Here is a 144,179-nt window from a genome sequence, read left to right as displayed (position 1 = left end):
CTCCGTTTCAATTCAGAATAGTCACAGAAACTCGGTACCGGACCAATCAAGCAAAAAAAAAAATCAATTTCCTTGTACTGACTCATTCTCCGATGGAAATTTTCATTTCGGGGAAAAAATGGTTCGCCATCTCGTTTTTTCGGCTGATGACGTCACGGATTGCGAGTGAAACTTATAGAAAGTCACCAAGCATCAGCTGGAGAAGATTCCTACCAAGTTTGATGACCGTATCACTAGTACTTACTGAGATATTGACAATACTTGTAACTTTACCCCATTTTTTCATAATTGCTGGGGGTCAGATTTTCAAAGTGCTGTAAAAAAATTTCCCCAAGCGGGAAAACGTGGGACTTTTTTTGGGATGATGTCCTAGTCATATACTTTCAGTGTATTAATAGCAAACCTTTACCTACATTAGCCAATCGAAATTCAAGGTGGCTTTCATTTTCTGGCAAATAAATGAATACAAATATTGTCATAGTCACATTGTCATATGTATGCCATATTATCCAAAATGCGTAACTGTATCGTCTCTGATAATTGAAAATGCAGCAAATAAGGTATATCATTCGATTACCAGAGTCATTCAAGTTGATGTTAATAAAGTCAGCTAACATCTGATGGATACTTATTCGCGAAATTTAAGATTATTCTGACGCACTATGCGCAGCAATTGCTTGTCTGGAATACTTATACATGTAAACCCTTTTAAAGTAATTAATATTTCTCGCTGTTTGGATCCTATGTTATTTGAAGGGAAATTACCTGACTCAATTTAAAGACGATGCAGAAAAAAGTTCACTATTTCTGTAAAATTTGTTGGGATGGACAATAAGGGTCAAATTTCAGAATAATCTGGTTATCTCTCTGTTAACTGACAAATTCGTGAACTCTTAACAAAGTTCTAAATAAAAATCTTAAACCTTGGTGAGATTGCTCGATGTGACATAATAACATGGAAATGCATCGTGGCGGACATCTTGGATATTTTGATTTCCCCAATAATGCCAGTGGTCCACGTTAGGTGGACTGTATTTACAGTTTTGTCAACCTGTTGTCGGACTATTACGTTTTAAAAACCAGCACCATAATTTCTTCTCATAACTCAAGGTTAGAAGTCACCATTGCCTACTATTCATAAACGTTTGGGACGTCGAACAGGAAAGATGGACAACATTAGACCACATTATCATGTGCATCAGACATCAATTATTATTAAAACAAAAGTCAAACCAGAACCTTTAATAATGAATATTATTGTAAACATGGTCATGCCTGGTTAATGATGGTGAATCCATGTTTAGAAGATTCCAATTATTAGTTTTGTCCGAATTCCTCATTCTGGAACAGTACCAGGCATATCTTTCGATAAAAGGGATGTTTTCTAGCACTGGTATCAATGTCTGATTGGCACAATTTACCTAATTCTTGATTAGAAGTAAGGATGCCAAAAGTGTTACTATTCAGCGAATGATTACTAGAACGGCAACCTTGTGAGTGCGATAGAAGCAATAGCTTTTAACAGATTTATTTTCAAGTTGTGTGTTAACCATTGGGGTCATGAGCGTATGAACGAAATAATTATATAAGAGTGGAATCGTGCACGAAATAATTATATAAGAGTGGAATCGTGTACTTGAGGGGCTCCGTATCTGTCCGATCAATGATTTAAGGTTTAGAACGGACTGTTTAACTGCAGGTGGTGCAAGCCACCGTCGTGATTGGTGTATAGTTTCATTGCACCAGTACCCTGACTACGTTCGATAATGGGCATTTTCTGTTTAGCGTAACGTTAGTCGATACTTTGAGGTACGATATTGTTAATTCTGATTGAGTAAGTGTGGTGCTATTTGGTGTATATATTCATTACACCAATGTCTCCCCTACGAAATCCAATAATGAGCACTTTATGCTCAGTTTAACACTTTGATTGGTCGAGGCTTTATAAAAGGATAAATATGCAAGTAATTAATGAGTGTCATCTAATTTACGACTAGGGTGGGGAACCCACGCAGATTTGATAATCCTAGTTTTTCGTTTTCATAATATCGAAGGCAGTACAGGAACTGGCCGAAAGTCAGTTATTATAAAATATAATGAAATAGTAAATGCATGCCATACTACAGATACTTTCGTGCCGACACCTCTCTGTAACTCATAGTACAGGGACCAATTACTCACTAATCTTACTTCATATAGAGTGTGTCCCAAATCAAGAAGGCCGTTGGACAAGGTTGTTCAATATTAGAGTACATAAACATAGAATCGTAAAGACAATTTTCAAACTGGAATCTTTATTAATGAATATTGTTGTAAACATGGCCAAGTTTGGTTAATGATGGTGAATCCATATTCAGAAGATTCCAATTGTGATTTTTATCTGATTTGTTCATTCTTGAACAGTACCAAGCATACCTTTCGATGAAAGGTGCCTTTTCCAGTAATGGTATCAATGTCTGCATAAATCGAATGTTATCGTCAATGTTGTAACTTGTTTCACATGCGAATTCTGTTAGCCAGAGCTGCCTTCCAAAGTGTTTTGATATTTTCTCCAAAGACTGCATAATTTTGTAAGGGTCACAATGATAAGCATGGACTGCAATCTTGTTCATTCGACATTTTGGACAGGCTTTGAAGAATCTATCGTACCAACCTATGCACCATTCAGGATGAGTATCGCAGCTTGTTAGACCTGGGCCTACAAGAATCTGATTTGGATATTTACTCTCAATTGTTTTCCAAAAGCCGGCTACCTTTTCTGGTGTCATATAACCGTTCCCCAGAGCATTAGGTTCATTGAAGAGCAAGATATGCTTTGAATTGGAGGGAAGTTTTGCTGAAGTAACATCTTGCTCAAACCTAATCATAGGAACGTATTCCCCATGTGGATATTTGGTAGTACATTTATGGTTGTGGTATTCTCCCATGTCGTGGTGCCAGTTATACCTGAGAAAAAAAGTATAAAATTGATACCTTAAATATGATTCAAATATCCTATAATTTTGGATAATAAAATAATATTAGTTCCTGGACAGAATTCTGAAAGGTTAGATGTGGTCCGCCACGAATCAATAACAGGTATTTTACTAAATGGATATGTTCCACGGACATCAGTGGCGGATTAAGCTCCACCAAGGCCTGAGGCGGCAGTTGCTGGAGGGCCTATTTAGTTTTTAAAGTTAGAGCCAAGGTAGTTGCTAACACTATAAACGAGATTCGTTACTGAGGTTATAATATTATTAAAATATTAGTTATAACTATTGAAATTTGTCGTACAGTAAGATCAGATCTCCAAACAATAGGGCCTATTTAAAATGGCGTGGGCCTAATTAATTCCGGGTCAGGGCCTATGTTGATTCCCGTTGGGCCTAAACCCCACCCCCTAACATTCATTGTCTATGCGTTTTTAATCGTATCAGACAAGTCTAAAAAAACATTTTTTTACAAAATCTTTGGGCCTGAGGCTGCAGCCTCATCAGCCTCACTGATAATCCGCTACTGACGGACATGCTGACTTCTCTGGTGATGATTGAGGTTTAGTTGCATTTGGTCCATTGTATCTCTAAATATGAATTTTCCCCGGAAAAATGTCTTGTGCAAAACCTTTTCTTAAGACCATATTCCCCATGAGGATATCTGATGCAACGATGATTGCGATATTTTTCAATATCTTTGTATTAATTGTATCTTAACAGAATGTTGAAACATATAGAGCCAACACTACAGCTGTAGGGAAGATGCAGACCAAAAGTATGGTTTCAGCGATAAACAACACTTAAATATGAATTTTCTTCGGAAAAATGTCTTGTGCAAAACCTTCTCTTAAGACCATATTCTCCATGAGGATATCTGATGCAACGATGATTGCTATATTTTTCATTATCACTGTATCATTTGTATCTGAACAGAATGTTGGAACGTATAGAGCCAACCCTACAGCTGTAGGGGAGATGTAGACACTATTCGCGCAACTATTTTTGGTGGACCCGAAACCTTGAAATACTATCCTTGACCCTGTATCTTAAATATGCTGGCGTCGTGGGTTTACTTTGGTTATCAAAAAGGCAAGACCGTCGTAATGATGTTCTTTAATGAAAACCTAACAATCGTATAACATTTAGCTGTATTTTCTCAACAAGCATTTTACCCACTCAAATATTGATGCTGAAAGTTTTGAAAGAGTGTAAGGATTAATTTGATAATTAATGGGCGATGTTAAACATATTAAAATGGCAAAAGAAACATCAGCCGCCATGGGCCCATATCTACTGTATGCAATGTGAAGCAAGTGAAAAGTGAGTGGGTTGACTACTGAATCTTCAAACTTACCACCATGTTGTACCACTAAGGGCATGTGTATCACCACATCTATAAGCTGCACCGCACAATCCAAATCCTTTCTTTGGGGTTGAAAGTACTGGTGAAGCTAATGCCACAAGTAACAGCACGGGTAACATTGCGAAATATTTACCGGTCACAGTAGATGTGATTTTTATGTAGTTTTGCCTCAATATAAATGGATATGAAAAGAAAGATAAGAACTGTCACATGAGGATTTCAGATTAGTTATTGATAAGTCGGTGGACTGGCTATTGTCATGCTCATGGTCAGGATAGAAACCAAGGCCAAAGAATGGGAATTTTACTAAATTTTCACAATTTCCGTCCCTGACAATTGTTGATTTATATTATATTCTATTCAAAGAACATCTTATGTCTCGGTGAGTCACTAAACTACCTGATTTCATTTAAATATAAGTAACTTCCTGTCCGTAATGGGTAAATAGTTAATTCTTAAAGGAGAATGCTATAGTAAAAGTTTAATTTTTTCATTTACTAAGTTCACTGTGTGACGCATTTCAGAATTTTTTCTTTAAAAATTTTTTTTTAGTAACAAATAAGGTTAAATAAAACACTTTCTGAATTTCCGCAATTACAGAAACACAATTATCTAAAGCTATATCACGTGACAGGACGTCATAGACGACACTCGTCTAGTAGCCGATGCATTTTCCATATTATCCGATATGCCATCGGCAGAAAGTGACAATATGTCAGACTTTTATTTCGCTCTGAATGTTCTTCCATATCAATACGAGTTTAGTTGTAAATGCGTGTCATATTGTAGTATTCTTTCACACCGAATTCGAATATTATTGATGAATAAAAACAGCTTTATTCAAGACATGTAAGCTATTTACGCCTACCATGAAGACGTTTCTTGTTTTTATTTCTAAATTCCGATTTTCATTATACTGTTTCAATGCCTAATTCACTGAAAACGGCAATCCAGGTAGATGCGACTGTGTTCCCATGACGACGGGTCGTGAGTGCAAGTGTTGCTAGGAAATCCAAAAAGCGACGTATATGTGCGACGAGGCATATATATATATATATATATATATATATATATATATATATACAGTGCATCGTCGATGAATGAATGATAACAGTACTTGTAAGGAATAACATGACAGTATTATCAGAGAAAACCTATTATTTCCGATAAGCTTACCCCAGCCATAGATACGGTATTATGATTTAAATTATCTATATTATGATTTAAATTATTTTGTGAAGCAAAAAAAGAGGATCACGTATCGCTGAAAAAAATTTCTGTCACACTCATAATATTAACTACAAAAAGGCATTTACCTAGTTTAAATCTGACGGATATTCGCCATCTATCTATGACCGACTGCAAAAAATTCGATATAGGCCTACTGACGCGGAAGACGCTTCGAAAAGGTTATATTATTCCCTGTGTTGTTTACATTTCGTTACTGTGGTCACATCAGTCATTTCTATTGCTAGATTTTGCAAGCTTGTCGATTTCACACAATGGGATTTTATGGGCAGGAGAGACAGGAAGCGTAACATGCACAGTTTTAACATATTCCTTCAATCGAGCAGGATCACTCGAGACCCGTTGACATCACTGTGTTCAGTCTTTTTGTACGTGTTGCCTCTCTTGGAAATTTTAGAAAAAATAACACGTCCTTCCATATTTATTGTTGGTAGCAGTAGTACATCCCCAAGCGACGCAATTGACCATGTCTATTCTTCCAGATAGTCAAAATGACGGGGTGTAGTGCTTATATTAGTTTCAATAGGGATATCCACACAACCTATGAAACCACAATCCTCAAAATTAAAAGTCATATCGCAAGCTTTGGTCCACAGAAATCTCATGGGAAACTATGAATCGAGAAGAATACAATGGAGAGATAACAGAACGAAAGTATAGAAAAGTTCCCATTGAATACAGTTTGTTTTTTGGATACCCCAGAACCGATACCTGTGGAACATGCGATTTGTTAGAAGCCAAAATATATAACGAAGAGGTTGCACAAAAGATGACAAAACTTGAAAAGGAGGCATGTCAATATTGCGGATCATGCAGTCTTATGCGGCAATGAAAAAACGATCCTGGGAAAGGAAAACGGGGACAAAACATTGCGTATTTTATTCAGACGGTTGTGGTGGGCAAAATAGAAACCATGATGTCGTTTGCTTTTTTCATAGCCTTATACAGAATGGTAGATACAAAAGCATTGGTCATAAGTTTTTAGTAAGGAGATACACACACGTCTAGTAAACGATCGCGACTTCGGTCTTATTCAGCAAAGAATAAGAGTAGAAAACGTTATTACCCCTAGTGACTACAAGCAAACCATAGAATCTGCAAAGTTTAAACCCAGTCAATTTTCAGTTCTGGAAATGAACACGCAAGACTTATTCGACTATCGCAAATTAAGCAAACAAAGTATTAAAACACAATTTAAAGACGAGACTGGTATCAATGTTGCTTTTTCAAAGGTCAGATGGTTTAGCTATGGGTCGAGTTCGGAGAAAGAATGGTCAACTGGGATCAATACCGAAGTCAATCATATCACAGAAGTCTGGTGCAAGTAGATATACTCTTGGTTGCAGTGAAGAGTGGAAAGAAGTCCAGTTGTTGAAAAGAAACGCGTATTTGGATGTTCTCTAGCATAAATATACAGCATACTTAAAGCTAAAACGACCAAAATGGAATGACATCTATAAAACGACAATATTTTGAGTTACTTGCCCACGAAATTGATGAAGAGGATGGCGTATCTACGTATCTGAGTATTACAATGATAGTGATTAATTTCACCGAATTTTAGTGGCAGTCGAAACTGTTTTTAACTACATTACTTTGAACTGATATATGATATTAAATTGTATCACTCTGATTTGATCTGTGTATCTTGTTTTTGTCACGATTAAAGCATTAGTTCTGAGATGTTTCATTTTGAAATCGTGGGCATTTTCATCTCTTAGTACAAGCTTTTTATTATCTTCTCCCAAACCTCTCTTGACTTAGGTTTTTCTTCCTGGGAGATTCTATCTGACGTTTGCTCCGAAGGTAATGCCTTAAAAATAGAATATTTCCTTGTTTTAGTTATTAACAGACAATAGTAATGCTCTCGTGGTTAACATTAACAGATTTGATACATATAAACCGTACAAAAACATTTTAGTTTGATATGTACAATAGTTTAAAAGATCTCGTTTTTTGCTTCTCCTGAAAAGTTGGAAAAAGTGACTTAGGTCGTTTTGGTAGGTAACCCAATTAGGGTGGGTTTTTTTAGTACGTATCTCCTTTGTAAAAATATTCAGAATGACTTTGAAAATTTCGCACGGCCGAAAAACTGATAATATTAAACTTATTTTTCATATTAAAACAACATTTTGCGGTAGCATTCTCCTTTAAGTGTATACTCTTAAATTGATATCCAAAGACCAGTTCAAGTGAGAAAAGTCCACTTAAATCTAGTGTTTACAGTGACTTGTTCTAGGGGAGTACACGATGTAGTCAGGCGAGATTTAGATAATGTTATGTAGGCATCCGGCGAACGCTAGGCATTTGTAATTCTAAACTGTGCGCTTAGGCTAAATGACACTGTTCAAATCTAATTCGACTATAAACAATAAAATACACAAAACAGAATTTGTCATTCCACAATCGACAGCACTGTTTGTTTGCCGTTTCACGGACACCTGGTATTACTGTCCACTATGGGATTATTATCTGCTTTCATTAATCAACTAGCGTTGTCGTTCACGATTTGAAAAGTTATTTGATTTGTCGATGCTTATGGACAAGATCAATTAATTTGAATCTAATTGAATGGAACTAGCGAAACTTGATGTATAGTTTCATTACACCAAAACCATAACTGGGTCCAGGTTGTCCATTTTCTGCGCCAATTAAGCGGTGTTATTGGGATTTTCAGGAAGCTAAGAATTGTTTTTTTTTTATATATGACACAGGTAAGAATTGAGTGACTGCCTTTAGTAATCAAGTTAGACTCCAACAGCCTCAACGTATTGTTCTAGTGTCTTAATAAGTGCAGGAGTGGGAAAGTTGTGTTTTGAATTCGTTAAATTAAACAAAGGAAAATAGGCCATTTTCACGAACTGAGGAACTGATAAGAAGAGATACATAATTGTTCTAGTTTATTTGTTCTTAAATAGTAAGTCAATTCCGTGGACAAGACATATCACACGCTGTAAACAGCAAGTTATAGAAGTGAAGGTACTTTAACAGTTCCGAGTTTTAGGTCGGAAGAAAAAAATTATTCCGAGAAATCCGACTTTTCGTTTTTTCTTTGTTATCATTTTCTTTTCCTTTCTATTATACGTATTAATCAGTCTTTGACATGTAGTCCTGTATCACCATCACCGTGTTGATTATCCTATTCTGTTCTCTTCGTAATTTTAAGCATTTTTTAAATGGAATTTCATTAATGGTGCACCAAAGTCTAACGAGGTTTCAGTCTAAGAAATCCAAATTTCTGCATTCGGTTGCATCATCAATACCATGTTTTCTTTTAACCAATTTCTATTTGATTAGAGTATGAAGGTCATAGTGGATATCTGAAATATACTCTATGTCAGACAAATATTCTGTATATGGCTGTTTTCGGATATACATGAAACCGACATACTGTAATATTATATAGACATCATGTATAGGCATACGTAATATATACTCTTGATGACTTTTTTATAGACCAGTAGGAACGATAAGATGAGCCATTAGGGAATGGGAATTGCGGCGGAATATCAGGAGTATTAATATTTATAGTTACATGATATCGGGAGTTACATGATAAATAATGATAAAAGTCGGAATTATTTTTTCCGAGTTTTCGGAACTGTTAAAACTCGGAAAAAGATTTCCCAAGTTTTCAGTATGACCCCGGGCACCGACCGTAAGGGAAAACAAACTCACAAGGGAGGCAACGCAAACAAAAACAAGGAATTGTATTATTCTAGTGTATGTTAGTATTAATCTAGTGTATGTTATGGTCGGTTATGTGTAACACGATTTTACAATGGTAGTACTTTGAAGAAAAATGATATATATTCATACAATTTGTAGAAATAAGGCAATCCATATTGTCAAACCCAGAACAAGGGAAGTAATCGATAAAGCTAAACGCACTATTAGGCGTCAGGCTAGTAATTCTTTCTCCATTGACTTAAATGTTAAATCCATGCCATTCCTTGACCTATAACATTTATTTGAGCCCAACATGTAACACACATTTGATAAAAATATTGAATGTGGTTGACAGTCTGGAATTTTGGCTACGCCCGGTCAAAGGAATCTACGGGCTCTGCATTCAATTTTGTACGTGATTTCCCTAATTCATATCTGTTTACTACCTGACACTTCATTATATTTACTAAAACCTGGAAGAAAATCAATTTTCTTCAATTCTAAATAAGGGGGTGACTTGTCCGATTGTTTACAAAGTTCAAGGTTTGTGTGGCATCGCGTTACAACGAAGGGATTGGCACATCTGCAAGTTCACACGCTGCCATCTTCGCGTACTGTTGTTACTGTGAGGGGTCGGTTTTCGTCGTCGACTACGCTCTGCCAGACCAGTTCTGAATCAACGTCATCGAGATCACCATGTAGACTGGGCAACGCATCACAGGTAGGCAGTGGCCATTATAACAAAGGCATGGTGTCCACTGTCTTTACATACAGAATGAAACCCAGTACTACAGGACGAATACGCATAGACATCACGCCGTACCACTTTCCTGCATGATAGAGAGAAATGAGGTTTGGGTTTAACGTCCACTCGACGCAAACTATGTCATTTCGGGACTAACATATGGTTAAATTTTATTTCAATAATTCGCTTGCGCGTAGGCGCCATTAGCAGTGGGAGGAAACCGAAGGACCCGGAGAAAACCCACGAGGTTAGACATTCAAAACTATTCCTTGCCAGGTACAAGCGGGGAATCGAAACCACACCACTTGACTCAATGACGGACCTCTGATCTGCCACCCAACCCTCCTCGTGCATGATAATGCCCGTTTGCACACAGCACGTGTCTGAACTGAAAACCGTTCTACTCAGTCGGTAACAATAACTGCTTTCCTTTATTTGCATCACTTCCGTATTCTTCAAATCTTAGCAAATATCTCTATGTTGAAATTATAAATAATGGTGAACCCAAAGCTACAAGCAAAAAACGTGTTATAGCCCATATTAGCTTGGCCTGATTTTGTTCCGTTATTTGTGTACTTTTAACTAGACATAAATGAAAAGATAATAACTGTACCGTGGGTATAAAACATACGGTTTTGGCAATTGTAAGTCAAAATTACGTTAATATTGTATAAAGAAAAGTAAGGCCACGTTTACATGTACCAATAAATCATCGGTTTCTGTGTTTTTAAAGATGCATTTTAAGAGCTAAATCTGCCTATTGAAGGACTTTCTTTTGGCCTGAAATGTTATATAATTATTAATTATACATTTATTCACATGGATTGAAACACAACAGCAATGGATAACCAAGACACTGTTCATTATCGTAACAATAATACTTTACAATCGAGACTGTGAACACTTCAAAACCTGATAACTTCAGTCAGAAACGAGTAATATATCCATTTTCATGATCTATTTATAGACTACTATGTATATCGCAACCTCTTTATCTAAATCTTACATAGTGAATCTTTAACAATCAAATTTTAGAAGATATTTAAAAAGAAAAGTGTAAATAGACTCATTAATATACTGGGAAAAGAAAGCAGCCACATAACATTATCCACTAAGAACAGATTAAAGTTTCAACAATCCACTTAAAACACTGCCATTGCTTCTGAAATCCAGGCTAAACTACCTGCAATTAATTAAGTTGGTAACGAGTGTAATAACGGCTGGTAGCTGAGAGAGACAGTATGCCGCATTCCAAGAAAGACGTACCTGATCTAGGCTGGAATTAAATATCATTGGGAGTTTTTCAGACCATGTAGTGGTTCAAGCCACTGTGCATCCCAAATCTGCCCCAGATATTCACAAATAATCATATAACGCAGCCACAAAAAATGCACCCCTGGCCATTACACTGTGTATGTCGTGAATATCGTTCCGTAGTCCTAGATGTCACTACGTCAGCTTTCACAATGTTGAATGAGTTCGAATACACATTTTGAGGACGCATAGTGGAGAAAACTACAACTTGGGAGTCTGTACAGGTAAATGTTTAAAATATATAATGTAATAGAGTACACCAATGTTCGTATCGGTATACTACGCGTCTGCTCTCTGGTAAACAATCTTAATAGGTGTGAATAACTGTTCGGTCGACACTTTGAAGTGTGTGGGGTGGGGAGGGGTGGTCAGGGTGGATGACGTCAGAGTGCAAATCGTGGATAATCATTCCATGGAACCTCACCCTAGCCCTACGTGTGTACGTGTACAATAATTTTGCGTTTTTTTGATTGATTATTTGCTTAAAATCGCACCATTCTTGACAAAATGAGGAAAACGAAACTGGAAATACCGCGATAAGCGTGGTCTAACTTCCAAACGACAAATTCATTTAAAACTGTTCACTACATAGAAACGAACTATATGAATGAAATAATTATTTTTCAGTGGCAATGTTTTATATATCAGGAAAGTAAAGATAATAATAACCAATAAATTATATATCCACACGGACCAGAGTTGTCAGAGACCCGGTGTGACGTATATGTCACACCGTAATGGCATGGTAGTTAGAATTATTTCGGTAAAATTTCAGCTGGATTTTTGTTCATTTGATAATATTTAAATGTGGTCTAATACCTAAAACCACAATACATCCTAGTTATCCCCCCATGCAATCCTACAACACCCAGTTCAACATGTCATTCTCCATAAAAGTTGGGCAAATGGCCACAGATCCCCATTGACTTTAATGTTAATTCTCGTCTCTTAGACCGGCTCTAACTTTTTCCCAAATTTTCGTTGGGTAGAACGCTTTCTGCCACAGATGGAGCAACATGTGGCAAACTCTTGCCAAAAAGCATTATGAGGTTCACCATGAAAATCTTGAGATACACAAGCTGGAAGTAGAGACAAGTAAACATGCAATTTCCGGCCCTACATTTCAACGTAACCAACCTCACAACTCTTGTATCCTTCCGCCTCAAAATCATGAATATTCACCAAAACCTGGCAGAAAATGTATTTTCAAACCCTTTTTTTTTTCGATTCTACACCAAAAAGTCAACAAAAATCGCCATGCAAAAGGGGGAAAGGGAGAGAGACTAAAAATAACTTTGGCCCTTGTTTCGTAAATATTTGGTGATCTGTGTCCAAATGTACTAATCATGGCCGAGTTGCAAAGTACAATTGCGCAGAAGATAGGTGCGCATCACGTGACTGCCTGTGTCTATTTATATATTATTATATCGTCTGTTCTATTTATTAGATTATAATGCTATCAATGGATCGCCTGTTGTCTTTTATATCTTTTTTATATTGTAACGGTTTGTCTATCCTATTCTATAGTAAGATATTATAAAGGTGCCAATGACAATCCTATAATTCATCACAAAATGGAATTATGAAATCCAAATTTATATCAAACAAACTTATTAGTGTTACTAAAGAAACAGATCTGACTGAGATATAATATAAAAAAAAGTACGCCTATACGCACTTTGGACAAAAATATTTTTTGGGATCATTTAATAAGGATTTCAATATTTTATATTTCAGAATTTTGATGCCAAATTGGTTATAACCCAGTGGTAGATTATTTATTTAATTTGGGAATATTTTCATCCAAAGACTGAAAATATGTCTTTCCAATAATGAATATGCTTCCTCAACAATTAAAATCTTTTCCCCTGGCTCTAGCTTTATTATCCCGCACAGAACGAAGTAGGGGAGAGATACTGAAATGGGGTCCGTCCCAATTTCTTTTCCGGAGCATATCTCATAAACCGTTCAAGATATCTTTATGAAACTTTGTACGCATCCCAACCTATTACAGTAGCTGTGCCCTTTGCTATTTAGGAACTTCTTGGATTTATATTTGTTCTGTTTCCATGGAAACAAAATGAAATGAAACGGGGTTTAACGTCCTACTGTTTTGCTCCGAATTGGGCTAATGAAGACGGGCATACGTCATACAGTGTGCTATGAGGGAAATTTTGCCTGGACAGCGGCACTACGGCCTACTCTTATATTGAATTCCAACGGTCAAGGTATCTTTTACGTGCATGCCAATGTGTACACGGGACCTGTTTTTTTCCATCCCATCCGAACGACTAGAAAGCTGTCCTTGTCGGGCCCTTCGTCCTGCATCACTGACAAGGGGGAACCACGCCGGAAAATCTGGATGAACTTTCTCGGTCAATGCGGGGATAGAACACCCGACCTCCAGGCTAGCGTTTCATTAATTTTGGAGCTAGCAGCCTGAAATTTGAACACCACCTTCCTATAGATATAATCTAGTGACTCTGAATATTTGAGGTTGCTCTTATTTTTTGATGTATAACAATGTCCTTTTTAACTCTATTGAAAAGGGTCGCATTTCATTAATTTTGGAGCTAGCAGCCTGGAATTTGAACACCACCTTCCTATAGATATAATCTAGTGACCCTGAATATTTGAGGTTGATAATCATAGCTTCAGCCAAATTGAAATGCGATCATTTGTGAGCAAAAAAACATGCTCTTATTTTCTTAATTTTGATGCCAGCAGGCTGAAATGTTAATACCACACTCCTGTATATACCTGTAGTTTGAAGTAACTGTCAACAAGTCTGCTTTTGAGTAAAGAACACTTTCACTCAATTGAAAAGGGTCACATTTCATTATTGTTGCAGCAAGCAACCTGCTATTTTAACACCACCTTCCTATAGATATAATGTGAAGACCCTGAACATTGTTAGCTTCAGCCAAACTGAAATGCGACCATTTGCAATTGATCAAAAAAACACCGAATATATATATAAGGAGTTTTTCATTGAAATTATCATTTTACGCTGTCAATGTCTCAAATTTAAGTTCTACTTGAGCTAGCAAGCTGAGAAATTGTCACAGCTGCCCAGGAATACATGTAGGATGATTCTCTAAAAATTTCAGCTTCATAGCTGCAATATTTCAAAACAAAGCATGGGTGATACTGATACATGAGAATATCCCGAAAAGGTATATAATTGCCAAAGAATGCAGAACTGAACACCACTGCCTATGTACCTCCTAAACATGGTAATTCCTTGAAAGTTTTATATGTTTTCCCTCAGACCCTGCAGAGGTACCTTTTCAAATTACATCTTCCTTGCACTGAGATAATTCAATACAGAGCATTACACACATGACACTTTGACACCCAAGAAATGATATTTCTCTCTGCCTCTCTCTCTCTCTCTCTCTGTCTCTCTTTTTGTTTCCCTCTCTCTGTCCCTTTCTGTCTATGTCTCTCTCTGCCTCAGTGTGTCTGTCTGTCCCTCTCTGTGTCTGTATCTCTCTGTCTGCCTGTCTCTGCCTGCCTGCCTGCCTGCCTGTTTGTCTGTCTGTGTCCCTGCCTCTCCCCCCCCCCCGCCTCTTTCTCCCTGTCTCTATCTCTGTCTCTCCCTTCCCCTCTCTCTCTCTCCCTCTCTGTCAGTCTCTCTCTGTCTCCCTGTCAGTTTCTCTCTGTCAGTCTCTCTTTGTCAGTCCTTCCCTCTCTCTGCCAGTCTCCCCCTCTCTCTCTCTGTCAGTCTTTCCCCCCTCTCTCTCTTCTTCTTCTTTCTGTATGTCTCTCTCCCTCTCTATCTGTCTGTCTCTCCCTCTCTGTCTCTTCTCTCTCCAATCTTTCTGTCTGTCTATCTCTCTTTCTCTTGCTCTCTCTCTGCCTCTCTTTCGCTTCCTCTCTATCTCTTCTCTCTTTGGTCTTTTCTCTCTCCCTCTTTCTGTCTGTCTCTCTCTCTCTTTCTCCTGTCCCTCTCCCTCTCTCTGCCCCTCTATCTCCTCCCTCTTTCTGTCTATCTCTCTCCCTCTTTCTGTCTGTATCTCCCCCTCTCCCTGTCTTTCCCTTTCCCTGTCTGTCTCTTCCCTCTCTGCCTCTTCCCTCTCTCTCTCTCTTCTCTCTCTACCTCTTCTCTCTCCTCTTCCTGTCTTTCTCTCTCTCCCTCTTTCTGTCTGTCTCTCTCCCTCTTCCCTCTGTCTCTTCCCTCTCTGTCTATCTCTCTATCTGTCTTACTATTCTCTCTCTCTCCCTCCCTCTTTCTGTCTTTCTCTCTCTCCCTCTTTCTGTCTGTCTCTCTCCCTCTCTCTGTCCCTTCCCTCTCCCCTCTACGTCTCTTCTCGCTCTCCCTCTTCTCTCTCCCTCTCCTTCCTGTCTGTCTATCTCTCTCTCTCGCTCTTCTCTCCCCCCACTCTATCTGTATCTCTCTGCCTCTTCTCTCTTTTGTCTCTTCTCTCTCTCCCTCTTTCTCTCTCTCTCTCTCTCTCTCTCTCTCCCCCCTCTATCTCTCCCCCTGTCTGCCTCTTCCTCCTGTCTCTTCTCTCTATCTGTATGTCTCTTCTCTCTCTCCCTCTTTCTCTCTCTCCTCTTTCTGTCTGCCTCCCTCTCTCTCTCTCTCCTCTGTCTATCTCTCTCCCTCTTTCTGTCTCTCTCCCCCTCTCTGTCTCTTCCCTATCTCTCTCTCCTCCACCCTCACCCCCCCCCTTTCTTCTCTCTCCCTCTCTATCTTCTCCCCCTGTCTGCCTCTTCCTCCTGTCTCTTCTCTCTATCTGTATGTCTCTTCTCTCTCTCCCTCTTTCTCTCTCTCCTCTTTCTGTCTCCCTCTCTCTCTCCTCTGTCTATCTCTCTCCCTCTTTCTGTCTCTCTCCCCCTCTCTGTCTCTTCCCTTTCTCTCTCTCCCTCCACCCTCACCCTTCCCCCCTCTTTCTTCTCTCTCCCTCTATATCTTCTCCCTCCTCTGCCTATCTCTCTCTTCTCTCCACCCTTTTCTCTATCTCCCCCTCTCTCTCTCTCTCCCTCCCTCTTGGCTCCGTCTCTTCTCTCTCTCTTTCTCTGTCTGTCTCTCTTTCTCTCTCTGTCTCTCTCCCCCCTATCTGTCCCCCCTCTCCCTGCCTCTCTCTGTCTGTCTCTCTCCCCCTCTCTCTCTGCCTATCTCCCTCCCCCTCCCCTCTCTCTCTGTCTCTTCTCTCTCCCCTCTCTCTCTCCCTCTTTCTCTGTCTGTCTGTCTCTCTATCTGTCTCTCTGCCCCTTCCCTCTGTCTCTGCCTCTTCCCTCTTCTGTATCTTCTCTCTCTACCTCTTCTCTCGCCTGTCTGTCTCTCCCCCTCCCCCTTCTCTCTCTCTCTCCCTCGCCCCTCTCTCTCCCTCCCACCTGTCTCTTCTCTCTCTCCCTCCTCTCTCTCTCCTTGTCCATCTCTCTCCCTCTCTCAGTCTCTTCCCTCCCCCCTCTACACCTCTCTTCTCTCTCTCCCTCCCCCTCTCTCCTCTGCCCCCCTCTTCCCACTCTTTCCCCCCCTCTCACTGTCTCTCTCCCATCTCTCTTTCTCCCTCCCCTCTCTCTCTCTCAATCCTCACTCTCTCTCTCTCCCCCCCTCCCGCCTTTCCTCTCTCTCTCCCTCCACCCTCTCTCTCTCTCTGTCTTTCTGCGGGTCTGTCTGTGTGTGTCTGTTTGCCTTTCTCTTCTTCCCTATCTATGTCTCTCTCCCTCCCTCTCTCCCCCTGTCTGTCTCTCTCAGTGTTATTAATCTTGGATTTCCTGGCAGGCTTAAAGTGTCTTAAACATTGTTAAATAAAAACGTTTTAAAATTTGTCGTATTTATTAATTAAAAGAACATTTCATAATTAAATGGCCTTAGTTTTTAAGTTTTGTTTTCATGAAATACCCCTAAATAATATTAATAAAGATCTTAATAAAGTACAACAAAAAACGGTAAACACAGACATGTAAAATTTTAATTTTATTTCAAACACGTTTTTAAAATGTTGATTTAATCTTTTACTTTACAAATATAATATAAAGTTTCCATACATTTCAATTAACGCAACATGCCATTATTAATTACCGTATTAAGTAAGTAATGTCGTAAAGTCCAAATCCATAAAACCCACATTATAAATATAGCAACAAACGATATTTATAGAACAGACGATATAATACAGCCAGTCACGTGATGCGCACTCCTCTTCTGCTCAATTGTACTTTGCAACTCGGCCATGCATGATTAGTACATTTGCGAAAGTTGGGCTCTTTGTCATTTTCTCAGAAACGAAAATGAAAATAGAATTCAATGAAACGTCCTTGAATTGATATTTTCAACACACTGCATCCATGGTTACCTGTTACTGTTTGGTGTTTATCATATAGACACGAAGTATAAAGACCTGTATCAAGAACAGTGGAATAATCTACAAAAAACAGGTATATCGTATTCATTACCTTGTATTGTTTATTATAACATTTAAAGGGCCAATCTCGATTATATTTTGGAGATTAAAACTGCTTAATTTGGTGTTAAAAGCCCTTAAAATCCTCTACCTAAGGGCCGAGCAACTAACTCAATATACGTGATACGCTTTCAAACAACTTAAATCCATCAGTCCTCATTTGGAAATGGAGACAGGTGTCCCATGCTGTATTATACGGTCTATAGATAAAACCAGACTTATATTATATAAAAATAACGTGTTTGTCAAATTTACCTTTCGTTATCAAGTACAGCACATGGGACATGTTCTGTATAGACCTCTAAAGCCATGGAACGGCAATAGATTGTCTCACCCAACGAAAAAGTTGACCCAAAATCTTAAAAAGAGTTACGTGTCCGATAAGGGGTTTTGACGTTCACGCCCAAACGACTCATGGTAATTACACCATTCCTCTATATTTTGACGCTTAGATTTTATGCATACACGGACTTTTATTTCTGAGACTCTGTTAAAATGGAGATGGTCGCTTTAACAAGTAAACATTATGAATATTGTACCTCTACTTTTAAATGTTTACCACAGAGTGTGTGCATGAGTTTACTCACAAACAACATGACATGTTATTACATCATTGTGTCCAGGTCGAATTTCAGCTCACTCATAATTCCATTGAAGACGAAAAGTTGTTATATGAGACTGTGAGAGGATATCTGACAATTCAAAAAATTAATTGACTGTCACTAGATAAGAGAAAAGCCCGTACATTCCCTCCCTTGTTTTTATTCATTCTGTACTCAATAAAAACATGGTAATGTAGTATGGAAGGGTATCGCTGCCAATATTAAATGCTCTGCGACAATGTCGTTTCCATTGATTATATGTAAAAAGTACAATGTACAAAGTCCTAAACCGATAATGATAAAGTCAAAAAACCTCTAAGGCAAGAGTTAAATGTAAAACGTCAAATGTTAAGTGTTAAATGACAAAATCAAGCTGGCACACCATAAGAAACTATCTAGACGACCGTGCGTAACAGGCCCGTGGCCAGCTTGCTAGCTTCGGAGGGCAGTGAAGTTTTTTTGTTTTTTTTGGGGGGGGGGGGGGAGCGGGGGGGGGGGGGGCAACATCTGGCACAGTCTGCAGTAGGTATTTTAAAGCTATGTTGTTTTTTTTCGGATGGGCAAAACATTTTTTCGGGGGAGGGGGGGGGGGGGGCATTTAACATTTAACTCTTGCCTTAGAGGTATTTTGACTTTATCATTACCGGTATTAGGACTTTGTACATTGTACTTTTTACATATAATCAATAGAAAAGACATTGTAGCAGAGCATTTAATATTGGCAGTGATACCCTTCCATAATGTAGGGCGTTTTCTATTTATTAAGTAGAGAAGTAATCAAAACATGCGATTGCACGGGCGTTTTCTTTTTTTTTCTTTTTTTTTTTTTTCGTTTTCTCTTATCTAGTGACAGTCAACTCTTTTTTTTATGAATTATCAGATATCCTCTCACAATCTCATATAAACACATTTCGTCTTCGAAGAAATTATCAGTAAGCAGAAATTCTACCGTGTATCTGTTATCGCTCGTTACTTCCGTCAGTTGTATACAAGGATAAATCGTGTTTCCCGTTTCTTCATATCTTCGTTACGTTACGCGTATATCTTAGCAATGATCTTTGTGTTAAATTTATATTTGGAGCGTTTTTAACGAATTCTATCACATATTTGTCCAATAGATAATAAAAATAGGTATTAATAATAGGTAATATAAAACCCTGTGTTTTATTGTTCAATATTTTAATTGTGTTTGTCTTCTTATTGTTTAATGATATGAATATTAATAAAATATTTAGACCAGATTTTAATCACAGTTGCGCCTTAGTAGGCCTATTCTAAAGTCTATAGGATCCTTTATCATTAGCGAGATTATAAAAGCAGGCAAAGGTGGGCAAAATAAATTTTTATCAAGTCTGATTACAAAAGTACGAAAATAATATTTTATTAATATTATAGACTACATATATAGATTACATTTAGGGTTTGTTGACCTCTGTTATATAATATAAGGATTCGAAATGAAGGAATGCAGAAGAAAATCTTATCGGCTTGACTTTAAATATTGGAGAAATAATTAGTAGTCTTACTCCTCCTATTTATGTCATTTTCTCAAAAACGATAATGAAAATATAATTCAATGAAACGTCGTTGAATTAATTTCTTCAAAACAGAAGTTATCTGTTACTGTTTGGTGTTTATCACGTAGACACGAAGTATAGAGGCGTGTATCTAGAACAGCGCAATAATCTACAAAATACAAGTATATCGTATTCATTACCTTGTATTGTTTATTATAACATTTAACATGTAAATATTATGAATATTATACCTCTACTTCTAAATGTCATTTAAAGATATTAAAGAAAATTAATCAGTTTTATGGGTTGTAACAGATGTTTGGCGACGCCATCTTTCAATTGATTAAATGGCGAAATAAACAATTTTAGATTTGTTGAAGTTTAAATTATTTACATAATCGAAATCATATTCATTTTAATATGTTATAATAGCGAAGGGTATGTTTGATATTCAACTGTTATGCGTTAAGTAAAGACAGTTTGTACAGCCACACTCGTCATTTCAGTATTAAATGCTGTTTTCACAGATTGTTCTATGAAGGTGTAAAACAATTTTATAGATGGAAAGGGAAGATATTTGTTGGTCGAACAATGTTTTCCGACAAAAGTTAGTGGATGTGCGTTAGATTCATACACGAACATTTATTAGGCGAGCAATGTCCGCGAGATCAGAATTGTCTGATTTCAAAAACATTGTTCGGCCAAAAAATGTTCGCGTTGATCTCGTTTATTCGGACATCCAATCAGTATTTCTTTAACGATCATGTGGTACAGAAATGGCTCAGCTCGTGTGGACTTTCGAGAAGGGAGCATTTATTGACAGAAAACACCTGGCTGTATGCCACCCCTTCACCAATATATGTAGATAGATTTAGAAAAAAAATAAAAAATGTCAGAAATCGGCACTGTACTTTAAATGACTGGTAAATAGTAACATGTAGACGTTTTCTAAATAGGCAGGCTTTTCGTTGACACATGTGTCGTTAATATGTATAGTCTATCGCTAAGAGTGGACCCCATTGGCTTTAAACTTCATGTAAGCAAAAGGTGGTTGTTGTTGTTCCATACGTGAGGGGGGTGCTTACGGTGAGACACTGGGATAACATGTGTAATTATTTCCGAAAGGATAGACTCTCGGATCCAAAACAATACCCAAAGTCAACCCACTGGGCCCACGATTTGACTATAAGCTTGCAATACGAAACCTATTACCATACAGTGTGAAACAAGAGATTGGCCAACATAGTGATGTGTACATGTATGTGTAATACTATAGGGTTATTTTAGTTCTATGGAAGGTGTTCTGTTTAATGCAGAAATTTGTTACCTACATGATATGTCGAAAATTAGGCCAGGTAAGTACCTTGCATTATTCTAATACTTTCTTTGACTAACTCACCGACAGTTATGCCAGTATCCATTTCTGATATGGGTGTTACTATCTTCCAGGCAACTGTGTGGTACCATGGGTCTTCTGTCAGACGTGGAGAGCGGACCATTGTCAAACCGGTCGCCACATCCTACGTATGACCCGTGCATCTTTTCTTACTACATATCTTATAGTAGCCTTGTGATCGTCTAGAATCTGTCTCTAGCGGTCTTTGCTTCCCTCTCACGTTGTGTATTTACTTTTACTGTTTTCTTAAGACGTTTGTCTTACCAGGAATAACAATGCAACAGTTAGTTTTTACATTTTACATATCATAGCTACTTACATGTGGTACAAGCATAGTATAGATTACAATACTAAAGTCATACCCAAACACTAGCCAGCCAGCCATTACAAGATAATCAGAATTTCTTTGTTCATTTGATTGACCCTAATGGTCTTCCGTACACATCAAATAATATGGTACAGATACAGGATTTTGCTACAAATTCAAAGAGTCAAACCCCAACAATTAAACCATATTGACCTGTCATGAGAATCTTGCTTTATTCGAATTGAAATATTTCTTCAGAGCTTCTCTTTGCAATTTAGCGCTGAGTGTAGCATTTCCAGATGATGTTGGCTAAAGTTCTTGATTCTCTTCTTGATCCAATAATCCCTTTTGCATTCCACATTTAACCAACAAAACATTGTGTAAGTAGCAGACTGTCGGTTTACAACCTTATCAGAGGACAAGCAAATTGTTGTCAAGAATACGCGTAATCTAGCGAGGAATGCCAAAAGCGTTTTCGACAAACCGTCTAGCACGAGAAAATCAATTATATTCGTATCTTCGTTCATACTGAAATTGCCTATGAAAGAAGTTCACCCTGAACATTTCTTCATCCTCTTGCTGAAACTCTTTCCGAAATTTGATTCTACGCCTTGTACGACATTCCCTATATCTTTGAAATCATTGATAAGTTAAGGGCATATTGCGCCTTTATGTCGCCATCTTGTCTCTTCTGAACAAATGTTTGACGATTGCGCTAAACATTCTTCGTTTTCGAGAAATTTAAGAAAATAAAACATTTGTTTGTTAAACGCCAAAGAATTTTCGTCGGTCTACGTTGGACTGTCCAGTCACAGTCAATTCTCTACGAAAGCACCGCAAAGAAGGCCTCAGAATGGACGTTATCAGTAGTGGAAACGTGCATGTGTCCGCCTAGTCATTATTTAATTCAAATTGCTGTTTGAAGTGTTATTTTACGTGTACAAAGATGGTGGTTCACTGTGTACTCGTTGTTGAGCTGGTAAAAGAGCATGTGGAGTTATAGTTCAAATTCGTGTTCTGGGATCTCCGTTAATATTTAACTGAATTTTGGCTCTTTGTTGATATAATATCAATGAAAATTATATTTTTCAGAAAATATATTTGTTCAGTGTTAGAGACCACTCTCGTGTTAGTTGGGATTCTGATAGGTTTCAGCTGAATTGTTGTACTTTTTTGACTTCTAGACAATGAACATTCTGTAAATAATTTTTCTGTAGTTTATATTCAGGCTAAACTGTGTGGTTATTTATTGGAGGTTGGCACCCTGCTGTATATAGTTACAGATCAAAGTGAAGTTAAACTCGGTAATTTTACTGTGATAGTCATGTAAATTTTACAGTATGTTTTATTATTTTATAGTGTATTAAATATTTGTTATAAATACCAATAGTTTTTATACGCCCACATTTTCATATGGGCGTATATTGTCGTCCCCCTGTCCGTCCGGACATCCGTCCACAATTTGTTTGTGGACTCTACAGGTCACAGTTTTTATCCGATTTTGACGGAAATTGAAATATAGGTCTATCTCCCAAAGATCTCGGTTCATTTCGATATTGGCATGTATCGGACCATAACTTCGTGGATTATGGCCCCTGATTGTACGAAATATCACGTTTTTAGCTTGTGGACACTCTTGAGGTCACAATTTTGATTTTGGTGAAACTTGAAATGCATGTGTATAATCGAAATAGCTTGTTTCTTTTCGACATTTGCGCATATCGGATCCTAACTTCCTAAATTATTGGCCCTGATTGTATGAAAAGTCGCGTTTTTAGCTTGTGGTCCCTCTATAGTTCGAATTTTGTGAAAATCGGAACAAATGGCAAATAGTGTAAAATATGGTATATTAAGGTTGTGGACACTCTAGAGGTCACAATTTTGATGCGAATTTGATGAACCTTGAAATGCATGCTTATAACCCAAAGATCTCGGTTCCTGTCGGTATTCGCGCATATAGGATCGTAACTTCCTGAATTATGGCCCTTGGTTGAACGAAAAATCACGTTTTGAGCTTGTGGTCCACAATTTTTAACCAATTTAAACAAACAAACGTGTGAATATATAACAGTTATACACTAATGATGGTTGAGTCCGAATTTTGTGAAAATCGGACAAAAACTGACGGACAAAATGGCCTCCCCTTGTACCCAAATAGTGTGAATATATGGTATATCAAGGTTTTGGCCCCTCTAGAGACCACAGTTTTTATCCGATTTGGATGAAACTTTAAATATATTTTTTTATCATAAAGATCTTGGTTCCTGTTGATAATCACACATATCCGAAAGTAACTTCTTTGATTATGGCCCCTGATTGGTTGAAAATTCGCATTTTTAGCTTGTGGATTCTCTAGAAGTCACTTTTTTTTTCCGATTTTCAAAACAGTTTAGATATATCACTATTCCACCATATTGAAAGTTGAATTGGAATTTCGGGGAAATTCGTTTTTGTTGTTAGCTTGTTTGCTATCCATCTCTTGCAAAATGTGGGCGTATCCTGCCTGGCAGCCGCTGGTTAATTAATTCTTAGTTATAAAGGATTTTAAATCACGTCTCTTTATTGCATTATTCTGGTTAACTTTGGTACATTCTCATTACTATTCGCTATTTTATTTTAGATATTTCACAAGTGCATATATTTGTTCAAATTACAAAGGATGTAATGTAATTTATAACTCATTTGAGTAAGCTAACAGACCCCTTTCTAGCCCAACAATGTTTCGGGGAGGCACGGAACTCTGGGCGCGCCTCTAGAGTGCCCCCCCCCCCCCCGACGATTTTGGAAAATAATGTTTTAAGGCTGAATTTGAGATATTGGCGCATAATGATATTTTGATATAAACATCCTAAACATTTGAAGGAAGGAATTACGAATTCATTCGTGGGCGCCATACCAATCTTACTCGGCATTATTGGACCCCCGCCAGTTATATTACGGGTGCCCATGATCTCGTCGTTGGCGGCCCACCAATCACGGCATTATGGGCGCACCTCTGTTATGAGGCACCCAACCAATCATGCCGTTTTGGGCGCCCCATTGATCAAGCCGTCGACGCCCAACCAATCTCACTCGGCATTGTGCATTATGTGCGGCCCGACAATCATATATTATCATTATAAGGCGCCCCACCAATCATGTATGGGCGCCCCTCCGAGATAAGGCACCCACAGATCCCGCCGATTTTGGCGCCCAATCAATCAAATTGTGGTGTTAATCGTGTGATTCATTATGAGGTGCCTTACAATCTGGGGCGCCTCATATATAACGATATGTTTGGCGATGCACCCATAAAACTAAATGTCACTCGGCTTTATGGGGCGCCCACACTGATATGGGCACGTTGGTCGTTGGCTTTGTATTTTGTCCAATGAAAAGGGCGCCCATTGGGAGCGCCGATTTTTTTTCCAGGGGGCAGCTGTCAATGGAGTTTCAGATTAATGGAACTTCTGGCCAGCTGATCGTCGGACCAAAATTCCTCCGGAGTAGCCGACCATTGTCAAATATTGTACGATTTCTACTCACGGGGTGCTCAAATCGAACCACACTGGTAAATATGAAATGCTATTCGTACTTAAAATTGATGATCTAGATGTGTACGACCTGTCTATCTGTCACACATATCATGACTGAGGATTTGATTCTAATTACCAATCTGCTGCTGTTCTGCGACGAGTTGACGGCGCGGTGTTGCCACAGCCAGTCACGAGAATTATATTTCCCTTCTGTATCTTTGTAACAGATCTTTGACGCTTTCTGATCGTTAGTAGCAGATGTGTGGCGCTTGATAATCGATCGAGAAACGGTTGTAACGAATAAACTGACCCCAGATCCGGAAAGTGAACTCGACTTTGTTGTAGTAACATCAGCTTGATCCTTTCTCTCTTTTTTTCAGTCAGCTTGAATAAAGATATAAAAAATGAGCGGGCCTATCCGTAAATTGATGAACCGTATCGATCGGGAAAAAGAGAAGAATATCCGTGACAGCTTACCATCTCCTGGGGATCGCCACCTGGGGACAGATGTTCTTTCACGAGAACCACAAATAGATCAGCCTATTATTGGTGGTAGTGACCAAAGACATACAAGTCACCCATGCCAGATACGAAAAATTCCATATGCAGCACTCGATAGTAGAAGAGGTTCGCCCAATACAAGAAACAACCAAAACCGGGAATGGAACAGGACCCCAAATTTTTGGAATATTACGCAACTACATGAATTTGACCTGAAGGATTCGGCACACATTCTTATTACATTAGGTCATGATTACAGTCGACTACACGAACTTTTAAACGCACAGCGACAAGATAAAGAATCCGTCAGGCTAACTCTTTCGATACTAGCTAAGGCATGCACATGTTTTTCCCTTCCACAAAATCTTAACATAATCTTGGGTACATTACATCGTTCGTTATTTTTCACCAGGCAGATAAGTAATGTAATACTGGGCATTAGTAGGGCAGATGGCAAAGAGGCACAGCGAAAAACTATCTTAAATATAATTTGTATTCTGCGTGAGCTGTTTATTCGAATACCGGGGCCAATTGCAAATCAAAGCGGTGTGTTAATTTTATTACGTAGAGAAATAGAGATTCTACAAGAAACTACAGAAGTTATTGACGAGGATATCATCGCAAATTTGGAAGAAGTCCTTGATTTAGAAAGGATAAAGCGCAAGAATCTGAAAGCAGATCCTCAAAGAATACTACATAAGGATTCAGATGGTGAAGGTGATGCCCCCAATGACTACCGGGAAATGTCGTTGTTGCCAACATTGGATGATTTAAACGCTAATATAAAGCCGTTCTTGAGAAAAAACAAGGTTAAAGGAAGGTATGATGATGTGAATCATTACTTAGATGTACAGTTTCGCTTACTTAGAGAAGATTTTATACAACCTCTTCGTGACGGTATAGCTAAATATCAAGCAACATTAGGGGACTCTACGCAACGGTTACAAGATATACACGTTTACAATAATGTGACTTTTGTTCGACCTAATTTTACACATACAGGCATTCTTTATCGTTTACGTTTTGACACATCACGCTTGAAACTAAAAAACTGGACCTCATCTAAACGGTTAATTTATGGTTCTTTGGTGTGTCTATCTTCTGACAACTTCAAAACCTTCTATAATGCCACGGTATCTGATAGTGATAGGGAGCTTATAGCTGATGGCTACATAGATCTAAAGTTCGAGCATGATATTGAAGAAATTAACTCCATCGATCCAGATCAGCGATTCATTATGGTGGAATCTACGGCATTTTATGAAGCATACAGACATGTGCTCAAAGGACTCCAATGCTTAACGGCTTTGCCATTTGAAAATCATCTCGTACAATGTCATAATGTCGTCGACGCGCCAGAGTATATAAAAAGAATTCCTGGGGCACGAATAGATTTGCGACCTTTGGTTGATTTAAAGGATAAAAACAATCACAGTGTTTCACAAGTGAATGTTTTAGACCCAGAGTCATGGCCATCACACGAATTGCTTAAATTAGATGAATCCCAATACAGAGCCCTGCAAACAGCTTTAACAAAGGAATTTTCAGTAATTCAGGGTCCACCCGGTACTGGTAAAACTTATGTTGGATTAAAGATTGTTAAAGCTTTGCTACATAATTCTAATGATTGGATTAAGGAAGACATCAATAAAAAACCAATTCTGATAGTATGTTATACAAATCATGCTTTGGATCAATTCTTAACAGGAATCCTTCAATTTCACAACGAAGGTGTTATTCGAGTCGGGGGGAGAATATCTGATACCAACCTAGAAAAGTATTCTTTAAAAACCCGGAAGAATGAGGCGCGGTGCGTCGGTCATTATAAAGACCTGGGTCGAATTAGTTGTACTTATGCTGAAGACCTTGATCACTTAAAACAACGTACGGATGATATATCTTCACGCATTGATACTTCCGAAAACCATGTTCTTTCATGGAACATCCTTTGCAACGTCATGTCTCCACGACATAAACGACAATTTGAAGCCATTACAATAGTCACAAAAAATAATATAATGGCTACACTTTTTGCATGGCTAGGAATAGGATTAGGAAACTTGTGTGGTCTGAAATCCGTTAAGAAAAGTTCACAACAAAATAGTGAACATAAAGGAGGCGGGGTTATAAACGTTACTGGAGATTATGACATTGAACGGAACAAAAGGATTCTGCATGAAGATGAATCAACCGACGAAATATATACACACCCCAAAGATACTGATAGCTTTAACACGTTTCAAGAGGAGGCCGGGTTCCAACTAGACAGGAAGCAGTACAATAAACTTAACCGAAAATTAGAACAAAATATAAAATCTGTTACCAAACTTAAAGCAGCTGAGCCTGAATCGGTAAAAAACGTATGGAGTGTTGATTCCACTACACGATGGAAACTCTATAAATATTGGGTTTCTCAATACCGCCAACAGCTAAGGCAAGATTATTTAGACTACTGTACCGAATATATGGACACCGTCACTAGTCAGAGGGAAGTGGTACTCTTGAAAGAGAAACTCATCTTGGCTAAAGCTTCCATTATTGCCATGACCACATCAGGAGCTGCACGATATCATACCATACTCCAAGAAATAAGTCCTAGGATAACCATTGTTGAGGAAGCAGCCGAAGTGTTAGAAGGACACATTATTACATCTCTTACAGAACAATGTGAACATCTAATACTCATAGGAGATCACAAGCAATTAAGGCCTAATCCAAATGTTTACCAGCTGGCTACAAAATTTAATTTAGATCTATCCCTCTTTGAAAGAATGATAAATAATGATGTTCCCTGTGATGGTCTTGATCTTCAACATAGAATGAGACCAGAAATATCCAAACTTATGAAGCATATTTACCCCAATCTAAAAGATCACACATCTGTTTATAATAGAAAACACATTAAAGGCATGTCAAAAGACGTATTTTTCATTAATCATAATCACGCAGAGGAACATGACACAGAAAGGAGAAGTCACTCAAATCTCTACGAAGTTCAGTTCGTGATACGATTAACTGAATATCTTTTAAAACAAGGGTATGGTCCAGAGTGTATAACAATTCTAACAACATACACCGGTCAATTGCTATTATTTAAGCAAAGGATGCCTAAAAGTCAGTTTGAAGTAATCAAAGTCACATCGGTCGATAATTACCAAGGAGAGGAAAATGAAATTATTATTTTATCTTTAGTGCGTAGTAACTTGGAAGACAATATCGGTTTCTTGAAGATTGAAAACCGGGTATGTGTAGCTTTGTCAAGAGCAAGGAACGGTCTCTATGTTATAGGGAATTTTGATATGCTTGGATATAAAAGTTCATTATGGCGGGATATGGTGAAGACTTCAAAGACATCATGCGAATTTGGAGAAGTGCTATTGTTACGATGCCAGAACCACCCTGGTGATCCCGGAATTGAGGTCAGCACACCAGAAGATTTTCAAAAAGCCCCAGATGGGGGGTGTCAAAAGAAATGTTTTGCCAGATTAGACTGTGGCCATGCCTGTGCAATGTCATGCCACCCAGTAGATTTGGAACACAAGAAGTATCAATGTCACAAACCATGTTCTGAAACATGTGTAGAGGGTCATCCATGTCAACTTAAATGTTTTCAAAAATGCCTGTGTCCAGTGCCTGTGGAGAAAACTATACCACAATGTGGACATATCGAACAAGTCCCATGTCATATGCCTCCCGAAGACCACGATTGTTTACACCCCTGCCAAAAGGTATGTGTAGCAGGCCATCCGTGTAATTTGAAATGCTTTGAAGTATGTAAATGTTCGAAACTTGTTGCTAAAGTTATACCATACTGTCATCATATTGAACAAGTCCCATGCCATTTGTCTCCGGAAGACCACGCTTGTTTACACCCCTGCCAAAAGTTATGTGTAGCAGGCCATCCGTGTAATTTGAAATGTTTTGAAGTATGTAAATGTCCTAAACTCGTTGCTAAAGTTATGCCTGGCTGTCATCATACTGAGCAAGTACCCTGCTATAAGAAACCCAGTGAACACGCATGCCAACAACCGTGTGTGAAGATACTTTCTTGTGGGCATAACTGTGGAAACATTTGCAGTAGAAGCCACGAATGTAAAACAATCGAACAAAAGACTTTGCATTGTGGGCACACTGGTGAAGTGAAGTGCACCGACCTGGAAAGGGCAATTTGCAATGCACACTGTAAAAAGAAACTAAAATGTGGACATGAGTGTCAAGGAACCTGCAATGAATGTATGACACAAAGACTCCATAAAGCATGCAGTTGTACGAATAATTTAGCAAACTCTCCGTTAAGCCCAGCTGTTTGCAAAAGGAAATGTCAACACGTTCCACAAAAAGCCAAATCAGATGAATTCTACAATCCATGTAAAAAACCATGTCCTTGGTTTTGTAAACATCACCAATGCGGAAAAGGCTGTTCTGAAAGATGTACTCTACCACCGTGTGAACAACCATGTGAGAAGACTTTAGGGTGTGGTCATATCTGCATCGGGCTGTGTGGTGAACCTTGTCCACGCTACTGTAGAATCTGTGATGCTGAAGTTGTCACTGAAATTTTCTTTGGACCAGAAAATTCTCCAGATGCACGATTTGTTATGTTGATAGATTGTCAACATATATTTGAGTATAACATCCTGGATAAGTTTATGGATTCAACCACCGACTTCCGGTGTATCATCTGTGAAACACCAATTAAGCGAAGTTTACGATATGGTACCACCATTGGAGAAACTGAATTGGTATTACAACGCAAACAAGATTTTCTAAAAGGCTTAGATAACGCTACGACCAGAGTACAAACTTTGCCCGAGACAAGTCCTTCTATTTCAACATTCTTACAAGAAGTATTACATAACTTTAATAGGCTGCTTAATTCTTGTAGAACGGAAACTGAAGTGGTAACCCTCGAAAACCAATTAGAACTTGTGGTCAAGGCCGTGGTTACTCATGTGCATTTTCTTAATATAACGTATAACATGGATATCCTTACGGCACGTCTACATGATGACATAGATGTGGTAAAAAAGCATTTTTACCAGTTTATTAAATGGCTGCAATTAAAGCGGGTAGTGTTGAGTGATCAAGAAACTGATGACGCAAAACATGAATTTATTCGACAGAGCTTAGCATACCAATTAATTATTTTTGAAAGTAAGATAAATGCACAGAAGCTTTCAGGTACAACGAAGCTAGACGTTTATACCTGTAAATCCATCATTACAAAAGGGCTACCACTCACGGAACAGAACATAGAGTATTTAAAAACCACCATTAATAATTTGAAAGAAATGGTGCCATCAGCCGATGACTGTATTATTGATGTTGATTTGGAGATGTAGATACATTTACAGTATAAATATAGCTATCTGGTAAGTATTTGCTATATTTATTCACACACACACACCCACACACACATACACACACAAATATATATCCAAAAATATTAGCAAAACCGTAAAGATGCTACCTTGTTTCACGGTAAATGATGAAAAGATAAAAGGTATGCCGACACAAACTGATTTCAACACTGGTTTAATAACATTTTAAGATTTTAAAGTACTTTTCATCCGTCTTGGGACTATTCATAAATAATGTCATTCTACTATTAAAAGTTTAGAATATATTGTTTGATAAAACAAAAAATCAAATATTTTAACCAATTTTTTCTTCTTCTTTTCAGACCATTTTGTTGCGTTTTTCATATTAGAAAATAATTGTTTTCAGTAGACTTCTATAGTAGCCTACGGGGTCTACTTCTGGGAGACACGTTGGCTCGCTAACCTGGAGGTCCAAGAAAGTTCATCGGGATTTTCCGGCTTGATGCAAGACCGAGGGACAACGTATAGTCGTGCGTGCGGATGTTTAAAAAAACCGAGGTCCCGTTTACACATGGGCGTGCACGTTAAAGAGTAGGCTGTAGCGCCGCTGTCCGAGCAAACCTTCCCTCATAGTACACTGTATGTCCGTCTTCATTAGCCCAGTCGGAGCAAAACAGAAGGACGTTAAACCCCATCAAAATGTATATGAAATATCGTATTCAGTGTAGACCAGTCTACCTGATATCACTCTGAACATCCCGGCAAACTTTATACCATGCCGACTTCTTCTAGTATACATCTTCTGTTTTTCCATCATTTGTTAACAATGAGACAACACATTTTCAACATTATATGTAATGGTACAGTCACAACACACAGTAAACTGAATTATGCTCACTTCTTTTTTTTCAGGGGATGGCGCTTACTGGTAGTCGTTTACCATGCATTGTTCAACATATTGCTGAAGTTACCAAACAGTACAGAAAATCTTTTTTAGTATAGAGTACCGTTTTTATACGCCCACATTGAAATGTGATCGTATATTGTCGTTGCCCCCGTCCGTCCGTCCGTCCGTCGGTCCGGCGGTCCGTCGGTCCGGCGTCCACAATTGCTTGTGGACGCTCTAGAGGTTAAAGTTAATAACTGATTGACTTTAAATTTATACACAGTGTTTAAGGTCATGAGACGAAGAAGCCTATTGATTTTCAGCGATTTCCGATAAATACTGCCAGAGTTATGGCCCTTGATCACTTCAAAAAATATTGTGGACGCTCTAAAGGCCAAAGTTAATATCCGATTGACTTTAAATTTATACACAGTGTTTGAGGCCATGAGACGAAGAAGCCTATTGATTTTCAACGATTTCCGATAATTACTGCCAGAGTTATGGCCCTTGATCACTTCAAAAAATCTTGTAGATGCTCTAGAGGCTAAAGTTAACATCCGATTGACATTAAATTTATACACAGTGTTTAAGGTCATGAGATGATGAATCCTATTGGTTTTCAGCGATTTCTGATAATTACTGCCAGAGTTATGGCCCTTGATAACTTAAAAAAATCTTGTGGATGCTCTAGAAGCGAAAGTTAATATTCGATTGACTTTATATTTATACACAGTGTTTAAGGTCATGAGACGAAGAAGCCTATTGATTTTCAGCGATTTCCAATATTTGCTGCCAGAGTTATGGCCCTTGATCACTTTGAAAAATCTTGTGGACGCTCTAGAGGCCAAAGTTAATATCCGATTGATATCAATTTATACACAGTGTTTAAGGTCATGAAACGAAGAAGCCTATTGATTTTCAGCGATTTCCGATAATTACTGCCAGAGTTATGGCCCTTGATCACTTCAAAGAATCTTGTGGATGCTCTAGAGGCTAAAGTTAATATCCGATTGAGTGTAAATTTATACACAGTGTTTGAGGTCATGAGACGAAGATTCCTATTGATTTTCAACGATTTCCGATAATTACTGCCAAAGTTATGGCCCTTGATCACTTTGCAAAATCTTGTGATGCTCTAAAGGCTAAAGTTATAATCTGATTGACTTCAGATTGATACACAGAGTTTAAGATCTTGAGACGAACAAGTTTATTGATTTTCAATGAATTTTTATGACTTAAACAGTTAAATCCATGATATTAATAGCTTTGCATACAAAACGTTAGCATGGGGCAGAACTTTATAAAAACCAAACAAATTCTAATAGTTTTCTGATAATTACTTCGTGAGTTGTTGCTCTTAATCAGATTTTAGTGTATTATAAATGTTTCATTACCGAAAAAAGTAAAAATATGCGACAACCCTTGTTGACTGCCCGGACGATTTAGTTGCTGTGGGCGTATGTTTCGTTGCCTGGCAACCTATCTTATATTCTAATGAGTATTTCTATTTTAAGAGATCAATTGTAACTGCTATTGTAATATTTTGTTCTCTCATGCTTTTTATACAAAGGGATATCGCTTTCTTTGTATTTGACTTATTCTTGTTTACTTTCAAAAACTTTAGACGAAACTTTGTTTGATCCGTATGTTGTTTTTTTTTTAAAATTTAAAATACTAAATATTTCGATATACCAAATGATCGTTTTATTTATAATAGTATATGGGTGCAGTGCTTCTTGTGTATTTATTAATCATTTGTATGTACAATAATTTTGATTCAGGTAAGAGCGAAGGGGGACTTATCGATTCCACAGTATGCTGTTTATTTCGTTATATGTTGGAGTTTGAGTGACATACCTAAACCCAATTTCATTTGCAGCGTCCTGTGAAGTGCTTCTTTAAGGCAAACCTTTTTTAGAGTTACCTCCCATCAATCTAAATTTGTTTGAAATATTATACAAAAAAAAGGTCACCTTTAGAAAAATAAGCACCCCCACCCCCTCCCCCCAAAAAAGCAACCAACATTGTGCATGTTAGGCCTAAACAAGAGAGAACTCTTTTTATGGCTGCAATGTTTGAAACAGCTGTTCCTATGTAGATGTAAATTACGGAAAATATTCTTATTTGTAGTTTTAGAAATGAATCCGTGGTTGCCATACCCGAGAAATGAAATAAAAAGGGGGTTTAGCGTAGGCTAATACATATCTACGAAGACTGGGCTAATGCAGACGGCTGTACGCCTTATAGTGTGCTTTGAGGGGGTGGGGCAGTGGAGGGGCTACGGCATACTCTTATTTCAATAATTATTAGGATCAAACAGTCCTATATCGCCATAGAAAAAGACAATATCAAAGTCAAGGTGGTATTATTTACCTTTTATCACCCAATAATACATTCTACAGTAGATATCGCTTGTGTGATAAATTTCATAATCTACTGCGATATCTCCTTTTTTATTAAAAGTAACTCCTTTTTTATTAAAAATAAATTGTTTTTATTTAACTGACTTTGATGGAAACACTGGGTCAATATAAAGGACTTTGTAATGGTTGAATTGCTGTCGAAAAATGATGTATCACTACGCCGTAATGTAATCAGGTTCAGTAAAAGTCTATAGCAAAGAATTATATTTATTTGTTTGTGCACATAAGAAAGGATTGGGTGATAAATAAAATCTCGTTTTTTGTTACTTTATCAACTTGTGTTGATATTTTTTGATATCAAATAAGACTTGTAGGAGATTCTATATTATATTATTATATGTATGGTGTTACATTAGTGAGGTGAAGAAGCGTATTTAATTTCATCAATTTCCGTCAATTTCCACCAATTACTTCTAGAGTTATGACCCTTGTTTCACTTTGTAGAACCTTGTGACCGATCCAACGACAAAAATTATCATGATTGTAGGAAATTGATATCACTGTCTTATAAATGCCCCCATTACAAACAAAAGAATAAATATGAGACGACCCTTGTCGACTGTACGGACGTTTTAGCCGTTGGGGGTGCATGTTTCGTTGCCTGGCAACCTTTCTTTGTATAATTTAAAAATGCAAAATTAAATTTTGGGGCATTCTGACGCATTGCGTCTTTACAAACAGCGTTCTCAGTGAAATTTCACCCGGGCGCTGAAAATGTCATCATTGCTGTGGAATTTATCGTCTTTAATGTGATCCTACTTTTTTAAATTTTATTAAAAATAATATTTGAACTCAAATTATGGTTATTGTTATTTTTTAAGACTCACTATTTCAGAAATTCTAAAAATAGAAGTCATTTTACAATTCTCCGAAATTGAAAGACGCGATTGTCAGGTCAGATGGCGTAATACTTTACAATATTATCGGACGTACAAACAGTATAGTGTGATATTATTAGAGCTTGTACAACGAAAGCAGATTGGCATCTAATGGGAGACCCAGAGAAAGCGAGAGAGGGGGGGGGGGCTTAACATTCAATCGACAAAAACTAGGTCATTTCAGAACTAACGTAAGGTTCAATTTTATTTCAATAATTTGCTTGCGCCTAAAGAGGTGTTTAGTGGTAGAAGAAAGCCCACCCTGTTGGGCAAGCGACCCTATTCACTGTCACGTACAATCCAGGAATCGAGATCAAGCGACGTGACTCAATGACAGACCTTATGATCAAAAAACGCACGCAATAAACCAGTCGGCTTCCCAACCACCCAAAACGCTTATGATAATGCTTACTCCAGTGCATATTACGTCTTGCTTATTGCCTAATTGCATAAAATGTAAAATCTATGACTTATTTTAATTTGTTCCAATTGATTTACTATCATGTTTTGATATTAGAGCAGATTATATTTAGTTTAATAAATGTTTTGACGTTCACAAATGTTACAAGGTGGGGGGTGGTGGGGGGGTAAAATTATAACTATCATTACGGTAACAAATGGCGTTTATTTTACAATAATCGGTCCCTGAATAAAGAACGGAAGCTGTAGATTATAACGAAATTCCGACTGACATCTAATGAGAGAGAGAGAGGCCGGGGCATGGGGTTATCGTTCACTCGTCACAAACTAGGTCATTTCAGGACTAACATATGGTTTAATTTGATTTCAATAATTCGCTTGCGCGTAGGGGTCTTTAGCCGGGGAGGAAACCGGAGGACCCGGAGAAAACCCGGAGAAAACCCACGAGGTTAGACAGGCGACCCTACTCCTTGTTACGTACAACCGGGGATTCGAAACCACGCCAGTTGACTCAATGACGGGTCTTATGATACAGCACGCACGTGCTAACCATTCGGCCCCCCACTCCCTCCTGCAAATGTAGGTTGTGAAATAATCAAGATTGCTATACTAATTGGTAGACATGCGTTTTTACATAGATGGCCACCAAAATATATACTTCAAGAAGTGGGACTTAAAAATGTAAAAAAAAAATAGCAGTGCTTTTGTCCGGAACGTTTCACATCAACTTGTTAAGCTGTCTAACATTAAATATTATTATTATTATTATTATATAGATGTACACTATGTATTAGCGTATCGGGTCGTCATTTAATCCAATTTTTTTTAAGTATTTATGATGAATTGAAAATTTCGCAACATATATAAAGGGGGGGGGGTGGATAAAATGGGTCACTATTTAATCCGATTAAATCTAAGCCGGGAGAATTCCATTACGATTTTGCGATTCTCTTTTGACTACATAATATTATAACATTTATAAGCCGATTAAAATTGAAAGAATTGAAAATAGTGTAACTTACCAATAAAACTGATAAAGATTTATTTATCTATTGTTTGCATGTTTATTATAATATAATCTATAAATAGTACTTCAGTAACGAATAGCGATGTGCCACATATAAGTTGCCAAGCAAGGAACCAGAGGCCTGGTTATCTTGAAATCATAATTGGCACAAGTTTTGAAGTTTTACAAAGAATTTCAGCAGAATCTCACCAAGGATGATACAAAACTATCAAAACCTTTGAGTTTGATTGATGTCACAATTTTAAGGATTTGAAATTTTGACAAGAATAACTCTGTACATACAGGTTTACTATACAATTTGTTTTTTTAAAAGATTATGTAGTATCTGAGATATACTATTCTGTAATGAAAACTCACGAATCAAACCAAGAATACTCAACACAATATTTGGATTGAAGTCGGTGATTTCAAATTTAATGAGCTGACCCAAAGCTATCCCATTTTAAGAGTATTAAAATACCTCTTTAATATAGGCCTATACAACACATAATTCCGTTACCTTTCTTAAATTATTGAATATCAATTAATATCTTACTGTATTAATTTATCTACGTAAAAATCATTTTAAATGAACAAGACGGGCTTTATGCAAAACCTGTGGGGATTATATTAGAAAACTAGGCAATTCAACAATAAATATTTGGTGGATTAGTATCAAAGCTGTAAAATAATTCTAAGATTCGACAATCGTTTACAAAAAATTCCAAATTATCGTTTAATTCTGGCTCCGTTTATTCCCCTTTTAAAAATATAGATCATGTTTTATAAATGCCCGAAACAGTGATAATTCTCATGAGCTTCTGTTATCAAAAATATAAAACTACTAAATTCATACTACATGTAAATGCAAGCGATTTAGTTCAATGACACGCGTTATTCTCATTGAAACCTATGGCTTGACTCAGCTTGTTTACATCGCTTTTAGTGCACTGTATATCTATACAAAACGCAAACTGCAAATGAAAGTAGAAATTCTAGATAGTCGCCACCATTTATTACGTCATTATGATATGTATTTCCAAATATTGTAATTATAATATGGTCGTAAATGTTCGAAACGATATACTAGGAAGTGATCGATACTATATAATCGCATATTCTCATTGAAACCTATGACTTGACTCAGCTTGTTTTCATCGCTTTTAGTGCACCGTATATCTATACAAAACGCAAACTGAAAATGAAAGTAGAAATTCCAGGTAGTCGCCACCATTTATGACGTCATTATGATATGTATTTCCAAGTAGTGTAATTATATAATATGGTCGTAAATGTTCGAAACGATATACTAGGAAGTGATCGATACTATATAATTGCATATTCTCATTGAAACCTATGACTTGACTCGGCTTGTATACATCGCTTTTAGTGCACTGTATATCTATACAAAACGCAAACTGAAAATGAAAGTAGAAATTCCAGGTAGTCGCTATCATTTATGACGTCATTATGATATGTATTTCCAAATATTGTAATTACAATATGGTCGTAAATGTTCGATACAGCATACTAGGAAATGATCTATACCATATAATCGCATATTTTATCTCCATCTAATACACAGTTTACCGGATGCACAGGTTATGAAATTACATTAAATATTGAATGTAATTTGTATAATACAGTATCTCATTGTACGCAACGATACACGAGACGTCTGCTATAACCGCCGAGATTTAACCATTCATCCTTCTTCTTAGGAAATGTTTGTCATTGCATGGTGACTTAATAAATACTTTGGTAAGTACGCGGGGGGTTTAAGGGAAAGTTTGAAAATAACCAAGCTTCGGGTGAAACATAATTGACAAATGATTGAATATTTTTATTAACTTAATGAATATGCATTACCATTCTCGTAGATCAATAAATCAATAAAGTGGTTTATCAAATTGTTCCTTGTGATCCCTAGGGCAATATGAATCCTTCTGAGTGGGTCAACTTTGGGAATAGACCCGCTTCTTACTAGGTCAAATGTCACCATTGGTCCGCCACGCCATATCCACCCTAAATGCATATCTCAATACATACCATCGCTACAAGCACAAAATGTTTACTAATCCTTGCCAACAAACCCCCACCCCCACCCTCACCCCCGGGGGGAATATAATCAGGCTATAAAGCAAGGTATTGTCGCCGTTGCCATAAATTTCACACACTGGTCTACTTCTGGCAAAGTATTAGCACGAACGGTCGCCAAACACTACTGAATTTCAAAAGGTCCTTTTGAAGCTTGAAAATATTTTGGGTGCCGCATACCCTACCCTGACTTTACAGTACGTTTTCGGGAAAATGACGTCATTGTAATTGGAACTAAATGTTTGGTGTGAATTTGATAGTATATGTGTTTATAATTGTGTGAAATGATAAACCAAAGACATTTGGTCAGATAATTTAACTTTTATTCAATTCTATCTCCATTACATAACCTTGCAATGCCAATCATGCCAACAATTTTGAACTCTGCCGTAAACGGCATATTGATTGACTATTTTGGAAGCCGCACCCGCAAGTTGCATAGGCGTACGAGCCAGGGGGGGAGGGCAGCTGCCCCCTAACTTTCGGGCAATCTGGCTTTTCGGGCAGACGGGTAAAGTGAAAAAAAATATATATTATTTCATCTAGTTGGCAAAATAAAGTGCCCGAAATCTAAAAAACACTAATTTTACTTTTCTTTTAATTGAATATCCCGAATTTGTACTGAATTGACTATGGATTAAAACATTTTGTCTGGAGGCACTCTACTTTATGCGACATTTTTCGGGCATCGATTATTATTTGTGAATGCAGCTGCAACAGTGTGATTGGATGGTTGGAATTCAGGTCGGCATAGAGTGGGATTTTGGTTGCAAAACCATTAGATAACTTAGAGTTCCTTAAAGATTAGAGAAGCAGAAAAACGCATTTGTGGTAGTTAAATTTTCAAAATTTTCTCCGGAAGGGCGAGGCCCCCATACGATTGATTGGTTGTTGGAGGTTCAGGTCAGTCAACAAAGGTAGGCTATAATGGACCACATTGAAGTTGCTGTATTCACAGACTAAAATAGCATGAACACGCCTTTGCAGCTGTTAAATTTTCAAAATTTGCTCCCGACGTTTCCGTCCCCGTGGACTGTAAACGATTGATTGGTTGATTGGAATTAGAGTCAGCCATCTTAATTAGACTATATTAGACCATTTTGAAGAAGGTTGCTGTATGCAGTGGCTGGAATAGCAGGAAAACGCGTTTGTGGTCATCGAATTTTCCAAAATAATTGCACTCCGTTCCCAAATTAAGCATGCCTATTTTACGAATCCATTTTTTTTAAATATTTCATCGAACTGGTTTCAGTTTGTTAATTATTTATTTTATTATTTTTTTTTCAGTGTACCTTCCACAAAAATTCAACAATGGGAAACCGTCTCTGCTGTAAAAATAGAGATAAGCCAAGTCGATGCATTGAACAAACACACCAAAATCATCAACAGACAAATTCGAGAGTTTACAGAGAAACGATACCGCATGCCCCAAGTCGATATTCACCCCTTATAAGAGCGGCAAACAATCTACAAAGGACTCCAGCTGTCGTAGAAATAAATAGTAAGGGCATACATCAGAGTACTGTTCATGGAAGGGGAACGCGCACACGTTGTCCTACACCAGGCCCTGTAGAAAAAAATATAAATGAAAATAATGTTCCAGAGAAGGTCACGCGTCCAGCTCAAGTTAAAACACCGTTGCTGCAAAGTAACAAAAACCTGAAACCGAATTACCAAAGCATATCAAGCGATGTAACGCGCCAATCATTAACTTTAGAGAGCGCGAAAAACGTCAGTCAAACATTGGACCAAACACGATATCCTAAGACACCGATTTTAATGAAATTGCACAAATATAAAGAAGAAGAACCCGCTAATGTTCTCCTGTTCCTAGAACATAGTAAGATTGAAGAAATGTTGGATTTAGAAAGAGATGTAGAAACTGTCGGTCTAGCTCTGTCTGTTCTAGCAAATGCGCTTAAATGCGAGTCACTGCCTAAAATATCAAAGAATATCTTGGGTAAATTACCAAACTCCATATTGCTCACAAGTGGAGTGACTTACATCTTACAACGTGAGCAAAATACAAAGAAACTGTCTTTAGTGATCTTTGACATTCTGTTTATACTCTTGAATCTTTTTGCTAAAATTCCAGAATCAAGGCGAAACCAACATCATGTTTTGTCCCTCATATTACAAAAGATTCAAAGCCTTAAAAAAACGTCTGACGTCATTGATAATACAGTAGTGAGTCTTTTCAATCAAGTGGTCAACTTAACAAAAGTGAAGGTAAAGGCGGAAGAAAAGTTGGTTACGAGAACAGAACGTGTCAATTTGGAGGATGCTGACCCTCCTAATGACTGCCGTCAAATAGCTAAAGTGAAGGTAAAAGCGGAAGAAAAGTTGGTTACGCGAACAGAACGTGTCAATTTGGAGGATGCTGATCCTCCTAATGACTACCGTCAAATATCTCTGTTACCAACGCTTAACGATTTAAACCCAAAAATAAAACCATTTTTACGGGAGAACAAGATTAAAGGGAAGTATGACAATGTGAACCACTATCTAGATGTACAGTTTCGTTTACTGAGAGAAGATTTTATAGAAACACTCCGGAATGGTTTAGCAAATTACCAATGTCGCGTGGATCAAGGCGGGGGTCAAGATGTATATATCTATACTGGGGTCAGTGTGGTTCGACCAATCTGTTCTCGAATGGAACTTTTATATCGGCTTGAATTCGACGTTACTGAACTTGGGGATATTGACTGGGACACCTCAAAGCGTCTGACTTACGGTTCTTTGGTTTGCCTCTCATCTAACTATTTCCAGACATTTTACAATGCTACCGTGATAAACAGAGATCAACAGCTGATAAAAGAAGGGAAGATAGACGTTAGATTTGAGCATGATCTGGATGATCTTTTTGCAATGGACGGTGACAAACCTTTTGTTATGGTAGAAAACAGGGCTTTTTATGAAGCTTATAGACATGTACTTGGTGGACTGCAAAATGTAAAGATTTTACCTTTCGAAAAATATATAGTACATTGTCAGAACCATGTGGACCCACCCATCTATATTCGACAAGGTCGTGGCAGAGTATTTGATTTGCGACCTTTAATTGATGATGATATTGTGCTACAAAAAACTTGCTCTTTTAGCAGGAAATCTGGGTGTGCTGCAGCAGTAAATGTCTTGGATCCCCATGCCTGGCCACCACCAGAATTATTGAACCTAAATGAATCACAATTCAGGGCCCTTCAAACGGCTTTAACCAAAGAATTTTGTATGATTCAAGGTCCACCAGGTACAGGTAAAACTCGCGTTGGATTAAGAATAGTCAAGGCGTTACTCCATAATTCTAAAAATTGGGAAGCACCGGGTGTTCCAACAAGACCAATGTTAATTATATGTTATACAAACCATGCTTTAGATCAGTTTCTGGCGGGAATTGCTGGATTTTATGATGGTCAAATAGTTCGCGTTGGAAATAGAATTACCAACGAAAAACTTGAAAAGTATTCTTTAAAAGCCTGGAAGGACCGAGGACGAAAGGAAGGCCGATATAAGAATCTTGGTAGAGAGAGTTATAATCACGGCAGAAATACTGAATACTATCAAAATATTATAGAGCGTGCATCTCACAATGTTGATCCAGAGGGTGATGATATCATATGTGAAGACAATTTGTACCAAATTATGTTACCAAGGCACAGAACACAGCTTCAGCAAGCCTATTGTTCTGGAGATTCAGTAATTATGGAATGGCTAGGTTTGAGTAAAGTTACTGAAAACAAAGATAATGATTTTCGGCTATCCAGAAAGCAAAAAAAGACTTCCCGTCAACAAAGAAAATCAAACATTAGAATGGCGGAAGAGGACGTTAACGACGTTGATAACATTTTTGCGATTGATACCAAATCTCGCTGGCAGTTGTACAGATATTGGGTTTCGAAGGCTCGAACGAAGGTAAGGCAAAATGTTACACATCAATGTAAAGAATACTTGGAATCTTGCACCGCTCAAAAAGGTGTGATGCTTATGAAGGAAAAATTGATATTGTCAGAGGCCTCTGTTATCGCCATGACCACTACAGGGGCAGCAAAATATCAACACATACTTCAAGAGATAAATCCAAGAATAATTGTCATTGAAGAAGCAGCGGAAGTATTAGAAGGGCATGTCATTGCTGCTCTTAGTGAACAATGTGAACATCTTATTCTTATAGGAGATCACAAACAATTAAGACCGAACCCAAATGTCCACAGACTTGCTAAAGAATTTAACCTTGAAATATCGCTCTTCGAAAGAATGGTGGATAATGGTGTTCATTGTGACTGTCTTGAACTTCAGCATAGAATGCGACCTGAAATATCCAAATTACTGAAGTCCATATACCCAAAGCTAGTAGATCATCAGAGTGTATGTGGCAGACAAGATGTGAAAGGAATGGCAAATAACGTATTTTTTATAAACCATTATAACAAAGAAGATCATGATGCAGAGACAAAGAGTCGCTCCAATGTTTATGAGGCACGCTTTTTGGTAGGTTTAACTGATTACCTTTTAAAACAGGGATATGGTACACACGAGATAACGATCCTTGCAACATATTCGAGTCAAAAGCAGCAGTTGGGTAGATTGATGTCTGACGATCAGTTTAAAGGAATAACAGTCACATCGGTTGATAATTACCAAGGAGAGGAAAACGAAATCGTCATTCTGTCTTTGGTTCGGAACAACAAAGAAAGGGACGTAGGATTTTTGAAAACTGATAATAGAGTATGCGTGGCCTTGTCCAGAGCCAAGAAAGGACTTTATGTTATGGGTAACTTTGACATCCTTCGGCATAAAAGTCCATTATGGAATGAAATAATAACAACCCTGGAAAGGCATGGCGAAATAGGACAAACCCTTGTACTGAAGTGTCCAAACCATCCTAAAGGTAAAGGAATAAAGATTAACACACCTGATGATTTTGATAAAGCTGCATCTGGGGGATGCCAAAAAATATGTAAGTCTCGTTTAGATTGTGGACATGCCTGTGAGCTGCAGTGTCACCTTATTGATCTAGAGCACCGGGACTATACTTGCCGTAAACCGTGTCCTAAAACCTGCGAAGAAGGACATCGATGTCATCTAATGTGTTTCCAGGGTTGTAAAAAATGTCAAGTGTCTGTATCCAAATTTATCTCAAGATGTGGTCACTACGACCAAGTGCCTTGTCATAGGCCACCAGCACAGCACAAGTGTAGGTTTCCGTGTGAGAAAATGCTTTCATGTGGACACCAATGTGGAAATCTTTGCGGTTTTGACCACAAGTGCAATATATGTTATGTGTAGAATCTTTTGCAAAGACAGTCATGTCCCATGTTGTGAATGGAAATTTTTTTAAAATGTCACAAATTGGTAAAACAATAATTGTATGTTTTACAAACATTTTCACTGCGGTAAGACCGTTCGCCAAATCTTAGGTGAATTCACGGTCCGTTAACAAGAGACATTATTTAAATATGCACAATAATAAGTGATACATTATTATTTGAAGTGAATGGGGCAATCTTCATAATTCCCTGTACAATTTTAACAGATAATTACTTTTTAATTCACTATTCTAATTCACTTTAGCTTTTGCCATCATTAATCATTATCTATTATATAAGTATAAAACAGGACACTTTCTATCGTGTAAAATACCGAATTTGTCCAATCTATTAGTAACAGAAAGTCGTTCTATTGGGAGAGACGAAACGTATGAAAGATAGGGCATCAAACCATTTAGAAAATTAAATGTACATTATATAAGAGATAAATCTGAATATTGCAGGTCTTTATTTTGACTTCAAATGTTATATAAACTATTATTTAGACATATATTTATATGGCAAGCCTCGCTAAACAACTCTCTAAACCACAGGATGACCGAGGTTTAAACGGATCGAAACACGATCGACAATTTCATTTAATTTAAAATGGATAATCTAGAAATAGTACCGATTGTCAAGTACCTATGCCACGATAATAAACAATCTCCGCTACATCTCCAAACAGTGGTAATTTCGCTCAGAATAAAATAATTTTAATACAATTTTCAATATGTTAATTTTTTATGATCTATTTTTGAACTATTATATCAAGAACGAACCGCTCCCCTTATCCAAATCTTACATAGTGAATCTTTAAAGATATTTGGAATTTGACGTGGGTATTTCAGGTAGATTAGTACATGTTGATAAACGAGTATTAAAATCAAACACAGTAAAGGCCCAAAATATCGCCAAGATTGCTTAGCCGTGCCTATGTGCAATAAGTCACATGGGAAGCTTGATAACCACATTTTTACGACCTTGTTATCAAGATAGTGCAGCAATCAGTTTGGAAACCTGTAATCAATCAAAATAGAACTTTGGATAATTGCTCGTGATTATGATTAGTGCACCTATCTAAAACGCTATTACCCAGATATTCACCAAAAAAACTTTTATATTTACTTCGCATATTAAATGCAATATAACTTTGACAGGTAATCTGAAAAAACCAATTAAGTCAAAATTTGGTGAAAATTGACTTAGACCCTTATTTGGACTTATTTCAGCCTCCACTGAAAAGGCTTCTAATTATCTTCATCTACAAAGCCAAAATAAAATTTGTTTTATATTCAGTAGCTTAATCCTGAAACAAAACAATTTTCCCTTGTTTTCTCTAATTTGCATTCAACAGACTTAATGGATTTTTTCCAGAGGTCGGATTGCATATGGATTTAAATATTTAAACAGTAATATACCATAAGCAACTGTCAAGCATGTGGTTAGAGTTTGTTTGGAGGTTTTATATACAGGTCATTTTTTAAAAAAAATTAGTACGTGCTTAGGGCATCGTGGGAAGGGGGTGCCATAGAATATCTGCATTGTTTGTTTGATGACATATTTAAAACATTTTACTTAGTTTTTCGTTGTTTTCTTACTGTTATCTGCCCTAAGCACGTAAATATATTGCTTAATGGTTAATCCAGCTCTGAAAGATGACTATATACCGTGTTTATGTTTATGAATGGATATTGTCTAGATTTCTTGAAATTGTAAAGCAATCTTGTCAAAGTAATACTGTGACAAATACATTTTCATGCATTTAAATTATTGTAAATATTCGGAATTACCTCAAACAAATGAAAGGGGTACGTTTACGTGCACATCACTGTGTACATGGGACCTCAGGTTCTCGTCCCACCCGAACGACTAGACAATGTTCCTTTCAGGCCCTCGGGCCTGCTCCATTGACACAGGGAAACCGTCCCGGGAGGCCTAATGGTTAGGGAGCCAGCGTTTTATTCGCCGAGCCAGCGCGGCTCCCTACATAAAACAAATGATTCAGCATTGAAATTTAAAATAATATACATGTATACTCTAAAAATAATGATATATTTATGCAGATTATTTACATTTGAGATTAAAAAATATACTGTTATAATTCAGAATTATATACTAAGCAGCGAAAGAAACGTCAGGTTGGTATGTTACTCTGAAGTTGCCAAATGTTTTTAAACGCCCACATTTAGATGTGGACGTATATTGTTGTCGCCCCTGTCTGTTCGGACGTCCGGACGTCCGTCCACAAGTGTTTGTATAGATTTAGAAGTATAGATTTATCTCCCTAAGATCTCGGCTCCTTTCGATATTGGCATGTATCGGACCGTTACTGCATGGATTGTGGCCCCTGATTGTACGAAAAATCGCGTTTTTAGCTTGTGGACACTATAAAGGTCACAATTTTTATCCGATTTTGTTGAAACTTGAAATGTAAGTTTATAAAAGATCTCGGTTCCTTTCGATATTCGCGCATATCGGGCCGTAAATTCCTGAATTATGGACCTTGGTTGTACGAAAAATCGCGTTTTTAGCTTGTGGACCCTAAAGAGGTCATCATTTTTATCCGATTTTAAACACTGTTTCAATATATCCCCGTTACACCCTAAGGATGGTTCAGTTCGAATTTCGTGAAAATCGGCCCAAAACTGACAGACAAAATGGCCGCCTTTCGTACTCAAATAGCGTAAAACTATGGTATATCAAGGTTGTGGACCTTCTAGAGGTCACAATTGTCTTCTGATTATGGTGAAACTTCTTGAAAATCGGCCCAAAATTGACAGACAAAATGGCTGCCCCTCGTACTCAAATAGCGTAAAAATATGGTATATCAAGGTTGTGGACCTTCTAGAGGTCACAATTTTCTTCTGATTTTGATGAAACTTAAAATGTAAGTTTATAACCCAAAGATCTCAGATCCTTTCGATATTTGCGCATATCGGACAGTGACTTCCTGAGTTATGGTCCATGATTGTACAGAAAATCGCGTTTTAGCTTGTGGAGACTATAGCGGTCCTATTTTTTATCCGATTTTAAAAAAAACGTTTGAATACATCACCGTTACACCCTAAAGGTGGTTGAGTTCGATTTTCGTAAAAAAGGGACTAATACTGACAGACAAAATGGCCGCCCCTCGTACTCAAATAGCGCACAAAATATGGTATATCAATGTTGTGGACATTCTAGAGGTCATAATTTTCTTCTGATTTTGATGAAACCTGAAATGTAAGTTTATAACCAAAAGGTCTTGGTTCTTTTTGATATTCGCGCATAAAGGATAGTAACTTCCTGAATTATGGCTCCTGATTGTTCGAAAAATCGCATTTTTAGCGTGCGGATTCTCTAGGATTCAGTTTCTATTCCGATTTTAAAAACCGTTTAAATATATCATCATTCCACCATAATGAAGGTTGAATTCGAATTTCGTGAAAATCGAGATGAAACTGCCCGACAAAATGACCGCTCTTGTGTAAACGTATGCAATACGAAAGTTGTGGGCCCTCTAGAGGTCACAATTTTTATCCCATTTTGATGAAACTTAAAACATATCTTTATTTCCCACAGATCTCAATCTCTTTCGATATTTGCACATTTCAGACAATAACTTTCTGGATTATTGTCCCTGATTGTACAAAAAATCCCGTTTGTTTTTAGCTTGTTCTGTATCCATCTCTTGCAAAATGTGGGCGTATCCTGCCTGGCAGCCGCTGGTTATTGTACGTTTGTGACCATATCTCCAACTTAACCTGAACAATAAGACTCCCAAACACAGAATTGAACCCAGGAAATGTTCTCAAAATCACAACCTGACTTCTGAGATGGTAATGTGTTCTCCGTGATTTTCATGTAACTCACACTGCACGTGCTGTTCACCGGGACCACTGACCAGCCCTATAAAATGCACCCCCACACCTGGTTGAATCATTCACACTACAACGTCAGCAGCATGCCACGACTCACGACAGCTCAGAGGAACCAGGCGCTTGTTAGACTCGACGCTGACCATACTGTCACAGCCGTTGCCAATCACTTCCAGGTCAATGTTCGGATCAACTACAGGCTTCAGCAACGCTTTCGGGCCACCAACACCACGGATGATCGCCCCCGAACTGATAGACCAAGGGTAACCACAAGGCGACAAGACCGCCATGTTGTGCGACAGCACGTGCAGAATCCCTTCACACAGGCATCTGAGACAGCACGTCAGACAGTGGGAACACACGGAAGACCCATCAGTACCGATACAGTGCGCCGACGACTCACAAGAGAGAACATCCATTGCCGTAGACCTTACCGGTGACCGACGTGAACGTCTACAGTTTGCTCAAAAACACCAGAAATGGCGACACGGGCTATGGGGAACTGTTCTGTTCAGAGATGAGAGTCGGTATTGCGTATCAACTGAAGATGGCAGGGCCAGAATATGGCGTGGACGTGGCCAGCGTTATTCTGACCAAATTGATCAGTCTGAATGTGTCATGGAATGAGACTCATGGGAAGGCCTAAGCATAATGGTTTTGGGTGGAATCGACCTGAACCAGAGAGTGGGTCATGTGGTGGTCCAGGGAGAGGAGGTGGCATCACAGAAGTGCGCTACATCGTGAACGCTCTAACGCCAAAAGTTATCATCCAATTGTTTTAAAATTGGTATATGTTGTTTACATTAGTGAGATAAAGAATCCTATTTACTTTCAATAATTTCCATTTATTACGTCTAGAGTTATGGCCCTTGTTTCACTTTGTTGAACCTTGTGAACGCTCTAATTCTAAAAGTTAACATACGATCTTTGTGAAATTTATATGCATTATTTAAATTAGTGAAACGAAGAAGCCTATTGAATTTCAGCAATTTCCGTTTATTACGTCTAGATTTATGGCCCTTGTTTCACTTTATTGAACCTTGTGAACGCTCTAACACCAAAAGTTATCATCCGATCTTTCTGAAATTTATATGCATTATTTAGATTACTGAAACGAAGAAGCCTATTGAATTTCGGCAATTTCAGTTTATTACGTCTAGAGTTATGGCCCTTGTTTCACTTTATTGATCCCTGTGAACGCTCTCACGTCAAAAGTTATCATCCGATCTTTCTGAAATTTATATGCATTATTTAGATTGCTGAAACGAAGAAGCCTATTGAATTTCAGCAATTCCCGTTTATTGCGTCTAGAGTTATGGCCCTTGTTTCACTTTATTGATCCTTGTGAACACTCTAACGTCAAAAGTTAACATCTGATCTTTCTGAAATTTATATGCATTATTTAGATTACTGAAACGAAGAAGCCTATTGAATTTCAGCAATTTCCGTTTATTACGTTTCACTTTATTGAACCTTGTGAACGCTCCAACGCCAAAAGTTATTATTCGATCTTTGTGAAATTTATATGCATTATTTAGATTAGTGAAACGGAGAAGCCTATTGAATTTCGGCAATTTGCGTTTATTACGTCTAGAGTTATGGCCCTTGTTTCACTTTATTGATCATTGTGGACGCTCTAACGCAAAAAGTTATCACCAGATCTTTGTGAAATTTATATGCATGATTTAAATTAGTGAAACGAAAAAGCCTAATGAATTTCAGCAATTTACAATAATTACTTCTAGAGTTATTTCCCTTGTTTCACTTTGTTAAACCTTGTTAATGCTCGATTGATGATAGTTATCATCCGATATGTATGAAATTTATATGCATCATTTAAATTTGTGAAATAGATCTATTGAATTTCAGCAGTTTCCGTCAATAATTTCTAGAGTTATGGCAATTGTGAACGTTTGAATGACAAAGGTGATCATGTGATCTGTATGAAATTTTTATGCATTATTTAAATTAGTAAAACGAAAAAGCCTGTCAAATTTCAACAATTTCTGTAGATTACTTCCAGAGTTGAGACCCTTGTTTCAGTTTGTAGAACCTTGTTAACCCTCAAACGACAAAATTTATAATCTGATCTGTATGAAACTGTCTTGTAAAGGCCCCCAATTACCTACAAAGGAATAAATATGCGACAACCCTTGATGACCGCTAGGACGATGTAGCTGCTGTGGGCGAATGTTTTGTTGCCTGGCAACCTATCTTTACATTTTATATATCATAGCTATTCCTAATTTTTATAAATGATCTCCCACTCAATATTGAATCAAGTCAGATAGATTTGTTTGCTGATGACAGTACCCTGCATTGTTCACACAAAGATATTTTATCCATCGCCAAAAATCTCCAAAATGATCTCTATTTGGTTGCTGAATGGTGTGAAAACAATGGGATGGTAATCAATCCTTCGAAAACAAAATCAATGCTGATTTCAACAAAACACAAAAGAAATCAGAAAAACCTAACTTTATCTCTCCATGGTGAGAAAATTGAGACGGTTACTACCGCAAAATTACTTGGAATTCAAATTGACCAAGACCTTAATTGGGAAGCACAGATAGCAGATATGTCTAAAAAACTTGCATCAAAAATATTTCTCCTAAATAAGATAAAAGATCATTTACCTTACGAGACAAGAATTTTGTTTTATAACAGTTACATACTACCAATATTTGATTATTGCTCTATTATTTGGGGAAATGCTACCAAAAGTAGATTAGACATTCTTTTAAAATTACAAAAGAGGGCAGCAAGAGCTATTCTTGATGCACCGATTGAAACTCCGTCCACCTCTTTATTTACTAAACTCGGTTGGCTTACCCTTACACAGAGGATTCTTTACAATAAAATTGTCTTATCATTCAAAATTATTACATTTAATACTCCACTTTATCTAAATTTCCATTTTTTTGAAAAATCTCTTGTTTCCAAAACGGATATCTTGCTCCGTTCACAGACCAGTAAATCTCTTTTTCTTCAAAAATGCAAAACGGAATCCATGAAACGTACTTTTCATTATTCTGCATGTCTTTTATGGAACAATCTGCCTTTTGATATAAAGATGTGTAAAAATGTTGAAAATTTTAAGATTAAACTGAAAACTCATCTATTTTGCACACTGTAGGAACCATAATATTCAACTGATGACATACTTATTATTTTTAACTTGCAACTGCACTCTATTTTATTTTGTGTGTAATTATAGTGTTCTTCCTATATTCTACTTGTATAATGTATATGTTTTGTAGTTTGGGAGTGACTTATCAAACTTCCCACTTTAAAATGCTATTGCATTTCTAATGATTTTAAATCTATCCTGATATTACATGTATATATGTCTTTGTAGTTTAGGAGGGACCTATGGAAGATTAGTTTTTTTTTTGCAAACTAAATACGTTGCCTCATTAAATAAAGTTTTTATTATTATTATTATTATTATACATAGATACAAGCAAAGTAAAGATTACAATACTAAAGTCATTCTCAAACCCTAGCCATATATGGTTAGTGAAAATTTACTGGAGAAATTTCCCACAAGATATCTGTTATCAACCTCGAATTGAATGTGTACCACATTATGACTCTTTTTTATGTAACAATATGCCACTCATTCGTTACAAGCATAGTATAGATTACAATACTAAAGTCATTCCCAAGCCCTAGCCAGTCAGACTCGCTTGGTGAGTCTGCTGATAAAAATTGCTACATCTTTTCTCTTCTAGAATCTGTCTGCTGTCCTACGAATTCTCAAATGTGCGATAGTTTTGTAGCTTTGGGTTTTGGACCTTCAATTATCTAATTGGTCAAATATGATGTGAATAATCAGAGAGATTCGTTATTGGAACCAAAAGACGTCGAAACCCAACCTTATTATGGATAGTGGAAATTTACTGAAGAATGTGACTGTATGCCACTCATTCGCTAACTTGATTTAAGTACATGTGAATCTAATAACTTTCCAAAGATACTAATTAATACAATATAATGCCATCATTAATTTCAAGAGCAAAAATTCTAGCAATATTGCTACAACAATCTGCCATATTATACGACCTCGTAATTAAAATAGTTTTCCCAGAAATTGAAATTGAAACTAAGAAATGTTGCATAATTATCAACAGATTTACTTACACTGAAAATTGAGTTTGAGTTATTATTAACTATATTTTATATAACTAAATTAAGACCCATTCCACTCTTCGTGATGTCTTAGGATAGTAGAGTTACCACTTAGGACTTCCGTAGTTTTATCGAATTAGGGCACTAGAGCCTCGTTCGTATTTGTTGACTCGTTCTCGTTCCTGTCGTCTGCTACACCGAAGCGGTGGTAGATAATCATCTCGCCCCTTTTACAGGTATGGCAACTGATGTTAAGAAAATTCCGATAAACAATTTACCAGATGTAAATATTGTCCCACAGAACGCGAGAAAAGTCAATTATGCCCATAAACATGTTAATTTAGCGTTGCTACTAGTGCAAGGGATGGAGACTGATGGTGGAACAAAAATTATAGACCAAGCTGGAAATCAAGTCGTGGTGAAGTCTAATGACCCTAGACTTCATAGGAATCTCACCATCAACGAATTCAGATTGGCTTTCTCGCGTTATAAGAATGTCATATGTGAGAAAGAACCAGAGCGCAGAAAAGAACTAGACGGGTATGCGGGCCTTATTGATAGTCTATTCCTGCAGTTTGGTAGTTCCCATTTCTACGAGTACAACAAGGCTTTCTCTTGAGGCTTTTTGCTTGTATCAAGAGCATGTCCTGTGATCGCGGTCAGAGTTCCCCGCATGTACCTGGCTTCTGTCCCCTAGTCGTATCTAACTCAACTTTTTCCAATACTCCGTAGAGCGGCTATGGTACCAACGAAAAATTTAGAAGACCAACTTCAAAATTTCATAAACATGGTAGATCCAGACTTTTTCATAACGGGAAAGAAATTTGTAACAATTTTAATTCTGTTCGATGCTCATTCACTCATGTTAACTTCACTAAAATGTTACATATATATATATGCAGCAGATGTCGTTCCAGCAACCACTCAACCAACGTTTGTGTAAGAAATAAAGACGCAGAATAAATGTTAAAACTAAAGCTTACAGTTGATTTTTGTCCATAACTACATAACCTTGAGTACGAATTTTAAACAATATGTATCCCGAATTCCCGGAACAAATTATATCTTTAAGGCGACTACCCCTATCAACATTGCTGCTCTGGAATTGGAATCACAGAACCACCCTGATAAACATTTTACTGCTGTGATCATAAATGGTCTGAAGCATGGTTTTGACACAGGATTTACCTCCCTCCCCTCAAAACGTTATGTGTGTAAAAATCTCTTGTCAGCCAGGAATCAACCTGAACATTCTTGCATGAACGAGTATGGAAGAGGGGTCATACTCAACAAAACAGACATTGTAGATGCCTTTAAGCCGCTCCCTATATCACCTGACTTGTGGGCCTATCATGGTGTGATGTGGGAAGGACAATACTATTTCTTTATGAGGTTGTGTTTTGGATCACGCAGTAGTCCAAAAATATTTTCTCTCCTTTCCAAGCCATACACCGTTAATTATGGCCTAGTATATCTTTTGTATTTGCTTGATGATTTTCTGTTAATTAGTAGTACGTCATCATATGGTGCAAAACCTGTACAAACATTGAAAAATGGTTTAGGAGTCTAGATATCCCTATACATCCCAACAAAACCATGGAACCTGCTATGACTTTTTCTAGGTATAGACCTTGATAGCATTAGGATGAAAGCTTCCGTATCCCTTTTAAGACAAGGTGGAATAAATTTTGTGCATCCTGAAATCATTTTCCTCACTTAATAAGGTCACGAAAAGAGAGCTGCTTAGCCTACTCGGGCATCTAAGCGTTATACCAGGAAGAAGCTTTGTCTTATACCTATTGTCTTTAGTATCAGTGGTTAAGGAGTTGCACCATCACATATACCTTAATGTGGTTTGTCGACGTGATAGACTTTTTAGAACTCTGGAATGCCAAATCGTTTTTTTCCATGACCTATTTATTGTAGAATCGGCCGATATAGATCTATACACAGATGCTAGTGGCAGTAAAGGATATGGTGGTTATTTCAGTCGGAGTTGGTTTTCTTGTGCGTGGCCTAACGATCTTTTTTTTTTAGAACAGAATGACATGTACATCGCTTTCATGGAACTTGTACCTATTGACCCCCATATTAACATATCAATGTCAGACGTGAATTTTATGTCATTAGATAATTTTGAGTCTTCAGACAAGGGGTGACTATATCTATTAACCGAGTTAGAAACTCGCCACAATTATGCCCAGTAGCTATTATGCAGAATTATTTAATTCTTAGAAACAGCAGTGGCGCATTAAGCGAGGATCCTCCATTTGTTAGCAGCAAGGTACGGGCCTAGGCAGGTCTTTATTTATAAATATTTTAAAGGAAGCTCTTAACAACTTGGGTTTTCAATCAAATGAATATAATGGGCACAGCTTCAGAATAGCAGCGGCCATGACAGCGCCACAGCGGCCAGAGCCCAAGTGCCAAACCACCTCACCAAACCTATGGGGGAGATGGTCATCTGAATGCTTCCAGAAATACATTAGAACAGATGCCAAGTCTATAGATACACAAGAGAAAATGGGCTTATGTAACTGGTGTATAATTTTTCAGGGTCAGACCACGATTATTCTCATCTGTATTCAGTAGTCAGTAAAAGTTAATTTATTTAAGGATACTTTATATGTAGTAAATTATCTCTACAACTATTTTTGGGAGCTTTCATTACAGGTCTTAGGGTTCACTCGTGTTCCCTCATCAACCTGCAATTCCATTTGGCATTTAATTAAGCCGTAGCTTAATTCTTTTTCCCTCAAAAATATATCATAATTATCTTAACACTTTGGCTCATAGTTTTATCTGACAAAATTTACAACCCGAGCTTTCTTCATCCGAAGTTAAAATCCTATAGCAACCATGGCCCCGAAATCAACTCCTACTCAGATTCCGCAGTTGTCCTACTTACAACTGCCTTATACTCATGCTCTCAGCTCCTCTCATGTGCTGCCTTTTCAGTTTCGCAACGAAACTGCCATCAAGAGAAACAAAATTTCTACTGCCTAGCCGTCCGTTGCCCCAGCTCGGTACGACCATGAGTGGACTCCCTTATTGCCAAAGATGTTATTGTGATTAAATGTGTAATTTATATAATTGTTAATATTATATGTTGATATTTATTAAACCTGTTTCAATCAAATATGCGTTAACGTTAATTTGATGTTATTTAAATAAAGATTTATTTATCTATTGTTTGTTATCATTAGTGCTATAATTAGTACTTCAGTAACGAATATTGATTTGTGACATACAGGCCTGTACCAAAAACAGATAGCGAGACAAGAAAACAGAAGCTTGTTCACCTGATTGTTTATCTCGGTTCTAATGTTTGAAGTTTATAAAGAATTCCTGCAGAATCCTAATTACAAACAAACCTCTCAAAAGCTCTGAATACGACGTTTCTATTTCCAAGATAGGTTCACGGATTTACTGACAAGGGTAACAGATGATAGTGTTTATTCAACGCGGCAACGGCAGGAAACAGTGCCTTAAGTCGGTGATATTGAACCAGAGCACCCGATTGATTTCCTCAACTCGTGATTGTCTCGTCCCTCTATTTCACGTTCAAAAATCCTAGACTTCTTGTTTGCAAACCCCACGCTCTCAGTCTTCTGGCCCAGGAACTGCAATTTTACACTTTCACAGGAAGGAGGATTTGCCCAAATCCACCCGAAGTCTACCGACATTCCAAGTCGATCACATATTTTAAGACTGTACTTTGTAATTTGAACATTTCTTGTGCCAAGTGTCATTCTATTGGATACAATAATAGCTATTTTTGTACGAAAAACCGAGGTCCCGTGTATATATTGGAATGCACGTAAAAGATCCCCTGGCAGTTGGAATTCGATATAAGAGTGCGGCGTATGCCCGTCTTCATTAGCTCAGTATAGGAGCAGAACAGTAGGACGTTAAACCCCATTTCATTTCATTTCATTTCAGCTATTTTTGTGTGAACTCTGACTTTCATCCTTGTAGCCACTGGGAAGAAAAATAACTCGTGTATAATAACGTTTAATCTTAATTTATTTGTAGCAGATCGACCTATACATGTATGGACTGAATTCATTGTTATAGCGCTTGTCAAACCAAATAGGTCCATTGTTAGAATTATTATAATCACACAGACACACATAGTTTGGCAGATACCATTATAAAATAATCCGTAGTATTTAAACGTCCAAATATCAATGTAAGCCCTATATTGAAGGATACATTTGAGCTCAGGCATCTATCAGGCATGTTTAATTCTATAACCTTTTACTCAATTAAACTCTGATTCTTTTAAAAGAGGAAGTCGCAGTGGCTCAGTAAGAGCAGGGGATTTCGGGCCCGCTCCGGGTGTTAGCCGAGAAAGTTCCTCGGGATTTTCCGACGTGGTTTGTGCTTGTCATTGGTGAAGGGCGTGGGGTCGGACGTGTCTATTCGTTAGGGTGGGCCAAAAACCAAACTTTAGTTTACACATTGGCATGTACGTAAAAGAACCCTTGGCAGTTGGAATTTGAAATACGATTAGCTGTGGTGTCGTTGTCCGGGCAAAATAACCCACATAGCACAGTAAGTTTATGGCGTATGCCTATCTTCATTATCCCAGTCGGTGCACAAAAGTAGGACGTGAAACCCCATTTCATTTCAGTGTTTACTGAAGAGTCTTCACTGCACGAAATAGTTCTAATATAATTTTATACACGGAAGATTATAAAACTAACCACTACCTTGAAGAAGTAGCGATTATAACCTGATTTATTTCAAAAGATAAGTCGCAGTGGGTGTGTGGGTGTGTTTGAGGGGACGGGGGTGGGCATTTTGATTTCTCTAATTCTGCCGCCTTATGATACATTGCTTTGATAATGTACATAAAACATTTAATATCGAAAGATAGAAATTATACTATCTCCTCAACTATACAAAACTTACAGCAGCAAAAGAGTAGAATACAGTGAGTACATCACAAAATATATAGTATACATTATGACCGATAAACTGTAATAAAATTTGTCAAGTAGGGGGAGGGGAGGGGGCGGGGTACTATTATTATAATTTATACATTCTATAATAATTTTGACATATGGGTCTGAATAGATATATAAAGACAACATAAATTCGTAAGTGGAATTCTTTTTTAAACTACGCGCCCTGTCTGCCATTGTAGTTTTCTGCGTCCAAGATTTAAGATTTTTACCCTACTAAACCTTTCGATGCATGACTTTAAAATGAGCGAATGTTTTTAGTTGGAACAGATACCATCCTTTTGTCATTCAAAAATTGAAAAAATATTAATATCTTCGCATTGGTCTTTCGATTGCCACGCGTCAAATTTAACTGATGAGAGCTTTTTACCATACCCATAAAATGCGCATCTTAGATTTAGAATTTGTATAATTTATTGTTGTAGTTAATTTGGCCATTTCGTGTTGCAAGCTCTTTTAATCTATGATTAACTGATTCAGATTTGTTGTCTGATCACAAATTATTTATTTGAATTTCGCAAAGTGCTAAATTTTCCTGTATTCTGGTGTTTCTTTCACTATATATATCCCATAGGTTGTCCTTCATGAACTTCTATTTAACAATTCTGATTTCGAACACACTGTTAGTTTTCCTGAAATGTTAATTCTTTTCGGGGCCCTTATTCACGAAAACTTAAACTAAGATACAATCGAAATTTTAAGAAATACTGCAATTCGATTGGCTGACCAATATGCAAATTGGATATATGCAAATTGATTTTACTGGTCAGCCAATCGAATTGCAGTATTTCTTAAAATTTCGATTGTATCTTAGTTTAAGTTTTCGTGAATAAGGGCCCGGTACGGATATTCACGATTTAATGTTGTTCTTTATATGTTCTATACACAACAATACGATTCTATAAGGGACATTTTCGATTACATAAGAAAATTCAAATATCTATTGAAGGAATATGAAAGAAATCGACACCGTTGTGCCCTTTAACGACACCAATATAGAGAAATAAGTCATTACATAAAGTCATATTACTAATATATGTACAACTAATACAGAATATTAAATTATTACGAATAATGTATGTAAAACACAAATATATCAATATAAAATAAAAGTTGATATTAAATGAATGGTGTGAATATTAAATTATTACATATAGTAAAACTGAAATATATCAAGTTAAGATAAAACTTGATAATATATTAATGGTGTCAACCAATTATAATACATCATATAAATATCATATATACACACATATTAAAGCCGTGGAACGGTATTTGTATTTGTTTTTGGAGAAATCTATTCTAAATGTATTAAAACGGATTATTTAATTAAAGGGGCATTATTCAAGAGCTAAATCCGCCTTTTGCAGGTCTTTTTAGGCCTTAAATGTTATATAAATTATATTAACATGACACGGCCATAATTAATTCTAGGTGCTCCGATTTTAAGTAGATTCGAACGGTTCGGTCATTCAATGATTTAATTTAATACTGGAAAGGCGAGCCTCAGAATCGAATAACCAGCATCTTGTCAAAACTACAAACAGTGATAACTTCGCTCAGAATAAAGTAATTTGAATAAAATTATCAATATATTCATTTTTCATTATCTTATTTTCAACTATTATAGCAAGAACGGCCAGATCTTTATCTAAATCTTACATAATGTATGTTTAAGAATAATGTATGTTTAACATATAAACGGTAGATAATCTTCCGGCTTGGGTTACATCAGATCAAAAAGAGGCCCATCAAGAGATTTTGCCTGAGACTTGTAAATGGTCCCGTCTTGTTCATATCATCTACAGGGGAAGTCGGGTGTTGCTAAATTGTTAAATCACCCTTTGTAAATACTGAATGGAATCGAACCATTTTTGGGCTGATATTCCTATTATATATTCAACTTTCGCAATATTGTAGTCTGCTACGTCAATAAACGAAGTCGGAATAAAATCAGATCAAATTAGTGTTCTAACAAGTGGACTATGCCAGCAGAATGTGTAAAAGAAAATTGCGTTCCCGTAGAGCGCTGGGTGTTTCGAAAAAAGTACTTTTAAATAGGAGACTTGGGAGTCGAAAATATTTAATTTGGTTGTAGACCAATGCAGGAACCCCTCTTTCATATATAGCTAAGGGATTTATGACTTCTCATTATAATATTTATTCAAACTGTAACTGTAAAGCATAAAGATAATCACTTTCTTCTGTATGTAGTGGGCCCTGTGCATCATCCATTTCGGGAGCCTCTATATTGCCAGCGTGTAGTGCATGGTTCTCTCCACCTATAATTTCATGACACTCAGGACAATTAGCAGTTCCATCTGGTCTACCACAATCGCCAATTGAGTAATAGTGTCCTGAAAGAATACAAAACAGGGATATATATACTTTAAAAGATCCATCGTTAGGTAACATATATAGGTAAAGTATATTTCATCAATCCTACATAACAGTGGACTGGACAACTATCCAGATATATCCGTTACCGAAAACGATAAATGGTGGGTGCTGGTTATAACTTTCTATACGGATAACATCATGTATTTCACTGTAAATCAGCGGCGTTTCGCTTCTATTTGCCGAAGCACTGCTCCACTCCCTTGATTAAATACAATAACATTTAACTCACCGTTTCTGCACTGATACCATTGACCCTTTCTTCCACCAATAGCAGCAACGATATTTAACCTCTCTTGATCTGTGATACCTAGAGTACTCCTTGGTATGTATTGTTCAATGGTCTCAATCATCAATGTCATGTCATCATCGGGAATAGTATGATCCGTCTCCATTTCTCGAATTGCGGAAGCCAAACGTCCCATGAACTGGGCCGGTATTTTATCAACTTTATCGCTGGTTCTGGCACGACCTACGGATAATATAACCCAGTTCTTTAGCTTTTTCAGCCCTGCCTTGGCATCATGTACCTCTTGCTCTGAAAACAATGTTCTCCTGATGCTGACCCACTCTTTCATCTGATGCACGAAAACTAGAACTGTCTTAAAGTAGTCTTCATCGAGACCCAGTTGTCTTCTTGTATTGTCAAGTTGTTGACAGCGAGATGTTATATTTTCATATATGCTTATCTGTGACACAACGGCCCGTAGTTTGTTTTCAGCTTCAATTTCATCATCTCCATATATTCGTTGAATAAATGACCTGAGCTCGTTTGAAACCCGTCTCTTTTCTTCAATTTTTTTCTTAAGATCTGCAATACGTACGGAGGCACCAACAATCTTGGTTTTTATGTTATGAACGTGTTGAAGAGCTTTCTTTACTATATTTCCATATCTTGATGTCTTGATTATCATCGTGTTACACATAGGGCATCGTTTAATACCTATTTCACTATCTGCTGTTGGATCCGTCTCCATTAATTTATCCAATCCATTAACTTCAAAAATATGACAACAATCTTCTAAGTAAATATACCTAGACACGTTAACATCTTCCTCTCCCCATATGTGTAAATCTTCTAACTTATCACGATCACACACTCTACATATTTGTTGACCAGGTTCGCCACAATATTCGCCACAAAGTCCAATGCATTGGTGACCACAAGCCAATAGTTTCCTGCATGGTTCGTCACATTTCACTCGGTCGCACAATTCGCTGCAGCGTTTTGTGCATACATGGTGTCTGCATCGCCATTTACACCCCTCATTACAAGGGATACAGGGTTCGCCACATTTGTTGGTGCATTCGTTATGCTTACATTTGTTAATGCAGGACTGGTAACATGGGGGGCAAACGGAACACGCATCCAAACAGATATGCCCGCAGATTAGAGTTCTTCCACATCGCTCTTGACATGGCATGTGGAGCTTCCCTTTATAACAATCTCCACATGTGCCTTTACAGTCGTGACCACACTTTAACGTTTCGCCACAAAGGTGGTTGCATTTACTCGAATCTTTTTCATGACAAGGTATAATTATTTTATGACCACAGCGTTCGCGATCTACCTCAACCATAGCCATACATTTAGTCTCCAGCAGAGGGGAGCAGATACCTTTGCCTTTATGCCCACAAGGCAATGTCTTCGTCATCGTAGCAGTACATTTAGCTTTCCATGGTTCTTCAGAACAAGGTACATCCACCTCATGCCCACATCTCGGAATAGTTTTTGTCATCGGTATCATACAAGGTCCACATATCTCAAAGCACAATTTTTGACAAGGATGACTATTGTCGCATTGTCTTACGCACTTATTGGAACATTGGACATCTTGGTGATTTCGATCGTTACCATGACATATTCGGGTACATTGGTGCCCACATTTCAATCGTGTATTGCATTGTTTCTTACAGCCGCCACTGGAAATTTTGAAATGCCCAGGTTGTGTAGCTTTAATGAGAAAACCATGAATAGGGCAACTCAGTGGTAAACACTCGTCTATGATTTTGTTTTTGTGAGCTTTTCCGGTCATTTCCTTAATTAGAGGACTGTGCTTTTGCAAGTGTTCGAAGTTACCTATGACATAGAATCCCATTTTAGCTCTTGAAAACGCAACACATAGTCGATTATTTTGGGATAAAAATCCTATCCCATCTTCTTGACTGCTTCTTACTAAGGATAGAAGTATTATGTCATTCTCCTGACCCTGATAACTATCTACGGTGGCGATTCGTACGTTTTTATACTGTTCCTTCCTCATGATTGATGAAAGATAATGCTGCTGGCCAGAATATGTAGCTAAAATTGTTATTCTCTGTGGACGATAACCCTGGTTCATCAGGTACTTGCATAACGCCTTCAAATATTTTCCTTCGAATTGGTTAACACGGGTCGTCGTCTCACAATTTACTTCATCTGGTTGGCAGTGGCTAATGAAATATATATTTCTGTCCACGCCTAAAATATCTTCATAATTCTTAACAACATCATGGTCTTTCAGGTCAGGGTAAATACTGTGTATGATCGTAGATATTTCAGGACGCATACGATGTTGAAGTTTCAGTGTGTCATATGGAATATTATTACCTATAAGTCTTTCGAAAAGGGAAATTTCCAGATTAAATTCCTTCGCAAGCTTGTGAACGGTTGGGTTTGGACGGAGTTGTTTATGGTCACCTATAAAGATAGCATGCTCACACTTCTTGCAGAGGTTCACCACTATGTGACCTTCCAAAACTTCTGCAGCTTCTTCAAATATGACAATTTTTGGACCAATATCTGCCAACACAGCCTGATAACGAGCTGCCCCAGTGGTTGTCAGTCCAACGATTGTAGCATTTTGCATTATATCTTTGTCTTCTATTAGCATTATTTCATTATATCTTTTGGCTAGTTTTCCATATTGTAATTCCTTATCCTTCAACTTTTCCATAACAACTTTCACAAATATTCGTATCCAATATCTGTACAGTCGCCATCTATCTGGATATTTTAATTTTCTCAAATCCGCAACGCCGTTTACTTCATCTTTAGTCATCGTTTCTGCCGATGATATCTTCTTTCGGATGCTTTGTTTGAGATATCTCAGTTTGACCCGTTTTCGTTTCCCGTCCATGTCATTATTTGCGATAATCAGATTGTCTAACTGAGATACATTCAACGCTGTTATTGAAGATTTAATAACTTCCACCTCAGCGTCAATTCCCACTAGATCATCGTCGTCCAAAAGGCGCATATCTTCGAAATCAGACATCTGTAATTCATCTGTATCATCAACTCCCTCGTCAGATTCTGAATCCTCAAATTGATCTTGCTCTAGTCCATGCTGTGCCTGTGGTGGAATGTCGTGTATCTTTTCCAGGTCATTTTGTATCCCAAGCCAATGAAGTAGCCCATTTCTCGATTTCAACTGTTGAAAATGCATATCTTCTATTATAGATTCATCCTTAAAACAACTCTCTTGGATTATTTCCCGTTGAGCAATTTCAAGCTGGACGGCATTTAATTCTATTTCCTTCTTTAAATTATCCAGTTCTATTTTCATGTTGTATCTGGAAACATGAACTGCCTGACTAACTTGCTTCAGTTGTCGTGATCGTATTCTGTGATTTGTGATGGAAAATTCTTTTATTTTTTCGTTTTTACTTCTGGACCCCACCCGAACCATTTTACCATCAAAGAAATCCAACGCGCCACACAGGAATTGGTCCAAAGCATGATTCGTGTAACAAATGACCACTATTGGAGTTTTGTTCTCATCAGTCTGCCAAATATTTCGGTTGTGAAGAAGGATTTTTAATATGTTCAATCCAAGGTGAGTCTTACCAGTTCCAGGGGGGCCCTGAATTATGGCAAATTCTCTACATAATGCGTTTCGGAATGCAACTGATTGGGATTGGTCTAAGTTTAGTTCATCTGCCGTAGGCCATGCCGCATCATCAAGGATATCAACTTCTTGTAATCCATCTAACTTCTGATTAAATGTGTAACCATCGTCATTGTCCGCAAAACGATAGCCATTATCTGCTAGAGGTCGAAGATCATAACTTAGAGTTACATTTTGTCGTAAATATGCCGGAGGATATACATCCTTTGCACCTTCTACAATGTATCGATAGAAAGAAAAGTTATTTTCTCCCATCCGTTGCATTGCTATTAGAACATGTTTGTATGGCTCAAAATATGACGGGGATTCAACCATAACGAATGTCGAGGATTGGTTAGAGTCAACAAAGTCGTTCAAGTCATCTACCTCCGAGAATTCGAAACAAACGTCAATAAGTCCATTTTTGATATTGTCTATTTCTCGATTCACGACTGTGGCGTAAACACACGTTTGAAAATTATCAGTTGACAAGCACAGAAGCGACCCGTGGATGAGACGCCTGCTTGTGTCCCAATTTACACGCGCTATTTGGTTAGTGTCAAAGCTTATTCGATACCCAAGGCCGTTTAATCTACATACGGGACGAACTAATCTGACCTTCAAATAGGCCTTTAAAGTTGAACGTTCAGTGTTACTACCATGACTTCGGAATTCACTAATGCTCTCTCTCAAAGGAGCTATCAAATCTTCTCTAAGCAGTCTGAATTGCACGTCCAAATAATGATCATGATTGTCATATCGATCGTTTGTTTTGTTCTTCCTTAAAAATGGTTCTTTGCTGACGTCTATGTCGCATGCACGTGGTATAATTGTTAAGTTCCTGAAGTCTTCCGGGGGAGCGTCGTTATCATTGTCCGGACGTCTTTGCCTTATTCCTTCATTTGAATCGGGGATTGTTTTCAGGATAGATCGAATATCCTGCAGTTTCCTTGTCGATTCTTCGCCCAAATTATCCCTTTTGCCTATAATTTGCAAAAGTAAATCAATTTTGTTTTTTCCGGCGGCTGGCATTTTCCTCATAATGGACAACATAACTTCCATGGTGTTTTCCAAGAGTTCAGGTGTTACCGTGTCGTGGAAGTAGTATAACATGAGCTGATCTATGAATGGAGAGTCTAAAATGCAGCTCAAGAGATGATTCTTTTCTTCCTCTGCTAATTCACATTGACAGGCTTTGCTAAAACTTTTCATGGCCACTGGTATAAGTTTAGAATCAAGCGCCCCATTTCCTAAAAAACTTTTTAAGCCACCATTGGCCCTAGTAAGTTGTATCAATATCTCATTTGGATCTAAGCCTAAATATTCTTCGAATTTCTCTCTTGTAAGTCGTGTATCTTTCTTCCGCTCTTTCCCTCTTCGGTCTGAATTTGGCCGACCCAGTCTTGGTCTGTTAAAACATAATAAAAACAAAACAACATAAGGATAGGTTGCCAGAAAACGAAACATACGCCCACAGCAGTCACGTCGTCCGCGAAGTCAACAAGGGTTGTCGCGGTTTTTTTTCTTTTGTCGGTAATGAAACATTTACAATAATTTAAAATCTGGTTAAGAGTAACAACTCAGATAGTAATTATCAGAAATCAATAGAATTTGTTTGGCTTCTAGTGCTGACCCATGTTAACGTTTATTGTATAAAGTCAACCGAATGATAACGTTGCCATGTAGAGCATCCACAAGAATTTTCAAAGTAATCAAGGGTCATAACTCTAGCAGTAATTATCGTAACTCCTTGCAAATCATTTAAAGTCTTTGTCTCGTGACCATAAACACTGTGTATAAATTTAAAATCAATCGAAGGATAACATTAGCCTCTAGAACGTCCACAAGATTTTCCAAAGTGAGCAAGGGCCATAACTCCGGCAGTAATTATCGGACATCCTTGAACATCAATAGGCTTTTTCGTCTCATGACCTTAATCAACGGGTACTAATTTAAAGTCAATCGGATATCAACTTTAACCTCTAGAGTGTCTATACGATTATTCAAACTGATCAGGGGCCATAGTAAATATCGGAAATCCTTGAAAACCAAATCAAATTGAAAATCAAAATCAAAATGAATTTCATATTAAAAACGGAATTAAATGACTGTTAAAATCAAATGAATACTAACATGAAAATTCGTCGTAGGCTATCGCTATCATAGTATCCCATAATGCTTTGCGGCTTGGCAGAATACACCCAGATCAGGAATGAATTTACGCTAGCCCGCTACAATTAACTTTTCTCCTTCTAAAAAATTTTGTTCTAGAACATCTTTTTTTATGTATTAGAACACTGAATAACGGTGTTTGACGTATATCTGCATAAAAATATTTTCTATTTGGTGTAAATGGGTATATAAATGAGTAAAGGGTGCCATTCTGCCCGGACCAGTTCACATTATGTAAACAATACACGCGCAATAGAGCCAATAATCGACGTCGCGTGATGTGACGTCACATGTAGAAGGTATTTGAACTTATAAAGGTCAGTCATCTTATACAGAGATATTGCGATTACAATGCCTCTGTGAAACAGATTGGGCAGAATATTGACCTAATGAACTATGACCCGTTTTGACACACGGATAAGTTTCTCTTGATGTAATAGCTGTTATCATTTGCCTGATATCCATGCAAATCGTTTCTTATCAATTTCTTATCAACGCCGATTTTACTGTTATTTTAAGGATGGGGGATATTTCATACGATGTGATAGAGACCTGGAAGGTTGATGCACTTAAAGAATACCTGAGAAAGCGAAATCTTAAGTGTGCAGGCCGCAAAAAGGAGTTGGAAGCGCTGGTTAAGTTTTGACCGCTGTTTGTTTTGAAGTTTTCATTTTACCTTTTTGCGATCTGTTTACTTCAGAATGTGCTTTCTGAGGTATTCTTTACGTGCATCAACCATCTGTGTCTCTATCACATCATATGAAATATCCCCCATCACTAAAATTAACGTAAAATCGGCGTTTTTAGAAATTAGGTCAAAGAAATCCCATGTAAAGCAATGGCGGCCTCCTCGCGAGTTTGCTCACGGATCTCCAACAATGCAACAGCGAGACGCCATTTTTTGGGAATGGGTGATTCATGTATTCCGAGCATGGATTTTGCATTAGGTACATGACGCAAAAACTTCAACTAGGACACTCCCTAGTCAGATTGTCACAGTTTTAGGCTATCGTATTTTAACTTTATCTTTAGATACATCGGTTGGATAGAGAAAATTTTAAAAGGGCGTGTCGAGCGAAACAATGCAAAATAATGGACTTTTTCTTGGAATAAACCCATGGCAAATGACCTAAAAAGTGCAATTTGTTACATGTTACAATTAAACAGTTTGTGACATTCTTATTTCCGACATTCCCATCAAAGAAATAAATGAAAAGAAATAACCTCACAGCCGACCCAGGTCAAATAAATCCATTCAAGTTCTTTGAAGCTTGATTTATACAGATATACTTTTTCAGTTTTTATATTGATTGTGCCTTTTCAGATTTTATAACATTTTATATATAATATAACCTAAGATAATGCCCGTCTTCATTAGCCCAGGTTAGGAGCAGAACAGTAGGACGTTAAACTCCATTTCATTTCATTTCTAAGATAATGCCTAATCAGAAAAGCCCCTAAGTATTGTGGGGTACTATGGTAGCGATAGGCTACGAAGAATTTTCATTAATTTTGATTTTTTTCATTCTACTTTTTAATTTATTTAACTTTTGTTTGTAATTTTATTTTATTTTCAGATTAATTTTTATTTTCAGTTTAAGTTGAAACTTACAATGTAAGTTAAGGGTCAAAAGATCTGCCGCGCATTAGACCACAACTTCTTGGGTTATGGTCCATGTATTTTACGCAAAATGTTAATTTAAAAATATCTGTTGACCTTCTAGATCCCATAATTTTTTGGTTCGATTTAGATGAAACTTAACATATATGTTAAGTTAAGCCTTGGTATTAGCACGATGTTTGCGTACGAGGAGCAATCGTCATTAGGGTGTAACGGTGATATGTTTGAAGGGATTGTAATATCACATAAAAATTGTGACACGTAAAGGGAACACACGCTAAAAAAAATGATTTTTCGTACAATCAGGGGTCATAATACAGGAAGGTACGGTCCGATATGCGCGAATATCAAAAGGAGAGAACCGCGATCTTTGGGATATATACATATATACAAAATCGGATCAAAATTGTGACCTCTAGAGGCTCAACAACCTAGATAGTCCATACTTTAACACTATTTGAGTACATATCGAGAGGAAACAAGATCGTGGGGTTATAAACATGCAATTCAAGTTTCATCAAAATCGGATAGAAATTGTGGACGGGCGTCCAGACGCACAGTGGCAACGACAATATACGTCCACATAAAAATATGGGCATATAAAAATATGGATTTCTTAAGTTTTACATTGCCGGGATTAAGCCGCCAAGAATCGAAACACGACGCAACCTTTCATTCCTGGTGGATGGAGTCATCGGATATCTTACAACGTAGTTTTAGTTCTTAATAAGTGGTAACTATCAGTATCCATACGTACGAATGCACTTTTACAATGTGGCACGAATCACATTTAATCGAACATTGCAGTAACCACCTATTTTTTTTATCATGGTCCAATGCCATTGGCATGATTGTGATGCAGTCGACAACCCAACCGCTTTAATCTAACAGTGATGTAAACTGTTCTGCTTTGGGAAGTTGATAGTACATTGATAGTTGATTATTACAGTGCATTAACACACAGAGAGAGAGAGAGAGAGAGAGAGAGAGAGAGAGAGACTAACATATGGTTTAATTTATTTCAATAATTCGCCTGCGCGTAGGGCTCTTTAGCAGTGGGGGGAAATCGGAGGACCCGGAGAAAACCCATGAGGTTGGACAGGCGACCCTACTCCTTGTCACGTACAACCGGGGCTTCGAAACCACGCCAGCTGACTCAATGACAGGCTTTATGATACAGCGCGCACGTGCTAACCATTCGGCCATCCAACCCCACGTGCATTAAAAGGGGCAGTATGCAAGATTAGATAATGAGCTGACGGTTCCCGCTATAATAACTTAAAACAATCGGTTACCATGCAAGATACGACCGCATTTTACTAGAGATGGACAGGGAGAGTCTAAAAGGCGATTTTTGTACAATTAGGGGCCGGCCACAATCCAGGAAATTAGTATCGAGATCTTTGGGATATAAACATATATTTTAAGTTTCATCAATATTGGGAAACAATTGTGACCTCTATAGGTTCCACAGCCTTGGCATTAAATACTTTTACACTATTTACGTCGGGCTGTTTCGGACCGATTTTCACAATCGTCATTAGGGTGTAACCGACATATATTTGAACGGTTTTTCAAATCGGATAAAAATTGTGACCTCAAGAGGAATCACGGGTCTAAAAATGCGATTTTGTCGCACAATCAGGGGCCATAATCCATGAAATTACGGTCCGATATGCGCGAATATCGAAAGGAACCGAGATCTTTGCTTTGGGATATATTTTAAGTTTCATTAAAATAGGATAAAAATTGTGTCCTCTAGAGGGTCCTTAACTTTGGTATTACACACTTTTACACTATTTGCCTACGAGGTACGGACATTTTGTCGGGCAGTTTTGGTCTGAATTTCACGAAATTCGAATTCAACTTCATTAGGGTGTAACGGTGATACATCAAAATCGGATTTAAATTGTGACTTTTAGAGTGCCCACAAGCTAAAAACGTGATTTTTCGTAGGCTACAATCAGGGGCCATAATCCACGAGGTTACGGTCTGATACACGCCAATATTGTCGAAAGGAACTGAGTTCTTCAGGAAATATACCTTTAACTAAATTGTGGACGGATGGACAGGGGCGACGACAATATACGTCCACATGAAATTTTGGCCTTATAAAAAAATGTGACCAGTAGAGTGTCCACAAAAAAAATTTAATGTGGGCGCTCTATAGTTCACAATTTTATTTTATTTCAAAAACCGTTCAAATCTGTAACGGTTACACAATAATGACGATTGAGTTCGAATTTCGTGAAAATCTGACCGAGACTGACAAAATGGCAGCTCCCCTTTTCACAAATATCGTTCAATTTTATTTCAATAATCCGCTTGCACGTAGGGTCTTAAGCTGTGTGAGGATACACGAGTTTGGACAGGCGACCATACTCCTTGTCGCGTACAAGGAATCGAAACTACGCCCCTTCAATCACATACCTTACGATCTAATGATTAATTCTATCGACCATTTACATTTTTATTTCGGTGAATGATTGTGTAGTAAAGGGACCCAGTGCACTGCTTTGCCTACGGGGCTGACAGCTATAATGCTTTTAAGACGACACTGCTCCCAAATATTGATTGAGCAAATTTTGACATTTGTATCCACATGTGAAATTTTTCCTTATAATATGCCTTACCCTTGTCTGCTGCACTGTATCTTATGTTAGAGATAGATATAGGGCCCACAACAGGGCATTCTGGACCCTAGGACAAGCAACCCGGCAGGTGTCGGGAAGATTGATCGAAAATATTTGAAAGATATATGGTTATTTATGGTTATCTAGGGTAACTATAGGTCACTGAGATTTAACACAACATTATGTATGGCATCATAGGCGTAAGGACCCGATGGATGTTGAGTGAGGGGGGGGGGCTGAAATGCCCGAAAAAGGTCTCGTATACAAACGGCTATTCCAGTCAGTAAATACACCAACTTCAATGTTGTCCAATATAGTCTAACTTGGACGGCTGAAATGAATTCCAAACCCAAACGGTATAAGGAACTCGCAATTTTGAAAATTTAATCGCGTTTTTTCTGATATTCTGGCCCATTTGTCTAGCAACTTCAAAGTTGCCCAATGGTTTTGCAACCGAAATTCCACTCTATTCCGACCTGAATCTCAATCATCCTGTCAGACTGTTGGAATTACATTCACAAATAATAACCCATGCCCGAAAAATGCCACACAAAGCAAGGTGGCTCCAGACAAAATGTTTTAATTCAGTCAATTCAGTAAGAAAACGCGGTATTTATTAAACAGAAAAGTAAAATCAGTGTTTTATTCTACTTTATTTTGCCAACTAGAATTTTTTCACTTTACCCGTCTGCCCGAAAATTCAGACTGTCTAAAAGTTTGTTTTTTTGGGGTGGTTTTTTTTTTTTGGGGGGGGGGGGGCAGTATATTTGTTTCAATATCTAAAATCGTGTTCAACTGGATTCAAACGGAAGAGGGTCCGGATACCCTGACGGTGACGAGAGCCAAAAGCGGAACGAGGACTGAGATATTCCGATTGTAATTCTACCCATGCCACTAGGTACCCACATTCTACGTTACGATCAAGTAACAGTGTACTATATTTTTATTAACTTATACTAACATATTTTTAAAAACATTACTCAGCCTACCTCCAGGCCCCACTAGGCTCCGGGCCACTTGACAAGTGTCCAAGCTGCCCCCCTCTCATGAGCCCTATATAGATATAAAAACACACAGGTACTCATCTGACGACATTCTACTTAGTTTGTTTTTTTGGAGGGGGGGGGGTGTAATCCTATTCCAATACTATAATATGTTCTCTGCTAAATTGATAATTACAAAACAGTGGTATTTTTAAGATATGAAAAACTTACTGTTGCGGCATCGTATATTGGTCGGTATCCTCGTCATCCCAAGCTGACGCCATGAATAATCGTCTACAAAAAAATCATATTTATACTATCTCTTTTAAATTCATAGAATTGGGGTAAAGGGGGAGGTTGGCCGACTGTGTATTCACCTATTGAACACCTGGTCTCAGGCATGATTGAAAACAGCACCACCGCCCCAGGCCAAGTGGCGAAACATTTCTACGATTCCTTGTGACGCAGAGGGCCCAGAAAGTGGGATAACTGCCGTCTACTCAATTTCGTCTTTAGTGTAATTTCAAAATCTTTCGTTGTTCTTATCGAAAGTTTTTAGCTACCATAGGGGGTCTTTCTTTTACCACTGCAATCTCGTTTCGTAATCACCATACAAGGAACATAATCATAACAATAATGACATGAAGTTAAACACAAATAAAGAATAACCTAAGTCCCACTTATCTATCTGAAACTTTTTAAAAAAATTGAACCGTCAATATCAAATTATAACCCTCGTAATGAAAATCTGAACCTCAATCTACCATTTTGTAAAACCAGTTCATATTCTAATAATTTCTTTCCCTGCGCAATTAAACTTTGAAACAACTTGCCTGAAAATATTAAAACCTCACAAACGTTTAGTACATTTAAATTAGGCCTTTCACGTGTGTAGCCTGAAATTAGACAACAACTATATTATAATACTGGAAATAGGAAAGAGAATATTATCCATTGCCAATTAAGAAATAAAGCTAGTTACTTAAATAATCACTTATTCTACCATTTTATTAGTGAAACAAAAGTGTGCCTTAGTTGTAATTCTGCAGACCATTATTTTTTCATATGTCCAGCATACTCTGCCCCAAGAACAATTCTCAAAAATAATCTACACCACCTTAAACAAAATGTTACAATTATTGACCTGATCCTATATGGCAACCCTGCTCTTCCAGACAATGCCAATTCTAACATATTTGAAATAGTGCAAAAATACATAAAAGACAGCATGAGATTTTAACACTTTAAATTAAACTACAAGTCTAAACCACTGCCTGTACATATGTCCACCAATGTATTGTAAACATAAGATTTAACTATTTTATATGACTGGAGAGAACTTATATAGGCCTTTGCCTGTTGTTCAATCCAATTCAGCTTATTGAATAAAATATTGTTTAAACTAAACTAAACTAAGTTAAACACGGTGTTGCCAGCGGCGTGAAATTGAAGTGTTAGAATAAGATAATACATACCTTGTAAATAATTATCTAACAAATCTATGATATCAATTTAGTGGGCATATTAGTCTACCTTGACAGTCCCTTTCTAGGAATAAAATAAAATAAAATTCCACGAATTTCTACTTTCGGTATTATAGTTATTGGCACGAAGCCAAGGTAGACAACAAACTGACTACTTTCTGTTAACTACTTCATTAGCTTAAAACGTATATTGATAAGCCGTTTTATCAAGGCAGCGGAATTCAAAAATGAAGTACGGAAATAGCTTCAACGCAGTAAAATCGCACTGCTTGTATATAATCGCGTTTCATTATAACCTACATGGTCTACATTACCGGGTTATATACGTTGTTTTGGGTTGGGTTTTATTTTTAGTAAATAATCATTTTGCGATCAAACAATAATAAATAATGCAGTATCATTTGCGTTTTTGGAGAAAAAGTTTTAAAAAATAGAAAACTTGCCTGGATACTATTGGCTAATGTCAAACTGTCACACTGATTAGCAGTGAATATTTTACGCGATACCAAATGTTTTGTCCAAATGTATTGTATGGTGTTCTATTTCGGCCACTTCGTGCTTCAAGCGTCGTGCTTCGCCTTTTTCAATGTTAAGTTATAGAGAAGACAAATCAGACGTCGCCCCTCGCGTCACCCTTCGCGCGCGTCGCGCGTCGCTTTTTCTAAACTGATATTGTTTATAGTTTTGGTGATGAAATGCGCATGTACCAGGCGAATGCATTTGCAGTTCATTTGCCGTTTGGTATCTTATCTTCAATACAATAATTTATATTGGACACAAGGAAAGGAGTTGCATTGCATTTTCACGGCGTCTGTGAATGGTGAATGATGTTTGATGTGCAGCTAAATTAAGAACCCAGTTAATAAGTTAGAATACATTTAATTGTTTTATGTATTTTATTGTTTGTATAGTATAAACCTGTAAATGTCATAATATATTCTTTTATATTCTATCTTTACAGATGACCCAGCAATATACATCCTTAGACACATGTGGTAAAACTGTCAATAATATCCTTTATATAACACGACATTTCTATCCAGATTATATGTTATATTTTAAAGTTATGTTCTGAACTTAAAATCGTAAATCTAGTGTGAATGAGTGACCTCGTGGATATGGTTTCCGTTATTTACGTTAGTTGTTTTATAGGTTCTCAAGTGTTGTATTACTGAACTGGGGAATGCTCACTAGTCCGCGGGTTAGGGTTGGGTTTATTGATACCCATATTTATAGTATTTCTTATAGCGGCGGACTAGTGCACCCGCGGACCAGTTAACCCTTTTCACTTAGAGTATGAACTTTCCTTGACATTTTTACAGACAGAATTAGTACGAGAATTTTTTTTTTTTTTTCTTATTTGGATATCCTACGACGAATATATTGGCAACCCTGAAGAAATGAGATTAAGACCGATGTTGAAAGAATCCAAGATTACGTTCACTTCTGCACTAGTTAACCCAGAATCATTGAATGAAATGTGGACACGAAAGTCAGCTACCAGTACAAAATTTCTGAGAAAAATAATAATTTATAATGAAAACAAAACCAAAAAACTTACAAAAATGCAGGTGCATTTTTAAGAATTATTGTATTTACATTTAAAAATGTAAAATAATGAAGTCTCCCTAAGGGAAGTCAATCTTAATTATTTTGACGACGCGCTACGCAAAGGGCGGCGCGTCGCTTTATAAAGGGCGACGTCGTGTCAAAAAGTCAACGTTGCTTTTTTTCTCTATAGCGTAACATTGAAAAAAAAAAAGCGACGCGGAAAGTGGCCGAAATAGAGCACCAGAGTTTTGGCTTATCTGTGAGGTAATGCAGCTATAAATAGCGTGGTATTCCTTGAACTATGGTGGATGATAGTGGCCAGGTAAATTCTCACGATACGAAAAAAATGAAATGAAATGGAGTTTAACGTCCTACTGTTCTGCTCCTAACCTGGGCTAATGAAGACGGGCATACGCCATACAGTGTGCTATGAGGGAAATTTTGCCCGGACAGCGGCACTACGGCCTACTCTTATATCGAATTCCAACTGCCAAAGGATCTTTTACGTGCACGCCAATGTGTACACGGGACCTCGGTTTTTCGTCCCATCCGAACGACTAGACAGCTTTCCTTGTCAGCCCCTCCGTCTCACGATACGAGCTTATGACAGGACTACAGACTTGTCACCGTAATCTCTCTTTACCGATGAACCCAATTACATAACTTTGAAAAAATGAAATGAAAAGGGGTTTAACGACCTACTGTTCTGCTCCGACTGGGCTAATGAAGACGGACATACGCCATACAGTGTGCTACAGCCTACTCTTATATCGAATTCCAACTGCCAAGGGATCTTTTACGTGCACGGCAATGTTTGCACGGGACTAGACAGCTGTCCTTGTCAGGCCCTCCATCCTGCACCACTGACAAGAGAAACCACGCTGGAAAATCCCGATGAACTCTCTCGGCCAACACCGGGAGCGAATCCGCGACCTCCAAGCTAGCGAGTCATCGTCTTACCCTCTTAGCCACCGTGGCTCCCACTTTGAAAAAACCTATAGTATTAGAAGTATTATATAGTATTTAGAAATGCCCAGGAAACCAAGGATGCCCCTCAGGTGTAGGTCAAAGGAAAGCGGGTGCAGCCGGTACATCGCTCCGGGTCCATGAATCCCCTGGGGGATCCTAGATATCTATTTAATTTTGTTTACGTTGGCATAATCGATATTCTTGCCACAGAAAACCCGATCCGATCCTGGCTATGCATGAAGAAACCCTATACTTAGCATGGACCTTGCATAGCTTTGGGACGGGGTGGTGGGGGGAGGGCAAAACATGTCTTGCTCTGGCCCTGCTTAGGTGTTCTTAATTACACAACAACTTTTTTAGTGCATAATATTTACTGTTGTAATATGTGTGAAAGATCTGGCTTATTTTGCTATTAGAGAGTGCGTACACCATGGCATGTATCTAAACTGGAAAGATTCGGGAGGGATGGGGCAGGAAATGAAGTTAAGCGTCCACACGACACAAGGTAGGTCACATTTCGGGACTAACAGGTACTGTAATTCAATTTTATTGCAATATTTCGTTTAGCAGTGGGAGGGATCCCTGCGATCCGGAGAAAAACGTGAGACTGGACGGGCGATCCTGCTCATTGTGACTTACAAGCTTGGGAAATCACGCCACTTGACTCAATGACAGGCCTTATGATTTAAAGCGCTCTTACCAAGGAAATTCCGAGAATTTCAGACTTCAATAATAATTTAATTTGTGTAAGTTGAAAATATTCTAATAGGCCTGCTATTCTATAGGCTAGTGGTGCCAACGTTTTGTATTTTAATATCTTGGAAGTGAATAATAAATGAATCTACGACAAAAACAAATATTCTGTACATGGTATCCTCGTCCAAATACTGTGGTAAAGTTGTATCGCATAATTTGTGTAAGTTGAAAATATTCTAATAGGCCTGCTATTCTATAGGCTAGTGCTGCCAACGTTTTGTATTTTAATATCTTGGAAGTGAATAATAAATGAATCTACGACAAAAACAAATATTCTGTACAAGGTATCCTCGTCCAAATACTGTGGTAAAGTTGTATCGCATAGGGAGAGATTTTACATGGCCACTATCATCCACCGTACTTAAAGCAAACCGAAAATAAAAGTAGAAATTCCAGGTAGTCGCCGCCATTAATGACATCATTGTGTTATGTATTTCCATGTATTGGAAGCGATAGTATATAATGTAATTTACAAGTTAGAAATGGTAACAAGCTTGTGACTGTTAACACGTTAGGTAAGTACAAAGTGATTTATTTTAGTTAACATATCGTGTGTCTTTTAATGTGTATAATATGTGTGGAGAGATGAGGCCATCAATCTATTGTATTATAATTATTACTATTATCCTACATTGTTTTTGTTTTCGACATGTCATACTCATACTGATAAAGTTTTGCTGTCTCTCACGACAGCCCTGGTCAGTAGGCCTTCAGGACTAAATTGGGTGTAATTTAGAATTATGCACCAAAAACGTTGACTATTTCGTGTTGTATAAATGGCACAATATTCAGTATAACACTACGTCTAATTGTCATAAATTAACGAACCGGCATTCCCTTTAACGTGATTTTAACTGATATAAATTTGTTTTAGATAGAATAAAATCTCTCCAGTTTAACAGGGGCGGATCCAGGAATTTTTACAGGAGGGGGTTTGCCAAGTTCCTGAGACAATGTATCTCCCCCCCCCCCCCCCGCATGGTCTCTATCTTCATTTTGGCGTATATACATACACATTGAGCTTTTTAAACAGAGAAATTCAACAACTCGTTTGACGTCAATTTTTATTATGAATTTATACAATGACATTGTGATTCTATTTCATGGATGCAAAGCATTAATTGTGATATCACATAATGTCTATATCATTATCTCGTGCTTTGAGTGCCCACCCTGTTCCACATCTGACGCTAAAGAATAAAGCACACGGCCGATAAACTTTTCTTATAAAAAGCATTGATTTACAAAAAAAAATATGTAGCTCTGGATCCGCCCCTGTTTAACTATTAATTTTCTGATTACATGTACAGTTTATTTGATGACACACGCAATTTATTCGATCGCCAGACTATTGGGCCTCCCTATGCTCATATTCAAACCGAGCAATTGAAACGACAACAATTGTTGCATTTCATTGTAACGTAAATCAAAATATTCAATGGATCTACCGTTATTTTATTACTGTCTTGAGTCATTTATATTATAAATTGTTGCATTTCATTGTAATGTACATTCAAAAGATTCAATGGATCTAGGCCTACTGTTATTTTATTACAGTCTGAGTCATTAATATTATAAATTGAAATTTTCGATTTATTCCAAAACTGAACAGGAAACAATTCTCAACCCAGTAAAACTAAAATTGATCTACCAATTTAATGTAAACGAAATGAAATGAGTTTTAACGTCCTACTGTTTTGCTCCAACTATACCCTAATGAAGACGGGCACATGCCATACAGTGTACCATAAGGGAAATTTTGCCCGGACAGCGGCGCTATGGCCTACTCTTATTTCGAATTCCAACTGTCAAGGATTCTTCTACGTGCACGCCAATGTGTACACGGGGCCTTACATTCTCCCTTGCTTTAAAGTAAGTAACCCCTGCCATGAAAACAGGGGAACTATAATACCACTGGCTTAGTCTTTTATCGTAAGGTATTATCAGGACACCTGTGTTGTGTCTAATATGACAACATTCTACATTGTAGGGTATAGATAGGTTTCTTTTCTCGCAACAATATTAAGTACGGTGATCACTGATACAAAAAGACCTTTGATAATATTACAGGTGTATTTGATTATAACAAGTACTTATTAAAAGTGTAGTAGGCCACAGTATGGGACTCTTGAACATGTGATAATCTTTTATATATGCCTGTATGCTGCACAATGAATCAGCATGTCAATTTAATAGCATACAATAAGATAGCCGTTCTTCTAGTTTCAGTTTTATCAAACCAGAGGAGCTAAAATGAGTGGTGGGCCCTTACGCAAGTTAATGGAACGCTTAAATATAGAAGAGGGGCTTAACGATGATAGACCACAGCCAAGAAGACGAGATAACAACCATGCAAGAGATGTTCGTCCACGAAATCTCCAGATGGGAAATCCGACTAGAAGAAATGTAATGCTGTCGGAAGAGGCTGGAATTCGGGAACCAAATGTAAATAGGCGTGGTTCAACGAATGACATTCGTTTTACTGGTCAAGATTTAGAATTGCCTGGAGTAAATCTTGATGAGAATAGGGGACACCAAGGTGCTCGTGGTAGAGGTAGGGGTGGAGCTGGAGGTAGAGGAAGAGGAGGACGTGGTCGACACCAGCAGCAAAACCCAGTTGTTGGTAACGAGGTCAATAACAGAGGCAGGGGGAACCAACGACATAATAATCATAATACAGCACGTGGCGGAAGAAGATATCAATCGGGCGATCGGAATAAAAGTAGAGAACGTGAACGAGAGATAGATGTTTTGAACTGGAGAAGATTACAAGAATACAAACGAAAAGACCCTTCGGAAATTCTGGTATCACTAGGGCATGATTACAGTGGATTGCAAGAACTTTTGAATTCAACGAGACAGGATCCAAATATCGTCACGTTGCTGCTATCCGTAATAGCAAAAGCATGCACATGTGAATCAATGCCCCAAAACTTAAACAACATCTTGGTCAAACTACCACGCTCCGTATTTTTGTCTGTAGGATTACCCTGCATAATATTGAGACTACAAGATCAAGATGAGACCAGACAAAGAAATATTATTATAGACACGTTAGTTACTTTAAAAGAACTGTTAATAAGAGTTCCCGGGTCATATGCAGATCAAAGTGGTGTTCTAGCTACCCTTCGAAAAGAAGTGGACAGTCTCCGAGAAACATCCGATGTTATTGATAATGACATTATGATGTGCTTGGATGAAGTCAGCGATTTAGAAGCTAGCAAGCACAAGAAAATGAGGGACGTTCTTTCACATGGACGAACTCATCGTGTAGACGAAGAAAGTCACCCCCCTGATGAATACCGTGAAATGAGTCTTTTGCCAACACTAGATGACTTGAACCCAAATGTCCAACCTTTCTTGAGGAAAAACAAGAAAACAGGAAGGTATGATGATGTGAATCATTACCTAGATGTACAGTTTCGTTTACTTAGAGAAGATTTTATACAACCTCTTCGTAACGGTATAGCTGAATATCAGAAAATTATCGATGAACCTAAGAAAAGTCGAAATAGATTGCAAGATATTCGTGTGTACAAAGATGTCAGTGTGATAAGAAGCGTTTGTTCAAAAACAGATTTACTGCATCGTATCCAGTTCGATGTTTCTTCACTTCAACGGGTAAAATGGGAAATGTCCAAGCGGCTCATCTACGGTTCATTGATTTGCCTGTCTTCGGACAATTTTCAAACGTTTTACATCGCCACAGTATCAGATAGAGACCCAAAGCTTTTAAAAGATGGTTATATAGATGTTAAATTTGAGCAAAATCTTGAAGAAATAAATGCTATTGATACAGATCAAAGGTTTGTTATGGTAGAGACTACGGCATACTATGAGGCGTACAAACATGTGCTCAGAGGTCTTCAAAATATAACGAAATTACCATTTGAAAAATATATAGTCCAATGTCAAAACGTTGTCAATGTACCAAAGTATTTAACTATTGGCAGGAAATTTGACCTGCGACCCCTTATCGATGATGACATTCAGTTGAGAGAAGATACAAACCTTCGCATTCAGGGAAGAACAGACCGGTACAATTTCAGTAGGAAATCTATGTGTGCTGAAAAAGTGAATGTGGTAGATCTACAATCCTGGCCATCACATGAAATGCTTAATTTAGATGAATCCCAATTCAGAGCCCTGCAAACAGCTTTAACAAAGGAATTTTCTGTAATTCAAGGTCCACCCGGTACTGGTAAAACTTATGTTGGATTAAAGATTGTGAAAGCCTTGTTGCACAATTCTAAACACTGGGATGAAATCGACTCCGCGAGAAGACCTATGTTAATTGTATGCTACACAAATCATGCTTTGGATCAGTTTTTGTCTGGGATCGTTGAATTTTACAAGGGCAGTGTAATTCGCGTAGGGGGGCGGATATCAGATAGTAACCTTGAAAAGTATTCATTGAGATCATGGAAAAAAAAGGCTCGCGAGGAAGGTCGCTACAAAAATTTGGCTAGGTTAGGGTTTATCCATGGCGACAAATTAAGATCTCTTCATCAAAGAATAGAAAGTGTGTCACAAAGAATTGATGCAGCTGAAGGGGATATCTTGACTGAGGATACACTGCAACATGTTATGTCACACAGGCATAGCGACCAGTTTGAAATCGTTAGAAACGAAATAATGGTCAAAAATATGGGTTACCAAGCTCCTCAGATTTCATCGCTAATGGTTGAATGGTTGGGTCTCGGCGCATCAAGTCAATTTGTGTTCGATGTAATAGATGAAGCTAAAAATGAAAACCCTGAAGATCAAGTTGAAGAAGTAATTGAAGTTCAAGGGGATTATGACGTTGCTAGAAATAATAGAATACTATTTGAAGATGCAGACGAGGCACGTGATAATAGCTTTGAAAGGGTCATTCAAGATAGTCTCCAGTTGAAGAAAACATGCATAGCCCTCGATATATCGAATCTTGATAAAGATGATTTCCAATCGCATGATGGGTTTCAGATTCCAAAGGTACAGCGAAAAAAGTTGAAGCGAAAAATCCGCCAGAAGATTAAATCTAAGAGTAAGATGACCGTAAAGGAAGCCGAAAATGTCAACGATATTTGGAATATTGATTTCGACAGTCGCTGGCGATTATATCGATACTGGGTGTCAAGGTTCCGGGAACAACTAAGGGCAGATATAATTGATAAAAGTCAAGCATACAAAGTAGAATGCACTGCTCAGAGAGAGGTAATGTTAGAAAAGGAAAAGAGTATAATGTCTGAAGCCTCTGTCATTGCCATGACAACGACAGGAGCTGCAAGGTACCAGGCTATCCTTCAAGATATAAATCCACGAATAATTGTTGTCGAAGAAGCAGCAGAGGTTTTGGAAGGACATGTAATTACAACGCTTGCCAAAGATTGTGAACAGCTTATCCTTATAGGTGATCATAAACAACTGAGACCAAACCCAAACGTTTACAAACTTGCTACACAATATAATCTGCAGATATCTCTTTTTGAAAGAATGCTTACTAACGGGGTTCACTGTGACTGTCTTCAACTTCAGCATAGAATGCGTCCCGAAATATCCAAACTGATGAAGCCTATTTATCCTGAACTCAGAGATCATTCGTCGGTTCATGGATTAGAACACGTGAAAGGTGTGGAAAAGAATATTTTCTTTATTAATCACAATCACAAAGAAGAACGTGATGAAGAAAACAAAAGTCACTCAAATATTTATGAAGCACAATTTGTCGTAGCACTGGCTGATTACTTAACAAAACAAGGCTACTCTCGACAGCAGATAACGATTCTTACAACTTACTCCGGTCAAATGTTCCAGTTAAGAAAGCTTATGCCTAAAACCCGATTTGAAGGAATCCGAGTGACACCTGTTGATAATTTTCAGGGAGAAGAAAATGATATAATTATTCTCTCGTTAGTAAGAAGCAACGATGAAAATAAGATTGGTTTTTTAAAAATTGAAAATCGTATTTGTGTAGCTTTGTCCAGAGCGAAGAAAGGCCTGTATGTAATTGGTAATTTCGACATCCTACAATCTGAAAGCTCTTTATGGAAAGAAATGACAATTATGTTGAAGAAATCGGGTGAAATAGGAGAAAGGCTGATTTTGAAGTGTCAGAATCACCCCGAAGATCCTGGTATCGAGATAGGTAAACCGGGAGATTTCCAGAAAGCCCCTGCTGGAGGGTGTCAGAAACTATGTAATGCCAGATTAGATTGTGGGCACTCCTGTGTAATGTCGTGTCATCCACTTGATTTAGAACACGAGGAGTACCAATGCCACAAACCCTGTCCAAAAACCTGTAGCAGTAACCACCCATGTAAACGCAAATGTTATCAAGATTGTGGTGATTGTACGACCAGAGTTACAAAGCTAATACCACGTTGTGGCCACTTCGAAAAGGTTTCTTGTCATATGAAACCCGAGGACCATAAATGTACACAGACATGCATGCAAGTCCTTCCTTGTGGTCATCTATGTGGGAACCAATGTGGCTTTAGACACCAATGTAAAAAAATGATTACAAAAACTTGGCCCTGTGGACATAAGGGAGAGGTAAAATGTGAAGAAAAGGATTCTGCCATCTGCAGATTGAGATGTGACAAGATTCTGGCTTGTGGTCATCAGTGCAGAGGTACATGTTCTACTTGTTTGTCTGGCAGACTTCATGAATCATGTAAAGAGCATTGCACGAAAACCTTAGTGTGTGCTCATAACTGTCAATCATATTGTTCTGACTGCCCTCCATGTGTAATGAAATGCAGAAACAAATGTCCACACAGTAAGTGTACAAAATCATGCGGTGAATTATGCAAACCGTGTAAAGAGCCGTGTACATGGGCTTGTGAACACCACCAATGCACAATGTTGTGCTCCGAGCCTTGTAATCGTCCTCGATGTGATTCACCGTGTAAGAAGTTCTTAAAATGTGGTCATCCATGCATTGGATTATGTGGTGAACCTTGTCCTCGTTACTGTAGGAGATGTAATGCAGATGTGGTCACTGACATTTTCTTTGGTACTGAGGATGAGCCAGATGCAAGATTTGTGGAGTTAAAAGACTGTAAGCATATCGTGGAATATAACAGCCTGGACGCATGGATAGACCAAGACACTTCCTCTGATAAAGCTAGTTTTGTACAGCTAAAATGCTGTCCAAGGTGCAAAACACCAATACGAAGAAGCGTTCGATATGGCACCATAATAAATCGACTTTTACAAAACATCGACCAAGTCAAGGAGAAATATATTGGAAACAGAGCAGATATTGAATTACGTAGGAATCAGATAAAACGGGACTTGCGAAAAGCCACATTGAAATGTCAACCACCAAAATTCCCTTTCATGGTGTCCAATGAAAATAACAGACGCAATCGTGTAAAGGCAATTGATGAATTAGGTCGCCATCTTGATATTTGTGTGTCAGAGAAAGAATTGATCACATTACAAAACCAACTGAATTTTTTAGTTAAAGCCGCGGACAGATATTCTAAGTTTAACGACTTTGTTAAATCGGAAACACTTGGGAGATTGAGGAACGATGAGTTTAAAGAAATCGAACTGGGCTTGCAGCCTTTCATTGACTGGATAACAGTTAAAAGGTCTTCACTGAGTGAACAAGAAATTAAGGATGTCCAAAATGAACTCATTCGACATAATCTGCTGTACAAACTCTTTATTAACGAACTAACGATAGAGAAAAGGGGTTTACAAATCCCTTCCAATACGAAATCACAATTAGAAAAGTGTAAACTTTTCATTGAAACTGGGTTGACTTTCACGCAAAAAAATAAAGATGATCTTGAAAACACTATGAAAATGCTGGAACAAATTTCACCACCATCTGGTTTGGGAATTACAGATGATGAAAGGGTGATGATAGTTAGTGCCATGCAGCTTAGCAAAGGCCATTGGTATAAATGCAAAAATGGTAAGTAAATTAGAGAAGATTCTACACGTTTTTATCCAATATTAACTTTGGAGGAAAATTAAACTGCAACGTTTCATTTTTCTTTTTAAACAGTTTTATGCTTCCACATTTATCATCCGATCGTTTTAAAATTTATAGATGCTGTATATACTTTGTGGAATCTATGATCTGCTTGAAATTTATATGCTTTGTTCGGGTTATCGAGACGGAAGAAGTCTCAATTTCTTTGATAATATTGTTGACTTGTGGTTCTTGCTCACTTAGTAGAATCTTGTGAAAACTCGAGCGACTTAAGTTATCCCGTCTGCTTGAAATTACCGATCTCCTTAAAGGGCGTATGGCTCTATTTTTTGGAACCATAAATAGCAGTGGGGGGAAACCGGAGGATCCGGAGAATATTGAGTTAGAAACTTAGCTCCTAGAACTAGAACGTGTATAGACTATAATTGATTATCTTTTCAGGACATGTATACGCTATTGGTGAGTGCGGTGGTGCCACTGTAGAAGGGAAGTGTCCAGAATGCCAGACCTCTATTGGTGGATCTGGATACAGGCTTCGAGATGACAATGCTCTTGCAAGCGAAATGGATGGGGCAAGATACTCAGAACAAGCCTTTTTAAGGAATTACCATTTAGATTTCTAAATAACCCTGATGTCATGTATAATCTAGATTTAGTTTAAAATATTGGGTTGGTCGTTTTATATTAGTACCTTTATTTTTTTATTTGTTTTTTCTTTTTTAATTATCTTCGGATATTTAAGAGTGCAATCCAACTTTTTCTCATTAACCTACGTATATTCATAGTATGCATAACTACATAACGTATCCGAGACAACATGTCTGCTCCTTTAGGTGCATATAAGATGACAGTGGGGTGTAAAGTTTTATTTAAGAGCTAGAAAAATGGGTAAATTATTTTGTATGATCATCAATAATAGACTGGTCTCTAATCGTATTTTTAAGAATTTAGAAATAAGTTTAAGTTGAAGGTTTGTCCATTTTACAAATATCTAAACATAGCCGTACAGGTCGATTTTCGGGGAGGGGGGGGGGATTTTTGCCTGAAAAATGAACCTACATAACTTGAACTGATAGACTGATCAGCAAGTAGCGCCGAGCTGAGCAAATTTTCAAGAACTGCAGTTTGGGTTTGAGAACTAGACACACTGAATCAAAGTCAGAATTGTGTGATTTTCTGAAACTCCAGTGGGAAATTGCATCACCCCACCCTCTAGTCAGTAAAATTTCCGGATTTCGGTCACTTTATTTTGCGGGAAGGAAAAACTTTTATATTTTTCATATTATATCCACTAAAATTTTATATTTCTTCCTTTGATGGCCACTGCTATAAATACTGGATGATCGCCCGATAAAATTGTTTTGCCCAACTACAGCCTGTGTGTCTAAATAATTCATAATACTTGAATGTAGGAAAGACTTGCAATAGATATAGCTTTTAAATAATGCATCTTTAAGCTATTTTTAGTACAAAACGAATGTTACTGTCCATATTTCTGAAATAATGCATATTTAAAATATTTTTACGTAATGTCATCATCTTAATTATGTAGCAATGTATTGATTATCTAAAGTTTATATAACAGCTTTGTAGTATGTATTCATATATAAAACAAAATTAAAATACGCGTGTGGATTGTTAAAATATAATTTGGTGGGTTTACATCACATGACTGGCAGTAGCGGGACTAATTGGCGCCCGATAAGGACAGTGAGTGACACACACTGATCAGCAGTGAATTTTTCGCTAGGCCGCTACAATCACTGATAAGGATGACATCGATGCGACTCAATGACTCAGAATTATTAACTTTTTTCCTGCGACAAATTAAATTCTAAAACCTTTTTTTTTATGTATTGGAAAAATAAATAAAAGCGTTTGACGTATTTGTAGGTAAAAATTATTTCCTATTTAGTGTAAATGGATATTAAAATGACTAAAAGGCAGCATTCCGCCCGAAGCAGTAATGTCTTGGGTAAACAATGCACGCGCCATTCAGCCAATGATTGACGCCGCGTGCTGTGACGGCACGTGTTAAGGCAGTCATCTTTGACAGAGATATTAATCTAGACCCGTAATTCTCTGTGAAACAGATTGTGAGTGACAGTGTATAGACAGTTGGAATCCGTAGCGCGTCTGACCAAGCAAAAATTCCCTCATAGCACTTTGAATGGTTATGTTATATAAGAATGTAAATATTAAAAAGATTAAAAGGGTAACCTTTTTACCGCTACAATATATTTGTCAATATCCTAATCGATTTAAATTTGGCCAAGTATGTGCTGATTCCGATCTTAACGCTCTTTCATCTTTATCGACATATCTCCAAAAAAACACCTTTCAGACGTCTGTAGTTAAAGATACATTATGGGAGATTAGATAAAAAGCTGGCAGTTCTCACTATAAGTATAATAGATAAATACTAGATAATGTAAAGGGAATTTGCTGAAAATTTCCGTCAAAGCACTTTGAACAGAGAATTTAGCGATTGAATTTTAGGCCTAGCCTCGATCATCATTACTAAAGTCGGAACGATAAAAAGTCTCGATTATCCATTTTTTGATTTAATCATCAATGAGCGTTGAGCAGCAGATCGGATTGTAATCCATTAAATATCCTAGGCAAGCAATGACATTGAGAGGTTGCTTATAGTCTGGATAAGTTAATTAATGTCTAATAATTTACATGACATTTCAGCCCTAAAGAAAGACCTGCAATAGACAGATTTGGCTCTTGCATAATGTATGTTTAATTATGTTACAAACATTATATGATTATCATTGTTTTATAAAATAGCATGATTATAGAAGTTGGGACAATGTAAAAAGTACTTTTATCAAATAAATAAAATATTTACATAAGCTACATTCAATTTTTAATGTTTACAATTATGTAAATAGTTTCGACTTATATGTATATTGAAATATATGTATTTTGTTTTTATGGATCATATGATCTTATTTCTGAATAAAGCATTATTATTATTATTATGCCCGTCTACATTAGCCTAGTCGGAGCAGAAAAGTAGGACGTAAATCCACCCCATTTCATTCATCCCGTGAAGTTAAAGGGGGGGGGGGGGATATTGAAATGGGCTCCGTCTCGGTTTCGTTTCCGGATCATATCTGAGGTAACACTTTAACTACCTATGTATCTTTAATAATTCTTTTCACAGAAACAAATTTGACTTAGGTTTGTAAAGGCACGTGATGGAGATGATCGTCTCATCTCGTTCATTACTGACCAACCGGTTACAGTCACACTTGTAAAAAGCATAAGGCTCCTCCATTTGAAATGATTGAGGTTTGATGGAGTAAAGAGCTATCCTCCATGACAGGTCTGCCTTTTCAGACAAAGCCGCTGATCGTCATTTGCAATTTTCGTTAATTATTTTCGCGATTAAAATCATGCTAAATTGTATTCATTGATTATAATTGGCAGAATGTTGATGTTTTCAATTCATCATCTCTGTGTAAATACAGAACGGAATTTACCCGCTTTCGGAATATTGTAGTTTGTAAAAAGTTAAAATTAACTGATCTGCCGATCAGAAACGTCAAACAACCTAGATTGACACGAGCAGAATGTGCAGCTCTTGTGAAGACCAAGTTACAGTAATCACCCAATTAAAGCAATTCACCAGTGAATTATAAATAATAATCAGTGTAACTTCAGCTGGTAAATATAGACATGGTTATGCTAGCACGTACACAGCAAGGTATTTTGGGAGCTGTGGCCCACCCCACATGAAAACTAAAAATTTCATAAAGCTTAATTCCTTAACCTTGGTCCAGTCTGTCCGTTACCTGCAGGATCCTAGATCCCTATAAAATTGGTAAACATCCAAGCTGTCCTCATGGATAAACTGCTGCTGAGACATAGCTCTGATGTGGGTGTGACCATCTTTCAATAAAATATATCTAGATATTCCTAACTAATATGTAAATGTAATATACCGTTTGTGACTCAGACCTACAGAAAATTTTTATTATTTCATATTTCATTTATTATCACTGGTCTATATTACATATAAAACAATTACCAAATAATATTACTAAGACATTATTTTACATTATATATAATAAATAGTATTATTTACATATAAAAATTGACTTATGTATATAAGTATAAAATAACAATGCTGTATTGTAAGAAGGTACAGATGATGAAAATATTTTACTGCTCTAATATCTTGAAGAAGTACTCCACCTGAAATGACAAACAATAAAAATAAATAATGCTATCTCAACTGCTCAGATTTACAATACATTAACCATATTGTTGAATTATGTCCTAATGAACAAAACATAAAAGTGTTTAACATTACTTTAATAATTATGATGATATAATCCAGTTTACCTCCATGCTGCCATCTTCCGGTAAATCTGTACAATGAACAGCATTCCTGATATTATCTGATCCAAATAAAGCACGAAGTGTTCTAGGTCTTAGATGACGAGCAATTTCCTGTAATAAAAAAAAAAAAGCATGTCATTTCTGATGTACATGTACATTGGCATGGAGGTTATGCAGTATTCTTTCATACAGCCATAAATAAACATTCTAGTCAAAAACATACTATGAATTAAAACTCATTAAAAGTAATTTTCTGTCTTGCCATTTCAATTGAAATCCAGTCACATTAATGTACAGTACTTACTGGATCCGCTGGTCCAGCCATTTCTCTAAATGATTTGGCTGCATCTTGAGCTCGGATTTCTAAGGCAATACAAGGCCCAGAAGTTAATTCTGCTACCATTCCATTGTATTCTTGAACAACTCCTTTATAAACCTCATAGAATTCTTCTGCATTAGCTTTTTCCAGATTATACATTTGTAAAGCTGATATTTCAAAACCAGCTTCCAAAATGGCATTGATAATTTTTCCTGTCAAACCTATTAATATAAATAACAAAACTTTAAAAACTCAATGATTAGATTTAGATAGGCTTGTTCTGGGTCAGGACTGAGGATGGTTCAACCTCTTTACTTGACCGAACATACAGAGCAATTTCAGTCAGGACTGAGTACCATTCCATATTCTTAGTGTAAATGGGGTTTAAAGGTTTCTGATAACTTTGCAGACCCTGGAGAACAAGCTAGAGATAAATGATTTAACCTACCTGATTTTATAGCATGAGGTTTAATAACACAACAAGTGCAATCAGACAACTGAGCTGTGTTACGTCTTTTAGGACCAGTCGAAGGGAAGAAAAATTCTAATTCTCTCGCAGCAGATGTAAGACTGTCTGACCCATGACAAGCATTTCTTGTTTTATCTGTAATAAACAAAATCATTTTGTGTATTTCAGTAAAAAGATTACAATTTGTGCAATTTTCATTATTGGTTAAAAAGTGTATAAATATGTGCCCATCACGGGGTGAACAGAAACATGTGGCAAGCAGCTCATCTTATTACAGATATCACACAAAACCTATATTTTTACTGATTTTGTGTTTCATTCCATCATACATCTGTCTTAAAATTATAACTTTATTTTTTATTTTCCGAAAAAGCATGTGCACAAACTTTTAAACTAATTACCGGTATCCAAGATATATTTAAACTGATACTTTGGCTCATATTGCATGTTTTGATTTATTTTGCCAAATATACACAATTTGTCTTTGATCCGATTTTGACTATATTTCAGACCTTTTTTCATGCCAAACCAAAAGCATCATATTTAACTCTTGGACTGTATCTGGAATTAAACCTAGTCTTTCATATTTATAATTGAACAAGTGTAAAAAAGATACAATAGAAGAAAATAAATTCAAGATTTAACTAACCTGTGCCATACTGAGCTCGAATACTATTTGGTGCCTCACTTCTGGCTGTGGCTGGATCAGTTGGGCCGATTGTTTTTCTCCAATTGGTTATGGCATTTTGACCAACAATTTCAAACGCTAACACCGGTCCACTTGTTACATATTCTAACAAATCACTGTAAACATAAAAAAATAAATGAATTTTGAGAAATAATTCAGGACACATTTTGTGCACAATGCCAAATTTAAATTGTAAAATAGTACATCAAGTCATCTTTAGATTAAGATAAATCATTATGTTTAAGCCTATAGTTATGCAGAAACAAATATTATAAAACAAGACTCATTTTAACATAAATTAATATAACAGTCACAATGTGATACAATTTTCATTAGTCTGATCAATTTTTTCCGACGCCACAAGGTCCATACAAACAAGGTTGACATGTATTTCCTTTGAGTAATAAGCTTAAATATGTCCTTTGTGAATCAACCTAACAAGCTTATATACTATTCAAAAAAAGTAGGGGATATTTGATTTTGGGGGCATAATACTAAAATATGCAAATGACTACGAAAAAAGTCACTATAGAACCTAACAGAAGAAACATTTCCAGTTACATGTGACGCCCAAACGCACCAATAGCTACCGCATGGAATGCAGGTGATGCTTGGGATCATCATGGGGGTCCAACCCAAGATTTGCACGACTCTGACTTTGAATGTTACAGTCATTGTGGCATTGAATTCCAGGGTGGAAACATCAGTTTAATTGTTTTAGTGACCAGAAAACAAATTTTGATATGCGTCGGCTTACTCAAAATGAAAGGTTACGTGCCCTTGGCATGCTACAGATCGGCACAACACAGGCGGTTGTGGCGCGGACGATGAATGTTTCTCAGTCTGTCATAAGCAGGCTATGGTCCAGATACCGTGATACACAATCTGTACAGGACAGACCACGCTCAGGTCGACCAAGGGCGACAACTCAAGCCCAGGATCGATTTATCCGTACCTTGGCCTTGAGAAATCGTGTCATCACAGCAAATCAGATCAGCGCTCGTCTTCAAACAGACACTGGTGTGAGAGTGAGTGGCCAGACGATTCGGAATCGACTGCATAGGGGTCACCTTCGCGCCCGACGTCCTCGCGTGATCCCTTGTTTGAGAGATCATCACATTCAGGCAAGACGTCGTTGGTGTAGGGATCGTCAACACTGGGATAATCGACGCTGGAGCAATGTGATGTTTTCAGATGAGTCAAGGTTCACTGTTGATTTTTTGGACAGACGTAGGAGGGTGTGGCGTTGTCGAAACGAGCGCTTCCAAGACGTTAACGTCATCAGACATGATCGATTTGGGGGTGGTTCTTTTATGGTGTGGGGAGACATCACTGTTGCTGGAAGAACGGCTTTACATGTTGTTGCAGGGTGTGTTACAGGCCAGTACTACCGGGACAACATCTTGGCAGTCCATGTTGTGCCGTTCGCACGACGTCATGGCCGCCGTTTCATCTTCCAGGATGACAACGCAAGATGTCACAGGGCCAGGATCGTTACAGGTTACCTCCAACAACAGAACATCACCACATTACCTTGGCCAGCACTGAATCCCGACCTCTAACCCATCGATCATGTCTGGGACATGCTTGGACAGAGGTTACGTCAACGTCAACAACGTCCTGCCAATGTCCAAGAACTTACTGCTGCGTTGCAACAGGAATGGGACAATCTGGACCAAAATGACCTTAGACGTCTCATTAGGAGTATGCCACGTCGGATCAATGCTTGTTTGGCAAACAGAGGAGGATTTACCCGTTACTGACTTGGTTGTGATGCTGTGGTAACTTTGCTGTTTGACCCCGGGTATCATTTTACCCTTATAATGGTCAGACTGTGCCTTACTTAGTCTAACGATCATTTGGAATAAATCGATGAATGTGAACTTCATTTCATTTTGTCATTTGTTTCTTCGTCAGTTTCATTAGGTGACTTTAATAACACTTACAAATCAAATATCCCCTACTTTTTTTGAATAGTATATATGGTTGTATTCTGTGAATATAGAGCGAAAGAGAATGTAATTACTTCAAGAAAGGTTTCCCTCTGTGTTCCTGGTACATTTCAAAAGCTTCGTTACGATCTAGTTTGCACATTTTAAGTCGAGTTATCATGAAACCATTTCTATAGACGTGATCAAGAATTTGACCAATTTTGTTCATTGCATCAGGCTTGATTAAACCAAGTGTTCTGAAAAAAAAAAAAAATAGTAAAGATATGTAAAATATGTTTCATAATAAAAAAAAGAGTAGATATTGTTGCAAATAGTACATTGAGATAATATAAATTTAAAAAAAGGAATTTTTTCACCCCCATTTTTATACAGAAAAATTATAGCTTTTATTGATCACAAAGCTAACAATTGTTTGTTGTATAGAAAGTCGATCAACAGGATATAGAATGCACATTATTTCTAAAATCCACATGGCTGCTTTGTGTGCAAACAATGACTGCAATGACACCATAGCCTTGATATGATGTACGTCACAATTCAAACTTTGCAATCACAATATGAGTAATATCACGTAAACAAAACAATAAAATTGTAATTATACAACCGACTTGGCAGCCACAACCATCAAGATCAATGCACAAACTCTAAAACTCTAAGGCTTTAATCATATATTTTAGCTTGATCTAAAAAATATAATCTTATTTTACCATTATGGCATGCCTTCTTAGGTCATTTAACAGAATGAAAAAAGAGTTTTGTAGCGAGTTTATACTCCACTTAACCCTTGTGCGGACAGTTGTACGAAAAACATTGTCGGCAACAAGGGGTAATCTAAGACCCCAGACATAAATTGGTTTTTGGATGCATAATTTTATTCAAATAGGATCAAACTACAGCTTCATATAAAGATTGAATAATAATCAATCAGAGTAAAAAAAGATATTTGATGTATTAACAGTGACGATATGAATTATAAGGTATTTTTGAAACCATACAAATCTACAAGTAACTTAATTGTCATTTCCATGTAGAGTCGACTTTTGACGGGGTTGGTAGAGTACCTAGATTTGCTTTCAGATCTAGATTACTAGAATGACCAATGGCGGGATGAAATATCATCAGTAAGAAAGATTCCAAATACAAAGCTAGCACCGAGCGCAGAACAGATTAGACACTTGTAACCAGCAAAATGTTGAAATGAAAGAGGAGGAGGGTCCACAAGACCCCTTGTATCTGATAATGTAATACTAATACTTGTAGTTTCTTGTCAAATGAATGTTACCACTGCCTCACTTCCGTTCTATTTGCAGCATTATACTCTACATTAAGTAGCTGACAATGTATAAAATTCTCGCTAGACAATTGTGAACCAGTTCCTCGCAAATGTTAAGGGTCCTGAAATACCTCTTGTATACGCACAAGGGTTAATGTTTCACAATACAGACATAAAATCACTGCATAATCTTAGATTTGAGAGAATCATAATTCATTGAATAATCATTGCATGCCTTGTGCATACTGAAAATGATACATTTATTTAAAAGAAATTGAATTCTTAAATTATAAATTAAGAGCTTTCAACTTACTTTTCTTTTTGAGATGATAGTTTACTTCTGGTATGTTCATCTGCATATTCAGTCACCTTTAATTGTCGACCTAAAACATTGATTGTACTTCCTATGTAAAGATCAGAAAGGTCAATGGGATGATCTCGTAACGATGTTTTCAAAAATGTTTTTCTATTCTTCATATCGTACTAAAAATAAAGATATTCAAAATATAAGATTCTATAAGGCATATAAATAAAATATTCATCTGATTATGTTAAAAGAGTCGAATAGAAACAGTGGGCTGGTCGACAAATTGATATAAAGCTTTTCATGCCACTATTGCATGTGATAAGCATTATAGTGTTGCATGTTAACTGAGCACTACAAAGAGACCTGCACTCAATCAAACTATTTAACTAAATTTCTGTTACACTAAATTTATTAGTAGGCAAACTGACCACAAACCTCATAATGTCTGTGATGCACACCCACACAAATCTAACTGTGACTGGGTAAGCAGAATTAAAACAGATTAAGCTACATGTATAATTACCATTTCAACACCCTTATTCTTGACATGGTAAATCAATAAAAACTGTCTGTTTCTAGCTGCTATTTCTTCATACCATTCTACAACAAATGTAAATGTTTCATCTGCCTCAGCCTGAAATAAACATTTTATACATTATGCACAACAAAATGTCAGTTTACTATGCCACAATGCTAATTTCATTCTCTATATTTAAATTTAACAAAAATATATACAAAAGGTACGGTAGTCTATGATAGTAATTTAATCCATATGATCAAATCATAAAACACAGGTTACATGCCATCTTGATATCGATGTTCAAGGATAAAAACTAGTGATTCTTCGAATCAATGGCTGGCAAAAACAATATCATGAAATCAATTGAAAGAAAATGGAACATTTTAATACATGGCCATAACTTATGTTAGAAATTATCAATTTTAAATATAGGCCTATTTGGACTTTGTTTATTTTAGAGATGCACTGGCAAATGGTACTAACTACTTGACAATCAAGAATATGAACTGGAAATTTAGGCTATTGTCAAAACTACAATCATTCATAACTACGCTCCTCGTCAGAATAAAATAATTTGCCTAAAATTTCACTATATTCATTTCTCATAATCTGTTTTGAACTATCAGTCTGTAGAACTAACTTTCAAACTTACTTGCCGAGCGGGCAATTGCAATGACTGCTTTTACTTGCCCCCACGATTTTTACCGTACCGATCTGCAGGGGTTTCATCAATTAGGTGGGTAAAGTATCAAAGTAGGTGTCATTTTTCGCAAGCCACAGGCCCGAACCTTAAGAGCTCTGCAGACGCTGATATTGAGCGACATAGATGCAAATTAACCAAGGAGGTTCTGGGACATTCCCCCATCCCACTCTTGAGAAGATTTTTCCATTTCTGCATGCAATATTGTTCAATTTGGATGATTCTACACCACTTTCAGTCGTCTACACATAAAGGCCAATATAAGGGTAACTTTGTATTTCAAACGATCAAAATGTTTTATAAAAGTGTTACCAACCGAGAGTGCAGTTCGGTGCATTTGTGGAAAATAGAACAATCTAACTCAATGATTCCTTCAACCTATTTTCTAAACGGGTACATCATCGTAGGCTATTAAACTCTATTTTTGTATTATAAAAATGTTGTTTAAATTGCAATCTCTGGTCGTCTAGAAAGATACTTTGGACACTTTGGTGTCAGCTAGCTTCGTTGTTTTCGCTGACAAATAATATACAAACAAGAATTGTAGGCCTTCCATATTCAATTGACTTTGACAATGTTGTGATGAAGTTCAAGTTGATGAACAGTCGAAAATACAAGCCAAAACATCATGACATTTTAAAAGAGAACTTCTTTTTTCGTTGGGATATTTTTGGATTTTATTCAACCAGAGGAGATTTCAAACACATACCACATAGGCAAGTTTTTAATAACTCATTCTGTAGTTCGTTCACAATCGATAAGAAATCCATTTAATTACAACGGGTTCAGACAGTTAGATCTATAAAACACTATGTCTATAGACTATAGACTATAGGCCTTATACTTAGTTAGTATAAGGCCTATAGTCTAGACATAGTATTTCTAACCACATCATATTAGAATCTACTAGCAAAACTTTCCTTATGCAGTAAGAATTCATTTTCAGAAACTTTCCTGTTGAAAAAAAATAGTCGGATGTATAATGTATGTCCTGTATGTAGGTCTAGCCAAGGCATAACATAAATAAAACTGAAAAATGGAAATAAAAATTGGGATTTGTCGATCTACATTTCATCACATCATTTAAAAAAAACGTACAAATACCGTACGCCGATTACAATGCAAAGTAAAAAAATACATACCATGTCTATTCCCTTGTACAGTGATGACAACACTCTAATTTCAACTTAAACTGGTTAAAAACAACAAAATATACAGGTAAGAATGGTTTTTATTTGTGTTGTTGTAGCAACCGCCACCGAACAAGTTTAAAACATGAAGTTTCATTGGTCAATAACTCGGATATCCGGTACTGGTCTGGATATCCGGAGAATTATCCAACCATGAGAAACTCACTCGGAACGTAGAGTTTTCGGATGGAAAAAAATAGGGATTTTACTATTTTTTGTTGGGTAGAGTCACGATAAATATAATAACAATTAATATTAGTTTTTATCTTAGATATCCTCAAACGGCCTAGCATTTAATATAGTGTTATGTATCTGGATCCAAACCACTAGTTTTTCTCTCGCTCCCACCTTAAATTGCATCCCGATTTTTTGTGTAGAAATTAAGAAATGGTTCTGGATTTACCTTTTCTGCCAGGTTTCAGTAATTATTCATTATTTTAAGGTGTCATAACAGTTGAGAGTCTAGTTACCCATGAAATATATAGACCGTATAGCAAATATAGAACTTTGTGGCGAGCATCATTCGGACATCTTCGTTTAAAAGTGAACAGGCAAAAAGCAAAAAAATATAAGAGGACCAGGGACCTTGTCACTTAAAATTCGCTATTCATGACTGCCAGTTCAATCACCATATTAAAGAGAGAGAGAAATGGGGTTTAACGCCCACTCGACACAAACTAGGTCATTTCGGGGCTAACATATGGTTTAATTTTATTTCAATAATTTGCTTGCGCATAGGGGTCTTTAGAAGTGGGAGGAAACCGCGGAGGACCCGGAGAAAACCCACAAGGTTGGTCAGACGACCCTACTCCTTGTCACGTACAACCGCCCATATTAAACTTCTTATATAGTACGAGTAAGGTGTTAAAACACCCTATAACCCAATATTATTGGCGTCACGGTTTGGCTCATGATATCAGGTTTATTTGGCCTGGTTCCTGGGAAGATATTACTGGCAAAATTGAATGCTCTGCTAAAATTTAGATTCTAAGGATTGAATATAAAATATAAAATGAAAAAGTCATCTGTCTTTTGACTTTCCTTCAGCTGACACTTTTATTGGTCTATGGCACTATTTTTCTGACAATTATCGGACATTTCTGTTGGCGCACTAGTAATACACCCGTCTGCAACAATGCTGTCAGTGCTGGCTCCACAATTCTTTGTAAAACAAATTCCACGGGACAAGATTTAAAACATAATACTATGAACTCTGTATCAAGCTTTAACAAACAAGCCAACAGTGAGGCTGATGTCCCCCGCCGAAATCCCCAAATAAATAGATGACACATATTAATTAATCGCACATCTATTTTTTTCCAAAGTATCAAGCAATCAAACTGATTATCAACTATAAACTAAGTTTCATCACTCTCTATCAGATAGAATCAAAGTTATCTTGTCCCAAAGCAGGAAATTGCTTATCTCTGCTTAGCTTTAGCTCAATATGTTAATCATTGAACTCAGTCAAGACGAACATCTACATCAAGTTTAAACATTCTACCTCAATTAGAAGAAGAGTTTGACCAATCAACATGCTTATTGCTCGTTGGCCTAAGCAAAAAATTCTCATCATCGAACTTAGTCAAGGTATTGATGTAATGAACTATACACCAAGTTTCATCACTCTCACTTAATTAGAACTAAAGTTATCGTGTTCCACTTCCAAAGCATCAACCAATCAAATTGCTTATCTCTGCTTACCCTAAGCAGAAAATGATCATCTTCGCACTCCATCAAGGCATTGACCTCATTAACCCCTACACCAAGGTTGAACATTCTAGCTCAATTAGAAGGAGGGTTATTGTGTTCCAAAGTCTTGGCCAATCAAATTGCTTATCGCTCTGCTTACCCTGAGCAGAAAATGCTCATCATCGAACTAAGTCAAGGTATTGATGTAATGAAACTATACACCAAGTTTCATCACTCTCACTTAATTGGAACTAAAGTTATCGTGTCCCAAAGCATCAACCAATCAAATTGCTTATATTTGCTTACCCTAAGCCGAAAATGCTTATCTTCGCACTCCATCAAGGCATTGACCTAATAAACACCTACACCAAGTTTGAACATTCTAGCTCAATTAGAAGGAGGGTTATTGTGTTCCAAAGACTCGGCCAATCAAATTGCTTATCGTTCTGCTTACCCTGAGCAAAAAATGCTCATCATCGAACTTAGTCAAGGTATTGATGTAATGAAACTATACACCAAGTTTCATCACTCTCACTTAATTGAAACTAAAGTTATTGTGTCCCAAACAAAGCATCAACCAATCAAATTGCTTATCTTTGCTTATCCTAAGCAGAAAATGCTTATCTTCACACTCCATCAAGGCATTGACCTAATAAACACCAACACCAAGTTTGAACATTCTAGCTCAATTAGAAGGAGGGTTATTGTGTTTCAAAGTCTCGGCCAATCAAATTGCTTATCGCTCTGCTTACCCTGAGCAGAAAATGCTCATTATCGAACTTAGTCAAGGTATTACTGTAATGAAACTATACACCAAGTTTCATCAATCTCACTTAATTAGAATTAAAGTTATCGTGTCCCAAAGCATCAACCAATCAAATTGCTTATCTCTGCTTACCCTAAGCGGAAAATGCTCATCTTCGAACTCCATCAAGGCATTGACCTAATCAACACATACACCAAGTTTGAACATTCTAGCTCAATTACGAAGAGAGTTATCGTGCCCCAAAGTATCAACCAATCAAATTGCTTATCTCTGCTTACCCTAAGCGGAAAATGCTCATCTTCGAACTCCATCAAGGCATTGACCTAATAAACACATACACCAAGTTTGAACATTCTAGCTCAATTAAAAGTTATCGTGTCCCAAAGCATCAACCAATCAAATTGCTTATCTCTGCTTACCCTAAGCGGAAAATGCTCATCTTCGAACTCCATCAAGGCATTGACCTAATCAACACATACACCAAGTTTGAACATTCTAGCCCAATTAGGAAGAGAGTTATCGTGTCCCAAAGCATCAACCAATCAAATTGCTTAACACTGCTTACCCTAAGCGGAAAATGCTCATCTTCGAACTCCATCAAGGCATTGACCTAATAAACACATACACCAAGTTTGAACATTCTAGCTCAATTAGGGAGAGAGTTATTGTGTCCCAAAAAGTGTGACGGACAGACAGACGGACAGACAGACGGACAGACAGACAGACAGACAGACGGACGGACGAACCCATTTTAATAGTCCCCTGCTTTCTTCGAAAGGCGGGGGACAAATATACCCCAAGGAACAATCCCAGTTGATACTATCATGAACTTTCAACTGTATTGCTAACACAATATATTCATAAACTTCCGAATATGCAATAAAAAAAACTTATGGATTTTTATTGGAATCTTTCTTACGATCCAATGAACAATTCCATGAGTGGTCATATAAAAATGGAGATATGTTTCCCAAAGGTATTTTTTTGTGGAGATTAACAAACAAACGGTTGCCAGGCAAGAGATGGATAGAGAACAAGCTAAAAAGAAAAGAAGATTTTTCGCACAATCAGGGGTCATAATCCAGGAAGTTATAGTCTGAAATGCGCGAATATCGAAATGGACCGAGATATTTGGGATATAAAGATATATTTTAAGTTTCATCAAAATCGGATAAAAATTGTGACTTCTAGAGAGTCCACAACCTTAGTATTACACACTTTTATACTATTTCTGTACAAGACTGGCCATTTTGTCAGGTAGTTTCTGTCCGATTTTCGAACTCAACGGTCATTAGGGTGTAACAGTGATACATTTAAACACACTAGAGGGTTTACAAGCTAAAAACATGATTTTTCGTACAATCAGGAGCCATAATCCAGGAATTTACGGTCCGATATGCAAAATTATTGAAAGGAACCAAGATCTTTAGATTATAATCGTACATTTCAAGTTTCATCAAAATCAGATAAAAATTGTGAGTTCTAGAGTGTCCACAACCTTAGTATTACATACTTTTACACTATTTGTGTACAAGGAGTGGCCATTTTGTCCGTCAGTTTGAGTCAGATTTTTACGGAATTTGAACTCGACCTTCATTGATGTGTAACGGTGATATATTTAAACTTCTTTTAAAATTGAATACAAATTGTGACTTCTAGCGGGTCCACGAGCTAAAAAGGCGATTTTCGAACAATCAGGGACCATAATCCAGGAAGTTACATTCAGATATGTGTGATTATCGAATGGAACCAAAATCTTTTTGATATAAACATAAATTTAAAGTTTCATCAAAATCATATCATAATTGTGGCTCTAGAGGGTCCACACTCCACAACCATGATATACCATATATTTACACTATTTGCGTACAGGGGGCGGCCATTTTGTCCGTCAGTTTTGGTCCGATTTTCAATTCGAACTCAACCTTCATTAGGGTGTAACAGTGATATATTCAAAAGTTTTTGTTTTTTTAAATTGGATAAAAATTGTGAGCTCTTAGCCTCGAGAGGGACCACAAGCTAAAAATGCTTGTGTACAATCAAGCGTCATAATTCAGGAAGTTACCATCTGATATGCACATATCGAAAGGAACCAAGATCTTTGGGTTATAAACATGTATTTTAAGTTTCATCAAAATCGGATCAAAATTGTGTCCTCTAGAGGGTTCACATCCTTGATATACCATATATTTACACTATTTGCGTACGATGGGCGGCCATTTTGTCCGTCAGTTTTGGTCCGATTTTCACGAAATTCGAATTGAACCATCACTAGGGTGAAACGGTGATATAGTCAAACGTTTTTTTTTAAATCGGATAAAAATTATGACATCTTGAGGGACCACAAGCTAAAAACATGTTTTTTCGTACATTCAAGGGCCATAATTCAGGAAGTTACGTTCCAATATGCGCAAATTTTGAAAGGAACCAAGATCTTTGGGTAATAAACATGTAGTTCAAGTTTCATCACAACTGGATCAAAATTGTGACCTGTAGAGGGTCCACAACTTTGATATACCATATTTTTACACTATTTGGTACGAGGGGCGACCTTTTTGGCGACCTTTTTGTCCGGCAGTTTTGGTTCGATTTTCACGAAATTCAAACTCAACCATCATTATGGTGTAACGGTGATATATTCGAAATCAGATATTTTAAATCGGATAATAATTGTGACATCTTAGAGGGACAACAAGCAAAAAACGCAATTTTTCGTACTACCAGGGACCATAATTCAGGAAGTTACGATCCGATATGAGCAAATATTGAAAGGGCCAAGATCTTTGGGTTATAAACATGCATTACAAGTTTCATTAAAAGCAGAAGAAAATTGTGACCTCTAGAATGTCCACAAGCTAAAAATGTGATTTTCGTACAATCAGGGGCCATAATCCATGAAGTTTCGATCCTATACATGCCCAAATCAAAAGGAACTGAGATCTTTTTGAGATAAATCTATATTTCAAGTTTCATCAAAATCGGATAAGGATTGTGACCTGTAGAGTGTCCACAAACAAATTGTGGACAGACGGACGTACATCCGGATGGACAGGGGCGATGACAATATACATCCACATGAAAATGTGGGGGTATAAAAACTGATATCTGTACAGAACTGTTGGTACACCTATGAATGCCATGACGGAACAATAAACCCTTATATTTTATATGGCTGTTGTTTCCGAATCAAAACCTTATTGTATACCAAACAGGCTTAAAAAAAACCCACACAAAGTTATAAGTATACCTTTATTTCAGGCTAACAAAAATATAGATTGGTTTTATTTCATCAGATTCATTCCATATTTACAATCACTGCTCTATGTAAACATTTTAATAAATGTACATATTCATTTTTACCATATATTATACATACTTTATATTTACACAAGTGCACATATTTACATAAGGGAAAATCCCTTCTTTTTTTTAAACAACAAAACAAAGTAACAGCTTTACTGAGCTCTCTAACATGACACTTGCGTAAACGTATGTTACTATAAGTAAGTTAAATAAGGTTGTATGTAAGTGTGTGACCAACATGTGCAAAGGCCCATGGGGAGGGGGGTGGGGGGTCAACTCAAATATTACTCCAGTTACAGAGAGAACGTGGATCCATTCACTTGGTCTGATATGTGCGTTTTGTTATTTGTGGTGTATGTATATTGTCTTGTGTAATTGTTTGTGTGTGGTGTGGTCCTCCTGTGCTACTATTCACATGTTGGCAGGTATAATGTACCAGTAGTTCTCTTTTGAAATATCCCACCAACATAGTCCCAAAAAATATCTTGAGGATTTTATATTTTGGCAGAGGGGGAATTACAAATTTGAGAAATTGTTAAGGTGTAATATAATGCTACTAGGAAACACATACACGCCCACCAAGAGCATTTTCACATAGGTTTCAAGGGCATGTGATTCTGAATTATGATAGGGATCCTTATTATGATTAGCTAAATAATCTCAGCAAGTCTGACTAAAAAATCATCAAAAACTTTGACCTCTAGAAATTTTACCCGGTTTATCAGTGACAAGCGTAATAGCTTTCGTAAGACTAGCTGAACAATCCCAGTCAAATTTTGAAAATAATCTATCAAAAACTGAACTGTAGGGTTTCTACAAGGTTTCAGCATCAGCAACAGTAATTCTATGAAGTCAAACACACCTGTAGAGGAGTGTTCTCAGAGGTGCTGTAAAATTGACGGACAATGTATACAATGTATATCTATGGTCGACAATTTTTTCACAGGGGGGCGAAACTTGTGAACAGAGACTGAAGGACAGGGATGACAGTAATATACCAACATGAAAGGTTGGCATGTAAAAATGAGCAATAAAATCATTTCATGGCCCCTATTCTCATACATGTAAATAAGGTTTAGACCTTTTTTGAACTAATAATCTTAAACTTCAATAAATTACCGTATTTTAAGGGGTACAAGTCGATGTGGAGTCTAAGTCGAATTGTCATAATTTACTGTTTTCCGACCTTCATCCATATAAAAGTCTAAGCAGTATACAAGACAAATGTGTTTCAACTCCACAGTAGCAATCTATTATCAAGTTTCAGGACTGGTATCCTAGTCTAATTACGATAAAGTAATCAATTTATAAATGTAGGGCTAACTTGATTATAACTCCAAGTTGTGTTCTTGGTTTATTTGAACCAGTTTTTATTTCAATATATCTGATAAATATAAAACAATGCAGGCGTCGTTTCTAATCGCATATGGTAATAAAGTACTTTACTAAAAATAGAATAAAACAATGCAGTATAGTATGATTGGTTAATTTAACTGAAAACTAAAAGTAGAAATCTCGCGAGACACATGAAATTACGAGAAATGGAAACCTGACAATTTTGACGAATGTCTGAGAAAAGATTCTATTTTGATGGCATATTCTCGGGTAGATGATAATATTTTGAAGGGGGTGGGGGGAGGGGGCCATGTCTACAAATATTTCAATTGGAATAGGGTAACTTAAAGTAGTTTTGTTTTAGACGATAGTGTGTACGGCATTGTGGAGTGACGGTTCCTGAAATTATTTTTTTTTCAAGATGTCATTTTTTCACCTTCATCTGTATGAAGGCCAGACTTAAGCGGAAAATGTATCAACTTATACCCCGAAAAATATGGTACATGAAAACCGACTTTTTCAAACGAAGTAAATGTGATTTATGAGGAATAGAAGTAAATAACAGGTTATACATCTTAAATTAAACATAAAATAATTACAATATGACTAGTTAGATAGGCATGCATATAGATATATCATATTTCAACTTAATATAACTGTTAAATGATTGAAATTACCTTGATGTGAATCAAGATTTTCACTCCAAATGATAATCTAATCCTTTCGTTTTTATCAGTTACACTAACTAAAGTACACAGAATATTGGGGGGTATGGAGTATTTACATCACTTTCACTAGAGGAGTTTAGACCTTGTTTCATTTACCTTACCAGACAAGCAACAAAACATTGCAAATATATTTTAAACAAAGTCTGATTTTGGATTATTAAATATTTTGTTTTCTTTCCTTTTCTATACCTTTTAATGGAATACCTAATACCTAGGCTAAAAAAAACATTAATATGTGAATAAAATTTATATTATGTATTTCATTTACAAATTTTTTTACCACCACCTTTCAATGGATAATATAAATATACATTAATATGTGAGTAAAATTCATATTCTTTCCTTTACACAGTCTTATATATTAAAAGATTGTATTAAAAGAGTAATTTTAAAACCATAAATAATATATTTGTAAATTGATTAGATCTTGAATTTTGACATGCGAGGTTATCTTGTTTTGTAGAGTTGTGACATTTTTCTCCTGCACCAATTATCTTTTAGAGGACTGAGATTTCTCCTTTACATTTGGCACAGCAGTTATAGGTCAAGTTATCATAAGCTGTGTGTGGATGGTAGCGTCCTATGTTACCCTTTGCACATGTAGAACCCAATAAAGACTGAGGCATGCTGTACTTGTAGTCTATCGGGCTGACATTTTTAGAAATTACCTAGAAGAAAGAATAGCCTATATATGTACTTCTTACCCATTTTAATCATAAAATATCACAGGTTTACAAAATAAATCTAAAACAAAAATATCACAATCGCCCATTCCAAAGTTTCTTTCAACTCATTGTGCTACTAGTAACCTACATGTACATATAAATTGGTATTGGATCAAATATCATTGCTTGACTTACACAGCAGATTTTCTATTTCCAGATGGAAATCATAGGATAGGCAGTGATTTTTAGTGATGAAAAGTGAAGCAGTTTCTAACTTTTTATTCATTACAAAAGTTATCTCTCAATTAAAGTAGTCTCAAAAATATCTAATGTTTGTTAATTTGATAACGTTTGTTAATGTAGCATTTGATAAGCTGATCACCGGAAACAGTATTGGCTATTGGCAGTAACTGGCAAAAAATATATTCCACTGATATTTATGACATTCAAAAACCATGATCAATTTACATCAATGAACTTGATTAGTTTACTAACCTCATGTGCTAATGTCTCTGCTGGGGTTAGTCTGTCTTGCCAGTTTGCTTCCACATTTACAACAGAATGAACTTTGGCGCTTGCAGGAAGTAATCTGTAGCGGATAATTTCTGCCAACTGTTGTGCACGTTTTGCTAGATCTAATATATTTGTTGAAGGCAAGACAGTTGATTGATGAGTATTCAATGGATCAAACGCATCCTTTACTTGCTGTAGGCATCTGAAATTAAGTGAGTGATAATCATTCGTTTGAAATGATATGATTACATATTTTTCAAATATTTATCTTTATGTCTTATCTATTTACTACTGAAAAAAAAACTTGTTCTGTATGACACGATTTGCATATTTATGCAAGAATTTAGTTTTATATATCATAACGTGAAAACATTATTACCTAAAACTTGGTGATAATAATAAGACTACAGGTAATATAGCACATCCATTGTCACATAAGTTTAGTTGACAATAACTTTCTATGGATATGTTTCAAAATTGAAATATAAATGAAATAACTTCCTACTTTTAAACAGGCATATGCCATCAGTGTGCAATGAGGGAAGTTTTGCCTACAGCCTGCTCTTATTTCAAACTCCAACTGTCAAGGGTTCTTTTACGTGCATGTGAACACATGACCTTGTATTTTATCATCCAATCTGAATCACCAAACACTGTTCCTTGCCAGGCCCTCCATCTTGTACCACTGACAAGGAGATTCCACTTTTGGAACAATCCAGATGGGCGATCCCAAGGCCTTTTAGTTAGCAATCCAGCATCTTACTCTTTTGAACCTTGGTGTCTCCCCAAAATTGGAAGAGCTTAGGATATGAAATGAATGAAAATCCGAACTTTGATTGAATATATCTTAAAACTGCTGCTGTTAGGGCAAGATGTTGGGATCAAGAATTGTGTATTACCTGTATCCTTCAAGCAGATTTGTTCTGATTTCATGACGTTCATTTAACATCTGCTGTAAGGCATCTTGAGATTCTTGATATTGTAGAGAATAAAAAGCCTTGGCATTGGCCAATTCATCTATCATAACCCTAAAATGAAAAAAAAAATGAACAGGCACCATGTTTAGAACCTTACAAAATAAACTTTTTTTGGGGAGAATGTGTATTTTAAAAATTTGATGTATAAAAATTATTAGGTGTTCTAAATTAAAACTAGTTGAATTAAATTTCTCAATCCCAAAACAAAGAAATTTGAGTAAATATGAAAATAATGTGTTACATTTCCGACAAAAGAAAAGAGATGAATCATGTCATCATGGTTAATTACAGAAAAAAGACCCTCAATAGGCAGATTTAGCTCTTGCAAAATGGATCTTTAAGACACCACAAAATTGATCAAATTTATCAAACTTGACTTTTTGTCAACACAATCTTCAACTAAGTTCACAAAGCATTCTCAGCCTTAAGATAAGAATTTACTCAACTTTCAATCACTGTTTATGAGAAACATCTTTGATCCAAAACTTTGCTCATAGTATCTTATAGATGTATATGATACATTTAAACAAAAGAAATTTTATAAAGGGCTATATTTTAGATCAAATAAGGCAAACAATTTTGAGTAAATTCTTAACTTAAGTCTGAGAATGCTTTGTGAACTCGGGGCCTTATCTGTCAACACAATCCTTTATTTACTTTAACACCAATTTCCTTATGATAATCAAAAGGAAGGATGAATGTATAAATGTTTAATTACCGGCTTGCAAGAAATTTACTACGCCACATATCAGCTTGTATTGAAATCTTGTCCAGATTTTCATAATCGGCTGTCATTTTCTTCATATGATCACCTAGTTCCAATGATAACTGTGCTTTGTCTCTGCATATAAATAAATTACATTTAAGACATATTGAATTTTTGAAAGGATCATTAAAAATGGTAGATATTTTATAAATTATTTCTCTTCTGTGCAATGGGGACTATTTAGAATACACAGTCAGAACCCCATGAGCAATTTGGTTCTCTTGTCATGTATGAAATACCATAGTCCCTGCAGAGTTTTGTTCTTATGTCTAGCTAGCTGCACTTGGTTGAAGAGCTCATGGAAATTTACAAGGCAATGAAACAATACAATAATAATAATGTACATTTTTAGAGCACCAAATCAATCTCAAAGCTTGCTCAATGCGCAATGAGAAAAGTGTTTCAAATTTGATTGTGGAAGTACAATGTATTCTGCTTATGAGATCGCAAGGCATGATATTATTGATATGGTTGATATGGTGTTTGTATTTTAGATAAATAGCTGGGTGCAAGACACTGATGTGTGATATGGACAGGACTTTAAAGGTAATGCAAGTCTGAATTGAGAGTCAATGTAAAGGTATTGTGTGTGTTTCTAATTTGGTTTATGATATGAATCAAACTGCTGTATTCTGTAGTTTGTGGAAACTGATTTAATTAAAGGCTGTCATCATTTCAATGTTTTGAATCCTCGGGTGTTTGAAAAACAATAAAACATCAAAACCAGACATTTGTAGGCGACTCTGATTTTCAATAGAGTTCAACCTTGTAACTTTTGAAAAAGATCCCATGTAGTTCTCAATAAAAATTTCAATAATCCAGGAAGCACTTTCCGGTATAAAATTTTAATGGCAGCGACAATAATTCCTAGAATACCTGATTTTGATAATCTTTGTGTGTAATTAGTTCACTAACCCCAGCAACTTCCATAAAACCAAATTAAAAAACTGTAAACTAGAAGAAAATTAATACTTTTAATGTTAATAACATAATATACTACCTTGCCAATCTTTCAACATTTCTTTCCAGATCTGCACCCATGGAGGCTAATAAAAGCCTTTTTAGTTCTGAATTTACCTGTGAAAAAGAACATTATTTAATATTTCATTACATTTACATGTTGAGATAATAGTTTATACATCTTATTACCTCTCAAATTTATCAAATTATTGATAATAATTGTGGTAACTAATCATTAGATATATTTATCACACCATTATCATGCCATTGACGGTAGGCATGTATAAATACATAATACATAAATGGACAAAAAATTGAGGAGTTTGGGCACACATCCGATATATTGGTAGAGATCCTCAGTATAAAGGCATCTTGCTGGCATAAATAAAGTTAACAAAAAATTGAGGAGTTTAGGCACACATCCAATATATTGGTAGAGATCCTCAGTATAAAGGCATGCATCTTGCTGGCATAAACATCGCATATGTCGGATATTTGCTCAACTCGGATAAAATCGTTTGGACCCTTTGATCCTGCATGTTTTCTGTGCGCAAGTCGCATTTCCTAAGTTGGATCTTCGCTCAACTCGGATCAAAATGTTCGGTCCATTTGATCTAATTCCGACTTTTTTCCTTCGCCCATATCGGATCAGCAGTTTGTTCAGAATTTGACAAAGTCAGTTTGGTCTAAAACATGGTTAGCTATTCCATGCACAGAGCCCAAAAATACATTCCCCTATCATTTTGACTCAAATCAGCCTATCTGACGAGAAGTAATCATAAGATTTTCCTGGAAAATTTGAAACTCGCTGTCTGCTGTACGAGACACTTTCCGGGAAAATTTAGGACATTTTTCAAAAACGGAAGTTATCTACCTGCACCAAAACGGAAGTTATCTACTCGCACATACGAAAAAAAGTTTGAAATGTGCGTTTGAATCAAGTATTATCCGGCTCTTGCAGTTTATTTCTAATCAACCTATATTTGTATCGCCGATTCATTGACGAATGATAACACTATAGTCTCAAATGAGTTAGCACATCCTATCTCATGCAAAACCTCCATAACAACTGTATTTAGAGTTGCATGTAAATGGAGCTACAGATTTAGATTTCAGGGCAAAGACACATATATTATATATCATACCTGTAGCTGTACTTCTAACTGAGACTTCAGAGAATCCACCTCTTTGGTAAGTCTGACTTCATTCTGTTTTGCTTGTTCTAGTGGACTTTCTGTTGTCGGAAGAAAGTTGAGAGCTGAACTTGCTGGGTTGACTACATTCACTGGTTTAACATTTGATGAATCTGAGCCTATATTTGGTTGGACTCTTGTACAAGGGATTGGAACTGGAGATTTTGCATCTTCAGACTTGACAGAATTTGATTTTACACTTATACTTGGCACCACATTTCCTCTAGGTTTTGCAGATTTATCTAATTTTGTATTCAGAAATGATTTTTCATTTTGGTCAGAAACACTTTGATTTATTTTTATGGAGACTTCCTTTCCTTTTTTTTCCTCAATGAACTTATCCAGTTTTTTTCCATGAAAACTGTACTTGGGTACAGCTTCCCTTAGAAGAACTCTAGTTTTAGTCTTTTCGTATTCATTTTTCTTTGTTACAGGAGATGCCATTTAACGGTGTACCAGTAATTAATATATCTGCTTTTACTTGGATCAAAACAAAATAAATCAAAATTTTTCACATCAATCTGTAAAGAAAAGGTTTTAAAATCAAGACTACAATTTGCTATTTGAAATGATATGTGAAGCATACACTGGTAGGATACTACCAAATAAAGGATTTATTATAAACAAAATATTCATTGAGAATTAAAGACTAGTTTTCATCAGTTTTTGCATCCTGCTAAAGAGATTTTCCTTGTTGGTTAAATTATTTTGAGAAATTGTTTTAAAAAGAACGTATCACGTACTGCACAGATTTTCATTTGTTTTATAATATTCTTCATTAGCTTTAGCATTCAAATGGAATGCAATTTAATGTCTGCAGTAGTCAAATCATTACAATACAATACTTCTATCATTTTGAGACTGATACATTGTGAGTTATTATTTCTATGTGACCAACATGTTCAATGCCTACATCCTTCTTCAAAATACCAACTGGCGAAGGAATCATAATATGTACTACACCACTTTTGTTCTAATTGATTAATTCTGAATTCAAATCAATTATTTCATTTTTCTTTAGATGATACCAACTTTGTACTTTACAGAAAAACAACATGTCAAATTTAAAGGGCTTGTCTGGTTACATTAGTTTTCAAACATCTTTTATATAGCATTTTTATAATGCTGTCTTCATTAGCTATTTGAATTTCATACAAGAAAAAGTTGGATGTTAAGGAATATGGAATATGAAGATCGGATAAAATAATTAAAGCTGTCAACTCCCAACAGAAGAACTTGGGGAGATATGATCGAGGGATACAAGATTATATCGGATATTTATGATAAAACGTAACCGGAACATCTAAATTACAACACTGATGTACAAGAGGTCATAACAAAAAGCTTGCTGTCCAAGGATCGAACAAAACCATCAGATCTAACTTCTTCACCCAGCAAATAGTACCGAACTGATCCAACAAAACCATCAGATCTAACTTCTTCACCCAGCAAATAGTAGGCCTACCTAACTGGAATGACATAGGCCTAGTGATAAAATTTGACTTTAATATAAGGCTGATATCGTTACGTTACGGGAGGTAGTAGAAAAAATAAGCACATTGATTACAAAGACCTTGAAAATAGTGGCCAAAGCCAACTTTCAGAAGAGGACCTGTAAGTAAAACTGAAAATGGTCAAATTCAGTAGGTCTTATTGGCTTATTTCCTTTAATAGTAGACTGTAGTAGTATTAGTACTAGTTTAGTAGGCTAGTGACAGTGTGGGCCTAAATGAAATACTGAATAACGACAAAAGCAATATAAATTCAATTTTCTATCTATATACTGCATTGACACTTATCAACGACTAAATAATTAGCTTATATTGTATCTACGGCAGGCCTATTACTATTACGCACAAACTTCCACTCACGATAACTTACCGAAATGAAATGAACGGGATGTGCATATTGGGACAATGGGCTATCTAATTATTGGAAATGGATTCTAAACATCACGTGTTGTCATATATATTTTGAATGTCTACTGTGGAAATTGTTTTCAACGGAAAATATCGACTAAATATAGCTTGGGCATTCTGCATCGGTATACATCGATATCTTCCTCATGTTTTGGTTATAACACTATATAAGTGGTAAATTGCAAGATAAGACGTCTGTGCTGATCCAAGGTAACGAAATAGATAGCATAAAAGTTATCGTCCGTCGTGCACAGCGCCATCGCAATTCCACTGTCAATAGGCCTAACTATCTTGTTGAAGGTTGCAAAAGTAGAATTACAAATCTTTTGGACATGTGGTATGAAATATTGCCATGTGTTGGTATTATGGTGGGTGCAATGACCCTTCCGAATATGTTTTCATATGTAGCGCAGAAAGTATTTCGCAATGGCAAGGTGAGGAGAAGCAACAATTTTGTACGGCGACCATGAGTTTAACATGATATTATTGACCTTACTCCAGAGTGTCTTGAGGTTTCGTTCACGCATAACCGCAAGATTCCTCAAGCTGTATTTAGTTAAGGCTGACTCCGACTGAATTGTTGGCTCATCAAATATATCACACAAATGTTCAACAGTCTTTTAATTATTCATCCGATTCCGAAATGTCGCCAGAACGAGTCCGAAAAGTCGTCAAGTAAAGTCCGAACCGTTGTCAAACTGAGTCCGAAAGGTCGTCTATGTTGAGTCCGAAATGACACGGGACCGAAATGACGTGCTACCCTCTGAACAACAATAATACTTACTGAAAAACAAAAGTTGTTCAGTGAAACAGGTTTATCCAATATCACATTCACCAACATTTCTTTCAGTCGCTATGTTAGGATAGTTTGACCTCTGTTTGATGTCATATCCTCCCCATTAAAATTTGGGGACCCCTGTTTTACGCAAAACGATGTCAGCATTTTTGTACAATATTTCTATGGATTGCGTTATATACTGTTTTTGTAGAGATTTTATATCGGGCATAGAAGATGATGTTTATTGAAGGAATAATTAGGTCGCTCTTCACAGGTAGTTGAAAATACACAACGTCCATTGAGAAATTAATAATTATTTGTTGCATGATTAATTAGTAGACCTAGATCATGACCAGTGCTTGAAATTAGGATTCTTCTACAACGGCACCAAAAATTTATAAATGCCGTGGCTAAAATTAGCTGACAAGGCACCACTGCCTTTCTTCATATTTAACACATACTGTTGTCATTTTGCGTCACGGAACGTGCAATTTTTATATTTGTAGATAGACTAAGACAAACGGCTCGTGCAATGGTTTTCTGTGTTGATTAATCTGGTTCTAATTGTGTTTGGTGGGACTGTCATAAGTATAAAGGGGATCACGTGGCTAAGTGGGTAAGACGCTGGCTCGCTAGCCTGGAGGTTGGGTGTTCGATCCCTGCATTGACCGAGAAAGTGTATCCAGATTTTCCGGCGTGGTTTCCCCTTGTCAGTGATGCAGGACGGAGGGCCTGACAAGGACAGCTGTCTAGTCGTTCGGATGGTATGAAAAACCGAGGTCCCGTGTACATATTGGCGTGCACGTAAAAGATCCCTTGGCAGTTGGAATTCGATATAAGAGTAAGCCGTAGCGCCGCTGCCTGGGCAAAATTTCCCTCATAGCACACTGTATGGCGTATGGCCGTCTTCATTAGCCCAGTTTAGGAGCAGAACAGTAGGACGTTAAACCCCATTTCATTTCATTTCATAAGTATAAAATTTACAGAGTCTTCTTGGAGTAATTAAGTCATTGAATTTGTTTTCTTTTCAATCTTTTAGTTAATCGTGTTCCCAACGGTTTCCATCATGTCAACCATAACTAAAATTGATTCATCAAGTTTCCCACTTCTCTGCCATTAGACTGGATAACCTGCTCTAATACGTCAGACTCGCTCCTACGTCACTCCTTTTCTGACATATTGAAGTCAGAATAGCGCAGTGACGTAGGAACAAGCATGACGTCATTTAGAGCAGGTTGTCCAAATTTCCAGTCTACTCTGCCATAACCTTCTATAATAAGGGCACTATTTTAGAAAGTCAGCATTCTTATGAAAAAATAAATTATAACAGTAGGCTCGGGACGCTATTTACAACTAAATCTTGCATCTCTGAATTATTGACCTAATCCCAAGCCCAACCTCCCCTGAACGACTGTATGATATTGAAAAGTTATTACCTATGCATTTCATGCGTCTACATGTATATAAAAGGCATAACCTTTTGATATGTGTACACGTGGACAACGGCGCAATTTAGGCTATTTTTATTACCGTAGCAGTCTGTGGTTGCTTCAGCTTTTACTTTTTACGACAGTTTTGCCGTTATGCTGTGATAATTTCTAGCATAGGCTGTATGATTGAGATTATTATTTATAAAATGCTATTAAATGTTGATTACAAAATAAAGCCTTAAAATTTGTCAGCATTCATAGAATGTTTCATCGCTAACGGTTGATTATGATAACTTCTGTGTTTGTCAATGTCACGTGACATTTTCCCGCTTTTTCTATCTATAGAGTTGAAAATATCTATAATAAAGCATTGAGTCTTGTATCACACACACACGGCAACTAAAATAAAAGGGCCAAGTGCCATTTTAAGTAAGAGAATGATTTGTTCACAATTTGAATAATATTTTATGAAAAGGTATTTGGCTGCCAAGTCTTTTTGAACAGATATCGACTACGTAAATATCGTCAAAATTTCTTCTGACAGGCCACTCATCGGCCAATTAGGCTACCGAATTGTGAAACCAAAAATCGGACCATCGCTAAAAATAAATTTTAAATGATCGCCTTCAAATTATAGTCTCATGATTTTGTTTTGTTTAAAGACTTTTGTTTGTAATGTGCCCCATGCCAGATTTCACCTTTTGCCAATGTAGGTCATTTCCTGTTTCACTGTGTGTTGTTGGTTGTAGGCGAAGATTTTTGTGAAATCTCTTAAAATAGACAGCAAAAAATATTTTTCGGAACATAGATGGATATATGATATGCAAGTTAATGTGTTAGCAGTGCAGATAGCTGAAAATTGTGAATTTTGCCGTCCACTGAACAAAGTAAACTAGTTATCAACTTTAGCGAAAAGCTTTTGACTTTTGGGATGTTAGATGTTACGTCAACAGAATACCAAACAGTAACATCTGACTTGTTGGATTAGGTTGACCTGACTGAACGAATACCAGTCAAGTCGTCCAAAAGCAAAGTCGTCCACACAAAACATCTGGTCAAGTCGTCCACAGTCCACATCAAAACAATCAAGGATTAAAAGTTATTTCTTCCATACCATTAACAAACAATACGAATAACTTTATTACAAAAACATTAGTGATTCGATCTAAACTCAAACAACAAAACAGTCAATGAGTACTAGCTATTTCCTCCATACAATTAAAGTGTGTACGAGTCAAATATTGGTTGTGGATGACTTAACCATTAGTTGTGTATGAGTCAAGTATTAGTTGTGAACGATATCACCAACAGATGTGGACGATATCACCAATGCCTTGTGGACAACTCCAGCAACGGTTGTAGACGACTTAACTGTGGACGACTTGATTGGCATCCAACTTAATAAATCGAATAAAGACATGAGTAAGAAAGTTGTCGAAATTATATAGTTGCCATTTCATGGTTGATCCTCCAAAAAATTGGAAAAATTCGACTTGATCTTGAATCTTGATGATCTTGATTCATTTATTCTTTATTCTGCTGTAAAATTAGAAGTACCAGACAGGAGACATATCACAATAAAACAAAGAAATAAAATGTGCTGACATACATGTACAAGAAGGCGTCTTATTTAAATATAATTTAAAGATACTTTTCTGAATACAAACTGTGTGATTTAATGATGTATTTGGGCTAAAAACATATTCAAACTAATCAATCTTTCAAAAATTTGCTTCAATTTCCTCTCAAAACTTTGTATTTGCCAGAAATACCAATAGCTATAAATAAACTGTCACCTTACCATAAATATTGAGGCCTAAGTAAAGTCTTTAATTATTTTCTGTCAACTTCTTTTTCTGCAGTTTAATTGCAGGATCTTTTGTATGTTGACACACCTCAATGTTCCCAAAACCACCTAACCATTTGATCAAGAAATAACCGCTTCCTCAGTCAAGCTAGCACACAATAAGCTGGCAACCAACAGTTGGATTGCCAGTTAGTGATACCTGACACTTTTGCGCAGTGCTTGCCCTATACTTTCCAAATATACCAAATTTGCCATACTGATTTAATGGTTCAGGCCTATAAAATACAATACATTTATTTTTGAATTCATTTTCTTAATTTAATACTTAGCGTATAAATACACTTATTTAAATACAATATTATACAAAACTATATGGATTTATAAGTCTGAATGATATAGAAAATAATACAAAATGAATATCTTTATAAAATAAAAGACCTGTAACCTACCATTTTAATCTGCAATGGAAAAAAAAGTACAGGAAAGGTTGAAAGTTGGGGTATTTTAAGGAATAGGATGAATGAATAAAACTAAAAACAAGAGATAAATGAATACTTAATAGTAACATTAATAGAAGCATTTCATGTCCAATATATGTACTATTTTTTTAGTAGGAGACAAGTTTGGCTAAACCACATGTATATCTCTTGTAATCTATATGTACATGCATGTTGTTTTTATGAGATTTATTAACAAACTTTATCTTTAGACATAATTTATAGTTCATAACATTATTCTAATGTATGGTACATTATGAAATTGATTTAATAAAGTAACTTCTTATTTGATTATTATAATAAATAGGTGTAAGTTAAATTTAACACTGACATCAATATTTGTGTGAAACAAAATGAAAAATAAAATGCTCACAATGTGTAGCAATACCAGAAATGAAATGAGCTTTAACGTGCTATTCTACACCGATTGGGCTAATGAAGGTGGGCATAGGGCATACAGTGTGCTATGACGAAATTTTGCCTGGACAGCCGCACTATGACCTACTCATATTTTAAATTTGAACTGTCGAGGGTTCTTTTATGTGCAGACTAACCCAGAACAGCTTTCTCACCCAACATCGGGATCGTACATGAGACCTCCAGGTTAGCGAGCCAGTGACCACAGCTCCCTTCCTAAATCTGTCTGGATATATTTGTGTCTCTTTAAATATGTGTCAAAGATTAATAACCCTACATGTATTTATAAATTACAGCACTGTTGTCGTGATTGGGAGGCTGGTTTGGGTGAAGATCAAAAGGGTTATAAGAGAGATCGATACATAACTGGCAGTGAATACAGACCTAGGGTACAGTATATTTATTATATTCATGTGATGAAGGTGGCGGTGAAAATATCCAGCAAACTTAGACACAATCTACCACAGTAGTTGAGTAATGTCTAAATGTTTATTTTGACACCTGGAATGAATCAGTGATTTGATGTCAAAATGTTTGATATATCCAAATATTGCAATTGGAAGACTTCAGTAAAGCTATACGAAATTAGTTGTGATAAATTTCACTCATTTTTTCGCTTTGTTTTTAAATACATGTTGTTATTCTTATTATAATAAAACACTTTCTATAATGTAAATATGACAAAGAAGAATTTATTTTTATATGCCCACTGAATTTCAGCAATTTCCGTTTATTACGTCTAGAATTATGACTCATTTCACTTTATTGAACCCTGTCAACACTCTAACGCCAAAAGTTATCATCTAATCTTTGAAATTTATATGCATTATTTAAATTAGTGAAACCACGAAGCCTATTGAATTTTAGAAATTTACAATACTGGTAATCACTTTGTTCAACCTTGTTAATGTTCCATTAAACATGCATTATGCAAGAGCAAAATCTGCTTATTACAAGTCTTTCTTTAGGCCTGAAATGTTATCTAAATTATCAATTAGACATTAATTAACTTATCCAGACCATAATAAACTCTCGATGTCAAGGCTAGCCTTTGATGTTGGCTGGATTAGATTCCTATATGCCGCTATTGATAATTAAATCAATAAAAGCGGATAATTGAGACTATGCTGTTTATATTAATGATTTTAGTAATGATGACCGAGACTATGCAAAAATTTCACACGCTTCTTTCTCGGCTCATAGTGGATCATTTTGACTGAAATTTTCAGCAAATTACCTTTACACTATCTAGTTTTTAACTATTATAGCGAGAACTGCCATCTCTTTATCTTATCTCCCATAATGTATCTTTAATGAAAGTTATCATCCGATATGTATGAAATTTATATGCATCATTTAAATTTGTGAAACAGAGGTCTATTGAATTACAGCAATTTTTGTCAATAATTTCTAGAGTTATGGCCCTTGTTTTACTTTGTGAACCTTGTGAACGTTTGAATGACAAAAGTGATCATCCGATCTGTATGAAATTTATATGCATTATTTAAATTAGTAAAACGAAAAAACATGTCAAATTTCAACAATTTCTGTAGACTACTTCCAGAGTTGAGGCCCTTGTTTCAGTTTGTAGAACCTGTGAACCCTCTAACGCCAAAAATTATAATCTGATCTGTATGGAACTATCTTGTAAAGGCCCCCAATTACCTACAAAGAAATATATATGCGACAACTCTTGTCAACCACTCGAATGATTTAGCTGCTGTGGGCATATGTTTCGTTGCCTGGCAACCTATCTTCCTCTTCAAAATTAGTATATTAAGAGTTGAATATTGATTCATTTAAGTTCCTATGGCTGGCCATAATGGATTAGACTGAACCCAAATCAGAGAGAGAGAGATATGGTTTAACCTCTGTATTTATATGCCTCTCATTGTTTTATAATTTGCAATCTATTATAGTATTTATACATTTAAGCCGTTTAGTCACTGGGGAGTCATGGTGGCTCAGTGAGTAAGATGGTATCTCGGTAGCCTGGTGACCCTGATTTCGATCCGTGTGTTGAACGAGGAAGTTCATCAGGATTTTCCTGTGTGGTTACCCTGTGTCATTGGTGCAAGACGGAGGACCTGGCAAGGGAAAATTATAGTCATTCGGATAGCCTGAAAAACTGAGGTCCCGTGTACACATTGGCGTACACGTAAGTCGTAAAAGAACCCTTGGCAGTTGGAATTCGATATAAGAGTAGGTTGTAGTGCTGCTTTCTGGGCAAAATGTCCCTCATTGCTGACATTAAAATTAAACTAAATAGAAAGTCAGGATAGGTTAGAGTAATGACAAGAGAGATGGCAAGTAACGAGTCATGTGCCTACTGATACAAGTAGGCCTACTTTGATTTTTGAAGCAGGACGAAGGGCCTGACAAGGACAGCTGTCTAGTCGTTTGGATGGGACGGGAAACCGAAGTGGCGAGGTCCTGTGTACACATTGGTGTGCACGTAAAAGATCCCTTGACAGTTGGAATTCGATTTAAGAGTAGGCCGTAGTGCCGCTTCATTAGCTCAGTTGAATTCGGAGCAGAACAGTAGGACGTTAAACCCCATTTCATTTCATTTCCTACTTTGATTTTACTTTTATGAACATGAACTTTACATTACGAATATTTCATTAAACAACGTCCACAAAGAAATGCAGAAGTGTTCTTGCCGAAAATCTGATCTCTATTCAAAATATTATTTTCTCCTGTAAACTGAATCGCATGTTGTGTGACTTAGGCATATTCCTTATAGCTAAACCCTCAGACAACAGACACATTTTATCATATGCCTGATTCAGTTGTATATATTTAATATATTATTTCAGAACCAATCAGCGGAGATTGAGAGTGCAAAATTGTCTCATAAATATATTGACGTTTGCAGGATTGAAATATTTTAATGATTGAAACATTGAATAATTTAATTTATTTTTTATTTCAGGGATTGGAATCCATACCAGATTTAAAGTGTTAAGCAGTGTTTTAAAAAAAAGATCTTTGAACTATAGGACAAGTATATTAAGTTCTGCTTTCAAGACCATTTGTGAAATGGACAAAATTCTTTATGTGGAAATGTTTATTTATATTAGGAAATAAAATATGCATATATCTTGATAAAAAGAATCTGTTTCAATGCACAGGTGAAAGTGATGGGTGGCCGTGGGTGCATATCCCTAATTTTGGTTGTTTTATGTTTAAATTAGTAAGAAAAGTCTCTCATAAAAATATGACAAATAAATAACTAAGCTTGTTATCCTGCACCAAACGAAGTTAAGGGAGGGATATTGATATCTGGTCCCATTCAAGATATCTTTATGAAATTTTTTTTTTCAAACTAGCATCAGTCATGTGGCTCAGTAAGGCTCAGGTTCAATAACTTGGAAGTCTGAGGGTTTGCTCCCAGTGTTGGTCAAGAAAGTTCCTCTGGATATTCCTGTTTGGATTCCCCTTTGGTACAGGATGGAGGGGCTGGCGCAGAACAGCATCAAGTCGAGCAGATGGTATGAAAAACTGAGGTTCAGTGTACATGTTGGCATGCATTGTATCCCTGCCATTCATGTAAAACAACCCTCAGCAGTTGGAATTCGAAATAAAAGAAGGCCATAGGGTCGCTGTGTCGGGGAACAATTGATCTTGCACACTGCATGAAATATGCCCACCCGTCTTCATTAGTAGCCCATTGGTGCAGAAATGTGGGCAGTGAAACCCGAGGGGGATCACGGTGGCTAAGTGGGTAAGACGCTGGCTCGGTAGCCTGGAGGTCGAGTGTTCGATCCCTGCATTGGCTGAGGAAGGTCATGTAGATTTTCCACCGTGGTTCCCAATTGTCAGTGATGAAGGACCGAGGGCCTGACTAGGACAACTGTCTAGTCGTTTGGATGAGATGAAAAACTGAGGTCCTGTGTACACATTGGCATGCACGTAAAAGATCCCTTGACAGTTGGAATTCGATATAAGAGTAGGCCGTAGTGCCACTGTCCGGGCAAAATTTTCCTCATAGCACTAGCACACTGTATGGCGTATGCCTGTCTTCATTAGCCCAGATCGGAGCAGAACAGTAGGACGTTAAACCCCATTTCATATCAGTTCAACCTGTTTGGCATGCACCTAAAACAACAGTTTAAAGTTGGGATTCAAAATAAGAGTAGGGCGTAGCGTGGACGTCCGGGAAAGGTTTCCCCTTGTACCCCACATGACAGAGGTTTGTCTTCATTAGGCCCTTAGGTGCAGAAATCTAGGATGTTTAACCACCTCTTTTTATTTTTTTCCATCATCTATACCTGAGCATATAACTTTCAAGTATTTTGAAACCATAGTGGTAGTTTCTAATTAAGCACAATATATGTTCTGTGATACACGCACTGAATTAAACCCAAAATAATTTCTTCGCTAAAAACTTTTATTTTCAGTAAGGTTGAATATATAAAACAGTGTTTTTTTAAACAATTGGTCCTTGCAGTTTCTCGGTTTCTATGTCATGGTAGCCTGTGTGTCTAAGAGTTTATTTTCTTTTGTTCAGATTTTATCATAGCGGGTCACATTCTGACCACATCTGATAAGCGTACCAATGGGTACACTACTAGTAATTGGTTGCCGGTTACAAATAGATGTATTTATTTACCTATCAAAGGGCGTGCAATGTTGATGACTCAGGTCCTCTCGTTAGTTCTTGTTTTGAACCCAGTTCAGGTTGGATCATTAACCTTTATAATGAGAAGTTATGTTTTATTCTGCCAAATACAGCCAAATAACATCTGGTCGAAATTGTCTAAATATACTGCGACATAATGAAAATTTAGCACTTTTATAAATGGATGATGGTAAATCTTATTTGAGAGATGCAGGTTAATCTTGCTATTTTGAATGTAACAACATAAATCACAGTAAAATATAAGAATGAGATTTTCAATTCTCTGAAACACAAAAATTTAAATTCAATAGGATGTTAAAAAATCCTGATTTTACAGTGCAGAGATGGGGTATAAAATGTGGCTTTTAAAAAGTTAGGTTCAGTACAACTGTACAGTTCTGTGGAAGATTCATGGATATACCAAAGTTATCACCAGAACACTGAGAGTGTGCCATTCAAGAGGATAAAGTACCAAAGCCCTTTCCCAAGCCAAAGGGTTGGATGCAACACTACCATCCCTGATACTGGACAATCGTTTCCAAGGCTTAGATGGCAGAATTGCACGCTGTTGGACTTGACCATATTAGGGACTTTGAGTTTTGTGCCTATGTTTTACTGTAAATTAAAGTTCTTACAGCCTCCGAGGGCTGCCAAAAATCACATTTCCACTCCATTACGTCTCTTTAGCACTTCCAGTCAAATAAGTGTTGCACTTCGGAACTAACATGCAGTTCAATTTTATTTCAATAATTTGCAAGCGCGTAGATGTCTTGAGCAGTGGGTGGAAACTAAAGGACCCTGGTCCTTGTTGCATATGTAAGCGAGGAATCAAAACCATGTCACTTTACTCAATGACAGACCTTATGATCTAAGGCTTAAATGCTTAAATCCATTCGGCCACCCCCCTCTAACTTTGGAAACTATGCCATATTATACAAAGAATATGGATGTAAAATTACAAGAACACTATGAAATAAAATTTCATTTCTTTATTCGTTTTGTTCAATTCAAATATATATGAAGAAGAGAGAAATAAATTGAACATGAACTTATCACTGACTGATTCAAAGTATAATAATTATTAACTACCAGAAAACTAGATTATGATTGAATATTGCTCATACTGGTATTCAATAATTACATTTCAAAATCTTAAATCAGTGAGGGAAGCTTTTATATCAAACATTTCCACAAACATCTATACATACACAAACATAATGGATTGTATTCACGATAACAGTCTTTGTATTAGAAAACTCTCATTCAAATCCTGTGGAAATAACCTGATATTATGGTTTGTTGTTCCTGGATGTCAATAATTTTTTTTAAAAAAAAAACAGGTTTGTCATAAAAACCAAGACTTTTTTATCCAAATATATTTGCAAAGAGTACTTCACTATCTCTGACTGTAGTAAAGGTTATCAAAGGTAGGCGTGAGCACATGAATTTACAGGGAAAATTAAAATATTACAGTGTAGTTCATTCTACAACTACGGTATGTACCATTCAGATTCCCAAAATGGCCATACATAACATTGGAAAATAATTATTCTTTCAAACTAAAGTCCAATAGGTGAAAATACCAAAATAAAAAAGATAGTATAGTATATATTCTAATTATTGGCGCCAATAAATAAACCTAGAGAAGTATATAAAATTCTATGTCTATGCACTGTACTGACCTACATTGGTGACAACTGAGACTCCCAATTTGACATACATCGAACCGGTGTAAAAGAAAGAAACAAACATTTGCCTATTTTTAGATTGTAAATTATCTAGCTGGGTTTATTGTCTGTTTTTTTTTTGGGGGGGGGGGGGGGTTGCACCCATGATTTGGTGAGCACAAAATGAACAATAATTATATATTCATTGGATAAATCAACTGCAACTCACTTTTGCACCTAATAATGAAGATGCACTTTCTAAAGTCAAGCTCTTCAGGAACACAGCCACTTCAATTAAAAGCAAAGCTAGTCTTGACATCTTGACCGGTCACCAAAATCAAACCATTCCCAGAGTGTCAGCCAATAAAGTTAGCATGTATATCCATTGAAAGGATGATTATGTGTGAGATTGTTCATGTACCACCTCCAAATACAAGTATAAATTAAAATCTCTCCTAACTCTTGTCTTCACAATTTGGTACACGTATATATGGCCCTATAAATTAGCATTCTGAATAGTCTGTAACTAACATGTAACACTAGCAATCAGAATTATAGGATTGTTAAATATGTGTGAACAACTCATAAAAATAGAAATGAACAAAACTTATAATAAAGAAGGGAAAATGCACTATTCCATGAGGGGGGTTTCATTAATTACAAAGCACTTCAGATATATATACTATATACAAAAAAAAAACAACACATTTACACATCTACCTAAATATTTCACATATTAAAGGGGGAAACAACCCTTTTTTAAATTAATAAATATGTCATACCATTTCCAGTTCCACACTGCACAAAATACTGCCAGACCTATCTTACTGCCATTCAATCAAACACAGGAACCTGAGTTTTGTCTTCAAATAATATTTCTTTTCAACATTGTCTTTTTTAAACATTAACAATGGCAAGGTTGGTTACAAAATTCCTAAAAATATTGATTTCCCCTTTAACTTGGATATTAGAATATTTATGTATTCTATACATTTGAGTTTGTTGATATGAATATATAATATATTTATACATATACAAAAGTTTAATATAACTTGTCGAGTTTCTCTGTTTATAAATTAATATCTTTTAATTACTATTCTAAAGGATTAATCTTCAAACAAAATAAAAATAAGTACTGAAGGAAAAATAGAAATTTTATGGCAATTTCGTGTTCATATAAAAAATATTTCCATCCATTTTGGCTTAATTCATAAATTTTGAATTGATAACATGTATTTCACAGTTGTTTTTCATACTGATTAACCATCTTTACAAACCAAATTCAGAATACCAATACAACACTGTAGATTGTTTACAGCCAATGTCCAATATTTTTATATAGAAATTTGATGCTCTTTAAAATTGTTAGCTATAGGAGAATGTATTATATCCACTAAGTGACTAACTCCAAACAAGAATTCTTCCCACTAAGTAACTGACTTTAAACAAGAATTCTCTAGCTGAGTCAGTGACTATACTAATCAAACATCAAGTCCCAAAACTCTTGACAATATCCAACATAAACATGTAAAATGGAAGAAAACAGAACCTAAAATAAATTTCTTCTATTTACAATATTTCATATTTTTTTACCTTTTTGCACAGCAATATTTATACTATTCACAAATGTTTACAATGATCCATTGCAACACCTCATAGTTTTTTGTATGTCACACGAGAAAAAAATCCAGAAACTTTTATCTCCTTCAGAGCTGAAAATGTGATTTCATTCATCCATTCTTGGAGTTTGTACTGATTTCGTCAAACAAGAATAACAGCTGTCTTTTATTAACACCATAATATTAAAATATCACAATTTTAGAAGGATTAGGCTACATAGTGGTAGTTATTGGGATTATCTTTATCACGCTCCATATAATCTCGGTCTATCAAACTTTCTATTCGTTTCTTTAGATCTGTAGGCTGTGGAGATAAATATAAAATGTTAAAATTAAATATTGAATAATAATATTCAAACTGTCATATTTCACATTTTTGTATCCTAATCCTAATGAATAATTGTGCAATTTATTAATGTAATCTAAAAGAATAAATATTTAAAATTATAAGACATATATCAACAACTCTTACTACTCTGCTAATCTTAGTAAAGATATATTTCCTTGACAATTGCAATGTCAATTACATAACCACTGATTATAAATAATATATCCAAACTTAGTAAAGATATATTTCCTTGACAATTGCAATGTCAATTACATAACCACTGATTATAAATAATATATCCAAACTACCAGAAAAAAAAATATCAATTTTTTTTCCGTAACACAGATATTAGAGTTAATTTCTGTGCCTCGCAGACTTCACAAACCTGTAGCTTCATATATTTATCCCCATTCAGAATATATGTAATTAATGTTGGTAAACTTACCTTGACTGGAAATTTCAACTGATTAAATAACTCGGATATAAGCAAATTGTGACTGAGGGTTTTTCTAGTTTTCATAATACGAACAATTGCAGCATCTACTTGATATTGGCGATCATGAAATACTCTTTCAGTTGTACTTGTATTTTCTTCAGGCTGAATAAATAAATTAAATGCATTGTGACTTTAAGGCGCATTATTGTAGGTTGGTAAAAAGAAAATTTATCGATTGATGTCAGGGATGCTATAAATAGTTTGTATATAAATCTTTATTTTTAATTATAAAGGTCACAAATGGAGGTGTTCACATTAGATTATGTTTAGAACATGAGGCAAATCAGTTAATCTATCGCTGAGAAATATAGATGTTTACAATCAATGAGTTTAACAAAGGCTTGTGCAAAATGTCTCATTCTAAGTAAGTCTGTGCTTTCATTTTTGATAATTGTGGGAGTCTTAGGTTTTCAGACATCAATACTACAATATAATACAGTTGATTATTTAACATTTAAGAAAAAATCAAAATATCAATGGTTGATTATTTTCTGTCTTGGATTCAAGATTATTAAAAAGAGGCCCATCAAAAGATTTTAGCATCTGGCTTGTTTTGACCATGCTTCATTTATTTTTTCTACAGGGGATAGTGTGAATGATGCAAATTTTAATTCATCATATCATTATGAATAATGAACAGAATTGAACCATTCAATATTGTAGTTTGCAAGGGATTCAAAATCTTTCAAATGATAAGTCAAAATTTATTACATTGATTTATTTTCCTAGTATTGTATCTTTAACATCTCAAATAATTTGCAGACATTTCAAATGCAAATTTATCTCTTCGCCAGAAAGTCCAAAACATTGCACATTTACAGAATTTAAATTCTCAAATTGCTGCATATTTTTGTAGCCCAATCTCGTTATATTTACTCAATTGTCACAGATGCTAAAATGTCAGTACTTACCGTTTCTTTCATTTGAACCTGATTAATTCGTATGCGGAACAGAGGATGTTTAAATTCTTCATTAAAATAAAATTTATCTCCATCTTCTATATCTCGCCCCTGAAAACAATATAACAGTTAGTTGAATCTTGACTACAAAATAGGCAAGAATTTGTATCTCTTACCACGGACAGTTGTTAAAATTATCAAAAGCCTTTCATATTGGTCAAAATAAGTATTGCATGGGGTACATCTGATTTGTTATTTTGATCAGTGATGAGCACTGGTAATTTTAAGGTTAAATTATCAATCAAGACAACTTGTCCACACAGGACAAATCAACAATTTTATTCTTAACCCAATCCAAAGAGTTGGTGTCATTTTAAAATCATTAAAGGATTAAATCGGGAGATAAATTTATTTCAGATTCTTTTACAAGCTTTACCACCCTCTTCTCATGGTCAAGCTAATTTAGTCCTAATAAAAGTTCAAAAATTGTTTCATTTACCTTGAGAAAAGATTGAGTGTCAATTGTGAACAATAATAGTTTATACACCTCCCCCTTCCACGATGCCATTGTTGGTTCACTGTTTATTTAAATTATCAATGAAATTGTCGATGGAATTTACATTTGATTTGAACCAACATGAGTTTACATTTGATTTAAATTAAACCATTGATGAAAACTGTACTGTAATTGATTGTAAATATCGCATTGTCTTTAAACAATCTAAAATGTATCCTCAAATTTATTATAGTAATATTTACAAGGTTTTCTTTTTTTCTAAATGAGACAATAAGTAGTACACCTAATAGGGGGGTTTGGGGCATTATGTATTATGCAGTAAGCTACACATATATTTAGATCAGAACTTGTATTATGAAGCACTGAACACTAGTTTATGTAATATGTCTTATTATTTTTCAAATAGAAAAACACCCAAAATTAGTTTCCTCTGTAGACTGATTATAAACCGGGACATTTTGATGACAAAAAGTACCCCCAAAATCGGGACATATTGTAACCCTACCTACATCTGTCATCCACTTTGACCAAATGATACAAATATATCATAATTACCTTTGGCTTTTTACTGAGGACACGTAGAGTAGGTTTACCACAAGCTAATGATTGCAACGTTCTCTTCAATTCACTCTCCTCTGTAAAACCAATAGACATTTATAATGCATAACATATATCACATCTTGTAAAAATATTTCACTTGATACTACAAATAACATAACTAATTAATAATCGTGAATTAATTAATATAACATTACACTATTACATTTTCCCCATGTATCTTATTGGTTTCATCAAGCACTGAAAATTAAGAAAAATAGAGTTCTAGAATCATCAAAAATAATAATTACTAGATTTGTTCTGTAGATAATTTAAATGTAAGAAAGTATACTATACCTATTGCTGTTGCAGTTAAAATTTCTTCATATGTGAGAACATTACCAGTATTAAACAATAAGAGACATAAAGATTGGAACAATGATACCTGTAATTCTTTATTTGCCTGAAAAATAAAATATTCATCAGTTTCTTCAATTTGTGGCAATCATTGATGGAGATTATTCAATATATAATACCACACTGATCAGCAGTGAATAATCGCTAGGCTGCTACAATCACTGATAAGGATGACATCAATGCAATCTTAATGAGTCTCAAATATTAACTTTTTTCCACCGACAAATTGAATTCTAAAACATTTTTTTGATGTATTAGAAAAATAAATAAAGACGTTTGACGTATTTGTAGGTAAAAAATTATTTCCTATTTAGTGTAAATGGGTATTAAAATGACTAAAAGGCAGCATTCTGCCCAAGGCAGTAACGTCTTATGTAAACAATGCATGCGCCATTCAGCCAATGATTGACTCTGCGTGCTGTGATGGCACGTGTTAAAGGCAGTCATCTTTTACAGTTTGATATAATACCAATATGGAGAGGATTTTTTTAAATATGCTTTGAGTATATTAAAGGGGCCATCTCGATTCAGAGTCTCAGAAATAAAAGTCTGTGTACATATCAAATTTAAAGATGGGTTCCCGCGTACAAACTGGGTGATTTAATGGTATAAATGGACCAAAAACATATTCAAACTAATTAATTTGTCATAATTATGCTTCAAATCCTTCTCAAACATTGTTATTGCGAAGGAATGCCCTGCTATTAAAATTCGATCAAACCAGGTCATGTTTACGTCACGTCTTGGGAGTCAGAGGAGAAATCATTGCATACATAAGACGATGTTGTCTTTAATCGCTTACTATTTATTACAAATATCGAATCCTAATTAAATTCTCGGATTATCCACTACCCGCGTCTTTTTCCGTCATTTTTATCTCAGAAAGTATTGTACGTCTAACTCTTCATAAAGTTTATCAACTTGTACATCAAGCGCTCAATGTTCGCTTGTGACCTTTGACATCGTGCGTGCAGAAGTTCCTAATCATCGGGCTGTTGATTAGGGGAACCCTTACATTTTTGTCCTGTATACGCTCCATGAGTGTTTTTTGGGGAATCCAGTATTTTTCTAGTAAGATTGGATATCTCTACTTTCCATATATACCAAAATTGCCATACTTTTATTGGAAATAACCACCCGATAAATACTTTTCTGGGAACCCATCTTTAAGCGCCAAAATATAGAGGAATGGTGTATTTACCATGTCTCAAAATTTTGGGTCAATTTTTTTCGTTGGGTGACATGATAATCTATTGCCAATCCTTTAGAGGTCTATACAGTGCATGACCCATGTGCTGTACTTGGTATTGAAAGTTAAATTTCACCTACACGTTATTTTTATAAAATAAAAGTCTGGTTTTATGCAGACACCGTATAATATAGCTGGGGACACCGGTCTCCATTTCCAGATGAAGACTGACAGATTTAAGTTGTTTGAAAACGTATCACGTACAATAAGTTAGTTGCTCGGCCCTAAGGTCGAGGATTTAAAGGGCTTTTAACACAAAATTAAGCAGTTTTATTCTCTAAAATATAATCGAGACTGGCCCTTTAACATGTATTGGGTATCTGCCTTTGTTCTTTCTGTTGAATAAGCAGAGTGTTTTAGATATATTAATACATTTCGATCCATAAAACACAAATAGCTACTTATGGAAGGAAATTGAGCCTTTTGTACACAATGTTTTAGATATATTACTACATTTCGATCCATAAAAAAACAAATAGCTACTTACGGAAGGAAATTGAGCCTTTAGTACACAATGTCCTAAAGAAGGTTGCCATTGAAGTTTGCGTCCACTATGTTTACCCAAGTAAAACTTCTTAAATATTTCCTGATATCTTATCATCTGTAAAGAAATCAAACATAAAACGCTACAAAGTCTGAAATATGTATCAAGTCCCTATTGTCATTGCTACCATTGTTATGATAGTAAACAAAATCTTGTTTATCCATTTCTTAATTAAATCATGTCTGCATGTACATATAGCTACCTGAAAACTTCAAAACCTACAGAGAGTTGTATTACCACAAAGTAAAACGTGTCTGATATTGTAGCATAATGTTGAGGCACCATTGCATTTTTCTTGTTCAATAAACCTTGAACTAATTTAGCTCAAAACAAATTAAAGAATTCATTAGAAATTTAATATAAACAAATTTTACATAAATACAGAAGGAAATTGACAGAATTATATGGATTTTTTTTTAAAAAGTATAAAATGTTACTTCTGGTGGTAGATGAACTTCCATTGGTGTATAGGTCGGCCAATAACCCATAGTTAATATATTTACAGTTAAATCTATTAAACCTGCTACATCTAAATTCTGCATATACTGAAATAGATATGTCTTACATTATACACAAGAAATCTTTAGTAGAAGGCTGTCTGAATAAAGAATTCTGATTTCACGAAATAAAATGAAAATCATGACTACGCCAAGCCTGTATAATTTCTGTGTTGTAACTAAACTCTACACATCTAAAATCATTCCCTATCATAATTCTGATTAACTAAGATTATTGTTAATTAATCTGCTAGTAAATACTTACAGGTTTCAATGCTAAAGAAAGGTCTTTAGACAAATCCATGTCTTTAAACATTCCTTCTAATTTACTAGTAAATGCTGCACCACATTCTGAAATAGGAAAAAAAAAAATTTTTTTTATGATATTCTGGATGTAGAAACTTTGACTGTAAGCTATTTTGGGACATACATATGATTTTACTGAAACATTTATTAAAGACATGAAATGAAGTTTAACATCCTACTTTTCTGCACCGACTGGGCTGTGAAATGAAAGGAATGGCATCTAGGGAAGAGAAGGATTTTGTCTTGACAGCTGGATCACCATAAAGTGTTTACAAGACAATTTCATACAGATCAGATTATAATTTGAGGGTTGACAAGAGTTCAAAAAAGTGAAACAAGGGCAATAACTCTAGTAGATAACAAAATTTTCTAAAATTCAATATGCGACTTTGTATCACTAATTTAAATGATGCATATCAATTTCATACAGATTGGATGACAACTTTTGTCGTTTGAGCATTTACAATGTCTAACCCAAGTCAAGCATGAACCATAACTCTAGAAGTAATAACGCAAATTGCTGAAATTCAATAGGATTCTACATTTCACTTATTTCAATAAATTTCATTATTGAATTAAATAGGCTTCTTCAGCTCACTAATGTAAACAACATATATAAATTTCAAAACAATGAGATGATATATGTAGTCCGTAGAGTGTTCAAGAGAAATTGTGGACGGCGGACTGGTGGCAATATACGTCCACTTTTCCATGTGGGCTTATAAAAATGACCTTAATTGAATTCAACATAGTTGTTTAGACTGCAAATAGAGAACTGGAGATACAACAGCTATAAATGTAAATCATACAAACCTTGCTTTAATTTAGACAACATAGATTTCTCAGCATCAACCGAAGCACTTTTACTCATCAATAATCTTTTGGCAAGATCTTTCTTATAGAAAGCTTCAAATACATCTTTACCTATAAATTATACATATCAAATTGTTTCATATAAATTTGGATCATCTTAACATTGAAAAGAATTGTACAAATGATTTAAAGTTGTAGAAACAAAACATATAGCTTTAAAACTGAAGTTACTAAAATGTTGTCATGCCTTTATTTAAATACTAAGAATTCAGGCTTTGCATTTTGAGAAGTGTGATTTAAGGAACGTTGTAAATGTGCTTGCCACATGCGAAAAGTTAGATTTAAATATTTTAATAAATGTGTGGTTTCCCCTTTTTTACAATAGCAACTTGCCCAATGTTTACAATCTTCAAATCTCATACATTATCAATAGACTCGATTGCAGCACCCATTAATATAGTGCACACTCAGTTGATGGACGAGTATTATTTATATTCATATGAATCAAATTGTTTATTTCATATTGTCTCAGTGATAATATCCATGACCCTAATAAATTTCTCGGATTATGATGCTGGAATAATTATTACATTTTAGGAAAAAAAATCACTTCATTGTTCCGCTGGCGTGAAGAGTAAACATTGTAATTTTACAAGTGTTAATTTTATAATGTTTTGTTATTATTGCTATTTACTAAAGTCTATTTAATCTGATCAAGTTTATTACTATTAGTTTTAATTTTCTTACTAGATAATGAAATACAGATGTACAATATCTATTCAATTAAATAAGCAAACATTTACACTGTAACCCGGGTATCATTTAATCTTGTGTATTTAGCACTAATTTCATTCACATTCGTTTAATATCAAATCTTTGTTTAAAAATTTGTAAAAATCATCCAAAATTTGTACTTGTTTAGATGATTGTAATTTTTCAGTGGTGTATTTAATTTAAGCTCTTCTGGGTTTTTTAAAATGACAGGCCTAAGATTGAATTCATACAACAAATTAAAGAGACTGGTTATTATTTAAAGAGACCTACCATGTATAAATCTGAATAGAACCATTATTTTATCTAACAAATGTTCTAATTCTTCTTCTGTGGCTTCCTGTAATATATGTTAAACTCATAAGAACTAGTCTGGTGAACAGGTATGTGGTATGTTTTGTTACCTGTTACATTTAAACAGCATACCAGTTTTTTAAACAAACATTTGCAGTATGGCTAACCTAATCTTAGTCAAAATAAGGACAAGTGAAATATAATCATGAACATTAATTTCAACTCGGCCTACTTTTGACACTGTTATTATGTTCATGGCAGTTTTTGGGGTTCATAACAGTAAAACACCTTCTAGTTTAAGACATTTTTCAAACAATGCGTGCAAATATCTACAACAGTACCAATAGACTCTGTCATCACACATACATTAATAATATTATATTTACAATACCTTGAAAGACACATTTAACCACAATTTATATGAAATATGTATTTACATTTACAAAAACAAAAAAAATCCAAAACTAATGAATAAAGAAATTACCTTATTGCCAGCTTTCAATTTACTGTCAACATATTTTGCTGAAATAAAAAATGAGCAATGGGAAATTCATGGTAGATACAATTTAATTCACTTAATAAGTAAATCTCAGTCTTCTAAAGTGTGATCTGTGTTCGCAATGATATCATGATTTATAAATATTGTATTGTAGAACAATTATCCATATTTTTATTTAAATTCAATGCATAATAAATTGACATGTATATCATTGGTTTTAATATCTGAATATTAGTCAAGGATACAAAATAGATGTAGTGCTATTCACATTGAACCACAATTATTTTCACTCACCAATAAGTTCAGCCGGTTTATTCTGTCTTTGATTAATGAAATTTTCAAAACTTTCCTTCATAGCATTAACAAACTTTTCACTTTTACCAAAACACACGTCAATAATATTATCTATTTTATCTTTAAAATCTACAAGAGACATAATCAAAAAATTTACAGTCAACACTCCAACATCAAATGATTGTTATGACTATTGGAGGATAAATTAAAAAAACCAATATGTAATAAACCAGTAAGACAGTATTAACCCAAATTACTTTGTAAATTGAAATGATGTTTAATAATGTCAAATCTTTTTCTAAGATCATTTTTAGACTAACAAAATAATTTTCTATGAGCAGGTACTTGGCAGCTTGAATTTAAGCGCCATGGTATAGAGCTATCTATTCGAGTGCTGAAAATTCTCTTATGTTTCTAGAGAATTATAATATTTATTTAATAATAAAATATAGTACTAATGATTATAAAATCAAAAGTCCATAATATGCAAATATATGACCACATTAAAATATAGTCCTATAAAGAAAGGAAAAGCAAGTCCATAATATACAATTATACAATGAGAATAAAATTCAGGCATATAAAAACCAAATCTGTGCAATAGATGTTACCAGGGAAACGTGGCAAGGTTATAATAATATACCTAATAATTTCTGCACCATTTCTTTATCTTTATCTGGGTCATTTTCATTATTTATCACAATCATTCTACCAGCTTTCTGTTATATAAATATACCAGACAGTCAATATAAATCATAAAAATGACAATCCAAATAAAAAGTGACATATTTCAACACAAAAAAATATTATACAAGCTTAATAAAAAAAAAAGAGCATATCTTTGATCTAAGTGAAAAATGACAAATTGATTATGTTCCTAAACCAATTGTAACAACCATCATCAACTTATTAATACTGCCACACTTGAAAGCAATGATGGCAATGATGGGAGATTGGTTTCATTGGTTTGCTGCCTATGCTTAAGTAGTCCGAATAATCTCTGGTATTTTTACTCCATAATTCTATTAACCATGTTGGCAAAGAAATTGTGGTGCTAGCTGAAATCTTTATTTCAATAACATGATACATTTGCCGAGTTCCAAGAGAAAGACTGTTTTCATCATTAGCCTACCTCAAATAATTATATACATATAATATAAGTAACTACTAACCTTAATATAAACAGCAAACATAGAACACAAATCTTTCTGTCCATGATTTACCCGAGTGAAAAGTTGATACAACAACATCAAATCACCTATTCTATTTTCTTGTAACATATTATCTAATCCTATAATAACATAAATAGTACTGGACATGTAAAAAAACTGACAGCTCATATATTTGAAAACAAGCCAATAAAGTAGAATAAATTTGAGACTAAAAACTGCTGCTAAATGATCCAATATGGCATTATATTTTAAAGTTTATTTTCCATAACATTTCATGAAGAACTGAACTATCACTCAGCTCTAGTTTTCAGGCTAAATTCTTTGAAATTCTAATTTCATGGCAATTAGATTGATTGACAGGTTAAGTTTTCTAGCCAGTAATTTTCACTGACAGTTAGCCAAGACAGGTAAATCTGACTTAAACGAGAGAACAAGAGCCCTGGTGTAGATTCAAATCAAAAAGTGTAAAAATAGTTTTTAAAAGCCTAATATCCAAGAATAAAGTATGAATATAGTTTTTCAGACCAAACACAATTAATTGAAGTCTCTTCAGAAAGGACAACAGCCCAAAATTATCAAAGTCAATTTCCACTGATTTAATGCTGCAATCTTCTTTGGTAATCATCAGCCCATTTCTGATATCCCAACCATAACTTAAACCTAATTTCTACTGTAAGTTTAGTATTTTTCAGACAGAAAACTCCAAGGAACAAGTATGTTACTAGTAGACCTATTGATAATCTATTTAACAGACATATAATATGTAAGCTTACTGTACCTTTATTAAGAATCTGTGGTAAATGTTGATCTATTAACTGTTTTTCTACACAGGCTATCAGAGGTTTTCTGAAAGATAATTCCACAAATACAATGTTACGCTTATAAACAACTATCATTAATTTCAGAAAATTAACAGTATATCCGAGCAATAACTACTACACCTTCACTCCAGTAGATCACCAAAGGGAAATTACTCTAAACAATTTCTCCAGATATAACAAGTATTTGTAAGTAGATGTTTGTTTTAAGGATAGAATATCAGAAACTTACTTTGTTGATTGATCAAGATAATGTAATAAACGTTCCGTTTCTTCATTTAACCGTTTATCAACATGATGTAAGTATTCTGGTACCTACAAAACAGACATTAAAATCCTCAATCCAACTTATCCATTGCATTAAATAATTTAAAATGTATGACTTAATCCTGTACCACTTGCTGAATATACAACTTTTATAAATTCTTGCTATAACAGTATTCAATAACATGTATTGCTTTGAGACTAAGTTTTAAATTCTACATAACTATTGATATGAACTAACACAAAATACAATAAAATACTACTTTGCTGGCAAATATTGTGGTTGACAGAAAGATTTAATTTGAGCTTACATCCCTTACAGACCATCATATGAAATAAAGTCTCACTTATCAATTTTTAGGTTTTGAGGTTGGAATAGATGATGACCTAATTAACCTCAATTTAACATACATTTAACTCTTAACTGATTCACGGCGACTTTTGTCGACACCTATAACATTACTGTTAAGTACCCACAGCGACTTTCGTCAACATAACAAGTTAGCTGAATGCAACGTTCCTAGCGCAATGAGAGTTACTTCCCTTATAACCAGACGTTTTTTTTTCTCATCTGTTTACTTCCTTTTTGACAATTTAACAGTTAAAAATCTTACTGTTTCTTCTTTAAAAATTATAATAAATCGGTGATATGTCTAGTCCTATACGAGAACGTTCTCCTAATGACGGATTACCATCATTATTGGGGGATCACGTGGCTAAGTGGGTAAGACGCTGGCTCACTAGCCTGGAGGTCGGGTGTTCGATCCCTGCATTGGCCAAGAAAAATCATCCAGATTTTCCGGCGTGGTTCCCCCTTTTCAGTGATCTAGGACGGAAGGTCTGACAATGACTGCTATCTAGTCCTTTGGATGAGACGAAAAACCGAGGTCCCGTGTATACATTGGAATGCACATAAAAGATCCCTTGGCAGTTGGAATTTGATATAATAGTAGGCGAAAGTGCCGCTGCCCGGGCAAAATTTCCCTCATAGCACACTGTATGGCGTATGCCCGTCTTCATTAGCCCAGCATAGGAGCAGAACAGTAGGACGTTAAACCCCATTTCATTTCATTTCCATCATTATTGAATGAGTGATTCAGATTTCATCAGTGGTGTAGATATTTATAGTTTTGCGTTAGAACGTGATGGAAGTAGGCTTAATCAACAAATTTTAATCAATTAAGCTTAAATGAAAAGAGATTCATGATGAATGATTTTTAGTTCACAAAAGCCGAACATAAAAATAGAAATAAACATTATATACATGAATTTTGCATGATATATTTTTTAATAATATGACTTTAAAATGCATATCTATACTTTAACACTATTGACCATTATGGCATGGGTTTTTACGACGTTATGATGTCAAACCTCCAGGTCATTCCAGAGTTAAAGCAAGTAAATATATTTTACAACCATATTTGATAATAACAACAGAAGGTCCCGGAATGGAAAAGAGTTTTTAAAGTCATGTTCAAACATTATGTAGATAATTTTGAGAACAGTGCATCTTTATTGTTATCTACTCTTCAAAAAAAGTAGGGGATATTGAAATACAAATACCTATGCAGGTTGTGATATGATAAATAGTCATGAACACTCGACATGCTTTGAGAGTATGTTCACAGATGAAGAACTTATTGCCCCAACAGAACCACTGTGCTGCACTTGCGACACGCAATAGAGCCATACACGTGGGAGGGGTTCATTGTCAAATTTGACACTTCAAGGAAGGGTTGATGAAAACTGCTGCATGCTGGTTTATCCTATCCATGTTTGCTTTCATATCAGTTCTTGCATAAGATTTACTGTTAAGCATATCTTTGCTTTAGTGTGTTACGTTTAATTTGATCGGGAGACATTTTCGTCAACGTCAACGTCCACCGACAACACTGCAAGAGGAGTGGGTCAGATTGCCCCAAATCATGATTGGACGGTTGATTAGGAGCATGCCACGACAAATTGCTGAATGTCTGAGGATTGGTGGAGCAATTACTCATTATTAAGACAAAAATCAAAAACGTCCATTTTCACTTTTGACAGTGCATCTCTTTACTAGTAAAATTTGGCCAGCAGATAAGCAGCCCATATGAACTATTTATTTTCATGTGTAGACAATTGGCCTGTTATTAACATACACTGGTTACCTCTAACAAAAACAACAGTGCATTTCTGCAGTTTTTTATTGTTTCTGAACATCCCCTACTTTTTTTGAAGAGTATTATATGCAAAGCGAGGGAGGACAATACTGCCTCTGCCCCTGCTTTTTTCATCTACTTCAATTTCAAACTGCCAATGTGTACAATTTGAACATAGGTTTTTCATACCCAGGAGTATCAGTGATACTGGCTGAAAAGTAGACTAGGAAAAGTGGAAGCAAGGCTTAAAAATGCTGACGGCTCTTCTTGTCTGGATTCAATCAAACAGTACCTTAGCCGAGCACTATATGATTACCATGGCCTTTAAAGGATCCTTACAATGGATAACTTACATCTCGTTCTTGCATTAATTGTTGTCCTTCTGCTGCATACAATCTATCAGTCGCTTCTAGAAATTTCTTCTCAAAAGCTTCCTTGTAAATCTGAAAGTAATCAAAATAGCATTTGGAATCTTTTCATAACTCAAGCATTTATATTCATTCAGCATCTGTGCAAAATATCCATTTCAATTCAATTTAACTTCTGACAGTCTCTTTAACTTTTGATCGACGTATCAAAATATTTCTAACTTACTTGTAAATCTGATAACATGCGTAATAAACTTTTTAATAATTGACGATTAACGGCTTCACCATTTCTCTCTCGTTCTATTAATCTCAGTAAACCATCCACTGTCTTCACTTCTACAACTTTATCACTTATCACATTAGCACGGAATAAATCTAAACCCATATCCCTGTTAAAATAACAAGACTTTGATTAAGTTAACTAACTACATGTGGTGCTCAAGACAGGAAATCAGCCACATCAGGCACATTTTCCTTATGCCTTTTCTTTGATATTTTAAATGAAAATCCAGTTCCAGCAAGTGCCTGATGGTTTGTCAAACAACAAAAATGGAAATTTCAAGACTGCAGTAGTTCAAAGCAATGAATTTGCAGTCAACACACATTTTAACAGAGGTTTTCGTAACAACGGTAATACATTCAGCAACACTAATGACCACTAATTTCATAATGATCCAGTCTGAAATATAAAGATATTCGTGACTTTGGTTATGACTAAAAGTTGCCATAAGAAATTGACAAACTTCAAAAGAGTTCTTCTTTTAATTAAGCTGAATAAAATTTGATAATCATCCATGAAAATTGTGTTCTCTGCTGAAAATCTTATTTTCGTAGTTTCTACAATGTTAACCAATTGGAATGAAGTTTAAGGTCCTAGTAGTACTGTTCTGCTTCGACTGGGCTAATGAAGACGATACAGTGTTGACAACAAACAGATTGATTCAAAAGGTGATGACAATATATAAGCACATTAAAATGTGAGAGCATAAAATTAGTCTGATAATTCAAAACCTCTCAGAAAGAATATTTTTATACTTACCATATAGATAATATTGTAGAATTTTGAAGTACAAACGTTCTGTCCAAAAAGAGAAAAATACTTCTTATCATTATCATTTGACGACAATGAGCCTGCCAACAGAAGTCAAGTAACTTTAAGAACTGCTCATAATCTGAATTATCAGTGATACATTTAAGGAAATATTAAACGAACAACTTTATAACCCATGCTGACTACACTAACTATTGTGTAATTATTTAGAAGATTTATTCTTTACTACCACAATTATATCTATCTATCCAAAATAAGTTTCCCACCAATGTTTCAAATATCGATATGTTTTGAATTCCTTACAAGTTTTTTCCAACTTTAAGAATGTATTATCAACACATGCTATAATCAATCCGACCTATATATCATGTATTTAGTTTTAAAATGGTTCAGACTTCCATTATTAATTCAATCTTGTTAGTGATTATCATCTAAATTAATCACAAGCAAACAATATATGTAGCGTAATTAGAATTGGATTGCCGATATGTAGCACCTTTAGTTTCTATCTCATTAATTTCTTGTCTTACAATCTGTACGCAGCATTTCAAGATTTGTAACATGATATGATAAATGCAATATTTTCCAAAAAGGATATGCTTTAAACTGTTCGAGACAGGTTCTCACGTGAGCCTCACACACTAATTTCAATTGCTCATATAAATTTGCTGACATCTTATATGAACACATATTTTCTACAGCTTGATATAATTCTTCCAAACTGTAGCGAATTGAACAACTTTTATGTATGGCTTCCACAGCTTCACAAAGTTTCCTCCATGTTTCTTGCTGGAAATTCTCAGGCATCTTTGGCTTTTCTGTAACAAAATAATATTAGAATTATTTGGAGTTCTTGGCGTTTCTTTCATAAAAGCTTATGTTTATTTCATTCTGCTCAGATGCAAGAGTATGTAGCCAGGATTTGCAGAGTTGTGGAAAAAATAGTTGCCAAGCAGAGCGAGCGGAAAAAATTTTGGGGATAGTAAAACCTAAAGTACGACACCATTTACGACATCCAAACCTTTAACATTGGAGTGCCGTAAATTGGTCTGGGTGACCTATTTACGGCAAATATACAAATTTAAAGACCGTAGAATTGTAAAATGAATAGACCTACACAACTTCTAAATATAAATAAACAAAATACCAATACTTCTTTCTTTAAACTAATTTGGGATGATAGAGTCTACTACGGCACACAAAAATAAATCATGCCGTGGCAGACATGGTTTGCTTCGGCTTTTACCATGGCTTTGCCGTTTGCCGTGGTAAATTTCAAGCGCTTAGTTGGTGTACTGAGAAGGGCGAAGGGGTTTAAATACGACTGGGCGGCTTTCTTCGATTTTTTCTTTGTGCTGGGGGGCAAAAAATAGTGCCACCCGGCGTGGCTACATCCCTGGAAATTAAAGGAAATGGGTATAATATATCTTCTAAACACATGACTGGGTTATTTTGGGACTAAATCGTAATTAAAATTTTCAATAATCAAGTGTTTCTGAAGCTCATAATCAGCGGTAGGAAGGAAACTGGAGAATAGTGATGTTCCTATTGGGAGGCAATCAGAGCTTTGAAAACTCAACTGAGCATTGTATAAAACTAAAAGCCCCTACACAAATGCCACATTCAAACAATCTCACATGAAACAATAAATATGGCATAAGGTTATATTTCATTTACAACCCAATGGTTGTATGTAAAATTAAAATGGCCTATGCACAATATGCAGGGGGTCCAAGATGGTGACAACGTTTGGCTTAAGGTTGGAGGAACTAACCGCGAATTCAATAAATTCAGAAGCTTTGAGACAACATTTCTGCTCATTTAGGTGCATACTTGTATAGGATTACAGTAGAGTGAGCTAAAACAGCATTATTTCCATGAAATGAATGTAGGAGAGAAAAAAACTTCTCTGCACAAGCGCGGGGGGGGGGGGGGGGGGGGGGGGGGGGGTTGTCCGGGGGTCCTGACACACGCCTATTATTCTGTCATTTTTCCCCAATAATGACTATGAGGTAATGGTGGTATTGGGTAGTATTTGGTCATCTGTTCTATACGAACCGGTGTTCACATATCTCATTAGTTTTATCTATAAGCCAGGTAATCCAACTGACATCTGATCTTGCATAATAATTCAAAAAGAAAAGGGAAGCTCAAAAAGAAAAGGGAAGCTCAAAAATTGTACCGAATCGACTGAACTGCAATGGAATGAAACAGAATCATGTTTTGCCACAGATGTGATGGCCACTGGAGGCATAATCATGATGTAATCAACACAGAAATCATGTTCCAGGTGTGGTGATTGGTAGAGACATTTTTTTATTTAGTTAGCACATGCTGTTGCTAGAAATTCTAATGTTTTCTTAATTTTCACTGTTTATGGCCGATAGCCTAAAGATTTAACTTTCTTTGTTTTGACAAAAACATAATTAAAATTTATCCCAATAATATACCTAACTACATTAGATTTAGACTGACTGAGCTAAATAATATCAAACAATAGAAAAAGGCAAAGCTACCAGAAAGATAGGCCTCTGGATTACACAATAAAAAAAATATATAACACCTTTGAAGTTTTTGATAACCAACTTTTTCGCTGCTCCGGGTTTATTGTTGGAAAGAGGTGATGAATGTCGGGTGATGCCATTGTTTGGTGTGGTCAATGCCGAAAAATTGGGCTTTCTTTGAGAATCTGTCATGTTTGCTGGGTCGTCCAATTCTCGTGCCCTTTTCAGTGGAGGAGAGGGATTATTTTCGTCGTTTCTTTTGCGCTTATTCTCTCTAATTTCGTCTACTTTTGGTTGTTCAGTTAAAGAAATCTTGTTGGGGCTTGAAAGAGGCATGCATTACGCTTAAAGCCAGATTTCTGGCCCTGAAGATTAAAGATTGAATTGATAAATTTCCAATGTTTTCCTTCTTCTCCAGCCAATATGGCGGAATTCTCGTGCACTCTCTCGAGTTCAAGGGAGACAACTCCAATTTTTTTACGCATTAACGTTAATAGACTACACCAAGACATAATAGAACACTATTTATAGTTAATCATTTTAAAAGATTAACATTCCCAAGAAATTAAAACCAAGAAAAAGAAGAATACTGAGGTCATTAAAAATGCATTGTGGAAGATTTAGATAAAGGGCTGGTCGTTCTTGCTATAATAGTTCAAAAATAGATAATGCAAAATGAATAATACATATTGAAAATTTCATTCAAATTACTTTATTCTGAGCGAAGCAATCGCCGTTTGATGTGGCATAGATTGCTTATTATCGTAACAACGGTACTTGTCATTCGAGACTAGCCTAGCTTCGCCATTTTTAAATTAAATAATTAAATGGCCTCCGTATTTTAATCCGTTTAAATCGACGTCACCCGATGGTCCATAGAGTTGATTAGGCTACAGGCTTGTCATGTGAATAAATGTCCGAATAATAGTTTACTGTTGAAGCCAAAAAGACGACCTGCAATAGGGAGATTTAGCTCTTACACAATGCATCCTTAATTGGGTATCCAATTTTAGCTCATGCAGCAAGTTAAAAAAAAAATATGACGAATGCAAAATCAGAGGGTTCAGCGCTAACACAAGAGACAAAATTGTGTATGGCAAGAGTAAAACATTTACGAGGTTTGTTTTAAAAAAAGGAAATAATGGTATTATATTATATTGTTCAAATTATTAGAATTATATATAATAAGGGCTAATGTAAACATTTTGGATATTTTTGGGCATGATTCATGTTGTCACACTAACCGGGGGGTCCAGGATTCGATCCCGGTGTTGACCGAGAAAGTTCCCAAGGATTTTCCAGCTTGGCTACCCCTTGTCAGTTATGCATGCCGGAGGGCCTGGCAAGAAAAAACGAATAGTTGTTCGGATGGTACAGAAAACCGACGTCCCGTGTACGCGTTGGCGTGCATGTATAACAAAACCCTTGACAATTGGAATTCAATAATTGCTTTCAGGGGCATAACTTCCATCACAGCACACTGTATCATAGAATGCCCTTCTTCATTATCCCGGTTGGCACAGAAACGTAAGACGTTAAACCCTATTTCATCCATTCCGCATAGGTGTAAGAGCCTTTCAGCTGCGACATTTTCCGGGATCATTATTTGTTTCATCATCTTTTCGGGAATCTTAATCTCTTTTAATTGACTAAAGAATTAAACTTTAAAACATTTAAAATCAGAGTAATCTTTAGTAGTTATTCAGCTGCAACAGTCTGATTAATTGGAATTCAGGTCTGTAAAGAGTGGTATTTCGGTTGCAAACTGAAATAAATAAGGGGATGATGGACCACTTATGGTGTATAACATAATGGTGTATAACATATGTATTACTTGTCCACAGACAAGAAAGCTCAGCTGGATTTTCCGGCGTGGTTCCCCCGTGTCAGTGGTGCAAGACGAAGGGCCTGGCAAGGGACAACGACTAGTCGTTCGGGTGGGACGAAAACCCAAGGTCCCGTATTGGTGTACACGTAAAAGAACTCCTAGCAAGAACTCCTAGCAGATAGATATGATATAAGAGTAGGCCGTAGCGCAACATCCCGGATAAAATGTTCCTCATGGTACACTGTATGGCGTGCGCCCGTCTTCATTGGCCCAGTCGGGGCAGAACCATAGGACGTTAAATCCCATTTCTTTTATATGCATCTGAATTAATTTTATATAAACGGATTTTAAAGGAACTTAAGTCCTGTTTGATTTTAACCTGTGAAACTGGAAAAAGAACATTCCTAACCACTTGACACAAACGATCTAGCCAGAACAATACCCGGATATTTAAACCACTTTTACAACGAGTGGTCTAGAAGGTTGGATAGACATCCCATATCTATAGTCCCTCGCAAGAGAGACTAGAGACTTCAAGTCGTGATCCGAAACAGTTGTCGATCTAGGTTACAGCGTTTTATCCGGTCTCCGCTTCGACTGCAACGAATACAATATAAATATTGTACGTCTTACGATTGGTCAAGATGAAAAATGAAGTTTCGTTCGCAAATTTGCCTTTTCGCCGTGAAGTCAGAAAAAATAATCAATATTTCAATGATTACGCTGTATGGTAATGTAGCCAGAAAATCATGATTAGCATCTCATTTGTGAAGCAAAAGAAAACTGGATGAGTTCAGTTCAGTATGTGAGATTCTTGGGTCTTCATTTTGTTTTTGTATCATGCTTTTTTTCCGTACGAGTTTTCATTGATCCTGATAGTTATCAGCTGTGCTGCATCTTATATTACAATTTGAGAATTTGGGTAAAGTTGTACAAAAATAAATTAGATTAAAAGGTGAGTGTAAACTTGGGCACTGCCAAATCGATTTACTATAGCCCGGCAAGTCTCCTCCGCCCCAAAGTCATATTTGTGTGATTCGATATTTATTTGTTGTGTTATTGTGTACTTGTGTTTGTCCCGAATAAAATATACCTGACAAATAAGATCGGTCTTGGTATACGACATCCAATCACTGCGGGACCTTTCACGCATCTATCATAAGGAGGAATCATAAATAGAAACCCTTTCGATATTTAGAGTCTTTCGTCGATTTTAAGCAAAGTAATTGCCATTGTAAAGCTGTTATATCAGACTATTTAAATTTACTGAGACTATTCCGCTAGTCATGAGGATGGATCCTATTAAAAGTCAGAGTTGCACACTGAATTTATAGTGTTATTGCCCCTGTCTCTGAAACCTTGAAGTGAGGAGGGATCCTATTAAAAGTCAGAGTTGCACACTGAATTTACAGTGTTATTGCCCCTGTCTCTGAAACCTTGTAAACATTCTTTAGATTCGTTTTCTCAAACTTGAAGTGATTGTTTGAACTCTATCGAAAGTCAAATTCACATAGTGTCACTGAAACCTTGTAAAAATCTTTAAGAGAGTTTTTGACATTTTTATAACTATATGAATGGTTTGGGGGCATCCAAATGAAATTCAACCATTCATTAATTTGATTTCTTCTTCTGGAGCTTTACGCCCACTTCACTTATATCACAGACAATGTCTCCTAGGATACCGAGGATGAGGTTGATAATGGCAGTACGAGTAGGAAATTTTATCGTCCCCATTTACTTGGTTAATGGAGGCAAGTCTTTAACTCAATATCATCCACAGTCTCGACATTGCAAACACGACTTATAAGTCAATTTAAATCAACATTGTTGTCCTACCGTGAAGAGATGGGCTTCTAATATCCAATGTTTAAGACAAAATATAAATTTTAAAATTGGCACACGAATTACGTGCCAGAATGCATTCGAGCGCCATTTGTAATGAAGCGATTCATTAGGCTAAACATATCCAACATCAGAATTCTACCGGTGTAGACTTGAATAACCAGACGCTAAAGACTGTCATTCAATTTGGACTCTTCGCGTATTTCGCCGAACATAACTGATTAGGAATTACAGTAAAAACAGAAACGATTGATTGTAAATAAGTTTATGTATATTCATATTACATTATTATTTGCGACTCATTTGCGTCCATTTTCAGGTGCCAAAGAATTCAGATTTAGCTCCTTTAAAGGTGTAATATTGCTTTTTCAGACACAATGTCAAATGGTACTGTTAGGGACCATGTAATATATCATTTACTTGAAATTAATTTAATTGAAATTCCCAAAGCGGCAGGTCCTCGTATTTATGTTGCCTGACACCGCTGTTTACTTGGCTAGGACTATGTTCCTGCTCGTGGGTAGTATGCTTCATTGCCGGGCAACGTATGTGTTTAATATGAAGTTATAAGTTTTTGAAATTACAGATTTCTCCCAAACAGGTGGAAAATCGAAGAAATGAAATTCAAAGCTCCCCATCCACTTTAAAATGATCTTAACAAGTTGAAAAGTTCCAATTTATATAGCAACGATTGCTAACATGATTTGTTTCTTTAAGGGCCGTACAGAATTTGCTGATTTATTTTTTATACGTCGAGCAGATGTTGGTTTTACATGTATTATTTACCAGTAAGTTGTAGAAAAAGGAGAATCTTATTTGAACATATATAATTTATATTGATCCTGTAGCACGACAAATTCGATTCCAAATATATAAACACACATGTAAGGTGAAATAAATGAAATCTTATGAAAGGCATTTAATTAAAGTCTTGAAGGTGCATGACGTTTATAACCGTTCATTATTATGCAAAATACCTTCCGAGAATCACGTTGGACTTGAGCTGTCACTGGATCTATATACCGAACGATTATGGATTGTTTTCAACATCTGAATAAATATTAAAAAA

General features: G+C 36.2%; 7 protein-coding genes and 1 long non-coding RNA gene across 8 annotated transcripts; 4 read left to right on the top strand and 4 right to left on the bottom strand.

Moving 5' to 3' along the window:
- Positions 1 to 25,252: 25,252 nt before the first annotated feature.
- LOC126822129 (NFX1-type zinc finger-containing protein 1) lies at positions 25,253 to 34,995 on the top strand. Its single transcript, XM_050550905.2, has 2 exons — positions 25,253 to 30,940; positions 31,802 to 34,995. Exon 1 carries the CDS (start codon positions 25,472 to 25,474, stop codon positions 30,908 to 30,910), a length of 5,439 nt encoding a protein of 1,812 aa, XP_050406862.2. The 5' UTR covers positions 25,253 to 25,471; the 3' UTR covers positions 30,911 to 30,940; positions 31,802 to 34,995.
- Positions 34,996 to 40,577: 5,582 nt separating this feature from the next.
- On the top strand, positions 40,578 to 44,637 carry LOC126826865 (NFX1-type zinc finger-containing protein 1). Its single transcript, XM_050555966.2, has one exon. The coding sequence runs from the start codon at positions 41,255 to 41,257 to the stop codon at positions 43,883 to 43,885; it is 2,631 nt and encodes an 876-aa protein (XP_050411923.2). The 5' UTR covers positions 40,578 to 41,254; the 3' UTR covers positions 43,886 to 44,637.
- Positions 44,638 to 55,904: 11,267 nt separating this feature from the next.
- On the bottom strand, positions 55,905 to 71,257 carry LOC126820043 (NFX1-type zinc finger-containing protein 1). Its single transcript, XM_050548056.2, has 3 exons — positions 70,773 to 71,257; positions 59,496 to 64,540; positions 55,905 to 59,223 (listed from the first exon to the last, which is right to left on the bottom strand). The coding sequence occupies exons 1-3, from the start codon at positions 70,823 to 70,825 to the stop codon at positions 59,027 to 59,029; spliced, it is 5,295 nt and encodes a 1,764-aa protein (XP_050404013.2). The 5' UTR covers positions 70,826 to 71,257; the 3' UTR covers positions 55,905 to 59,026.
- A 4,443-nt stretch (positions 71,258 to 75,700) lies between these two features.
- LOC126810064 (NFX1-type zinc finger-containing protein 1-like) lies at positions 75,701 to 86,218 on the top strand. The gene is made up of 3 exons (XM_056103540.1): positions 75,701 to 75,816; positions 77,525 to 83,210; positions 83,673 to 86,218. The coding sequence occupies exons 2-3, from the start codon at positions 77,555 to 77,557 to the stop codon at positions 83,852 to 83,854; spliced, it is 5,838 nt and encodes a 1,945-aa protein (XP_055959515.1). The 5' UTR covers positions 75,701 to 75,816; positions 77,525 to 77,554; the 3' UTR covers positions 83,855 to 86,218.
- On the bottom strand, positions 86,046 to 95,101 carry LOC126808946 (nucleoside diphosphate kinase 7). The gene is made up of 9 exons (XM_050534017.2): positions 94,958 to 95,101; positions 93,119 to 93,229; positions 92,602 to 92,771; positions 91,090 to 91,251; positions 89,025 to 89,179; positions 88,355 to 88,510; positions 87,892 to 88,127; positions 87,591 to 87,698; positions 86,046 to 87,440 (listed from the first exon to the last, which is right to left on the bottom strand). Exons 1-9 carry the CDS (start codon positions 94,958 to 94,960, stop codon positions 87,408 to 87,410), a joined length of 1,134 nt encoding a protein of 377 aa, XP_050389974.2. The 5' UTR covers positions 94,961 to 95,101; the 3' UTR covers positions 86,046 to 87,407.
- A 5,597-nt stretch (positions 95,102 to 100,698) lies between these two features.
- On the bottom strand, positions 100,699 to 109,822 carry LOC126808945 (golgin-45). Its single transcript, XM_050534016.2, has 7 exons — positions 109,785 to 109,822; positions 107,856 to 108,424; positions 106,751 to 106,827; positions 105,703 to 105,825; positions 104,907 to 105,035; positions 103,990 to 104,209; positions 100,699 to 103,497 (listed from the first exon to the last, which is right to left on the bottom strand). The coding sequence occupies exons 2-7, from the start codon at positions 108,345 to 108,347 to the stop codon at positions 103,327 to 103,329; spliced, it is 1,212 nt and encodes a 403-aa protein (XP_050389973.2). The 5' UTR covers positions 108,348 to 108,424; positions 109,785 to 109,822; the 3' UTR covers positions 100,699 to 103,326.
- A 238-nt stretch (positions 109,823 to 110,060) lies between these two features.
- LOC126809793 (uncharacterized) lies at positions 110,061 to 117,868 on the top strand. Its single transcript, XR_007674952.2, has 3 exons — positions 110,061 to 110,256; positions 115,048 to 115,140; positions 117,687 to 117,868. It is a non-coding gene; the product is annotated as an uncharacterized LOC126809793 (long non-coding RNA).
- Positions 117,869 to 120,349: 2,481 nt separating this feature from the next.
- On the bottom strand, positions 120,350 to 139,877 carry LOC126809786 (cullin-4A). Its single transcript, XM_056100673.1, has 21 exons — positions 139,500 to 139,877; positions 137,536 to 137,754; positions 136,925 to 137,069; positions 136,112 to 136,274; positions 135,871 to 135,960; positions 133,345 to 133,427; positions 133,073 to 133,140; positions 132,295 to 132,413; positions 131,766 to 131,841; positions 131,123 to 131,251; positions 130,814 to 130,851; positions 130,309 to 130,375; positions 129,265 to 129,375; positions 128,411 to 128,496; positions 128,086 to 128,193; positions 127,592 to 127,705; positions 125,796 to 125,901; positions 125,457 to 125,536; positions 124,397 to 124,495; positions 123,435 to 123,587; positions 120,350 to 122,965 (listed from the first exon to the last, which is right to left on the bottom strand). Exons 1-21 carry the CDS (start codon positions 139,774 to 139,776, stop codon positions 122,870 to 122,872), a joined length of 2,427 nt encoding a protein of 808 aa, XP_055956648.1. The 5' UTR covers positions 139,777 to 139,877; the 3' UTR covers positions 120,350 to 122,869.
- Between the last annotated feature and the right edge of the window lie 4,302 nt (positions 139,878 to 144,179).

Source organism: Patella vulgata, chromosome 1 (genome assembly GCF_932274485.2).
Source record: "Patella vulgata chromosome 1, xgPatVulg1.2, whole genome shotgun sequence".
NCBI classification, from domain to species: Eukaryota; Metazoa; Mollusca; class Gastropoda; family Patellidae; genus Patella; species Patella vulgata.
The sequence above is the reverse complement of the archived record's forward strand: the minus strand, read 5'-3'. Positions and strand labels throughout refer to the sequence as shown.

Coding starts and splice junctions, on each gene's coding strand:
- LOC126822129 (XM_050550905.2), top strand. CDS start 25,472: ATGAGCGGGCCTATCCGTAAATTGATGAACCGTATCGATCGGGAAAAA.
- LOC126826865 (XM_050555966.2), top strand. CDS start 41,255: ATGGAACTTTTATATCGGCTTGAATTCGACGTTACTGAACTTGGGGAT.
- LOC126820043 (XM_050548056.2), bottom strand. CDS start 70,825: ATGGCGTCAGCTTGGGATGACGAGGATACCGACCAATATACGATGCCG. Junction 64,541..70,772: donor CAATATACGATGCCGCAACA/GTAAGTTTTTCA, acceptor ATGTTTTAACAG/ACCAAGACTGGGTCGGCCAA. Junction 59,224..59,495: donor ATGGTATCAGTGCAGAAACG/GTGAGTTAAATG, acceptor GTATTCTTTCAG/GACACTATTACTCAATTGGC.
- LOC126810064 (XM_056103540.1), top strand. CDS start 77,555: ATGAGTGGTGGGCCCTTACGCAAGTTAATGGAACGCTTAAATATAGAA. Junction 83,211..83,672: donor TTGGTATAAATGCAAAAATG/GTAAGTAAATTA, acceptor TTATCTTTTCAG/GACATGTATACGCTATTGGT.
- LOC126808946 (XM_050534017.2), bottom strand. Junction 89,180..91,089: donor AGAGGGAAACCTTTCTTGAA/GTAATTACATTC, acceptor TTATGTTTACAG/TGATTTGTTAGAATATGTAA. Junction 88,128..88,354: donor ACCTCATGCTATAAAATCAG/GTAGGTTAAATC, acceptor TTATATTAATAG/GTTTGACAGGAAAAATTATC.
- LOC126808945 (XM_050534016.2), bottom strand. CDS start 108,347: ATGGCATCTCCTGTAACAAAGAAAAATGAATACGAAAAGACTAAAACT. Junction 105,826..106,750: donor AATGTTGAAAGATTGGCAAG/GTAGTATATTAT, acceptor ATTTATATGCAG/AGACAAAGCACAGTTATCAT. Junction 103,498..103,989: donor CAGAGACATTAGCACATGAG/GTTAGTAAACTA, acceptor TCTTTCTTCTAG/GTAATTTCTAAAAATGTCAG.
- LOC126809786 (XM_056100673.1), bottom strand. CDS start 139,776: ATGCCTCTTTCAAGCCCCAACAAGATTTCTTTAACTGAACAACCAAAA. Junction 136,275..136,924: donor TCTACAATATTATCTATATG/GTAAGTATAAAA, acceptor TTATTTTAACAG/GGATATGGGTTTAGATTTAT. Junction 127,706..128,085: donor AAGTTCATCTACCACCAGAA/GTAACATTTTAT, acceptor ATTTCTTTACAG/ATGATAAGATATCAGGAAAT.